General features: G+C 45.6%; 3 protein-coding genes across 3 annotated transcripts; all 3 read right to left on the reverse strand.

Annotated features, from left to right (window-relative positions):
• Positions 1-55962: 55962 nt before the first annotated feature.
• Positions 55963-70245, reverse strand: EDEM1 (ER degradation enhancing alpha-mannosidase like protein 1). The gene is made up of 12 exons (XM_061455693.1): positions 69682-70245; positions 69532-69604; positions 67893-67996; positions 67207-67378; positions 64954-65137; positions 64258-64432; positions 63587-63707; positions 62943-63113; positions 62287-62360; positions 60730-60826; positions 60079-60264; positions 55963-59215 (listed from the first exon to the last, which is right to left on the reverse strand). The coding sequence occupies exons 1-12, from the start codon at positions 70074-70076 to the stop codon at positions 59126-59128; spliced, it is 1842 nt and encodes a 613-aa protein (XP_061311677.1). The 5' UTR covers positions 70077-70245; the 3' UTR covers positions 55963-59125.
• Positions 70246-75146: 4901 nt separating this feature from the next.
• On the reverse strand, positions 75147-90556 carry ARL8B (ADP ribosylation factor like GTPase 8B). The gene is made up of 7 exons (XM_061455697.1): positions 90290-90556; positions 80692-80772; positions 80000-80073; positions 79490-79583; positions 78786-78853; positions 78497-78567; positions 75147-77123 (listed from the first exon to the last, which is right to left on the reverse strand). The coding sequence occupies exons 1-7, from the start codon at positions 90410-90412 to the stop codon at positions 77074-77076; spliced, it is 561 nt and encodes a 186-aa protein (XP_061311681.1). The 5' UTR covers positions 90413-90556; the 3' UTR covers positions 75147-77073.
• Positions 90557-109717: 19161 nt separating this feature from the next.
• On the reverse strand, positions 109718-114648 carry BHLHE40 (basic helix-loop-helix family member e40). The gene is made up of 5 exons (XM_061455690.1): positions 114394-114648; positions 114218-114287; positions 113991-114098; positions 113305-113428; positions 109718-112285 (listed from the first exon to the last, which is right to left on the reverse strand). Exons 1-5 carry the CDS (start codon positions 114471-114473, stop codon positions 111426-111428), a joined length of 1242 nt encoding a protein of 413 aa, XP_061311674.1. The 5' UTR covers positions 114474-114648; the 3' UTR covers positions 109718-111425.
• Positions 114649-144179: the final 29531 nt, after the last annotated feature.

Here is a 144179-nt window from a genome sequence, read left to right on the forward strand (position 1 = left end):
TGACACCCCAGTGCAAATCCATGACCTATATAAGATGTAGTTGCAGAGATGGGCTGCAGATATGTCTGAATGCATACATGAATCACAGCAATTAAGTAAATGAAATAAGAATGTTGCCTTTTTACAATCAGAAGCCATGGTTAGTTAGGTACCATCAATTTCACTTCAATAAGAAGTACATGGTTTTTAATTGAAATATTCATGCCTAAGTGGTCAAGTGTTACTGTTTTAGTAATCTTACATATGTTTTTACTTCCTCCTTGCTTTTTTAAGTCCACATTACTATACATTTGGCCTTTTATTATTTTTATTACTTATCCTAAACACAAGTTCTTCTGAAAGATCACCAGTAATTCACATAAATTATAGAGTTGTTATTCTTCTTTTCTTAAAAGAAGCGTAATAATTGCAAACTGCAGCTACTGGAGCTGAAAACAACTCTCCAGACAGTTGCACATGCAGAATTAGACTAAAATGAGCTCATTTTTTAAAACAACCTGATAATTTGTAGGAAGGAAATAAAAAAATAAATCTAACTATTTTCATCAGCAGAGTATGCTACAGTCCCCAAAGCAATAGAGAAGTGTCTTACTGCATGCAGATAAGGCCAACATGACCTAGAGAGGCCAGGTTAACCCAACAGAGGGTTGTAGACCATGTTGAAATAACCATAATTCCATTGTCCTGCAAAGGACAACAAAGGGGCAGAGGGTGAGGCATTTTGTACCACTTACTGGAGAAGTTCAAAATAACCTGACACAGGAGAAAAAGATGAGTACTTGAGGTTGCAAGCCAAGATGAGTCTTTTGTTCTCTCTTATCTTGCAAGAGCCTGGTGCGTGGCAAGAGCAGAAGACTGAAAAGTTTTCAGGTCAATGGTTTTCTCTGACCAGGGGAGCAATTACAACAAAATTTGAATTTGTTGGTCAACTCCATCGAATTTCCCTTCAGTAGAATCCTCAGAGCTCCTGCAGGTGCCATGAGAAATACTTGACCAGCTGAAGGACAGAGTCCTCACTTGCAGAGCCAGTGTAAAGCATGAACAAGATCACACAGGATCACCATTATGTATATTTCAAAGCAGCCCTGTAGAGAAGGGTTTGGGGGTGTTGGTCGATGAGAAAATGAACATGAGCTGGCTTCAGTGTGTGCTTGCAGCCCAGAAAGCCAACCGTATCCTGGGCTGCATCAAAAGGAGCATAAAAAGGACATGGAACTGTTGGAACAAGTCCAGAGGAGGCCACGAGGATGATCAGGGGACTGGAGCACCTCCCGTATGAAGACAGGCTGAGGAAGTTGGGGCTGTTCAGCCTGGAGAAGAGAAGGCTGCGTGGAGACCTCGTAGCAGCCTTCCAGTATCTGAAGGGGGCTCTAAGGATGCTGGGGATGGACTCTTCGTTAGGGACTGTAGTGACAGCACAAGGGGTAACGGGTTAAAACTTAAACAGGGGAAGTTTAGATTGGATATAAGGAGGAAATTCTTTCCTGTTAGGGTGGTGAGGCACTGGAATGGGTTGCCCAGGGAAGCTGTGAATACTCCATCCCTGCTGGTGTTCAAGACCAGGTTGGACGAAGCCTTGGGTGACCTGGTTTAGTGTGAGGTGTCCCTGCCCATGGAGGGGGCGGGAACTGGATGATCTTAAGGTTCTTTCCAACCTTAACTATTCTATGATTCTATGATATGAGAGTCCTGATTACATGAAAAATACTAAATCACTAGGCCCTCAGAAGACCTAGCTGGGACATAGCAGTCCCTAGGAACTTGGCTTCATGAGTCATTAACAACTTGACTTCTACAGAGTGCCTGTTAAACCACACCACTATTTTGACTAAACCTCCTAATAAAGCACTTTTAACTGGTGAGAAGAAGCCCTTACTTTATTGAGCCAAGAAGCCCTTTCTGATTTCTGGGTGACAATTTAGAAGCCAAATCCAGAACAAGAAAGGCAGACTGTTAAAACTTCAGTTTCCAGGGATCACTATAATGAATTACCATTGCAGCCAGCTACTGACTAGTTTTACGGTTAACCTGTAGTATCGACAATATTACTAAAATCCCTTTGAGTAGGCTTTGCAGGTTTATAAATATAACCAATTATCGTGTATTTGATGAGATTTAATTTAAATCTAGCAAAAAATATTCCCAAGTGAGTCATCTATTATTCATAACTTAAGATGAATTCAGCCTCCATGTCACAACTTTCCTCCTCCTCCTTTTTCAGACCCATTGCTTCTACATAAATTAAATCATTCACTACATATATCCAAGTCAGATTTCCTTTTAGAAAAGCATATTTTAGAAAAAGCAATTACATTTGGTCATTGATATATCACCCAAGCTTTCAAAACCCCCCAAATTCAGATGTTAATTTGAACCAGGCTTACACTTTGATAATAACTTGCTGTAGAAAAGAGACTGCAATATCAGATGAGAAAATGAAGATCATCATCTGATGTAATGTAATCCTTTCAAGACACAGCAATGGAGGCTTGGAGCTGTTTATTGAACAGGGCTGAGCTACAGACAGTGCCATCTGCACCACTCCCCATGACTGTGATGAATCCTGACAACTTGTGTCAGCAAAAGTTCCAACCCAAGTCAGGAGCAACTCATTGCCTAACCTCCACAGCACCCAGGTACATCAGTGTAAATGGGCATATCTCAGAGGTCTGCTGACATTGAGGATCCTCCATGCCCTGATCTCAGAGATATTATGAAAGGTGCAGCTAGAGAAGCCTTTGTTCCTCTGTAGAATTCCGTATTTCACTTTACAGCAGTAGCTCTTTTAGACAAAACTGCGACATGTACAAATAGCTGACAAGAAGCATCGTTACAGTACATTCGCTGCAATGCTGTGAATTAAACTGTAACGCTGCAGGAAAACACAACCGCATTTAATTGAGTTACGGAAGAACGATTTATCAACTTGCTTAGAGGATATGCACACCCAAATGAAGAGGAAAACATGACTCATTCGAGAAGCTGCACAAAGCAGAAAATGCTGTTGATCTATAGCCTACAGGCTGATTACATTAAATACGCATTTTGCTGCACATATTTTGGGATGAAAAGACCTATCATAGACACAGGCTGCTTGTCCGCAATCAGGCCAGAGGCAGGAGGAGGTGGTCTGTGCCCAGCAGTCCCACAGTATCCTGATGATCTGGCCTTACGTATGGAAGGGAGGGGGACAAGAAGCAAAAACTTGCTAGTTTTCAGTTAAATCCTGCAATACAGCCCTGTCTTCCTCCCTAGAACTTTTCTTCCTCTTTTCCCTTTCATTTGCTTGGCTTTGGACATGCATTTCTCATTTTGCTGTTTCTGTGCCTTATGTGACCTTGTGGATGCCTATATAGCCTCCACAGAGACTGCAACACTTCTAATTTCCTTACATTTGCCTGTGGGGTTTTCTTGACTGAAGCTCCCATCTGGCCCAAGCACCAGCCTGGAGCAAGTTAATTAACCCCAATGCCCCTGATTTTGTCTCTGTGATGATGCTCATCTAAACCATGGGAGATGGCAGGTTGAGAGAATTTATTACTACTATTATTATTATTACTATTGTCATCATTATTATTATTAATTAAACATTGCTACAAATGCCTGGCCCTCAAGGAAAAGAACTACTGTTGCATTCCTGCAGCCTGTGGTCACTCTGAATTTCACCCAGATTCAAGGGGGGAAAAAGGGAGGAGAAAGGCAGAGGACAGCCTCTCCTGGCCCCCAAGAAAGCAGTGGGGTCAGCAGCAGAAGCTCTGTAGTGGGGCTGGGGGCAACAGTTCACATATGTGAGATGGGGCAAATAAACACCTTGCTATTAAGTTGTATTACATTGTTTACTACTTCATTTTTTCTGAGCTGGGAATCATTTTCTTCCTTCCAGATTTCAAAATTCTGTACTCCAAAGGTTTGTGCCAAATTCTCCATTGTCCCTCTGCAACAGACTTCTCATGGCTCACCACCATCTGGCTATCCCACCATCATAAGGGCCCCCACATAAACCCCGTATGGACATGCAGAGCAAGGTACCATTTGAAAGGTTTATCCATCCAGACACATACAGGCAGCAGAGGGTTGTTCAACATAGGAAAATCATATTTCTAACAACCTAATACAGTGGCTCTTCCTTTAGTTGATTATCTAAACCCAGTATAGGTTTTAAACACTAACAGCTGAGGTGCTACAGGGTTTTCAGACGAATGTTTGCACACAAACGATCTTATCTTGCAACCTGTGGTGGCCAGACCACAATGTGCTGCTCTCAGTAGACTTAATCACTCTGGGATCTGCATGGGACACCACTGTCAGCAGAGACACATGATCACAGTGCACTACAACCAGGGTCCAGTGGCTTCGTTATAACCCAGACAAGTTCCATTTTAAAATAAAAGAGCAGAGATACATGGATTTCATTAACATTAAATCACAAGTCAATTAAATAAAGGCAGAAACTATGTGCTTTTTGATGATCCTAAATCACAAGCAATGATTCATTCTCAGTACTCTTAAATGAAGATGTCTAATGACATGATGGAAAATTAAGCCTTTTTGTACCAGGAGTGGAAACATTGCATTTTTTAGCAGTAGTTACTGAATAATTAACTTGCACCCCTGCTAAGAGTATTTGCCATTAACTCCAATAAAAGACACCCTGTGAGGCATGGATGTGAAGAATAATAATGAAAAAAGTATATTGCTTAGAGACCACATTACTGGTATAACACTCAAGTTTCTGTCTGAGCCTAATATAGGGTACATTGTTTAAATCATTTAACATAAACAGACAAAACTGCTTTATTGGTTATTTCAGTTATGATTCTAGAGTTGAGAAGCTTGACATGCTAGTGCCACCTCTAAGAATCATCTAAAACAGGTGGCCTTCTACTTTTTGACCATGAAGTTCATCCCATTTGCCCCTCACTTGACCTGACATATTTTTTTCATATGCTGCCAAGATTAAAACCTTTTCACAGGCAGGCAAGCAGAAGTTAGGCAGAGAATGTCAAAGCAGCCAGCGATGGCTGGTGACATGTTGGAATAGTGGACCTTTGGAAGCAATCTGCTAGGGTCTGCAATCCACAAAATAAATACACTTTCATAGCTCGCTGCAACAAAGGTGTCCTTTTCTCTTTTCCATAAATAAAGGAGTATTTTACAATTATACATGAGAGGACTTTGGCACTCGCAGCTCCAGCAGAGCCTACAAACCTTCACAAGAAGTCTTTTTGTCATTGGACTCACTAATCTTTACTTTCTTGATTAAAAACATCTGAAAATCTTTGTGCCTCCGTTTCTAACAGTTTCAGGCTAAGACTTGGAGCTCAACACCACAGAACCAGCTAAGAGGCAAACACTTTTAGAGGTTTGCAAACTGAAGTCAGTTATTATATAAAACCAGACGTGATTATTCAAAATAAAAGCTAATGAATCCCATCGGTAATTATACTTTAAAATTTACCCCAGGTATACCTTACTGTACGGTGCCAGTCTGTGTAGTTAAGTGACCTTCAATATTGCTATTTAAGGTGGCCTGATAATTATTTGATTATTATTTTATGCAAATTAAGAGTTACCTTTCCTAAAATAGCTTCTTTTCAATTTCATCCTTATTTGCACACTGCATGAAACCCTGACATTTCAGAGCTCTCCAGAGTCTTTCAGACTGCTTGACACTATTACGTGTTGCTGTCCAACTCTTTTTGTCTTCTTAATTTATTTCCTAAATCAGTCTTTGTTATTACCACAGCTGGATAGGTACGCCACCTAAATGCACAACATTTCATGCAACACAAAGGTAAGAAGTGAATAGCGAAATGGCCTGGTTGCAGCAAACTCCTGGCCATCCCCTTTTTCCAACAGCAGCTACAGGAGGGAAAACCAAAGTGTTCTTGTAGAAATAACAAAACACCTTGAATAAATCACAGCTAGGAACTGATCAGCACAAATCCATAAGCACACAGACACAGTTCACACCCTCTCGTCTTAGAGGGGTATGCACAACCTGGCACATTACCATTTACACAATTTCACAAACTTGGAGCTTATCTTTAGTAATTTTTTATTAGCTGTCTGTCCAGACCTCTCATGTTGGCTGCAGAGCCTTCAAACACTCTCCTTACTGGACAAGATGAATACACTACCAAAGAAATACATGAGTTTCAATAATTTGAATGTCTTCATGAGATCCTCCAGAAAAATCACATTTACTGTGTGCGGTAGGCTCCTACACCTGAGAGCAAGTCAGTGAACATACAAATTCTCATGTCCAGATTTTTTAAGACTTCTGTCAATTCTTATCATTGTAATGTAAACAAAAGCTTTTCTCTAGTAACCCAGCCATTTCTGCTTAAGCGTTTATTCACCAATGCCTCTCACCTGCCTTCATGGCATTATCAGTTTCCGTATAGGAGGGTGGTACATCTCTGCAGAAGACTCCAGAGCTGTTCTTGGGGGCAGACACACAGTCTTTGTACCAACCTCCTTGGAGTTGTCCTTACAGAAATTGCCCATTCGGAAGTTCAGCATCCACAGAATTATAATTGAGTAAAACAAAACAAAGTGAACTAAATCTTTCTCTTCCTGAACAGCCAGATCCACATGCAAACCTTCCCTGCAAACTACAGCTCCTGCCCCTGAAAGCCAGCAGTGCCAAGTGCTGAGCAGGTTTCTGGGTAGCATCAGAAGGACCTGAAGCTGCAGCAGGACCTGGAAATATTCAGTATTTCAGTAAGACTCTAACAAGTGAGACAGTTAAACACACAGTTACCACAAACACAGTACACACTGCTTTGTCAGCAAAACAGACATCAGTTCACGGAGAACTGCTGGCGCTGTAACCCTCATGCAGATGGAGAAAGAAGCCCTCAGAGAGTCAGATGTAACCTGCCAAAACTTACCCAGCAAGGAAGTGAGAAAGCAGGGAAATCTCAGGCTCTGCTTTGATGCTGTAGCTTATTGCTAAATTGTCTCAAAAGCCCGGAAATCTCATCTTTGAGAGAGCTAGTTAGGTAAAACTAAGGCTCACATTTGCTTATGACAATTTTGAGAACATTACACTTGAAGAAACACCAGAAGAAGCCCCAACTTATTCTTCACCAAATAAATGTAAGAGAAAAAGCTTATGTAAGCACTACATAGGCAACTCTAGTAGTGAAAAACTGCAGAAAGAAAAAGCGATACAGGAGGTACACAGTAGCATTCTTGATAATACCCTTTCCTGCACTTGAGAATCCAAAGAAAACACCACAAATGCCAAAAGCTTCATCAAACACAGTGCGGGTCCTCAGCAAAGCATTAAAGACCATCAACATCCATCTGTGAAAAGAAAGCCTTACCTTCCTACTGGTTAAAAAAAAAAAGAAAGAAATGATTAAAAGAAAGACTGGGGATCTCTCACAAAGCAAACAAAACCTGGCTTTTCTGTACAATGTCCCCAGAACTCAAAAGCAACGTCTACTTTGGATGTTATATCTTTTTTGCTAAATTATTAGTATTTTCTGTTGAATAAGAATTCAAAATCAAGTAAAAGCTTCAAGGTCAACAATCTTTTTGTAGTGGCAAAAGCCCATGAGAGGAATTTAAGTAATTATTCTTAGCCAAAGGAGCAGTCAGTTCAAATAAATGTATCAAAGCCTTCAAATTATCAGCAATAAAATCTTATGCCATCTAATAATGACAATGATGACAATAATTACTAGGACAATGATTTAAAGCTCAGCACTTTTACGCTGCCTAATTTAACAAGTACAGGTTACTTATGCCTTTCCAGACTGAAAAAAGCCCTTGCCTGGGTTTGTTTATTGTCTAGACTTCTGGAAGACAAAGAATAGCTTCTAGAAATCACCACAAAAAGTTCCTGCAGAAGATGTGCTGTGTGGATGGAAGGCAGAAGTTTATGGATGACAGTCTCTATTCACAAAGATAATGGAAGAAATAAGAGCAGAGGAGTAGCAGACTTGTGGAAAGCAAAGACAGAGTTTAGAAACCAGCTTTGTTTTCAGATCAACAGCCTTCCAAGTGGATTTCTCATGTGGAAATCAAATATTCTCTCTGTGTCTTTCAGGCAGCAAAATCTCTGCCTTGGAGGTAAGAGCCGGAAAGCCTATTTACATGGGAGTAATACTAATAAATATCTCTTGCATCAAAAGAAATTCAGTGCTACAGCCTTTTGTGGCTCTGAATGCACAAGTAAAATTCCTGAGGGGAAACAGAGGAGGAACCATGGCTTCAAACACAGCTCAGTTCTCCTGTCAGCATTTCCGGAGGACAGGATGTTTCATTGGGTTATTTCAGCATCAGAGACTTCAGTGCAGAGGAGAGAAACACAATCCCATCTGCCTGTGGCACCTGGATTGACTTGCAGTGCCCAGCCAGCTTGGGCATGAGCACCTTGGTACAACTGGGTTATAGCTACGCAGTCATTAAAGACACCAATAAAATGCAACATTCCTCATTTGTTTGGTGGATCCAAACTGCACCTTCAGAGGAACACATAGATCCCTGATTTTGGCCCCTGATGCCATGTGGCACAGGAGCTGCAGCAGCAGGCATGGGGCTGTCACCAGTGCAGCAATCACTCTTTCTAATAGATCATCTCCCAACACACTAACCCCATTATTAAGTTTTATTCCCAATATGGATAAAAAGTCTTTGAGATGTGTTCTGAGGCAGCAAGTTCATGCCTTGATGGCAGCAGGCATTGCAGCAAGCCTGCAAAAGCATGCCCAAGAAGTTTTTTCCTCTGTTTTAATCTCAGACACTTTTTAAATGAACCTCACTCCGCAAACATGGAGTTGAAGAGGCTTTCCTTTCTGGTTTTGGGGGCTTTTATTTAAGCATGAGAAATAAACCACATTAAAAGCTGCAAAAATTACCTCTTATTATAGACAAGTACAGATCAAAGGCTAGATATTACTTTAGACCAATCCCAAAAGGTCAGCTTTTGAAAGATCTGGAAAACACCATGTCCTCTGCATTAATCTGTAACCACCAAAGCTTCTGGCACAAACCAATGTCACCCATTCATCTATCTCAAGCAAATTATTCCACCAACCTTTTGCAGTCAAATGATGAATTAAGCAACTGTTAACTTCACTTGTCTTATCCACAGAAGTGACACAATAGGGGAGCCTGGGCTCAGCTTTCCTCCAGCTGTTCAGGAAAGGGAGAAGATGTAGGCAGCTCTTATGCAATGTCCTAAAATATAGAACAAAATTTCCTTAGATTAATGAAGTCTTCATATTCACTTTGTTAAGTTCTAGAGGACACAGCTTTTCCCGAGAAATGTAAAATAGCAAAAGGAATGAATGATACTGCATTTGTTGTTTCTTTTAAATTTGTGCACAGTGAGTCATGCCAAAGCTGCTAAAATCTAGCTCTGATGTCCTTTAATTATGACGACTTTCAAATTGTCTGCTTCACCCGTCTATAAGTGGGCTAATTAAAGCAAAATGTAACTGCACACACTCCTTGGTCTCACAACTTGTGATGTAAATTGACACAGCAAACAAAAATACAAGGATCTATAACAAGAGCTGGAGAAAGTCTCTGTGATCAGCAGCAAAACTTACTGGAGCTTGGCCCTGTGCTCTGCCGTTGCCAGCATGTCACATCACTGGGAGAAAAACTCACTCCTCCATGTACACAAGTGCACTGTGATTTGCTGATGAGGACCAGATCCTGCATACTGCCATTTGCCTGCTCCACAAAGTACAGTGATTATTTATTGATCATTTATGTTCCATAGAACACAAAGTTCAAGATGCACTTCCTGATATTTCAGCTGAACTGCAGGCTCCTGTCATCCTAAGGAGTTCATAACAAGGACATCTCGTTCATGCCAGAGATAACTTGTTTCTATGAATAATATTCACATCATAACAATTTGAAGGACAAGACCTAACCCAGCCAATATTTCAAAATACCAAGACTGGAAAATGGAAAACAGCTCTAGCAGCAGATGTGAGTTCTCTTGTCTAAACCAGGACTGGATTCAAACTGTACTGATGCAGGACGGCATCCCATTTTATGACTTACTAAACCAAAGGTTTACTTCTCCCAGTAAAGCTGGAGTACTGTATAGGCTGCAGTACGCACAGAGACAGCCTTCTCTAACAAATTCTGTATGAATACTTGATACAATTTTTATATAAACCCATGGCACATATTTGCAAGAAAGAACACATCAGCACACTGAAGTACAGCCTGGGCGTTTTCATTTGATACCTGTATATATTCACTATGACAGCAGGACAGCTACAGTTATTTTTTTAACCAAGGTACTTAATAATCTTAAATTCCTGTATAGGTACCAAAATAAGGGGCTGGACAAAGTTAAACATTGTTATTAATAAAAAGATTTAATAAAAAAAAACAGCAGAAACTGGTTATGAGTTTCTGTAACAGTAAAAAAGGATTTTATAACCACTCTTTCTGAAGCCCAAAACACGTTTTTCAGAGAGCCATTACCCACCAAGCTGCACCAGACACCTTTGTAGGAAAACAAAATCCAGTGCTATTTCTTACAAAGTACAGTGTTAATGCAGGAAGTCCATGTGACTATCGACTCCAGAGACGTTTCAAAGCAGTTACTGGTAGTGATGAAAAATGATCTCGTAAGTTATGTCAAAACAAAAGCACAGTTTATGCAGTTTCTGTAAGAACCAGCACTCACGACACCAACAAATCTGGCTGTGGCCAACGCACTGTTTTCAAACACTGAATTGAATCAAGATGTTTATTGACACCAGATCAGTGTGTTTGCCTTGAGTGCAAACAAATATTTGGCATGTCCTGAAAACGAGCTGGCTGCAGCTTGGCAAAACCATGCTGTTTCAGTGAGGAGAAGTTTTCCTGCTTCTTTTGAAAGGGGTTTTCTCAGCTAACATGTTTGTGAGTTGTTTGGCTGCACCATCCAGCCCAGCTGGCAGAATCACATCACTCATTCATGTGACATTAATCTTCAAGCAAACACTCCTACTGATGAATACATGCCTACTTTTCTGAGGAACCACAGGAGAAGTTCTTATCAGCAGCTGATAAACTACAGCTCTGATGATGATGCCCTTAGAAGCAGTGCAGGTGGCTGCCAGGAGAGCCACAGCTTCCAACCAGTGACAAGTGACAGCCATACCCCTGTCAGGAAACGCTGTTTAAACATTCCTTGATGAAAAGGCAGGTGGCACAAGCCCACTTATCTGTAATAGCAACCTATTTAGTGGCAATGTAGGTTTAAATGTTTGCAATTGCTAATGAAGCCGTACATGCTGCATTCAAAACTTCACATCAAAGTTGTCTTGTCTTTGTTGTACGTTCAACATTCGGTCACTGACGCACACAGAAACTCAGTAGTTCTGAACCCTTTCCACACATTCTTGTTATTTCAAAGCTCAGTGTTTCTGAACAACCATTGGCCACCAGCGAAGAGAAATTAAATTCAAACCCCTGTTTCTCAGTCCTCAAGAAACAACTGGGCCAACCTGGCGCACCATTCATGTTACAGCAGAGGGTCTTCAGCAGCTCTCATCTCACCTGACACCAGAGATGGTCCTAGCAGCTCTCATTTCAGCTCATTTACATGAATTTCAGAATGCTTTGGTGAGAACATTTTCCTCACTTGATCTGAACAGGCCAGGACATCGATGTTTTTCAAAGAGATTTCAAGAAAAAGCCCTCTGCAGTCAGGCTGTCTGGGATTTGAAGTGGAGACCTGTAGTGCCAAAAGTCTTCCGAGTCAGCTTTTCTGTTCACTGCAACCTTTGCCCCTCTGGCTTCACAGAGAATCACTTGCATGTATCCTATACAATGGGCTTTGCTCTGCCCGCAGTTTCGACTGACAGAAAACACTCTCAGGATGTTTACTCCATCTTCCTCTTCAGTAGACACCCACTGTGTACTCACCCCACAGAGAATACTAAGCCACCATGCCCTGTTTCATCTGAACCTTCTATTGCCACCTTGAGGCATCATTTTCACCTCAACAGTATTTCTGCATTTCCTTCCCCATTTCTGGTCTGAGTGTGCCACATACCCAGTCACTGCTCCCTGAGCTTCAGCTAGTCATCAGTAACCTCGTGAGCAAGAGACCTGCTGGCTCTATCTGGCACTAAGAACCCTTCCACACGCATTTCTTAACCAATGGAAAATCATGATTCCCACAAGCTCTCTGGCAAACTGTAGCTTTAGTCATGGAACATATCATACATTTCAATCTTTTATTTAAGTATAAATGACTGCAGCAGGTATGGCTCAGAAAAGCGATAGGTCCAGCAGCAGAGACACCATTCTCAACAGCATTTTCTGATCCAGAGACCTCTGCAGGGAAGCAGCCTAAGGACTCAGTTGCCTTGATTCCTCCTGGGAAGAAAACTACCCAATTTAACAATGGCCCTTATGCTCTGTAGTTAACAATTTGTCTGAGGCTTAGCCAGCACTATTTGGGAAGCAGAAAACCTGCATACAGGAGCATCAGTGCTGGTCTTGCAAAAGGGAATAGACAGCAGAGCAAAGCCCCCTTGGGCAGGAGGAAGAGCACGGCTCACTTTGTGCGCTTCTGTGCCAACACACATATCGCTCTCCAGAGTCACTTTCTGAGCATGGAGTGACTGCAGACTAATAAATTATTAACTTCTTACACTTAGGAGATAACATCAGCATTAATCCTGGAGTGCATTTTCAATACTTTTGGCACAACACATCCAGGAAAGTCAGTATAAGTGGTGTCAGTCACTTTTACAGCCTCTTTCCTGGGCGTCATGGCACAAGCAGGGCTGTGGGCACACCCACAGAGCATCCTCACATGATGGGAGGGCTGAGCTACCTGTTCTGTATCCCTGTGATACCCATCACTGGATAACCTGTCAGCCGTGGCACAGGGACTCCTTCATTTGGGGCACATATTTCTTTTCTTTCTTAATACGTTTTTGCTTCTCCATAGGTTAGAATTTTTCCAAATGCTTAAATTACTACTCATTAACATGAACAACTATATTTCCTTTTGGCAGCATTAAATGAATAAAACATCCTGGGATAATAATCTGCTTGAGGCTATGGGTGCAGACCTTCAGAAATGAGAACAGAAGAACTTGAGTGTTATTCAGGACTGAAAAAAAGTCAGTGACTTCCAATATTCCTAAGCTTGGAGGAGACAAGGGTGAATTGCTTAATATTCACGTTACAGGCATTTTTGAGCTAATCATTTGGTTTCAGAATTTTGGCACACTGTCTGTGAAAATGGGATGCTGTATAGGTATGAGATGGTGTAACTTGTATGTTTCGAAGGCCACTGCAGGCAAAGGAAAACACAAGCAGCCAGCCCAGGCAAGCCATTGGCCTAACATCAACCTCTGCTTATGGAAGGCATCAAACATGTGGAAAGGAGGCGCAAGAATCTCACAGCAGATGAGGAGGGCAGGGGGTTATCCAACCATTTAAGAGGTCTCACTTTCATTTTTCACAGACTGGTTGAAGTACGCAGCTCAATATCCTCTCTGAAATCTTTATTTCTCTAGTTTCTCATACCACATAATTGAGTCCTGCATATTAGGATCTTGGAGTGGTAGGAAATTCAGCTATTTGATTACAGGCTGCTGCTAACTAACATGATATTCTGGTATTCTCCCTGTGAGCGCAGTCTCAGGTCCATATTGGAAAAAACTCAATCTCTTCACTTTAAATATAGCTTTGGTAGTGACTTTCGTATTGCCTATTCAAGTAGGCACACACAATTGCATTTGCAATTCCAGACAATTTACACAGAAGTTCACACTCTGCTCCTGGCCTTTTGCCATATTTCCCTACAGCTAATAACATTCTGTCTAGAAACAACCAAGCCAATAATTTGCACCCATCAACCTCATGTAACATAATGTGCCAGCTATTTAGTACTGGAAAATTTATCACTCAGCAAGAGTCAAGGATCTTGTACCAAGCAATACTCCCACTTACAAATTCCTGTCATTTCACTTCCTCTACACAATTTGCCAAACCGTATCATTCCCGAGTCTCCCCACAGATTTAAGACCAGCACTTATATGTATTAGACTGGTCATAGAAAGCCAGCTATGAATTTATCTATAAAAGCTAGCCACACAATGTGTAACAGAGTAGTCAGGTGTAATACGTACAAACACATACAAATACTGAACAGAGCAATTAGACACTGCCACATTAACAATACTGTCTCCTCCATGCAGGGAAGGAAAGGGGAAGGTTTTCTCTCTGTATGGGACTCTGGACTTCTGTCATGCGAGCCGTGCAGATGACCAGTAATAAAATGTGAGAAATTTGTCATCATAATGAATGACCTTGTCATAAAATGTTATAGGTGCAGTAATTAACTACCTGGTTGCTCAGCTGCATACCATTGCTGTTGCACATAATCCACCACGGTTTCCAGTGCTAACAGCACATTAAACACATCCTTAGTTACAAAATTCAGTAGCCTTCGCATGGCAGTGTGTAGCCAAACTAACTGATTAAACTCATCTCTGCAGGGAAACCTGGAGACAAAGGCTGTGACCTGAGACCCCAGTGTTTGAAAGCAGCAACAGTGACAGGAAAACACTGACAAATTTGCAAGAGGAAGAGCTAGGGCTACTCACAACTGTGTGCCACGTGTCTGCCGAGGACTGGTGACTTCCAAGAGAGAGGGAGTCACTGCTGCAGCATTTACGGCACACTGATGGAGCTGTGGTGTGCACGTTGAACTTGGGAACTGGTGCTAGAAAGTTCAAATTCACATTATATATCATAGCCAGGCATGACAAAGGGAGGTGCCAACCCTCTGGCGTGGCAGGGTTACATCCAGGCGGACCATGTCCTCACAGGGACTGCAGCCAAGCCAGGGCAGGGACAGGGGCCAGGGCAGGAGGCTGCAGCAGGCACAGGCTTGTTTAGAGGAGCCCCAGCAGCAATAGGACACCGGTGTGCATTTGTATCCCCAGCACCTCTCTGCGTAAGGACAGCCCATGTTTATGTCCTTCAATTATGCTACATAAGTCCCTGTTTGAGCACTGCCAATGGTGTGCACAGAGCTGCCTCGGCAGGTGGCTGCATGAGCCGCTCCTGGGAGCTGGAGGATGCCCTGCCTTGCACGACTACAAATAAGTGTAAATATTAAATAATAAACCTTTCCATTATAATAGAAGACTAATAGGTTTGCTGTAACAGGTAGCACATTTCTGTGCTGCTCTCTTTCAATGCAGATGTATTGCTACAGGCAACATAAACAATTAAGCTGTAATGATATCTTCCTCTGCATGCACAAACCTGATCCTGAATTTCCTAAATTAAACTGTAATGAATGATCCAAAACAAGATGGATCAACAGGGGACAGCACAGCACTGCAGGCATGAAACAGCTTCACAGCTCATTCTTTGCCCTAATCTTATAGAAAACTTCAATCTCTAAGAGAATCTCATATCTATTCTGATGGAAGGATTAACTTTGGAGATGGGTTTAAAATATCCCAGGCTTACACACATCTGGTTTATTTTCCATAGGACATCTTTCCACTTCAACAGGAGCACAACCCAGGGAAATATCCAAGAGGTAGACAATAAAAACGTAGGGATGAGAAGAAGGTTGTATAAAAGTGCTCACAGTACAGTTGCATGATCACAGGCAGTAAGAAGAGTTGGTCATTGCAAACTAATAGGATAAACACAGCAAGACGCTAGCTGATTAAAACAGTTGCCCTTATGCAAAATTCAGCAGAAATTCCCAAATGTCAATGCCAGACAAATCGCACCATCTGGTCAGTGAGATAAAGTCTTTTAACAAGAAATTGTAGACTGTAGGTTCTCATCCATAAAAGCAGGTCATGCTGGTACACTGTGATTTTCCAAATTTACAGCAATCTATTCTTCCTTTTCTCTCCTACTTCATTCCAACTTTAAAGAGCACATATGGCACATCTCCCAAGTGATACAGTCCAAACAAAATAAACAAATAAATAAGGACCTGATCTTAACTCTCCCTTTTGTTACAGTGATAATTCCCTATTTTGCCTGTTTCCAAATCACAGAATCACAGAATCACAGAACCCCAAGGGTTGGAAGGGACTTCAAAAGATCATCTAGTCCAACCCTCCTGCAAGAGCAGGGTAACCTAGAGTACATCACACAGGAACTTGTCCAGGCGGGCCTTGGATATCTCCAATGTAGGAGACTCCATAACCCCCATGGGCAACCAAGTGCTCTGCCACTCAATGCCAACCATTAATAAATTGCCAACATTATTGTTGAAAGACAATTCATCCTACTCGAAAGCTATCTAAATGAGAAATATAATAAATATGTAACAAATATATAATACATGTGGAATAGCTAAATATTTACAATTTACTAATACATTGTCACATGCTATTTTAAAATAATTATATATTTTATGAGTAAATATAATATAATAAATAATTAAAATTTCTTGCTTTACAAAACACAACGAGGTCTAAACTATCCACGTAAACTTGACCAGAGCATTCTTTTTTTATCTGTTTGGAGCATTTGATACTTTGAAGGCCAGATTTCTTATGCCCATTCAAAACTATTCTCTGAACTGCCTTTGACTAACACAATTTTCCTGATCCTCAGCAGAAGTGCCCTGCACAGGCTTGATACCTTCTGAGGCTCCATTCTGCAGCACAGGATCAAGTCCTCTTTCACTGAGGTTGCTGGAGAGTTTTGTCCTGTTGCTTTGCACACAGTATCTGACACTTGCGCATTCCCTCAATAACATCACGATGTCCAAAATAGATTTCAGGGTGTCTCAGCACTTCTGGAGAAGAGCTGGTGAGCTCTGCTTAGGAAACACTTACCCTTTTGTATATTTGTCCGTGGTTTAGCAAGGGGTATGCTCAAGCGTCAGAGCCACTGGATGGACACCTGCACCCTCTCAGTGGACCCAATGGGTCTGGTTGTCTGCTCCACCCAACCCTCTGCAGAGCCGCCACGCACATGTGAGAGGCAAATAAAACTGTCTTCCCTGAGCTGGTGACACCATTCAACAGCTTTGCTCAGCCTCCAGGATACAGAGCATCAGGGAGGCAAACCACAGGCACGTGAGAGATTTTTCCAAACCCACCACCCACCTTAGCACTTCCTACATTGAACAGTGTTATCAGAGGGGACCTCTGCACACCCAGAGGTGCTGGGCAATCCCAGACCTCTGGCAGCAAGGTCTGAACTACTCATGAACTTCTCATGCCACGTCTGCAAGTAGGAATACCCTCCCATAAGACCTGATAGGAAAAGGCAGACATAAGCTTGCCATTTACCTCAGCACAGCTGGACCAGCCACTGATGTAAAAACCTTCTGGCCTTCCCACATAAAACATCTGCAATTTGGCCATTATTTTGGCATGCCTAGACATAGCTCATAAAAGTTAGCCAATAAGTTGAAAGCATGAAGCCTTCACCTAAGGTGCTGATAATGCCAGAGTATCTGGCGACAGTTGTTCTTAAGTGGTTAAACCTCCCAAATTCATTTTGAAGAGATGATGAGCTAACACTACACAATAATCTCAAAGGATGGATATCAGAAGTATTGCAAGAAAAAGAAACAGCTTTATGTGGTGGGGGAAGTTCTGTGTCAGTATGGGTTCAGAAATGTAGCGACATTAATTACTGTTTTATACATAGTAGTGGTTTCCTTGATTGTGTTGTGAAATCAAAACACCTCCTGAAGACCTTTTTCCTCTTTAAAAAAAAGCCTGCAAATAAATAAATATTCATACACATCTGCACATTTGAATTGAAAGGAGAATGCTTCAATAATTTTCAGAGCTTAGTAACCTCCAGGCCAGTGCCCTGTTATTTTGAGATTTTTATGTGGAGTTTGGTATTATGAAATTCTGTTCAATACAAGTTTAAAAGTCAGACAAGCATGGTGCACTAAATCAAAGCTGTTTTCTAGGCTACATCACATGGCAAAATATCCATCTGTTCCCTTAACACACATTGCAAGCTTGTATTTTAGCATTCATAGCAGACAGTTATTTTCAGACAGAGTACAGCTACAGCAGTGCTGTATCCATTGAGACACCTGCATATATCCTCATTTCTATATGCTAAGTTACTCTGTGTTGGAGGCCAGCCCTGTCCACCAGCACTGGGTTTGTTGCCCTGTTAGAAGTACAATGAGAAAGACAGTCAGATGACCTACTTCAGATTGCGTGGGTGGCCTGATTCTTACTGGTGCACCTTAAGACTCAGGGTGTAGAGAAGTGATATGTAAAAAGGCATTTGGAAAGAGAAGAGAAACTACAGGTGGTGTTCATATTTCCAAGCACTAGAGTGGTAACAGACCATGGTGCATCAGGAGAGCGTAAGCACTCCTGAAAAGCCTCTGTGAGGACATGAGTATATTTACTGATTAATACGTAGTGCAAATCTAGCTACTCATTGTCACACACAGTCTTGTAATGGAAACGTACACACAGCACTGGGGATGAGAAGAATAATCACAAAGGTAAATGCCACTTGTGGCTTTTTTTTTTTATCTCATGATATTTACAGTAACTCGAGCTCTTCCTCCAACTCAAATGTCCTGGTAGGGCAGGAGAGCAGCTGGATATTCTGCATATCCAACCTGCTAGAGCCTCCCAGGAATTCAGGAGGAATGGAGGTGCGGGGGGCACTGCAGATAAGCACAACATTAATGAAGCAAAGGACAAAGCCCAGGACCTGCAGATTCCCAGGGGAAGCCAACTCCATGGTACCATGTGAGTCAGATGACCTGGCAACTCATCACTGCAAAACCTCACTGTAAAATCAGCGACCCTGCCAGCACCTGTGGCTCTGAGCCAGGATGATGAGTTCAGGCAGTCATCAGTGAAAAGAATAGTAGATGTGAAACCCAGGAGCAGAAACTCCATCTTGACCCTAAGTTTGCAACCAGATACATTGCAGTTTCATAGTCGGGCTTATTAAACCGATGCTATGGGGGATATATATATGCATATTCTTACTCATATATATCTCAAGGAAAGGAAAATCAGTCTCATTCAAAACCAGATGCTGGACATAAATTTATTAAGATGAATGAAGCTCCTTCATTCAGCTTTGATGCCTGGAGGTTGAAAATACAGGTAATCTTACTTCCCCCTGGCATCAAAGTGCTCTATTTCTCCCCTCCTAAGCTCTCAACAATAATTCATGTCTCTGTGTTGCATTGATCAAACCAGTCTTTGGGTTCCTATTCTTTTGTCTACATTTCTCTTACCAGCTCCTAAGACCATGGGGAGGGGAGGTTTCTGGCAGAAAAGATAAAAAATATTTCTTGTACTGATTTTTTTGATTAATAGGTGCAGTTGGGTATAAAATCATTTCTATCCTGTGAACATAATGACTTGCAAGACAACAAAAGGGCATTTCAATTTTTTATCAAAACCTTCAGTGAAAGCATAATTCCCCAAGGTGAACTTGTTCTGGGACAGCCCAAGTAGCCAGGAGTGAATAAATGTCTTATAACTTTGGTATTAACCGAGAATTGATTCACGAATCAGCAGGGATCATTTGAAGGAGCCAGTCATTTTTTATCCCTGACTATGGAGAGCAGTGGTGGGCATGAACCTGTGCTGCAAATAGACATTAATTAGTGTCTGACTGTGCAAGAGACTCTAAAATATTGCGTAAAACCCCCTGTCCCAAAGTTTATCAGGTACACAAATTCCCAGCAAAATCATAGAATTGTTCTCATCAACTTCTATGGAAGACAAATTAAATACAGACACAGTTACACTGCACATTCAAATAGTCCACTACACATAAAAGTTTGTATAAGTTAAAAAATACCTTTTAAGTCACTTATTGAATTAATGAGTACCCAGCATCTATTAACAGTCCCCTAGCTGTACTCACTATAAGGAGAGAAAGCAGATCACAGGAAGAGACATAACATAGAGCAGAGGCAGGGAAGGCAGTACGGGCCACGAGTGCCTTGAGTTATGACACGTACAGACCACAAAGCTCTGTGCCAGCACAGTATGTATTTTGAACTGTAAAATACAGGTACAGAAAAGGCTTGTATTGCATTAGCAAGTTACAATCCTTTTGCTGACTTAAGTGCATCTTTCACAGCATTTCCCTTCCACAGGGAGATTGCAGAGGCTGGGGCTGAACCAAAATCCTGGGAAAGAACTGGTCTGTGATGCTTTTTTCACTCTGAAAGATATTGGGCAATTATTCAGAGGCAGGTACAGTGTCATGGTCCCCAAATGCAGCGCTGTTCTGTGCAGCAATAATGATTCTTTTTAAAAATGGAGCAATCTTGAAAGTACCCAGTCCTGTGCATCTTCTATCACATTGGCTGCTATTATAGTAAATTGAAAAGGACAAAAGGAAACATCCAAAGCACTTCTGCTGCCAGTGTTTCCTGATACAGCCATCCTCACACAGGCGAGCTGAAGATAAATTCCCCAACAACAAAACCAGGAGCTATTTTTGCGTAGAGCTTCCCAGGCTATGGAGATCCGCGCAACAGGGCAAAGGAATCAACTTGTACATTTAACCAAATGTTAATTTCTGAGCTGCCACCAAGCCACATGAAGGCTCTCATTTGTACCCATTGAACTAAAATGCTTCATCAACAACCCCACCAGTTAGGAGCATCATCTCATCAGAAACACAGCAATTTGCACATGCGGACCCAGCTCCTTGCAGCTGATCCTCCACATCAACCTGAAGAGCAATGTTTTCTCTTTGCTGCTTTGTATCACGCAGCAGACACTTGTCACTATTTAAAAGTTGTTCAGAATCAACAATTCTGACCCAAGACCCACCAGATGAATAGTTCTGGCTGTGTGTACTGAGGCACTGAGCTCTCCCAGACACCAGAAAACTGTCTGAGGCTTAATTACCTTCTATTTCAATGCGCCATTGTTAGTGTAAGAACTGACACATAACCACTGGAATGGTTATATGAGGTGCTTTATTGCAGCGCTGGGAAACCAGGGGCACGTGCCCAAATCTGGCTTCACCCTTGTCACATCGCGTTCGCAATTTATACACTAAAAATTTCATAACTAATGCATATTCAACACAGATTACATCATTGACTAATACATATGCATCAAGGACTGTACATCAGTCTACTACGACATCAGCCTCTTTTGCACTTGCGCAGCCCCCTCTGGTGGTCGCCCCGATGAAGTAAGGAGTCTTCCTCAGATGAAGTAAGAAGTCTTCCTCGGCTTGTCCTTTCCACCTTTCTGTTCTTTGGATACCTCCCAGCCATTGTATGGACGCTAGCATTTTCTTATCTTCCCTTGACTGCCTCTGGTATGTCCTTTTGGCTATCTTAAACATAGGTTCTGCTTGAGTAGAGTTTTACAATACATACTTCCCTAAATACACCCATACTCCCCTCACCACATATGTTATGTTAGCTCTTGATACCAAGATTACCATTGTAACATTTAGTTATAGAGTAACTATGATAGAAAGAGGCAAAGTTACAATGTCTTCTAATATACAAAGCCTCACTACTGATTTATAAATTTCTCAAATATAATCATTTTACTATTTTATATGATTATTGTAAAAACTTCACCCTTTTCTAACACCATGATTACATGAAAAAAAAAAAACAGTACAGACCTATCTATGTAAGGCTTTAAAAAGTGACAATATTTTAAAGGACAAGGGCCTTTTAATGATACTTTTAAATACAGCATGGCTGAGGTTCCAGGCTGTCATAAGAAAGCAAAGCTCCTCTTTCAGCAGAGGGCTGTTAAGGACACGCTGTCAGACAGTATTTTGTTGCCTTGTACCCATCAGCCTTCTAAAATCAGCGGTAGCAGATGACATGGAAAGCAGATATAAAACAAGAGCTTTGCCTCATGGTCTGTAGGTGGAGGGGGTGGGAAGAGGCCTCACAGTATTTGGGCCACTCCTGGGGGCTTTGGTCCCAGAGGGGTTTCTCTGGTTAGAGGGTGCTGGATGTGCTGGAGCTCAGAGCTGCTGCTCGTCCCCAACGCCTCCTGCGCCCTGAGCGGTTTTTGAGTCTCGCCCACCCAGGGACATAATTATGACGACTTTGGAAATCATTCCTCTCTGCCCGTCTCCATGCATAATTTCAAATAAGCCTCCCAGGCAACCAGCAAGAAGAGCTCCATGGAAAACAGTGGCAGGCTTTGAAGTTTGAGTCTCTGTTCTGTTTCCAGAAAGGTTTCGATTTAATGATAGATGCAGACTCTGCCAAGAAAGAAACTTTTGTAATGGAAAGCAAGTTATCTGGGTAGAAATATAACCCCACTGCTGAGCTACAGCATGGAGCAGTCCCCAGAGAACAAGCAGGTCTCTGGGTCAATCTCAGGTGAGCTCAAGTCTGGGCTCAATCACTCCTGGGGCTAGGAAGCCTACTTCTGTCTCATTTTACATAGCTAGAAGGCTGGTAAAGATAGCAATAACCCAAGCACAGTTGTGAACCAAAATGTTTATCTGGAAGCATTAACCTGCACCAGTTTTATTCCTTTCTGAGGACTGCATATGTATGTCTCAGCTATTCAGAATGCCTGTGAGATGTCAGAAAATCATTTAATGGTTATTATAAGTTACTTTTAATTACTGTTTCATAACTATATATTCCGTTTGGTAACATCTATTATTTAACACAAGCACCATCAGCTTACTGGTTATAATTAAAGCAACTACCTTAAGAAGAAAATGCCTTTCTTATCCCAAGTAAAGCAGAGCTTGGGCTTTTTGCCTCTCCCTAGGTACTCAGGCACTTTATTAAGCCGTAACAAAGTACACAAAGCTAACGACAAAAGCAGCAGCTCTGAGAGGCACAGCTCTCCACTAATTTAAAACACACTGAGCAATCAGAGGCAACCCAGACTTAGCCTTTTGTAAAGCCATTTTGCAGCCTCCACCAGGTATATCACATCAAAAGGTGTTAAATGGGCGATTTAGATAGTCACCGGCCACTGATGGCTTTAAGTGAGAATAGGGTTTTACCCCATGATAATTTAGATAGGGCGCTTATGTTAGAGGAGCCTTTCCATTCTCTTTCTATGGGGCAGTTTGGGACGATTATTTTTTTTTAAAGAGCTATTATGAAGGAAACAAAAAGTGCTGATGGAGGTTGTAATGTCCAAAACAAGCAAGGGTCAGCCAGGTTTGGGGTACACTGTTTAGAGCTATTATCTCAGTCCTGCTTCACCCTACCCAGAGGATGGAACTGGGCTTATCGACTCCTTTAAACTGCTTTTGCAGAAGTGAAACCACTAGTTCATTTTGCTTCTGAAGCCAGACTTGAATTGCAGAGTTCGGAGGCAAAAGGTTGGTGCTCCACACTCAGTACACAGTGTCCTCTCAAAAAGATTTACACTCCCTTTTCCATACACACACACAAAAAGCATTTTTCACTTTATGACTTCTGGCTAGGCTATTCTTGCTTCTTATATGGGTTTCCAAAACCTTCCCCTACCCGAAGACCCAGGTACAACAGGCTTGCTGAGGAGCCTCTCACAGACTACAGTGCAACTGAACACAAACGAAGCTAGAAAATGAAGCCATATTTTTCCTTCCACTTGCACGGATTTGGACATTATTAGAGCAAATCCCCAGATGATGCAGGGGAAAAGAAATTAATACCAGTATTCTTCACCTGAGCATCAGTACCTATTAATTTTAATAGCAATAGGTGAAGCTGTCCGTGAGATCATCCCTTCATAAAGAAGTTTATTAATATGGACTCTGAAGAATGGGGTTGATTGAAGAATGGGGTTGTAAATAAGTAACTTCAAGGACTTTAGGCTTTCTTAGCAACTATAGAGATAAGGAAATGGCTAAGATAACATTGCCCAAGAACTGCCCTGGTGATCACTGGCTTGACAAGAATGATGAAGAGTAAGATGATGAACAGGTAACCACCAGGGGTCCCAAAACCCACTACCACATTTTAGTGCACATGACGGAGGGATTCTCTGGAAGTACGGTGGAATGTATAAGTAAATCAATGAATATGTATGTAATCTAATGAATATGTATGCTCAAGGACAATATAATCACAGCCCGGTTGATGCTCGAATGAGACATGCTGGGAGGAGCTATCCCCTGTGTGTCCCAGCGCCACAATAAAGAATACCTGCTTGTCAACTTAAACTTTAGAATCATAGAATAGTTAGGGTTGGAAAAGACCTTAAGATCACCTAGTTCCACCCCCCCTGCCATGGGCAAGGACACATCACACTAAAACAACACTGTTGGTGAGTTCCTGGACATTTCTCCAAATCAACTCTCATAGCACTTGTGCAGAGCCCAATAGCTGGGAGCGGCAGGGACAGCTGGAGAGGACACAAAGCCCCTGCACAGGACCTGCACGTCAAGGCACACAGCTGAGGCACCCCTGGGCAGAAGCATTGGACTTGGTGCCTGACAGATCCCTGCCAGTCCCTCCATACATCTCACTATTTCCTCTCCCTTCATAAGCTAGCCACGGCCTTTTCCTGAAGACTTCGAGAAACAGAGATCTCACCAGGTTAGTTGCAGCGATAAGCCACATCGCCATTCGGGCTGCATGCCTGCTTTCCTCTTCACATAGCTCTGATTTGCATTGCAACCTTAGTTTCTGTCAGAGGGGTGGAACAGCATCACATCTTTCACAGGCAGCTTTAATCACCTCTGATCAGGTGAGACTAGAAAGCTCCTTTAGCCCCTACAAATAGCCTGGGAAACTGAGGAACTACTGCAAATGGGCACCACCCAGCTGGTTTGTGTGAGCTGCCAGAAATTGGCTGGGAAGGAAACTCCTCTCCTAATTCCTCACTTTTTTCCCATGCACAATTGTGTGCAGCTGCAATTGCACTCGAGATGTGCCAGTGTAAAACCCACTTTCCTTAGCTTTAAAGATGTATCTTCCAGTTCATGCTTGTAGCACTGATATTTATCTTAAATGTCAGCAAATGAACCCACCATCACTTAATTTTCAGAACAGTATTCTTGTCAGCAGTAGAGAGCTCAAGTTCCTTCCTTCCTTTCACACCTATTAGGTTGGAACAAGCTTTAAAAGCATAAATAACCTTCCCCACAGTGTAATGAAAAACCCTATTACAGCCAGGGGTTAATTTTTCTAATCTATTTACAAGCAAAAAGGTCAAAATAGAAATTGACACTGAGGAAGGGAGGCAGGACTCATTATCTACATAAAGACTCAAGAAAATGGATGAACATAAGCATAGTATAGTTTTGGAACTTGAACCCTTGTCCTAGCTTCTAAGTAAAAATTAGCCAGCAAAGCACTGCATTGCAAACGTCATTAGTTACAGGAAAAATAAAAGTCCTAATTACTGAGCAAAAATGTTTTGATCTCAAAGATTTATTTATTTTTAAAAGTCATTTTAACTGCCTGAAACTGTGTTCCATTCCTTTTCCTTCTGTGCATGATCCTTTTACTACCGAAGGACCAGCAGCACATAACTACACACAGAGCAGAGCACAGTTTTTCCCGGGGCCCTCACAAACCCTGTCTCACTGCCCATGAATCCCATCTAATTCCCTCATGCTGAAGGACAGCTGTGGGCACTGCAGGCACAGAAGGCATGCTCTGGCATGGCTGTTGGGACAGACAGTCAGCCTGGGACCAAAAGCAGAGAGCTGATCGGGCTGGGTATCTGTCGGTGGGTGGTGAGCGGTTGTATTCTCTTCCCTTGTTATTTCCCTTATCATTATTATCATTGGTGGTAGCAGCAGCGGTTTGTGTTATACCTTAGTTATTGGTCTGTTCTTGTCTCAGCCCATGGGAGTTACATTCTTTCGATTCTCCTCCCCACTCAAACGAGAGCTTTGAAGGCCGAAGTGGAGCAGAGCAACTGGCAGTGCAGAGGTAAACCCATCTGGGCTGCTGCACTGTGGCAAGATATCGCTGCCTGGGTGCAGAACCTGGTGGTGAAGGTACATCATGTAGATGTCCATGTACCCAAGAGTCGGGCCACTGAGGAACACCAGAACAACCAACAAGTGGATAAAGCTGCTAAGATTGAAGTGGCTCAGATGGACTTAGATTGGCAACATAAGGGTGAATTATTTTTGGCCCAGTGTGCCCATGATGCTTCAGGTCATCAGGGCAGAGATGCAGCATATAGATGGGCTCGTGATGGAGAGGTGGACTTCACAATGGACACTATTGCCCAGATTATTCACAAGTGTGAAACATGTGCTGCAATTAAGCAAGCCAAGCCATTAAAGCCTCTTTGGTATGGAGGACAATGGCTGAAGTACAAATATGGGTGATGGGACTTCCAAACATTGGAATACACATTTACCAAAATCAAACAAATCTCACCCCAGATATTTGGGAAAGGGCTAATTTTCTGCCTCCACATGCAGCCCATTCAGGCCAGGAGCTGTAATTGCTGCTGGTTGTCAGTTCATCAAACCTTGCTCCAAGCAAAAGTTAATTGACGTGGGTTAAGGTAGCCGGCGCTATCAGCTGGACAGCCTGCACCATGGCTGCGAGCGCTGCTTGTTTCTGTCGCGGGTAACGATGTGGACAGCCTGCCAAACGCCTCTGACGGAAATCATCTCATGGAGCATGAGAGGTGTCACGCTGAGCTCCAGCTCAGGCTGAGAAGCTGCAGAATACAAAATACAAGACCACTACCAGTGTCTTTGTAACTGGGTATTTCTGTCCTGTGTTCATGTCAGCTTTGCTCAAAGCCTTGGGATTTCATCTTGCAATGTCTCAATCCACTGCATTTCCACACTGTGTTCCCCAGCTCAAACTCTCAGGAGGGTGCAGAACAGAGGCACAGCACCCTCCCTCACCCTCCAGTAGCCCTGCCAAGGCTGGGGCATGAATCCTGCCAACATCCCACCCCCCTAGTATCAGAATTCCTTCTGTGTCTCCATCCCAAAGAATTCACAGTGCCCCTGTGATCAGGACGTTAGCGCTCCTTTTCCCCTTGTGTGTATTAGGTATCTTGCTCAGGGACACCCACAGGGCTTTTCCCACTCACTTCTCTGAACTTTGGGACTTGTAGGACTTTACTCTTAACTGTATTTTTGTGGGAAAGCCCAGCAGGGACTTGCATTTCTAGCTGCATGGCCTTGGGGCAAACTCAGACCCCACCATGTCTCTGCCCTTGGACTGTGAGCAGAGCTGGCACTGCCAAGCATGTCAGTGGGAAAGCAACCCTAACTCAGTCCTGGTCATGTCTGGAGAGAAGTGCTCTGCAAACACACCCATGAATAACATTAAACAGGTACTGAAATATTCTATGAACAGGGGAAAAATATTAGTTTTGTAAATATTATTAATTTTCCTCACCTGCTGGCTAATAATACTGACTTTTGTCCTGCATGCTGTCCTCCTTGCTACACAAGAACAACACGTGCTTCTAAATACAGGAGAAAGTGCTTGACACTTTGCCCACTAATAGCCAAGGATCGCAATAACCCTGGGATAATCCAGCAACCAAATAAACCAACCCCTCCTTGTAAAAATCCCCCTCCCAAGGAGCACTCAGGGCTATGTTCACAGCCAGAGCTGGGCTGCATCACTTTATGCAAGTATTTGCATTAATTGTGTAGCTGACTACACTTCTTGGACATCAGAGGGAGTCACTTTACAGAGACCGTATATCTCAGTACATACAGTGTGTTAGCTGGATTTGTGTCTGTTGCATTTATAATGAGAACTTAATGTATTTATTTGACTCAAAAAATGTGCTGGGAAATTTTTCCGTTTGTATCCATCTCCACCAAAAGTAAATAGAACCAACCTCATCATGAACCCTGCATAGAGAACTCATTCCATTCGTACTGAAAAATTGATGCTGCCAAAATTGATATTACCTTATTCCCGCACAAGAATCATGACATCCTGTTGCCTAACAAAGCAAGAAATGAATGTAGTAGGAAAACAGTGTCCAGAACTCCTGGAGCTAGCAGTACAGCCTGTGCAGAACCCAATACACCGTTGTGTACAATTCCTACCATAAGAAATATGCCATTCATTTTTATGAGGTATTTCTTGCCAGTGTCAGGCAGAAGGATGTGGCTACTGGGAGCACAGAGGATGCAAGTGCATCTCATAGCAAGATGCATTCTGCAAGCAATCTAGGGAATCAGATATTAACATAAACCTGTTGCTTTTTATATTCGTCTTTTTAATACAAAGAATCCCTTTTTATGCATTCGAAGGCTGATCTTTAGAAAGGATGGGAGAGGATGGCTGAGTCTCAACTGCCTCTTGCCTGGGAAGTGGAAATGAAGATGATGAAGAAAGAAATCCTACAGCTCCAGATGTAAGAGTTTCTTTGCTCTGTCACTCAGGGGAAATCAATACCAGTCTCAGCTGCAAAACGCAGCCCATACACAGCAAATTGCTTATCTCCCCACTTTCTTCTGAAATCCATATTGCTGTAGATAGTGAGCATTTTGGAGGAGCTCAATCAAAGACTAAAACGCACTAATCTACTAAAATAAGCAAAATTTTACAGACTATGGTTATGTGCTTACATGGGATGTCTCCCTCCTCCTGCATTCCTTGGGCTCTTATTCCCAGAGAATTCAAGTACCTGGAGAAAGAATGAGGAGTTCAGTAATTAGTCCTCTAGCAGTCGTGCTGGGTTTTATTCTGAATAGCTCTTGCGATTCCTTAATGGTAATGAAAGGAAGAGGTGTGCAGGGGGGGCCAAACAGGCATCATGAGAACATTTATGTCCCAGACTAAATGAACACTCAGGATAACAGACACTTGCCTGAACCAAACAGGTTTCCTGCCTGGGGCAGCGAAGCAAAGGAAGGTGAAAAAACTTTCCTACAGCACATCCAATGGTGTAAATCAGGGCAGATTTTAAGTACAATCCGTTTTTTCAGGCACCACGCATCTCTGGGGCATTGGGTCTGGCCCTGCCACCTATAAGTGGGACTATTGAACTATTGGATTTACTACAGAAACCATACTTCTGAAAACTTCATCCCTGCAGCGCACAAAATCAAGAGATAATTAGGACTTAGTGAAGCCTACAACCTTTCTGCTCTTTCTCTGCTTCCCATGAAAGGGAGCAGATAAGAGCTTGCACAGCATGCCAGACTCTTTTCCTCTGTTTTTGTTACCACCTTGCTAACTACTTTGTGATTTCCAAATCAGGCTACAGAAAAAGGCTCCCTTTCCCCCTCTGCCTCACGCCCTTCCCCGAGCACAGGAAAACTGCAGCAGGTTTCTTATGATTATCACTATATTGCTTTCCAACACGATTATCAGTAAATGATTCTCAGTAATTATTTGATAGTATTTACAAAATTTACTTTTAAATAAGATTTATAAAGCCCATAAAATTCCTTTCCAAAACCCCAGGCTTCCGTTCATGAAAACAAGCCACTTCTGAAATAGTCTGTTTTCAGTATTTATATCATCACTTTGACTTCACAGCACAATTTTTGACTTGTCTCCCATGCCAGCCAAGAGAACAAAGCCCAGCAAGCAGGGCTAAATGCTGCAGGACCAAAGGAAGCAAGAGGACACAAAACTTTAGCCCTGAACGTGTTAATCAGACTATCATGTATCATTACCTCTGGAGCAATATACCTTTCCTCTCTGTTGGGCTCACTAGATCTGCTCAGTGACTGAACATACACAGTAGTGATTAAAGAAGTGGTGGTGTGGTGCGGGGGGTAGGAGGGATGTGGGACCCCCAACATCAAACTCCAAAGCCTGCAGCCCAGCCACAGGCCAGCAGAGATGCTGCAGCTTGCAGGAGTGCAGAGGCATCCTGGAGCAGAGGCAGAGCTGTTACCCAAGCAGATTGTGTTGCTTTACCCATGTCCTTTCCAGCAATCCTCTCAGCTCTTCCAGGCAGTTAGGATGGTTCACAGGGTGTTTAAACAGTTTGGCTGTGTCCTTTGGATAATTATAATGAGCTACAGCCTATCAAAACTCCCCACAAAATGTGATTCTACTCCTGCTGACTTATCTGACTGCAGCACACATCCTGTCTCCTGGGAACGCTTATGAGAAGTAGGAGACCTCTTGTCAAAACAAGGTAAAGAAGGAAAAAGGAGCCTGTCGTCATTGTTCAGCCACCTTTCCATGTGCTGCCTACTGCCTATGTCCCCTGCAGCAGGGAGAAAAGCCACTCCAAGTCATCCAAGTCACAGCAGTGTGCCCTGCAGCAACACATCTGCCGTTTATTACCAATTAATTTACTGTAAAGACCCTTTTGGGCTTGCAAATACTGAATGTAAAGTGACTATAAATGTGAATTATTAGCCTTTGATAAGCCTGTGCTCTTTGTATCTACAAGTCAGTCCTCTGACAGATGCTGCCACAAGCAGATCAGAGTGCAGGTTGGGGAGGGTATGCATTCATTTTGCCCCACTGTGCTTTGCCTGCTCCTTCAAGGCAGGGCTGGATTTCTGTTCAGCTTTGCCTGAGACAGCTGCCAGCTCCAGAGATGGGATTGCCTCTATCCCCATGGCAGAGAGGCTTGGAGCCAGCCAGTGGCCACCAGCCACAGGGCTCTGCCCACTTGCTAAGCCCACTGCTGCTGTATCTCTCCAACCAAGAAGAAATGCACATCTTTGCAGCACAGTGCTAAAACAGACTTTAAAAATCCTCCTAGGTGGGTGGCTATGCTGCAGGAATGGGGCTCTGGAGGTGCTAGAAACAGTGTGATCCCCTGCAGGGATGCGATTTCATGAGAGCTTTGCTCCCACCCAGGCGCTGCTGCTTTGGAAGGAAACTGTTTTCACGAAACAATCACTCAAGTCATATGAAGTAACATAGCAGTGGGCTCTGCCTCCCAAGATGAACTGGACTTGAGCTTTCCGATGGAGTGCCACCTGCTTTTAGCCAGGGACCCAGAAGGGACAAGAAAACATGGAAAAAGTGCAGGATGCTGTACAGTCATCAGAACAGAAGTGGGGAGTGATTTAGCTGGCCAGGACTCAGAAATGGCAAAAAGACCTTTCTGCAGTGGCAGGAAACACCAAAAGAACTGGTAAGCAGCACACGCTGTGTTGTGGTGTAATCCGTTATTATTATTTATTATTATTATTGTTATTATTGTTATTATTATTATCAGTCTTTTTCTAGAAGCAAATATAGATATGACATACATCTGGGGACAAGAATGACATTGTACTAAGTAAAACAACATCATTAATGGATTAATGGAAAAAGTATTCATCAACAAACCATCTCCGTCACCCTTGGCCATCTATAACGACTACACTACTGTAGCATAATACCATAGATGAGTGATATATCAAGTACAAAATGTGTTTTCCTAAACATCTGTGAGGCAGGCAAGCGACAAATTAACTTGTTGCAATTAAGTCTGATAATGTGATGATTGGTGCATGACCTTTGTAAAAAGGGCAAAAAACCTCTACCGTCATTCATTAATATTAATAAAGAAGGTGAACTCTCTGCTAAATAGATATCCATCAGTGGTACATTGCCAAATTGCTACACAGGTAGTCTTAATTAGTGTCTAGCAGGGCAGGTCATGCTACACGTGAGCTATGTAGTGAAAAAGAGTTCAGTTTTAGGCATTAAGAATTGTATTGAGACAGGAAGAGAGCTTCACTAGTTTGTCACCTAATTCCAGATGGAAATGGCTGGGATAACCCTCTACAAACACCCCCAGAGCAAATCTGAAGGAGACAAGGGGAGAGCTGCAGCTCAAAGGAATGGGAATTGTGGGAGGGGAACAGCGTGGAAAGTGGCTAAGCACAGTCAACACCAACCCTGGGCACACAGAGTGGCTTAGACTCAACAGAAAAAGCCTTTGCAGGAATTCTTTACATTTGCCTTTTAAAATACCAGGTGGGATCTTGCTTAATGGTGTCACAGAGCATTTTCAGAAGAGCACAGAAATCGCCTGGACCTGTCCTATTTGCTACCCTGTGTGGAAGGGGCTGTAGCTTCAGCAGACTCTCCACAGCAACTGTCAACCAAGAGCCAGAAGGAGCAGGCAGAAAACCTACCTGCTCTTCCTCAGCTGTCATGTCTAGAAAATGCATGAGCTACACCCTCTAACAGGAAGTTGTGAAGGGAAAACATTCTACGTCCTGATAAGACATAGACACCATTACATTTAAGCCTTACCTCCTCTTGAGCAGCCTCAGTGAAAAGGAAGATCGGCTGCTGGTTTTTATTCTGGCAGAGATAACACATATCCTTTCTACTTATTACAATTCAGTAATACTTTGGACCACAATGGTTTTTACTCATGAAGTGATTTCCTTTCAGATCTATCAGGCAAACAGCTGTGTTAGTGACCCAACCTGTTTTCACCAAGTAAAGGACAAGAGCTGATTGCTCATCCTGACCTTCTGACAAACGCATCAAGTGTTTATTGTAAAAGACAGTGAGAAGGGAACCTCTTAAGAAAAGCTGTGTTGCATTTTTAAACTATTTTAAAGCAGTTTGTTTCTGCAAAGAATTATTTAAAAATGGAGGGCATAGAAGTAATGGGTATTCATATCCATTTTGCTTTCAGGAAATTATTCCTATGACATCAGCCTTACATTGGGGATAGAAAACTCACAGGACCCGTGGAAAGCAGGTTTCCTCAACTCTCTAATTGTACTTGCCTTCCTAAAATTGCAGTGTGAATGCTAGACAAGTGCTTGGTCCGCATGGAAGCAGCTTTGTAATTCCCAGTAGCCAATAGGGCAAGCAGACTGTCTGGGGTATCTTTATTCTCAGCCTTATAAATGATTGATTTAGTTCATCTCTAATACAGCAGGGAAAACTCAAGTTGTGCTTGTATGATATTCATAAATGATACATCAATGAATTAATGATTCATTTCTACATGTTTTTTACATACCTATCCATCACTTCAAGCATGGCCGGGCACAGAAGCTGCTCAGGCTCCCCAGGGGAGTCCAACCAAGTACCTCCAAAGGTTGGGCAGCTATAAATCAGGCGGATGCTTTGCCCTGGGAGCTCACTACTGTGTGTGGAGCCGCACCACAGAGCTCTGAACACAGCAGTGAAGCGAAGGTATGATTTTCAAAGGAATCTGAGCATGTTGTACATCCAAGCAGCATCCTCAAACTTGCTCCAAGTTTCCTGCCCAGGTGCTTAGTCCCGCCTGTCCCAAAGCCATCATCCGTCACTGCAGCAGCCCACATTACTTCACTTTTCACATTGGCAGTGGATGAAGAGTGTATGTGGCTAATGGTTTCAGTCTCCTCTCTCTTGTTACCTTCCTAGGGAATCAAAGGACAAGATTCACACAGTGAAAGTCTGCATTTCCGTCTTGAATTCATTCACTTCTGCAACCAGCTGTCATTTTATAAGCAAAGCTAGACAAAACACTGCACAAAAGGGAAACAGAAATCAGTAAATATTAAATTGCACTCAGAGTGTAAAGGCTGCAGGAGACAAGGGTATGGTTCTATGATGAGGCACGTGTTCAAACCTCTTTCAGAAATGTATTTGTTTAGGCAAGTTAAACTATCCACAACTGACATTAGTACATCGGCCACGTTCTTGAAGTTACTTAGGCACCAGGGTTGTGAAAATTATTGAAGTTTAACTGAGATATTTTGGCAAAATTGTACAATAGAGAGGGGAAAATCCCTTCCCTGGTGAGAGGGGAAGCCTGTGTCCCACCAGCTATGGACCAGACCGGGAGTGCATTACCCATGCCACCAGGAACCACTCATAGTCAGTTTTACCAAAGTCTGCTGTTCGGCACCATCATCAGTGAGCTCTGCTCTGAACTGCTGCCATAGAGAGCTGGGGGCAGCAGTATCAAGACCAGGAGCTGCTCCAGGAGGGGAGGGATGCTTCCAGCTGCTCACACCATAACAAAGACTTCGTATGCTTGGTGCTTTCTGAAACGTGGACCCAAATAATCAGTTTCTTCAGAAAAGATAGGCCTACATAATTATCTGTCCTTTGCACTGCCAGGCAATGTATATTAAAATGTATGAATAGAGGGTACTGCAGTAAGTCCAGTTTTGATTTATTTTTTGTCTTCTGGAAAATGTAAAAACAATAGAAGTGAATAGAATAACCAATAAAAGATAAAAATTCTCATCTTCTTTCTTTTAAATTGAAGTTTACCTAGGTTACACAAATGTAGCATTTTAGCAGCACCTTTTACACTTCAAAGGATTTCTATGTTTATATTAAAACCTTGATCAGTAGGTTTTATTATTTAACTAATTCCATTTGCAAGAACAAACCAGAGATACAGCAGTTTTCATTTTCATGCATTTTTCTTTATAATATGTTTCCCATTTGGCAGGAGAAGGAAGGGAAACCATCCATCACCAAGCCCTACAATTCATTTTATCAAACTCACAGGGCTTTGAGCATGGACTTGCAACATGCTCTTCCCCACATCCCGCCCAAGAAACGCAATTGCTCAACTTAACAAGCATGCAAATGTCCACCATGCTCTGGGCACTCAAATTGGCTAACTCAGTGGGGAAGCACAACCAGCTTGAGCAGCAGTTTGGTCTTTAGCATTCACATGGAATAACCAGTGCTTACACACGATGCACTGATAGCCACCGCAACAGTCCACAGCTTCACAGCATCCAAAAAGGCCTGTCTCTTTTTCTCACAGAAGATCAACAGGAACATCCAAATCCTTTGACAAATAAGTAACATTTTAAAGGTGATACTTAAAGAAAATGTGCTTAAATGTACTACACTGTAAAGAGTTTATCCACATGTGTCAGTATGGAGGTGTCAGAAGATGGGACAAACCACTCCAGGCCTGCAAGTCGTTGTGAATGCACATTTGAGAAGCTGTGAAGGCAAATTCATACAGACTGCGCTCATGCTCTATGTCCCTCAGTGTGGGGAAGCAAATCCATCTCACATGGTTTATGCACAGAGGTCCTGCTGTCAGGCCAAGGTTGCAAACGTTACCTGCAGTGACACAGCATTCAAAGTGGATGCCCAGCATAGTTAGCACTGTGGTGTTCTGCTGTGATTACATATTTGAGAAAAGAAACCAAAGTCAGATAGCTGCTTCTTGCTTATGTTAAGCTTTCTTTGAATGGATGCTTTTGTTTTAACATGATGGTATAAACATCAAACAATTCTTATTTTTAAAAAAGAGCAAAACCTACATAAACTAGAACTTAACAGGGATACGCAAACATAGCTCAGCTTAGTGCAATTAATCTTACTCCATCTGCCAAGGCTTTCATTAACCACAAAATGACCTGTTAATCCACTTGCTCAAGTAAGTTGTCTAAAGTCTCTGAGAGAATGAAGTGTGGAAGTTCCCCGAGTCTCAAGTCACCCCTATGTTCCTTTGACACAATGAGGCTTCCCCCATTGCTGGATCACCCAAGAATAACCAACATTTAACTGCTACCTTGGTCAGAATTACCTCTTGGGAAAGTGTTTTCAGGCAGGTTTTGCCCACGGAAAGGTTGTGCATGTGCAGGAGCCCTGCACAGAGTTTCCTGGGAGGCAAGTTGGAACTCATTCCCTTAGTCAGTAACAAATGCTTCCCTTGTCCTTGAGATCTTTCCATTAAATACACCCCTGTCTCCTGCAGAAAGCAAGCTTGACCTTTTCTATAGAATTAAGAGCCAATTGATTACATATTTTAAATTCATAATGAGATCAAAAGGGATAATGCTAAGATGACCTGGAGATCAGCGCAAGACACGGGAGAGAATTGTTTCCTTAATTGCCATGCCTGAATTTAATTACTTTTGCACTCTGTGTACTCAGATGATATGTAAAATAGAGGTCTCAGCAGCCCATGGTCATTAATGCTCCACAGCCAGCTCCTGCAGGAGTAGAGGAGTTCACCTCTTGGCTGCTGTTCAGGCAGTTACATCCCTGCATGTCCCCGCTCCTTGCTTGCAGACAGACACCGCTGTCTTCACTTTCTGCTCCCAACAGCCGCTCACCAGTGCAGTCACTTGTGCCAGAGCCACCAACTCCCAGTCAGGGACAGCTGCTTTTCACACTCCATTGCTAGTAATTAAATTTAATCCAGCCTTTACTGAGGTGAGAAAAAAAAACCCAGATGCATTCAGTGAGAGGTGTTTAAAGAAGGATCAGAAGCTACACCCATCACCCATCTTTGCCTATAGAAGAACATTTTTAATCTAATAGCGGTTTGAAGTCATTCATTTTCCTGAGAAATCAAACATTTTTGTTAGGGAAAGCTGACTGTTCTGCATCAGGAAAAATAAGCCACATTGCTTGTAGGGAAAGTTTTGTTCAATGGTACAGATAGCTCCCAGAGAAACCTATGAATTAGCACCTACAGGCACAGGGACAGGTGCTTACGTGATGTAAAACCAAAGATATCAGGCTTTACAAAAGATATTTACTTTACAAAGACTTGATAAATTATTGTGTAATAATAATTTATAATATATATAATTTGTAAGTGGAAAATCAATAGTTATAAGCTGGCTGGATGCTTGTAAATGATGCTACTAGGTAAGCAGGCATCCCGCTGGTGTCCTCATGTCCCTCTGCAGCTGGTAGCACCCTGGGTAATGTGTTTATAACGCATATGGACTGTTTGTTAAGCACTTACACTTATGTCTTGCAACTCTGTTTGCTCAGTGAGAGTTTAAAATACAAATAGAGAATTATTTACTCATCGAGCATAAACAAGTCATGCTGGCTAAAACACCCTTTCCAGTTCCAGGGATCATGGTCAATGCTCTGCATCATTCATAGGCTGCATCTTGATCTTTCGCAGATATCCTCTTTCCAAACTGTAGTAAAAACCTACAATTCTTAAACAGAATTGCAAGTATAAGCCCCTGGCTAACCACAGATAGCAATCCTGGCAATTGTTTGTTTTGGAAATACAGGTTAACATTTCAAAACTTACCAGGAAATATTGACTTGAGACCCCTGAAGAATCCCTGATTGCCAGGAGCAGACACAAAAAGATGTTGCTACTCATTAGACATGTTTGTTAAACGCTGAGCAGTGTTGATAGCACACAAGCACAGACCGGTCTCACCTCACTGCTCCCAAACTGCAGCATGTTGGAGTCGCAGGCATTTTATGGTATTATCACTGAGGCCTCTGGTTTCCTTTCAGAGCTGAGAGACAGCACTAGCAACATCACGATGCTCGTGAAAGCATCACTGAGTCCATCCCAACTGATGATGCTTGAAGACACTAGCACCAGAGAGAACCTTGATAATGAGCTCACAGAAGGAGAATCAGAGGTCACCCAGTCAGAGCTGATCTAGTAGTTGGTTTACTGAGTTCTACTCCAAGGATTTAGGTATGTAAAATATTTAGTAAGTACAGATGGATTGGTGCTCGATACTCTGCTATTTGCAACATTTAAAGCTAACATCAGATACAAAGATTATCATGTAAGCTTATTATATGTATCTTAAATGTTCCATGGGTGCAAAAAATATCAGTTACTGAGCCATCACTGCCTGGTGCCAGGTAAGGCATTTCTTATCCTCTAGGGGTTGCATCCCCACCCAAGGGGAGATCCCCACTGGGCAGCCAGCTGCTACAGAGGGAGACCTGAACAGACCCTGATAGCTGCAGGTATTTATAGCATAAAGTGATTGATTTGTAGTCAGACTTTCTGCTGTGTTCGTGTTGTTTCAGCTGCTTTTCAGCCCAGTCTGCTGCCAAACTGTTTTTTTGGGTTTGGTGCCGCATTCTCACTGATTGCCTCACACAATAAGATTAACTTTGGTTAGACCTGCTTACTTGATCCACACAAAATGGCTCCAAGCAGGCAGATTGACTGCCTCACTACTTCCTCAGTGACAGGCAGAGTCCCATCGTAAACTTGGCAACATAATTCTCCCACAGCCTCAGCTAAGATGTTTGATTTCCCACTGCCATTATCGCAGGCATCTCTGGGCATGTTGACTTATTTAAACATATAAACTCTACTGCACTGCCAGAAGAAGTCTTCATGCACAGGAGGTAAAAATTAATTTAGATTGAAGCTCTGCCCAAAACCAGGTTTTATCACTGTAACCATTTCTTACAAGAAACACAAGCATCTCACCAAAAGCTGTTTGCATTTGCATGCCATCATTTAAATACAGGCTTTAGGACAGAAATCCACCCTGTACATGACACCAAATCCTCTGTCTCTTGCCCTTGTTTAATCACTCTGCTTCCTTATTCGCCCTTCTGTACATCCCCAGTTTGCAGGACAGGTATCTCATGCACTTGTACAGCAGCCAGCACAGTGAGGTCCCGGTCCCACTTGGGACTGTAAGTGTCGCTGTGGCGTAAGGGATAGCCTGGTGGTTTTTCACCCATAAAAAATCTATCAATGGCCATTTGCCAGCTGACAGTAGCAAAGTGGTATTTTGAAACCATTCATACTAGATGATTAGCTAATACCTGTTGAGCCAGCAGTGGAAAAATTAGATGATTTAGTTTCATATGGAAGTCAACCCTCTAATCAATGCGCTTTAGTTCATGCAATTCATATTGAATTTGTAAGTACAACAATAACTGGTGAAGATTATGGTTCTGTACCTGAAAGCTCACAACAGCTTTACAGTAATAGAGCTGGGGTTTGAATAACCTTTAAAAATAACCCACTGCTATCCTTCCTGAAGAGTGAGGTAGATTATTTTTAATCTGTTATTTCTAGTGGTCATTTGCACAGAAGCAGATACACAGCAAGGAACTGGTCGTCCTGGAAGAAATACTCTCTCTCTGTCAGGGGTGCACAGGATCACAGTCACCCCAGCAGCACTTCCTTCAACTCATACCTTCTCCAGAGACATGTCATAAATCACTGGTGATATTAATTACTTGCCTTCTAAAAACTTGTTTTTCATTGACCAAGAGTTGAACACCCACCCCAGAGACCTATGGTTTCTGCTCTGCCTGCAGCTGGACAGACCCGAGAGTTACTGCAGAGCTTTGAACAATCTGAAAACCTTTTGGACCTTGTCACAATTGAGTCCGTTGAGAGCTTCTTTTAGTTACAGAGTACAAAACAGCATCCTTCCTAGATACCTGGCAGTGACTTCTCTAAGACCCAAAGGGGATGTCAGTCCTGAAGCAATTTCTTTGCAGAAGGATCCTTTTTTTTCTAGGATAGAAACACCCCAGCTGTAGGGAAACACTCAGCATTGCTGCCAAGTCTTCTTGCTGCTGTTACCTTGCCTTCAGCATTGAAGCGAAGACGCACGTGTTGCACCAGTCCTGAGGCTGCTAAGGAGTGTCTGCAGCCACTGCATCATTCCACATCAGTGATGGAGAACACCAGCTACCACCGTCACTGGTAGCAATGGGTAGGAGAGGATTTATCACAGTCAGATTCACCTTTGTCCAGAGCCCTCAACACAGGTTGTTGTGAAAAGTGGATAAAGACATTGATATGCTTATTACACTGCTTTTCATACATTATTCATAAGTGGCTAAGAATTTAGAACTATTATAAACATTAGCAAACATAAATAGCATTAATTTTGAGTAGTTTGTTATAGCTATCAGGTTACTGATTTTATTCTAACTTATGGATTTGCTGAGTTCTCTAAACCTGCAAAAAACAATTGATCACTAAATAAAAACATTGATGTGAAGTGCAACTTCAAGTTATTAACTTGAATACGAAAACATATTTAAACCTTATAAGGATGCCTAATTAAAGATAGAAAAGACCTAACAGCATGTCGCTATATTTTTGGTATAAGTGATTCAAAGAAGAATTAAAAGATAACATTAAAATATATTAGCAACCTCTTGCATATGCCAGATTCCAAGCTCCCACTGGTAGGCAGCCAAATTAATTCAAGTGGACTGCATCAATTTACACCTTTTCAAGGGGTTTGGCCCCAGACAGATGCAAATCACTTCACATGCCTGGTCTCAGGGCAATAGGAGTGCTGGGGTAGATGAATGAGCTGTGTGGGAAGTTTAAGGTCAGGCAGAGCCCCAGGTGGGAGCTGAAATGAATCTTTTGGGGGGGAAGGGGGGGGGGAAGAGCTACAATGGGGTGACAGCCGTGGGGGTGACAGCGTTTCCACTCTTCCCTCCTGCTGGGCCCACCCAGCACAACACCTTCAGGAAGCAGCTATGGCTTCGCATCATCTTATCTTCGTTTCCATGGCATTGCTGCCCAACAGACTACTGGATCCAGCAACACAGGAGCAACCATCTGAAAGCATGGGTTTAACAGAAGAAAGACTTGAGGCCAGCATTATTCAGCTCACTTTGTGGAAGCCAACAGAGCTAATCCTGGTCACCTGCTGAATGTTCAGCCCTCTAAATGTGCCATGTAACTGCTTGTCTGCACTGTGCACACTCACAGCTGCCAGTCACAACTTACACTTCACAAATGCATTGAACACACATGCAAACTGCAAGCACAAATTACGTAAGCTGTCCTTTTTCAACTTAGAATTCCATTTTTATTCATTTTCGTTAGCCCAAAATACATTTTTATGCACACAGTAGTGGGAGCACACACATATGTGCATGTTACACATTCCCACACGAACTAAAGAGAAACGTTTCAGATGGAAACGATGAGATTGTCTCGTATAGCTAACAGGGTAAATGGCATAGTGTGCTGAATCCTGGAATAATAAACCTGGAAGCAAGGTACAAAGAAGGATTAATATCAAATAAAGGGTTTGTGGGAAGCTGATTGGAAAAGAACCACTCTGATAACTACCATCAAAAAAATCCCCAAAACCTCTATGTAGAAGTCCAGCTTCAGTCAAGGAAGATGAAATCAAAGCAGAGAACAAGACTGGTGGTTGTAAAGAGTGGAGGAATCTGTTGTAAATCAGATAAAGATTCTGAGGTTCCCAAGAGGACACTCTCTGGTTAGCATTCACCTACTGCAAGGGAGAAGCAATTGCTTTAGAGGAGGTCAATGCAGAGCACCCGAAGTCCATTAAACATTATAAATCACATTAAAATGTGAAGCGCCATCAGCCCAGGTGAGTCCAGATTTCACTTGCACACCCAGGCTTCAGAAGAGGGAAGACACAGGTTGCTGCAGGATGTGAAACACAAGGTCACCAGAGCGAGCAGCCCCCTCCTGCCAATGTGAGCAAGGGGAGACACCAAGCCCAGTGCACCCCCTGGAAATATCTACCTCAGCATGCAGTTTTGCCACTGTCAGTGTCATGTCAGTGATGGAGAACCACTATCAGGACCTGGGTCTGTGTAGCGGAGCCCTACAGTCCTCCCACAGCAGTGTTTCTCATCAGCTGCATGTAACGCCCAAACAGGTGTATTATTTTCTTCATGCTGCATTTCATAGACCCTGCAGAAGCAAGCAGTGGACCTGCTGAGCCATTTACCACACCATAACCTCCAGTACTGGTCAACAAAATGCAATTTCAGTAGTAAGCGCTCTCTCCTACAGTAACACACGCAAAAGACACTAAAAAAATAATAAAAATAATCCCTAAATTTGAAAGTAAATGTACAACTTCAAGTTCATTGAGTGAGCAGAGGTAGGCACGCACACCTATGATAACACCATCTAGTTTTGGTCAACCTGTATTTGCAATATCAAGAGAAAAATTACCTCTTTCAACAAACAGGAGTACTTTTTTCCACCTCTGCTGCTATCTCCTGCTCCTATGCATTCCCTGTAAACAATCTTTTGACCACACTGAGGAGCAGCTCCGGCCAGGTCTTCTAAGACATGAGCCTGTTCATTGATCTCACTGCATTACAAATGATTTCCATAGAAACTGGAAATATTCCATAAACCAACAGAGGCTTCCTTATTTCCAGCAATTATCTTAAGGTCTGATTTGCATTTTAAATGTCACCTGTATAAATTAAAACTGTTTACTGCTACCACTGTCATTATTCTGAGTCATCTGGCAATAGCCAGCTACAGACAGTTTTTGTTTCCTCCAGAAAGCTCTACTACAAGAACATCACCCCAGAACATTCTCTGGGGCTGCCTCCTCCGGACACCAGTGCCTAGACCCTTCTGTAGGCACTTAAGCTGTGAAACACACAATATTTCCTGGTCCCTTGCTAATTCTCACGATATAACTACTTCAGAGCATCACTTGTGGTACATTTTTACACTGGTGCTCCAGATGACCCAGCTGATCTTTGCTCCTGAAGGCATGCACAGGTGTCAACAGTCTCACATCATTTCAGGCATCAGTTTGGGTTCTCCTACATTGTTTTTTTTTTTTAAACTTTAACTAATTTTTTAGGTTATAAATATTTTTTTCTTATTCTAAACTTTCATGACATACAGAAGGTCTTCTCGCTATTGACAAGCTTGAAAACCAGTCAGGTAACCAGCAGGCTGTGCTCCTAAGGAACAACCGTCAAGCTGGTTGGCTCCCAGTTCAGGCCTTTCATTTCAACTTGCGCAACACCTCGAGTGTAAACCAGAGCATGTTTGACCTGCAGCCTCAAACCCTTACTGCAGAGGACCATTCCCCCAGTGTTTTGCCAGCAGCCAAGTCCCTTGAAGGTAAGAGAAGTTAGAAGTGTAGGTGCTGACCACCCGCAAAGACCTTTTGATGAGTAGTTGGCAATCGCATTCCTCTTGATTCTTGTGACATCCTCATAACAACTTACACCATTTTTCTTCTGTTTATTATTGTGGTTTCTTCCACCCTTCTGACAGTTACACCTGCCTGCAACCAGGACTAAGAACAAAAGAGGAGCTGCTAAAATCAGAGTTCCTTCACAGAAGTTAAAAACTCTGAGGAGAAAGTTACTTTCCTGAAGTAGTCACGAATGAAACCTTGGCATTAAAGAAAAAAACAAAAAGGCAGAAACACTGGAGATCTTGAAGACCTTCCCACGAGTTCTGAGTCCCACCTCAGCAACCACAGCTGTGCACATCTGCATTGGAGACAAAACTTTCCCACTCTTGTTGCAGAAAAACAACAGCTCTGCTTCTTCATCTTTCCTCTCAGATGCAACATAAGGGGGGATCAGAGCCCCACAAGGTTACTGGCTGATGTCCTTCAGCATAATGGCTCAGGAAAATTATTATTCTAAGGAAGTTTATGAAATGATTATATTGTCCAACTTTCCAGTTCAGCTTAGAGATCAATCTAGGTGAAGTAATTTCATCCCCCTAATGATTAAATGCTTCGTGTTAATATAACCCTGAGAAGGCAAGTTCAAGAAGCCTATTTTTTCATTCTCTGGAATAATTAGATCTTAAGAATAATTTTGTACCTCTTTGGCTTTTGCCAAATTTGTTATTTCTTAAAAAAGCTTTCCTGCACCTTCTGTTGCCATCTGTTCTAACAGGCAAAACAACATTTTAACACTGCCTGTCTAGCAAAAACATGTATGGGTTTACAGACCAAATAAACTAGAAAAGCAACGAAGAGCCAGGCTTAGAGAGCTGAAGTGGTTAACACCAGCATCACTCAGCAGGGCCAGGACACAGGCAGAAATACTGCCCTTCTTTAAAAGCAAGTTGAAAATACCTAAGTCAAGGTTGGTTTTTTTTCCATGGAAATCATCAAGAGAAACAGATTTGGCCACAAAGACACCTTTCAATAGATGCAGCTTTAAATCACACCCCTCGCCGATTGCCCAGGGATGCTGCAGAAGCAAGGCAGAGCACAGCAGTTCTCAGATGACTTCCAACCTCCTGGGTCTCTGGTCGCCACTCAGGACTAAGTGATGGGAAAAGTTGTTAAGTCCATTGATGTTATCAGAAGTTAGAGAAATTAAACACACTAAAATTAATTAAGACCCTGTAACAAGCCTGAGGCTGAGCAGAGCAGGGCTCCCTGTGCAGAGCGCAGAGCTCCCTGCGCAGGGCAGACACCTCTCCACCTTCAAACACTACCAGCACCAGGGAGGTGGCCTTGTGGATGCAACAGCTACCAAAGCACAGGGCCTACTTTTGTAGTCTGACCTGCATTACATTACAGGACAGCAGCTGAAAACCAAGTGTTTTCCTTTTAACCCAGCAGTAGCCTGTCAGCACTGAGCCTTGACTGTGCCCAGTGAGGCAGACAGCAAAAGAGCAAGGACAGGGAGGAAACTTTGCAGTGCAGATCTCTCTTGCATTTAAAAAGCATCGCATCTTAGTTTTCTTTTTAAGCAATTAGAACTGATACAGGAGATGTTAATTATGTCTTTGTTTCCTTTGAGGGCTCTCAGCTCAATTAATTTGTATAATGCACTGAGGTTCCAGTTCACTCTTAATGACAAGGTCTCCCTTCACATACCACTGACTCCAGCCAGCACTTCATTTTAATGATAGTTAAATGAGGAAATGACAGCTATATACTGCACATGCTCAGCTTAGGAAGCACAGCGTGAAATTTCCACTGTGATTTACAGCCCTGTAGATCTTATCTCTCAGACGTGAAGTTACGGTGCTGTGTAAGTTAATTGCACAAATCTCTATCAGGAAATATTGCCAAGGCCCTGATGGGAGCTGCTTCATTTCACTGCCATTTACATGGAGACTCCCCACATCACAAGTCCGGCTTTGTGCTGACCTGTAATCCCAGCATTTCATAACTTGCAGGTAACAGCACTGACAGTTCAGGAGTTCTTCTTTTCATATTCAGGGATTAAATCTACTCATAGAGATAACAGAATAGCAGGGCAGAAATCCTTTCTTTCATGCGAATCACTGCATTTCTTCATAGTCTTTAAAGTAAGAGAACATTAGGGTATATGGGTCATTATAGTCTCAACCCTGGTTTGAGTTTTTACACGATAAAAGCAGAATAATAAAACAAAAATAAACAAAAACAAATACCCTAGATATTTAGTTACACTCAATTAAAAAAAAAAAAGAACAGAGAAAAGCTTTTAAAGTCAGTGCTATGCAAAGTTCACTGCTCCTTTAGGCAAAAGGAAGATTTCTGTATATTCTGAGCTAAATACATCAGACCATTTGTGTCATCTCACAGTTGGGGTTTGCAGCACACTGGGCTGCAGGGCTGCTGCTACAACCCCATGAGCACCACACACAGCCCACACCACCCCAAGCAACAGCAGCAAGAAACCAAGCTCACATCTTTGAGTGGGATGCAACACAGCATCATGCCCTGTACGCAGAATGCCAGCAAGGCTTATGTCTTCCATTACTTGTAAAGCAAAAGTTGTTTGCTTTGAAATCACACCTAGGAGTTCAGCTCCCTTCCCCTCCAGGGACCAGGCTGCACAGGGTGATGAGATGCTCTGCCTGCAGCAGGGAAAGCTGCTCCCTACAAGTACACTTACAGCTTACATGCCACCGCATTATCCAAACAGCTTATAAAACTGGCTGTGTGCACCATTTAGACCAAGCAGCAGCATACTTTATGCCTCTAAGAAACAGAGCCTCCCAGGTGATGGGTTTGAGCTGCAGCCCGTGCCCACATGTCATGTCTGCACTCTTGCAGACACACTAGTCTTTAAAGTGAGAGAACATTAGGGTATATGGGTCATTATAGTCTCAGCCCTGGGCTGGCGGGTGACAGCACAGTACTACCCTGGTACCAGCCAGCCAGCAGCAACCCTGCCAAAGCTGCAGCCTCTGCAGGAAAACCACTGGAGCTCTGTTTCACCCTTCTCTCCCTCTTGCATCTTTCCTTTTTCTTCCTCTTTTCTTTTGATCCATTTTCATTTTTCAAAGCTCCCATAAAGCTGGGTTCAGACGGTCTTTACTGAGCCCACCCAGGGCTCACAGCACAGCTAATAGGATTGTGTTCATTCAGCTCAACCATATGGCTCTTACAAACCAGGAATCACACCAACCGCAAGAATCCAGGAGTAGAGTAGCCTAATTGATTGCTGCCTTATTGATGAGACATCATTTCATACAAATTTATGCCCCAGACATCACCCATCTTGAGTTCCAGCCCCAGAATTACCTCTTCCTCCTCAGGTCCCAACAGCTATCCCGGTTTCCCGGTCAGTTACTGAGACCCACGGACACAGGAGCCAGGGATTTCAGAGGCATTCCCTCCAAGGACCAGGCTGCTCCAGCAAAGCAGGACACGTGTATTTCCACACCAGGAGCACATCCCAAAACACAACCAAAGCGAAGATGAATAGTGCTCTGCTCCAGTGTAACGTGCCCTAGTATGCTTTTGTTCAATTTACTGTTCATTTTTGCTGTTATTATAAGGCAATGCAACTTTCATAACCATGCATTCATTATCATTTGAGTTATCCCTCCAAGAAATTACACTAGAGAAACTGAGAACCAAAGATAAATCACACTTTGCAATTACAGTGGCAAGCTCACTGCTACAATAGCCTGGAAGTTGCAACAGGGAAGCTATAAAACAGATGCAGGTTAGTGCTGCTGGTAGCCAAAGAAATAAGATCAGACCCTAAAGCCTCACTATCAGGAAAACAGAAATAACACCACAACTGTGGTTCAACAGGAGTCAGAGCATTGTGCTACGATGGATTACAGTTTGCTTCTCTGTTCAGAAAGGATTTCACATGAACAGGTCTAAAATTAAATTGCTGTTGAGTATTTACTCCAAAGGCCATTCTCATCAGTGTGTGTATAACAGCGTTCAGGGCTGCTGAAACAAATTCCGAGTGATCAGTTGGTATGTTCTTTTTTCAAGGTTTGAGTGAAATATAATGGGTCACGCTGACATTTTCTCAACACCCCCTTGGCTGTGGCATGCCCACTAGCACCGGGACTGGCAGACCCCTGAAACCAGCACTGCTCCATCACTACTAGGAGCATGAAAGCAACAGAAACACTTCTGCATGTAAAGAGGCATAAACTCACCCGTAAAGCCTCTTCACTTTCCTCCCTAGAAAATAAACCACTCCTGCTTTAAAGCTGTAGTTGGTGTATAGAATGCAAATGATAAACAGGACAAGAATCAAAGGTAAACATGCGATCACTGCTGCTATTCAAGAAGGAAAAGTGGCTGCAGAGCTGGGAATTAAATCTCCTTCCAAGGACCTAGAAGCTGCCCAAGCCGCTAGAGCAGCAGGAGGTTACCCAGCCTGGAGGGACCTGGGTTTCCTCAGGGGCCCAGTTCTTCCTTCTGCTCAATGACTGCAGCTGGAAATATAAAACAACCTTTTCTTTCTGACCAAGTATCAATAAGACCACCTCATGGCACAGACCTCAAAGAAGTCCTTAATGTAATAGTAAGGTTTAGAATAGTTTAAAAATCATAACCTCTAAATTAAAAAGGCAAGTATACACAACCTGCAGTATTGATTAAAACCCCACAGCTTTATCACCAGGTAATTGCTTCATGATCAGTTTTTCAGGAGCACAAGCCTCAAACTTCCTGAATAGGAAATTTTAATTTCAGGGTACTGCTAATTTATTGTTCCTGTTACCGCTACATTACAAAAAGTAATGCAATATCTCTACAGGCGTGACATTTTTCTTCCAGGCTTCAGCTCAATTCATTCCCCCATTCCCAAGTGACAAAACACGCATTTTTCTGTCCCTGCAGTGTAATTCTGCATTTACACTGCTTGGCCCTCTCACCGCCTTCCCAACATGCCTGAAAAGCTGCTAAATGCAAAGGGTCATGGGGAAGCACCGCAGTCCTGCCCTTCTGACCAACGTCCCTCCAAACTCGCGCTCTGCCCTCGGGCTGGCTGCAGGTACACACCAGATCAAGAGGCTTGGGAACGTTTCCATGTGCTGTAAGCTTTAACAACCATTACATGCGAGTCACAAGTGATGTTCAGCAGTTGACACCGCTGCAATGGTGTCCTCAAGAACACAAACAGCAGCTGGTGTCATCATGTTAGAAATTCTTTATATTTAAAGACACCCGTGCAGTGACAGTACCAACACTTCGTTTCACCCAGCAGTGATGGTGAACAGCAAGTACCCAATCTGGAATAAGTGGTATTGGAGAAGATTAAGCAGTGTAAGGACCATTCCTGGTGTGAAATCACTGCGTAAACTACAGTTTTCAGACGCATTAAATGTGCATTTCTTATTTAAATGTCTTTTCAATTCACTTGATGAACCAAGGTTTCTTAACCAAAATTTCATTTTGTGATGGTGACGGTCGAGGAGCTGTAGCATTCCAGCATCACTATGGCATTTCTTGGACTACAGAGCAGCTTACCCAGCAATGGCATTGTTTGTTTGGGGGTCCTGTGATAAGTGGTGGCACAATTACTCTAAGTTATGTGATGAAGAAGGGTTTAATTGTTATTTATTTTATTGTCATCTATCTTTATTTCAAAACTAAGGCTATGGCCAAAGACAATCACTCAGTAATGTCAAGCTGCCTGGTGACTTGGTCATTGTTTCCTACAGTATTTTCCCTTTACACATCCAAGCCCAGGACACAGTGAAGTCAATGGCAGAGACACCCACTGACAGCAAGGGGGCTGTAGTTTGTAAGACTTGGTGCACAGCGTCACCAAGGCTGTTTTCCTCAGACCACCACATGGCAAACTGTAGCACCAAATGAAAATAAATCTTTTCTTGTTATTGCTCAGAAAAGTGATCTCTCTCTTGCAGAAGCAGCAATAAATCACACAGTAACCCCCTCCCAGAACATCACTACCTTAGCTCCAAGGTGTGAAATATCTGTCTACAGCTGCATCACTTTTGGTTTACACCAGCCATGCTGTCCCTTAGTAGTGGCCATCAGCAGATGGGGTGATCAGGGATCCTGCATCTACTGTGGGATTCATGTCATTGTTCTGCTGTGGATGGCCATTAGTTTTGACCTCTCGTGGGCTGGAACACTACTCACAGGTTCTGTTTGCATTTACCATTTCTCCGTGTTGCATCCACTTGTATCATTTTAATGATTGGAGTCTCCTCCTTCCCTCCAAACTGATTCAGCCACAAGTTGTTGTACTGGAAGTCAGCCAAACCACAGGCTTAACCCAAGGAGTTTCCTACAGCACTCACCTGCCCTGTTACCTGTGTATTCCTCTGTCCCCAGGTCCCAGCCAGGATCTAATGTGGTTCCCCTGGTCCCAGCCAGGATCTAATGTGCAGCAGTCAGTTCCAGGCCAGCTCAAGCAGCAGCAGTGCCCTCTCTGCGTGCTGGCTGCACTGGCAGATGCCTGAGCTCATCTCCAAAATCCATCCACACTTTCAAGCTACAACCAGAAATGTTTTGACATGAGAGGGTGAAATACATAAAAATAGATCTGTTGGATTCTTTCAGTATTAAAGCTTCAAAACTTTGAGGTTTTGCTCCTGCAGAGAATTCACTGAACTTTGGTCCCAGCAAACCCCAGTGAAACCCCTGGCCCCAGGCAGGAGGAAGAAAAGAATAAGGCAACATACTGGAAAATAAACTAGAGATTTGTTTTATCACATCCCTACCCATAACATGGGAGGCAGCACCGCTCCATCCAGCACCAACCTGTTCAAAACCTGTTTGGACCAAAATACTAATGCGCCAGAAAATAAGGGGGCAGGGAAGGAGGGATGCATCCAGACTGTGCCACTTCTTCAGAACAATATATATTCTGTGCAGTGCCTTTGAGATGGAGCAGGTCATGTCCCCACTGGAGGCTACAGGGAAGGCACCCCAAAGCCAAGCTGCCCCAGGCACCTGGCCCCAGGGACAGGACCAGCTCTTCATCTGCAGAGAACAATTCTTTGGGTTTTTTCCTATGAAATCTGGTATACAATCTATCAGACTGAATGTTTTCTAGTGGTAATACAAAATGCCTGCAACAAATTGATTTTGCTGCTCCCGTATTTATTATTCAGGCAGAGCTGCCCCTAATTAGATAATATTAGATTTCTTGGCTCACACAAAGCAATTCAGAAATAAGACTCTCATTACTGAGGGGACAAACCATACAGAAACCGGGCAGGGTTTAATAACGCAGAAAAATATCAAAGGCAGAAAGGTTTTAATTCTTAATAAGTAGATCCATGGGTTTCGGTAACCAGCACTCAAGACTTTTTTTTAGGGTCGCTTTTATTACCTAATTAATTAAAGCCTGACCAATAAGATAGATTAATCTAATGGGATTGCATCTTGTATTAATAGCAATTCTAATTAATCACCAAACTGGAATATTCCTCACCCAATGAAGAGAAATCTTTCTGGTGTTAAGCTAGAAAAAGCACTGAGGAAAAAAAAAAGGGGGAAAGGATGGGCTGAGTAGGTTTTATGTCCCCAAAATGGGGCTTGGGGAAGCTGGGAGGTGAAGGCAAACCTGCATCTCTGCCATTGAGTAGGACATGTGTGATGTGGATTGGGACATACATAAAACACCACCCCCTGCCATTGCAGGTCTGGCCTCACCCGCACCGGATGAACACACTGGCAAGCCCCAAGCTTTGAGTTTTACTGTTTTAGAGTCTCCAGGGCTTTTATTAGGCAGGAAACATGAGCCTGCAAGCAAACAAACAGGCAGGCAAAATGGTGCGATGGCTGCTGCAGAGCACCCTCACGCCTCATCCAGGTCCCTTTGCATCCCAATAGATCAACCCAGCAAAAGCCATGCACTTGCTCTGCTAACAAGCAGGTACCCAAAATATAAATACCCCCTCAGTTCAGGATCACCAGGATCACACTGCAGCACACGTCACCCATGAAAACACTCTGTATGTTTTTAGGGCTAGGACATGCTTACAGACAAGGTCTGTTTGTTCTTTCAGCATCATGCTGATTACTAAATCCCTTCCCCGATTCAACAAGTCCTGGTGCTCATTTGTGATGTGTCAGTAGCAAAACAAATTCAGGTGCAGTAATCCTCCAGACCTAATAATTGTGTGTCAACAGAAGTGAAAGGCTACATTTTTCACATTCTGAATAATACATTTTTAATGGCATTTTCATTTATGAAGTTTTGAAGTATTTCATCTAAAACCCCTTTTCACGGTCCCCTCCTCGCTTTGCCCGTGTGTTGTGTCTCAGTGTCCCAGGATGTAGGCAGCCATGGATAAACCAAGACCATACCAAAACACAGGGGACCCTATATCTTTTTCAACATCACTGCGATCGCCATTAATACATGAACTGCCTGAACTTCAATGAATCTCAAAACTAACATCAGACCCGCTTTCTTTCACCTTATTGCACATTTTCAGCCAGTGCCAGATGCTGAGATTTCAAGATGTTTTAAGAAGAGCCATCTGAGGAGCTGAGGAGCCATTAACCTTATTAAAGCATTCCCCATTAGAAGCTACTTTACAGCTGCTGCAGAGCCACAACACCGATTATGCTGATGTTTGCAATTAAAGGGGAGTTTGCAGCATTTGAAGGGCTGCAGTCCTGCTGCAGTGCCTGGGGCTGCCCCAAGACTCGGAAGAACACCAGGTTCAGACCCAGTCCCTTCTGTACAGACATCACCACTTCCTGCAGCCTCCATGGTCACCATGAACATCTTGGCTGGGTGAGGCTGGAGGCACCTCTGGGGTCATCTGGGCCAACCCTCTCCTCAAACAGGGCCATCCAGAGCTGGGTACCTGGGACCGTGACGGGATGCCTTCTGAGCATCCCCACAAAGAGGAGGGAAGGTGCAAAGCACCCATGCAAAGAACTGACCTGACTCATACTATCAATTTTCACCAGGAAGCACAGCCCCATGGAACCTCCCAGCTGGATTTCAAACATTTGCAATATCCTCTCAGAAACACGAAACAAGGAAATGGGCTGTGCATTCACCTGCATTTCCTAATAAACAGGAGTTTTCCACATCAACGGGTTGAGCAGAAACAGCACTTCCAGCCCTCAGTCTGCCAATGTTTGAGCCAAGTGCCCCATGTCCTTCTCCCGCTGACTGCTAGGGGTGATGACAGGTATTATTCAAGGCTCTTAGCTGAAGACTGGGATACTGCTATTGTTTAAGCTTCTCATGGTTTGGCAGCTGTCAAAATCTGAGGCTTTGGGAAAGCTGCCCTTCCAGCTGCCCCACAAAAATGATGAAGCTGAAAGCCAAGCTGTAATAGATGCAGCAGTGAGACTCTTCCACCTCCTCCAAGGCACAATTGCAACCATGCCACAATTTAGCTATTTTTAGGCATTTCACCTGTTTTAAATGAAAAGTGTCAGTTCCAGTACCCTCATGGAGCTTTTTTCTGGGGTTTTTAGAGGCCAGTGCCCACCAGCTCTGCCTGGTGGCTGCAGCAGCAAGGAATGATCAGCATATCACTCACACACAGCCACCCCAGCTGAGATGCAAGGGACAGGATGGGCTCAGCAGGCAGCAGTGCCAAAGCCCTTCACTTCCAGCCAGCACCTCCACTGCTCACTGTCTCAGTCAGAGAGCAGCCTCCCCACGTCAGTGACCTGGTGAGTGTAAAACTGCCATCAAAGTGTCACTGTTCACACAGCTTTGCATTGTACCACGCAACCTGCTCTGTCCCAATGGGCAGCAAAAGACCTCAGCCTGTCAGCCTTCAGTCATTGTGCAATCAGGTGCAAAATGCACTGGCTGGGGTTTATACTGTAGAGGGGGGGAAAACGCTAGGGAAAAACAACCAGCCTCAACTCGGATCTGATTTTTCTTTCACAGGATTAGGGATTAATTATTCTTACTACACCCTGCAAAGTACCATACTGCTTAATGACACCACATTAAGATGGCAAAAAGCCTGTTGATGTGCATATAAAAAGCAGACCCAGGCTCTGCTGTGGTGTATCAGCACTACACACAGCTGCGGGTATGGAAGGAAAAGGAAAGGAGGAGCAATCATTTGCAAAGAAAATATAAAAATCTGTAGCTACAGCGTAATTTGTTTTTTCATTAAGCAAGGGGATATTTGTTCTATTAAAAATGCTTATTTAAAAACTCCTTTCAGAGTTCATTTTTTCTCCTGAAGGCTGCTTTAAAAAACAATCTCCGCAAAAAGGAGGAAAAAGCAACATATTTCAAAACAGAGCTTTCTATTTCATCTGAAGTTAACGAAATGCAGCTCCTTGACATAAACCATATAATGCCCGATTGCTGGCAGTACTGTTAGAGGATGAAGATAATGATTCGCAGTACTTTTCAAGAGCTATTAATGTTAAGAATTACTTGTTCCACCAAATGAACATTATAAAAAATTAATAGTATGCAGATTGCCATTATTGCAAAAGCCCCAAGGCCTTGATGGCAAGGAATCTCAATTATTTCAAAATATTAATAAAGCATTTTTTTTTCCTTAATTCCCTCCCTTTTTCCCCCCATGACCCTCTTTCTCTAAACTGTTTTTTCCACTGTTTTAGAGCACCTGCCTCAAGTGATCCTGCCCTTTATGATCTGCCTCTAACAATGTACAGGGACACCCACCACGGAGAGCTCTGACAAGGGAGCGGGCAGGGTGATGACTGCTCCCCATGGGCAGGGGAGGTTGCTCTCAGCCCTGCTAATTGCTTTTCCTGGAGACCGGAACACCGTGCTCCTTCCCAGATCTGATAAATCCACACATGATCAAAAAGCAAAGGCTGTGGCTGGTTCCAGCTCTCCCAGTCAACCCAGCCACTGTTGCAGCTCCCACCCTGACTCCAAAGCCATTGGCACGGCTTGTGCAGTTCTCAGGAGGTCAGAGCATCTTCATCAGTTGCGGCTGGGCCTTACCTATTTCATCCCTATTAGCACTGCCTAAATAAACAATGACTTTACAGAACTTCATAGAGTTACTATTTTAAGAATCAAACCTGCTGTCTCCTGGAAAATGGGAGCAACCAGCTCTCATCATTGGAACACCAAGTTGTGCTAATGAGGCTAGAGCTCTCCCAGGTTGTCAACTTCTACGGCCATGCAAAACTTAAGGCGGCAAAAATTGCATTATCTTTTGGAAAATAAAGGTGGGTTTCAATATAATCTTTCCAATCAAATGGCTTTCTCATCAGTGTAAGTTAAGTGGGGACAAATAAGGTGAAAGTAGTACAAAGGGGCTTTAAGCAAACACTTGCTGGTCTCTGTTAGGTGAATAAACGATGGAAGTGTTGATTGGCAAAACAAAATTTCTCTCTAAAAAGAAGTTTCAAGCAATGACAAAAATAAATGTCTCCAGGAGATGGAAGAGGTGATTTTCCCACTCACGTGGGTAGCAGCACAGTGAGGAAGCAGTGCGGCTGGATGGGCTGGCCGCAGGACACATCCCTGCCGTTCACGCCCATCTTTCCCTAACACTTCGCAGCTCCCCCCGAAGGAGAAGCCGTGCTCCACAAAGCCATAAAACTACGTTTCCCGACACTCCATTTTAAAGATACGAGGGCTGTTTTACTGCTCTACGACAGAAATCACCAATCAGCGGCACAAGAGTGGTCTCTGGTGGAAGGAGATCAGATCTGCAGCGTTGCCACCAAGCACACAGGAGCCCAAGCCAAAGATCTTTGGCTACAGATACCGGCAGTCACTTTTTAGCCCTAATACTAGGTTAGCCTGATTCATTATACCCTCAAAAACCGAGTTCACACACACACTTTTGGACTTTAGATCTTTTATCACGTACAATACTACCGTACTCAAGTCTGCCAGAAAACCCAGGATGGGAAGAGTGGCTTTTTTGAGGCATTTTCTTAAATGTGAATTAGAAGAAACTGCAGTCAAAACACTCAGTCTTGACTTCAGAGCTGTAACACACTGACCAACCACCTGTCCAACAGCAGATTAGGAAGCAAGGCAAGATATGGACAGCAAATAGTAGCTGAGGGCATTGACACCACTAGTAAACATACAAACACAATGGGAAACATTAAAGCCCAGGTTCTTTCCCCAGAATTAGATTTCAGTCCATTTACACTCACTTCAGAATTGACGCTTAGAAGTCTAAACCCAGCAAAAGTAGTAGGAAATGTGCAAAACACATCATCCTCATCTAAAAATTCAGATGAACTTCAAACACTGCAAAAATCCAATCAGTAATGATCAATAGACCCTTCCTTGTAACTTTGAGTTTGATCAAGACAGACAACAGAAAACGTCCTGTCAGCTTCAACAGGCTTTGAATCAAGACGACAAACCAGAAAACAGCAGAAGATAGAATGTCAATCAAAGAGAAAAAAGAAAATCCAGGAGAAATAAAAAAATATCACTGTGCTATTTCCCAAAGTACAGTTATCTACAGACCGGGAAGAGTTCACAGTGCAGAATCCCCACCTGCATTACACTCTTCACAGACCAGCTTAAGCAAGCCGTTATCAGGAAACAAGAGCAAGGAGGTCAGTACTTACCCAGACTCCGCTACCTGCTCACAAGGCCAACAGCTTGATGCTGCCACACTTCCTTTCTTCTTCCCACATCAAATCACCGCTTTTGGAGTAGGCTGTCCCTCCAGCCATTATGCAGGGAGAATGAAGGGGTTGAGGGGCAGGCTTTTTGTTTTGGGAAGTTCTTCTCTAGTTTTCCTGCAGTAAGGAGCCATCCCTTGTTCTAACTAGATGAAAACCCAGCATACATAAGAAGGCATCTCATGTCTAGTAATCAAGGCAGATGAAGCTGGCAAGAGAGGAAGCACTTCTGCAAACCATTAACTCATTTTCCATGTTATTGCAAGGGCATAGCTGAGAAGTATAATTTCTCTTAGGGAAGATAAAAGCTATTTCTTGCACACCTCAACTATGTTTTCCTGAGCTAATCAGGTTTAAGGTGAAGACACAGCCAAGCTATCTTTGGAGACAAAGAATCATCAAGTTCTGGTTGAGATAGCCTCTTTCCTCCTCCCCGGAATACCCAGCAGTATGCCTAACCTCTGACAAGTAAAGTACAAGTCGTTACAAGTAATGGTATTTGCTGTAACAGACAGCAACACTTAGCAGCAACAGTTTACCACTAAGGCTGGCTCACAGAACAAGAGGAATTCCCAGCCACCCAACCCTCTGCAGCAGAGTCAGGGACTTCCATTCTTTCCACACAGCAGGACTGTCAGAGACACCTACAACAGCACCAGAGAACTCAGCAGGGACTCTTTGTTATTTCAAAGAAGTCAAGGTCTTGAGCTCCTCAGATTGGCCAAGTCACAGAGGACTTAAATGAGAGCCACAAATCTGCTTGCACACAGGTTTCAGGTTATGCCTTCCTTTACTCACCCCTACTCCCAGTTCTACTCGACTGTTGTTTTCCTGATTGGTGAAGGGCAAAGATCAGGTATACACACTCCCCGTGTTTGGGAAATCTGCAAGCTTCACAATGACCTTACAAGAACTATACTATGAGAAAAACACACACAAAAGTGGTCAAATACACAATTTTTTAATGTAGATTCATAAAATTTAAGCTTGGTGTTGAAAATTCAGGACGTTTCATGAAAAGCATTTGGTCCTCTTAAAGATTTCCCATCCGCAATTAAATACTTCATGGAAAAACAACAATTAAGCATCCATCGCATTTGTAATTAGGAAAAGTTGATATTGCACATTATACCAAGAAATACGAAAGTCTGTTTCAGCAAGTTATTCCAGCAGTGTTACCAATTTCATTTTGGTATCATTGACTTACACAAAAGGTTCAATTTTAGTGTATAGAATGTGCCCGACCATTATAGAGTAAAAACATATCAAAGCATTTTTAAAACAAAGAGGAAGAAAAGTTGGCTCTGTAAAGAATCCAACACCTTTTACCACGGAGTCAGCACCAGTCTCCTTGTAGACAAAAGCTGCTCCTATGAAAGATGAATGATCACCTTCACCTTGCACAAATTCCAATGCAGTTTCTAACCATATGTATTTGGCTGAAGCTGACCATACACTATTTGGCACTGTAACTAATGGTCCAAGTCACTAAGGGCTGAAAGGCTGTGGTACCTGCCAATACTGTTCCATTTTAGCTACCTATCACTCTATTTCTGGTGATATACAAGAAGGGAAAATCACGGTGGCAGAACAGTTGCACAGCTTCATTACAGCCGTGTAATTCGCTGAGGACAACTCTAAAGCAGATTTCTGTACATAACACTCAGCTGGAACCCTCACCAGGGCTCAGGTGTTGCAGAAGGCACAAAACACTGAGAGGCAGTTACAAGTGCAAATGAAATGCACATTCAGAGAGCTTAACTGCAAGGCAGGGAAAAATCATGACCAGCAGCCACCAGCACACCTAGGGCAGCATCTGTCACGCCATGACTTTAAATGGCCAGTTGCGGAACACTGCATTAGGCTTCCAGGTACTTGTCATTTTAGAGCTACAATTAGATCTGGCCCAGTAGCAGCATTTCAGAAAGCCCAGATATGTTTGCCTCCCTCAGTCAGCAGAAAGCACTTCTCTTCATGCAGCCTCCTGCACTTCTTTACACGATGACAGACTGAAGTGTACCTGCATGCCCAGGCAATGTTTACTGGTCAAGAAACTCTACCTTGAACCCCTCCAATACCTCTTTGGATCGTTAACACCTTGAATTTAGGTTTTGCTTTTAAACAGGCAACTAAGACATTCCAGTAACAGGTCTGCAAAGCCAACCCTACAGGAGTTGGAACTGCAGCTGCCCCAAACATCAAGGCAACTGACTACTGTAATGTTTTGTGAAATCTTATGGTTCCCTCTCCCCCCTCCAGCCTTCCCTCCCATTCAAACACACACAGTAAAAGTGAGAAAACACGATTGGTATTTTTTTGCCTGAATACAAGATCCAACTATAATGGAATAGGAGAATCTACAACAAAGTCCCTGAGATGCATCTGTACACTAAAAGATTCAAACAATAACCTCTTCATAACGCCATATTTATTAGAAATGCTTTGAGTTGCAACATCTGGTTGATGAAAACCGATGTTGTTATGAGAACGTGAAAATACAGCAGACCAAGTTTGCCCTTATGTTTAAGCCTTCATTTAAAAATAATTAACCCAACAGTAACATTCAGCTACTTCAACTGTAGTCAAAATTAAAAAGCATGTAAGCAACAGGGAGTCACTAGAGAAAAAAAAACACCACCAAAAGCAATAAAACCCCAAATAACTTTAGAGTAAGTTGTTTTGGCCTCACTTAGTTTTCAATCCTCAACAACCCTGCTTGAATTTAACTGCTCTCTTCCTGGAAGTCTATAGTTATTCCTCAAACATAACTGAGCTGCAGTTCAAGAAGCTGGGATGCAGCAACAACAGGTTCTCACCATTCCTCACTGGAACCAGAAGGCACAGGTCACAGGTACACTGCACAGGTAGCACAGCAGTCAGCACTGGCAGCTGCTGTACCCACAAACTCATTACAGTGGCATACACTAAACTATCTTGTGGCACAGGGAAGTTGGCACAATGCAGGCTCAGACCTCTACCTCCATCTCCAGGACGATGCAGAGGCAGCCCTCTTACTGACTGCACTAACACAGAGAATAAACTCTGCCCAGATTAATAAAACTCAGAAACACTCTGGGATGGGCACAGAGGCTGAAATTGTTCCAGTCTCTTAAAAAAAGAGAAGTCATCTCATACGCAAGTTACTTTGGGATCCACTGTATTTTGTAATCAGCCAATCAGAAATACTTTATCCATTTTCCCAAACAAGCTCAATTTTTCCCTAGAGAACAAAATTTAAGGCACTAATATATTAATGCTGACAGGAATGTGGAATAGCTTGTTCTTCATGTACTGTTATACCAGTTCTTAGCAGCATCTGTCTGGAAAAGGCACTAAAAACATGGCAGACAATGCAACTTTTGGAACTTCTGCTCAGCTAAGCAAGTTAGCTGCTTGGAAAGCTAAGTGGCAATTTCCCCTTCCCTCCCAACCCATTCCCCTGTAAAAAAAAAAAGGCACCTGATTTGTTTTATTACTGGTTTCTATAGCTACAGGCTCTTGCGACCGTGCAGTTCCATGTAACTGAGGAATGTCATGACTACACTGATAGCTTTTTACATGATCAGGAGTTACATTTTCAAGATACTATTCCAGATAAAGTGATGTTTTGTTTCAGCAAAACCCATTACCAGTGGGCTCCTACCTGAGTAGTACTTAAGGTTGTGTATTGCTAGTCAGAATAACTCAATAGTTAAAACTTGGTGTAAGAAATTGCACTTTCCCATTCCTTCCCCAATCCCAAAATCATTTGAAATTAAATACTAGACCCTTTTCTAAAGGGACATTTGTAACACAGCTACAAAGAGGTAGCTAAGTGGCACATGCCATTTTTTTTTAAGCATATTCAGCCTTCATTTCCAACATTTTGCATAGGAGGTCTTAAAGAAATCTCTGTTCAGGTGGCATGTGAAGTTACCGCAGCTCAGAAGACTGAACTTGTAAGGGAACTTGATCTCCCTTCAGGTCCATAACTGAAAACTAACAGGCATGGGAAAAACCCAAGTGACTCAGCATATGCAGGTGTGTAGCTGAAGAGGAGAGGAATGTCTACAGTCAAATCCCATGCTCCTCCTGACATACAGTAAAAGTTACTCTGAAGAACCATTCAGATCAAGCCCACCATTCGATCAATCTGTCTCATGTAGTTACTCTTCAATGGCAGCAAGTATCTCCTCTCATCAGGAACTCTGTTACACTGTTAACAAAATCAGAATGTGTGAAAACAGGCAATCCCATACCTTCCATAACCATTTCAGCATCAGCAACCCTACATTTCCTCCCAGTACAGAAAACTGTACCCAATAGAGCTTTTGTTCCTCACTTTCTCTTGCTCTTTGCAAACTTACCAGCACAGACCACATAAATGAGCAGCAAGTGTTTTCCCAGTGCCAGCTGCAAGCTTCTAAATACATGCCAAACTACTGCAGCTTGTTATTCAACTGAGCCTTCCTTCACTATGACAACTGTGAACATTTAAAATAATGCTCTTTTTTTTGCAGGACTGGGGGGAGGAGAAAAGGAACCATGCTAGAGCCTACTACCAGAGACTTAAAAATACTGTTGTGTATTAAAAGCGTATCTGTTTTGGTTGGTGATAGGCACTGGATCCATAGCTCTGCACTCAGTTGATGCCTAGGTAATAAAGGTCACCTTTACATGCCTCAAATCCATTCTGAAGGAAGAAAAGTTTTGTTTAAATACCCTCTCTGCTTTTCTCTCTCCCCATCACAGCAACACTGGAAAATTTGAAGGGCAAAGAACAGGTGAAGGAAAAATAATAGGAAATAAATTAACAAAGCACAAACTAATTGCTGCAAAATGCTTAAAAGGGACAGGTTTCACCTTCAACATAATCACTCTCACATTATCCTAATCCATTCTTTCCGCTACTTGAAGTGTTTTTCACAAGGGACCTTCTCACAGTTGACATTTGTAAGGCAAACAACTGCTGAGCTTTAAAGTAACACTTCCAAATGGCTCTTTTCCTACTGCCTAACCCAGTTCAACATACATCCCTCCTCCAGCCACACAACCAGAAACAATCTGTGCATTCCTTACATTAGAGCTGAAGTTGACTGCCTTTAACTCATTAGGTTTAATTTTTTCTGAGCCGTCCTCTTCTCCAGGGAGGATGTCTTGCCACAGTGAGTTACGGAAACGTTCATCCACAGACACAATATGTCCCTCAGTAGTAAACATATACTTATTTCCAGATTTATGCACTGGATTTTCTTCATCAAACAACTAAACAAGAGATAGGAGAGACAGCTACAGTATGCACGCAACATTCTTCACATCCCATCAACATTAAATTACAAAGGATACACTCATGCATTTGAAGGATCAAGCAAAAAGCATACCTCTTAGTACTAAATGGCCAACTACTGTTAGAGCAAATGGAAATAGTTTTAATGCAAGTGATTTATTTTAGCAGTTAAAAGGGGAGAGGCAAAAGAAAGACTTCTCACACAACTTAAACTGCCCTTATTTTTCTATGCTGCACTATACAGGCATTGCTGGGCTGGCTTTCACTATTTCTATTCAGTCACAGATTTATTTGCTTTTCTGCACTAAAGGAGATTGACTGCCAAATCCTGATGGGGAGGAATGGGAGGCTGCTGTGAGGCAGGCAAAATGGCTACAAGTAACAATTTAGCTCAAAGCTAAGCAGTAGATGCAAGAGTACCCTTGAAATGAACATACACGTACCAGATATAAGTATTTACATGTTTCACTGAGAAAAAAGCTCTCCATTCGATCTTCCTTTGTCTTCTCTACAACATGATGTAATGTGGCATAGCCACACCTGCCAAATTTAAGATTGGTTTGAGTTTAGTTCCTACACATTCTGTTCTTGAAGAGTTCCTTCAATATCCCTTAACTTCAGACCACTCCAACTGTCATTAGGGGTGAGGTTAAAATGAAACAAGTCTTTTTTACTAGTAAGCACTGATTACTGCTTTCCAGTGTTCTGATGAGACTACAGTCATTGACCCTATGGTTCACCTAATCCATTGGGCAGATTTGTTAAGAGTCTCTCAAAGAAGCAAGATACTCTCGCAATACCCAGAAGAAAACAGGGAATTTCCCCATTCTGAGCACATGGGAAAAATCCAGCTCAGGAAGCCTGGTCTCATAGAATCATAGAATAGTTAGGGTTGGAAAGGACCTTAAGATCATCTAGTTTCAACCTCCCTGCCATGGGCAGGGACACCTCACACTAAACCAGGTCACTCGAGGCTCTGTCCAACCTGGCCTTGAACACCACCAGGGATGGAGCGTTCACAACTTCCTTGGGCAACCCATTCCAGTGCCTCACCACCCTCACAGTAAAGAATTTCTTCCTCATATCCAATCTAAACTTCCTGTGGTTAAGCTTGAACCCATTACCCGTTTTTCTATCACTACAGTCCCTAATGAAGAGTCCCTCCCCAGCATCCCTATAGGCCCCCTTCAGATACTGGAAGGCTGCTATGAGGTCTCCACACAGCCTTCTCTTCTCCAGGCTGAACAGTCCCAACTCCTCAGCTGGTCCTCATACGGGAGGTGCTCCAGTCCACTGATCATCCTCGTGGCCCTTCTCTGGACTTGTTCCAAGTCCTTTATGTAAAGGTTTCTTCCCAAACTACCCACTCTTAACACACACACACACACACACCTCTCCCCCCCCCGAACTTAACATATGAAGCTTGTAATTCTTCCAGTCAACCCCCTACACAGCGCCTGAATGCCACTTAACTGCAGATCAGTACTGGTGTACACTCTCCTATGGTTAATACAGACTTGTCTACAAAATCAGTAAATACCAATAGTTGAATAAAAATTCGCTGTCTTTCATGTGAGTCTCTCAGTATCACAGTCAGGATTCACTGCTACTGTCTTGAAATGAAAGCCAATATGCAACAGCATCTGCCTTAAAGGCCATCCTTCCACTTTAGTTATACATCATGGGCCCATGATGTGAGAAATATTCTTGCAGGATCCATAGAAAAAAAACACTTATTAATTTACCGGTTTTCAGCAACTGATCAAACAGTGCATTTTGCAAAGTAGTGATAAAATTCTTAAGCCATAAAGTTGTCACTGGACTGTAGTTTCATTTTGAGGTAAGACAGAAATCATTACTCAATAAATAAATCACCACTTGTGGCTTTCATGGGTTTTCTGGTTTACATACATTTGGCAGATCAGATTCTATAGAATATTTATATAATAAAATATATGTGCATAGCAGTGAGAAAAGACAATAGAACATTGAAAACTGACTTTGCTTTTGTATATTTTTCCAAACTCTGCAGAATATCCATCCCCACATGAAGGTAAAACGGGTTCTTTGTGGCCTAAATAATGAAGACAGACAAGAGTTAATCAGCAATTTCAACAAAGGCCTAGTATTATCAAATTCTCATATATTATAGCAAGCTTATCTTTATAGGAACATGACTTAGATTACTGTCTGCAAGTTTCTCACATCTGCTTTAGTGCAAATACCAATACAATATGTAGTAAATTCAAACATTTTGGATAGCTTTCTCGCAGCCACAGTTATTTTAGTTTAGTGTATCTCCTGCCAGCTGGAGACTCTGCCTAGACTACATAGCAAGGAAAGCTATTACATTTACTTCAGCTATTTCTGTTAAGTCACAAGTCTCCACCTTGTAAAAATTTGCTAGCAGTTTCTTTAAAAGGTCATTTAGCCTCCTTTTTGTCTGTCCTATAAGAAAAGTGTTACTTTTAAAGCAAACAACACAGGAACTACAGTGCATAACAATCTAGTGCCTAAACGGAGACCTCCGTATAAGAACAGGCAGACCCAAAGCAGCAGATTTTAGCAGGCCAGAGGCTAGGGGCAGAAAAAGTGACTTTCTGAACAAAGCCATTTTTGCCAAAACATGAGGTATAAGCGCAGAAAAGTCAAGTACCTGATAAAGAAGATATGTGGATTCCACTAACTCTGGTCTTAGTGGATAAAAGGGAACATCCGGCGCCTGCAACTGCCAGTTGTATCTTTCTGGGAGAGCTCCGTATCGTTTCCATATGGCATAATAAAAAGCATGGAGACAAATAGCATCTTCCACATCTCCTATCAATACCTAGGCACAATAACAGCCATAAACATGCAGGCTTAATACTGCAAGCCAGCAAATTACTTTTCCCTCTGTACAAAAACATGCCATATAATAAAACACTCCCCTCATAAGGTGAGACAAAAAAATCACCAACCCTCTCCCTCTCCCACAAAAGAAAGCTAATACAGTAGTTCCATTGCATCAAAAGCTCTAGCAGAGCTCAGCCTCACAGCATAGTATACAAATGCTAAGGTTAAATGAAAAAAGATAAAAGTATCTCAAATCTAGTAGGCAGCAGGCCAGGCCTTCCAATATTGTTATGCTGATGTAGAAGCTGAACTGCTCTAAAACTGCCTTATCAGAACAGCCAGACGTAAACCTGCAGGTTGAAGCTCATCTCAAGAGATGCTTAGATTCATTCCCAGCCTAGGATTAGAATGGGCCTTTCTGACACCTCTCTACTGCATTGTGCTGTCCTGAACAGAATGGAAGTTTACCTGTAGTCCAGGAAAAAATGCTTGCAAAGAGTCAATCCACGTGTTCATCAGCTGTCCTGTGAACATGTTCACGTTAACATACAAAGGAGGGTCACCTTCACCTTCATTGCAAGCTTCTCGACTGCCAAGTAACAATAAGCACATGTAACTATTCACTGTTCTAGAAGAACACAGTGCACATTTCATTCCACAGCACTGCCACCAGCAAAGAGAATAAGCCACACATTTGTCATGCTAGGTTCAAACCCATTTTGAAAAGAACAAAAAGGTCAGTCATGCTCACAGACAAATTCATTCATAAAGGTATGGACATCATATCCTAAAGTTACGTCAGCAGAATCTCTACCAGAAAGTCATGGTAGGCAAGATCAGGCCTTAAGAATTACCAAACCAACCAATTTAATATATTTCCTTTGCAGTTCTACAGCCTTCTCTCAGCTTCACATTTACTAACTTGCATGGTAACCAGTTTAGCTTCTTCACACCAATGACCATGGAGTGAAAGGAACATTAAAATTTATTTCCACAGTGACTACCATGGAAATAAGATACTGTTTTTTTAAAGAAAAAAAGAGAACACTGATTTCTAGAGCATGCCACAAAACACTATACAATCATATCTCGCTCTGGGTCATTGCTTAAGGAATTGATACTCATATGAAATAACATACCCTCTTCTTAAGTGGTTCTGAATGTTTCGATAAGCATCATTGAACATCTCCAAGTCTTCCTTTTCTCCAAAGAGGATGTAAGACTTCAGAAGGTATTCATAGAAAGAATCTGACCCTGCTCCCAATCCACTTTGCTTTCCAACCCAATGACCAGTTTGAATATTCACGACATTTCCTTTCAGAACAGACAAAAAAGTTAAGACTAAAGTTGACAAGTACAGCACAGAAATCAAGAACCAGCACTCAGAAATATTATCTTCAAAAAGTCCTGAGAAATGATCAAAGACTACTATCAAAATGACGTGTTAAGTGCATTCATTCAAGGACCTAGCACACGCATGCAGTTGGTTTAAGTACTTTTAGTCATCTGCCAATCCAAATTATATTAATGGGGATACAAATGCAAGAACCTCAATTTCATTTCCCAGTTTCACAAAAAAATGTGTCTTTGGAGACTTGTGTTCTAAGAACTCATTAAGATACTTCATTTTTCTTACAAAATTACACAATGCCATTTGATCAACACAGATCACAAGTACACAGGGAGAGCATGACTTAAGAGCTACAGAGGAAGCAGACTGATAAGGTTTATGATACGTCAAAGAAACTTGTAGCATGATGGCATTCTGCTAAAGGAAACTGAGGTAGGTCAAAACATGGAGCCAGTCAATACAGCATCTCATCAGAGGAGATTACCTAGCAGCCCAGTGTTATTGCTCCTGAGACTCCAGAGTGCTTTGACGGCTCTCCTGGCCACCCACTCAAACGTGGAATCACCAAGCAGCCTGCTAAGGATCCCAAATTCCACCAGCAAGGAACCAGCTCCTGCAGTACAGGTTTCATTATTGCTGTCTGGAGGTACCCCATTCTTCAGATTGACCTGTGAAGAAGGTAAACAGAGTGCAAACAGTGATAAGGCAGGCTGCACCTCATGCAGTTGTGCTCTCATCTCCAGTCTTATATTTATTAGAAAGCCTTTCAATTACATTTTGCAATACGTAGCATGCAAGGTGTATATATTTAGAAAGCCAGAGTATCACTCCTTGGTTAAAAAGCTTTCCTGAAAAAATTGTGAAATTCATCTTACAGCTTTAACATCGTGCTTAATGACAGCAATCCTAACTTTGCTCCTCTCTTACTTGTTCATCATCCCAAATTTCAGACCACTTTTTCATCATTTCTACTAAACATTCAAGTTCTTCCAAGGGTGATGGCAGTGCTGTTCCCCATCTTTTACTGCTCTTGAAACCAAGAGTTTCCTCACTGAACACTCCTGAACTTCCCCATGCAACAAAATGTTGAAGAGAAATTACACCACCCTCAACTGATTTACCAGACTTTGAATAGAAATGAAAGTTCATGTTTCTACAGGCTGACAGGTCTGGAAGAAAAGCAATGCTGCTGTGCTCAAAAATCAAAAGCAGTCAGGTAAGTGCTAACTAGTTCAGTGCTGTTCCACTAGAGCTGACATTCTTCTCCTTGCGAACTGTGTGTTCAAGGAGAAGGACACGGTATTTGAGAAGACCACAGTGGGATTGAGTGCGCCCTCAGCAAGTCTGTCGATGACACCAAGCTGTGTGGTTCTGCTGATATGCTGGAGGGAAGGAATGCCATCCAGAGGGACCTCGACACGCTTGTGAGGTGGGCTGATGCCAACCTCATGAAGTTTAACCATGCCAAGTGCAAGGTCCTACACCTGGGTGGGAGCAATCCCAGGCACAACTACAGGTTGGGCAGAGAAGAGATTCAGAGCAGCCCTGTGGAGAAGGACCTGGGGGTGTTGGTTGATAAGAAAATGAACATGGGCTGGCAGTGTGTGCTCGCAGCCCAGAAAGCCAACCGTATCCTGGGCTGCATCAAAAGGAGCGTGACCAGCAGGTCGAAGGAGGTGATCCTGCCCCTCTACTCTGCTCTCATGAGACCTCACCTGGAGCATTGTGTGCAGTTCTGGTGTCTTCAACATAAAAAGGACATGGAACTGTTGGAACAAGTCCAGAGGAGGCCACGAGGATGATCAGGGGACTGGAGCACCTCCCGTATGAAGACAGGCTGAGAAAGTTGGGGCTGTTCAGCCTGGAGAAGAGAAGGCTGCGTGGAGACCTCATAGCAGCCTTCCAGTGTCTGAAGGGGGCCTATAGGGATGCTGGGGAGGGACTCTTCATTAGGGACTGTAGTGACAGGAGAAGGGGTAACGGGTTAAAACTTAAACAGGGGAAGATTAGATTGGATATAAGGAAGAAGTTCTTTACTGTAAGGGTGGTAAGGCACTGGAATGGGCTGCCCAGGGAGGTTGTGAATACTCCAACCCTGGCAGTGTCCAAAGCCAGTTTGGAAAGAGCCTCGAGTGACCTGGTTTAGTGTGAGGTGTCCCTGCTCATGGCAGGGAGGTTGGAACTAGATGATCTTAAGGTCCTTTCCAACCCTAACTATTCTATGATTCTATGATTCCTGAGTACTCAGCAAATTATAAATTCCAAGCCCAGTATAACAAATACTTCAGATTAGTTTTATTTTATCACAATTATCTTAGAACCAAGTCATTCTCAGTAGTTACTTTCCCAGGCTATTTACCTTCAAAGTATTTCTTATTAACCTTCTTACTGACAGCAGTGTTTGTCACTGCATGAGATATAACGGAAGAAAGCATGGGGCAGCAAGGGCACACTCCAACCAAACAGCACAGAAACAAATGACTACTGACCCATACAGAACAATACAGAGTGAAAGAACAGCCTAAAGAAAACATTTACTAGGCATAAGGAGCCACTTATAAGGTCCATGTCACCATAACTTAGCAGTTTCCCCCCACACCTTTTTAATGTCATTTCGAGCAGGTTCAGTACCCCAGCATACATATACAGGTACACACAGGGCACAGAATTTGAGTTGCAGGACAGGGGAATTACTGCTTTTAGATTATTTCCCCACTATGTTCCTGTGCTCACTTACCCGAGGATATGGAATTCCAGTTTTGGTGTTCTCAAAGGCTGGAAGTAATCTCACTGCTAGGTCATGAGCCATATGCAACAGTTCATTGTCATAATCCTTAATGGTCATATCACCAAAAGGCTGTTTGGTATCTGTGATTATTATGTGGGCAGAAAGCAGGCTTCCCAAAACCCTATGGGAAAAGGAAAGGATCTTCAGTTTTTAAATCTGATCTGAACCTAGCTCTTCTGATCTGAACCGAGTAGCTCCTTACAACATACCAAGTGTGTTTGTGAGCAAAGACTTCCTTGCCCCTGCAAATGGCAGTAAAGTTGTTATATAAACTCAGTATTCAGAAAAAAAAGAAAGTTTAGCCAAGGTAAGCAGCAATTAAATAAAGACTGTTTAAGACATTCAGCAAATTAAGCCATTCAAAATCAGACAGTATCTTAATCTCATCTCCAGGGAAGACAGGCCTATTTTTTGCTTAAAACAAAAGTGAAAGCGAACAGCTCCACAGAAGAAAACAAAAACAGAGTATCTGTTTTTCATGAAAGGTTAAAAACCACCTTATTTAAGGAACAATTATGGGGCAAAGCCTACCAAAGACATTTTTATTGATGATTTTACTTGGTTTCTGCCATATATGCACACCAAGTCTTTAAACTTGTCATCGATTTAAAGACAGAAACTTAAGAGCCACATACCTGATTGTTGCCTCAAAAACTTGGACTGTTGAGTCTTTATCAAATGAAACTGTGTCAATCACCAACTTCACTGCTTTCTGGAATTCCGAGGAGTTTCCCATTACCTTGATATAAAAACAAGGCTATTTTATTTAATTGCTTCAGAAGAGGGTTAGGAAACAGAATGACAAGTTTACATTTTAGACCAATAAACATATTAACTAGACACAGAACTGAGTATTGCAAGCTCCTACTAAAAAGACTTTCAGGAAGTTACTCATCCTACTGACATGTAAAAGTTCATTTTTAAGAAGTATGTGAAAACAGGGAAATCAACAGGTATATTTTTGTCTGTTTTACCAACCTATGCACTTACATGCTCTTCCACCCCCAATACTGGTCTTCTGGGTGATCTTTTAGAGCATAAGTCTACTCTTAAGATCTAGCACATTGAGTGTTTTAACTGCTTGAACTATCAGCTTAATAGTTCAGTTTAGCTTAAAAGGTAACACAGTTTGCAGAACAATGAAGCCTGACTCATTTACTTGACCAGTGAAGACCAGTCTTTCTGGCTTTTTACTCAACACTGCACACCCTGCCCAATAAGTTCCCCCATGCCAGTTTTCTTTAGGTATACCTTAGCAATTGATTTCCACTATATCCAGAGATAGACCCAGCTTCAAGGAAACAGGAATATGGAAGAAAAACACAGGGTCCTGCTTGTATTAGTTCAGGTATGGGCGGGTGTACAGAACTCCTGAGCACTTTAACCATATGCCAGCCTGCCCGCTCTTTCTGCTACCCAGAAATGCTTGATCTGAGTAGACAAAGAGCTAAGTAGGCATTCTCCATGCAGAAGCTTCCAAAACACATGAGACTCTAGGAATCAGAAGTTTTATAGTTGAGAAAGTTATGTACTGTCCCAAAAGGTATGGATGGGACACTGAGCCACTGGTGAATGAGCACAGGAAGGCAACTGTTCAGCCAACACACCACCAGCCACGCAGCATGGATCCCTACCCACTGCTTCAGTTAAAACCAACTTCCTGCTTTCAGTTCTGTTCAGTTAAACAGCTGAGACCTCCTCCCTACAGAACTGCAGTTCCATGGTAGCAACGGCAAGTATTCTGTAACACAAAGAGAGCATGCACACACCACCTTCTGCACAAGAAGCGAGAAATGCACTCTGGATCCAGTGCATCAGTGACACTCCAGAAGGCCAAGAATCTGCCCTGGCTGCAAAAATGAGAGCAACAAGCACCCGTTTCGAGGATTAACAGAGCAAATGAAACTCATACATGCCAAGAAGCATCCGGGATTTCACATCGCTAAAATCTCCCATCGACCCACTTAAGCCTTTCAGATGTTAATATCCATATCCCACCAAGACACGGCTTTCTGACTTTAATTAGCAGAAGAATTACTCTGCGGCAATGCATCCCAGCTACATTAATGCACCTTTGAACTGATCAGCAAAGTTCAGCTGGCAAAGTTCAGAGCGTCCCGAACTTCCCTGGGGGTTAAACTTAACGGGGCGACCAAGGAGCCTTCTCGTACAACACAGCAGGGCGGTCGCGGATGGATGGACGGACAGAAGAAAAGAAGGCAGCGTTCCCTGCAGGAGCAGCGCCCACCCTCCCCGGCCCCGCCACGGACTCACCGCCAGCGTGTCCAGCGCGTCGATCAGCGTCAGCGAGTAGTTCCCCAGGACATCGTTGATGTTGAGGTTGGAGCTGGAAGGGAAGAACCGGGCGTCAGGCCCGGCGCGCCTGGCTCCCCGCTCCCCGCCCCGCTTCCCCCCGCCACTCACGGGTCCCGGCGGTCGGGTCCGCGGCCGCGGCAGTGCAGCGGATCGAGCTCGTCCCGGGGAAAGGCGTGCTGCATGTAGCTGTCGTAGCTGAACACGAACATGCCGCGGGCGGCGTCGCGCAGCCGGGCCCGCAGCTGCGGCGGGAAGGCTGCGCTGTACCGCTGCTCGTACTCGTCACCCCCCGCCGCCGCCGCCGCCGCCCCGCCGCCATGGCCGTCCCGCCACAGCAGCGAGCCCCAGTGCGAGGAGCCGGCGGCGCCGGGCGGTGGCGGAAAGGTGAAGGGGAAGCGGCGGCGCAGGCAGAGGCCGGGCGCCAGCGCGGGCAGCAGCGCCAGCAGCGCCTGCAGCGCCAGCCTCAGCAGCAGCAGCCCCAGCAGCACCGACCGCCATTGCATGGTCACCTGCGCGCCGCGCGCATACTTTAAAGGGGCCGCCGCTCCCCTCGCCCCGCACTGCGAACCCCACCGCGCTGCTCCGCGCCGCGCCCCCTTTAACAGCGGAAGGGAAACACGGGGCGCGGGGCTCCCATTGGCCGAGCCGGGACCGCCCGTCGGTCACAGGGAGAGCAGCGCCGTCACTCACGGGCGGAACCGCTGCGAGCCTTAAAGCGGCGGGGCGGGGCACGGGGCGGCCGGGGCTGTCGTGGCACGGCTTGGCGGCGGGGCGGCCCCACCCGGAAGAGGGGTGAGGCCTGCGCCCGGCCCAGCCCCGGAGGCGGAGGTGGAGAAGTGGGGGCTCTCCGCTATCGGGAGTGCGGCGGAGAACAGGGAGCGGCGTTTTTCAACACCCCATCGAGTACAGTAACGTTTGCAACCCGGCCCTCCTGCTGCTGCACAGCCTAGACCCTCTTACCCCACAGGCGGCACCCAGCACCCTCGCTGTGACCAGCAGTAAGCGAAGCCTCGCCGGGGAGCGGTCCCCCATGTGTCAGGACCGGCTTCCCTCCTCACCCGCGGGAGAAAGAGGCGGGGAGTTCAGAGGAAGCCGTGCTGTGCTCCTGGGGTATGGAAGTGGGGGAGACGGAGGGGGCTGACAGCTGAACTGCTCAAACAGCCAGATGGGGAACGGAGCAGCGGCTGCGACTACGGCGGCACCGCGCCCATGGTGAAGCAATGTTCGGTGCAGCGCTGGAAGAGAGCTAAGAACAAGCTCCAGGTATCAGAAAGCAGTATAAATAGAAAGCCTGACAAGGACCAGATATAAAAGTGAAAATAGACTCACAGCAGTACTGGTAAAAACAAAACCTCTCAAAGATGGAACAGAATCAGCAGTAGAGAGACTACAGCTGGGGGAGGTAAAGAGGACACACATCTCCAACCTACCCTAGAAACTCTGACAGTAACACCACCAACTGTGGTTCTAACCGCAACTGTTTTATCGTTGAACTAAGGCTGGTGTCCACTCTGGTGTTGCAACCTGTTAGCAAGTTGATAGAGACAATATGGAAAATGCCTGCACAGGGAAAAAAATAAAGACTTACCATGCATTGTCAGACAACCAGGCATTAATGATTTGTCTTCAGCCTGTATTTTATACATTCTGTTTCAAAAACCAGATCTTGCTCTTTGTTTTCCATTCATTGCAACAGAAACAAAACCAATCACAACAGAAACAGTAGAATGGAAAAACTGAAAAAAAAAAAACAAAAACAAAACCACACAAAAACAACAACCAAACACAAAACCAAAACCCACAAAAAATGCCCCCAAAACCTGTGGAATTCATCCATCTTTTTAATGGGGGTTTTTCCCCTCTTCAGCACAAAAAACTAATACACCAAGATTAACTTACTGACTCTAATAAAAAAAAAAAAAAAAAGGAAAACTCCACATTGTTGAAAAGACTGAAATCTTCCCACATCCCAAGTTAACACAATTATACAGAAGCAGCTTCCCAGTTTACTTCACTGTGATGCTCTCCTGAGAGCCAAGTTTAGCTTACAGTTTCACACACCACCACAGCTTTTTCCTTCTCTACCCACGTATTTGCTTTGCTTGTTGAGTAACATGGTTTATGAATTTTTACCCAACAGGTCTTTTCAGAAGCACAAATGAGACCAGCAAATGCTTTCAGCATCTAAAGCAAAGCGGTAATCAAATGAGAGCACTTCACAGACCAAATACTCAGAAAGTTGCCCCCACTGAGCACAAGGCTTACGGTCACTCTTTTGAGATGAAGTCACTTAGTTAACACTCCTATTGGTTTCCAGAGGATCTGCTCTGCTAATACATGTTTAAAGCATAAAGTTCCCCCATCAGGCCAGGAAAGAATTCCTGAATTTAGTATTTGAACATATCTGCCTATATGGAAACACCACCACTTGCTCTCTTCACTGTTAGAGGACTGCTTCAACGAGTGAACCTGTTTGCTCCTCTCACAAATGATGTAAAGAATTACATGTTAGCATAGATAGTTTTAGGTTAACTTGAGTATAATGGCATTTCCCATAATTTGGTAATGAGGGCTTCTTATACATGTCTAAGAACAATAAAAGCAGCTGTACTACTACAGATGAATATGCAGAAGGATTGTTTTCAACAACACTTTATTGAAGCACTGCAAAACGATCACAATGATAGATGTTGCCTTTAACAGAATAAAGCCTGTAATGTCATAATTTAAAGGCACTAATCCTGGCACAAAGGTCTACTTACCCAGCTTCCACTATGACAGAAATAAACACACCCAGTATTTTACTTTTCCTTTAAAACAGTACGTGCATACCCCCTCTGAGTGCCATTCTGTGTTTGTCATTTAAGTGACATGTAAAAGAAAACCCTAATGTTTCACCAAGGCATACTTTGACATTCGACATCTGTAGTCCTAAAGCAATGGACTACTCATTGAGGGTTTACAGTCTAGTGAGACAAGTCATTCTACACTCACATTTTGGGAATGAAAGTCCTGAAGCACATACCAGTCCCAGGCAGTCACACATTACTTCTGCTTTAGCACAATTCACTGCTTTGCTGCTTGTGTCATTGGCAATGCACTGCTCTCAGCAAGACAAATAACCTGATTTACACCCCCTGTTTAGAATTCGAGCTCTCTCAAGTCAGGGTCAGTGCAAAAGCAAGCCAGCAGGGAGCAGAGCTGGGGCATGCTACTGGGAGGAAGTGCATCTCTTTCACATCCAGTAAACACACAACAAGCAAATCATGACATGCCACTGCACAGCCACAGTAACTATAAAATTAAGCCTTAGAAAAGTTAAAAGCTTGATAATGCGGCTAAGCCATATTTCAAGTTATTATCGATCCCTGCACAACATCCCTATATTAATTTAATCAGCGACTGTTTAAGGCATTTTCTTTGGCCTCCTTTCTTCTACCAGAAAGTAAAGATTATGGAGCTTTATATGTCAGTATCCAAAAAGGACTGTCTTCCCAACCTGTTTCCATAAAGATGCAAAGAGAAAACACAAATCAGTAAGAAACCACATTATTAGTTCCACAGATCACAGAACAGCTCCACATTTGTGCATCTTTCATGTTGCCAAGATGTTGGACATAACTGCTCTGTGCAACTGCTAAGAGACTCAGCTAAAGTCAGGATGATGATGATAATTATGCTGCACTGTAACTGCACTTAAAGAAACCACCATCCACATTAACACTGATGTTTTTCCACAAAGAAAACTCTCCCACAGCCTAGTGCTGCAAATGCATGCACAAACATCTCTTCTCAGTCTGAAGACTCGCTGCTCTATGATCAGTAAGAGCCATCACTTGTACTGATCAACACCAACTATTTAGAGTTGAAAGATATTTTAAACCATTGAGACACCACACAATAGCAACACATCACAAAATCATAAACATATGACTGATGTCCAACTCCCATGCATATTCATGACCAAGACTTCTCTCTGGCTCAGTATTTGCCTTTTCACAAGACCTGCTTTTCTTAATATGCTAACAGCCAAGGCCTACTGCAGACATATCAGAAATGGGTTTCATGACAATGGCTATTAAGTACAATAATTTATATTAGTAAAATGCATACCCAAAAGCAACTTTTGTTGAGAATGGGAAATTACATCAGCCTTTGTTTGCTGTAATCATCATGAGAGATTAGACTGGCCCAACAGATTTCCAGAAGCAGAACACAACTATAGCATTCAAGGTCAGGAGACAACACTGCTAAATATCTGCCTTAGGCTCCGCACCTTCATTAGAACAGAAAAGATTTAACCTCGGACTTAACTGTGCCAGAGGAGTGAGCAGTTTTTTAAGTCCAAGGCTGAAAGGTGGTGAGAACAGCCTCACTCCTCTGGAAGGACTTAGTACACTTTTCTGTTTCAAAATTAAGTGTAATCCTCTGCACTGGATTCAAGTAGTCACTTGAAGGTCTATACTTAAGCCATCTGGAAGAACAGTACAGGAACAGCTCTGAAAACCTAGTCACTTTGTGAAGTAATACAAATGTACTTTCTAGAGTACACACATCACAGATGGCCTTTGTAGCTCTCCCTGCTATTTACATTTAGTAGAAACTATTCCTGACATACCATGTCAAGCAAAGAGCTGTCAACCAAATTCATACCACAGCTGATTTAAGTGATTAGTACTGGTATCAGGCCAACCAGGGTGACAAATCTTGCAGCAGTAATACTGATTTTGTGTCTAGAGGTATTTTGCTTTGAATTTTCACTCCAGGTAGCTTGCTTTGCATGCAGAAAACTTCCATCAACTGAAGAAATATACACACAATCTTTTACTCAACAGTTCATTAGTCCTTCCCACCAGAAAACCTACATGTGATGGATGCTAACAGAACACTACTCAAGCCTAAAAACTAACCTGTTACAGTTCAGTAAGTGTGAAAGCTTACATGGAGGGAAGCCCTGACTAGAAGACATCTAGTTTGTTACCATTACTTGGAAGATGTTGACATATGTTCCTATAACTTAATCAGTGACCTATGAGAAATTTGTGTAACAAAGCATCTGGAAAGAACTATCACTGTAACTTCAGATTAAAGTCACAAAAGAGATTTTGTTCAAGACCTTAGTCAATGAGAAGCCTCACTTCCCAATGGGATAAGAATCTTCATGCATTAATTGGCAGTGAATGATCAGAAACTGCTAGATCTGACACTTGTGCTAGAAAAGCAAAGGTTTTACTCTAGACTTGACAACAAGAAACAAGCTTGTAGACACATGCTTTTTTTTTTTTCCTTGAAAACAGAGCTCCAGAAGGCTGCCCCTACTTAAGACCCTTCAGCTGATCAGTGCTTTTCATACACTGAAGTCTGCTGAGATTGACTAAGATTGCTCATATAAGCTGAGAAAGCCCCAGGCCTGAAAGGTAGTTTTATGAATATTACACTTGAACAGTTGAACCACAGAAAATAAAGAAACTCAGGTATTTATCAAGCCTTTTGCCCCCACTCTAATCTTGTGGGAGAGCAGACAGACATCCCATATTTCCATGAGTTAAGCCACATCAACTCAAGTCAGTCAGTTAAGTGTCAATACAACCCTCAAAACATAAGTTTATTGAATAAAGCTGAAGAGCAGTAAACCAACATATGCATCCACCTAAATAAAAAAATTCACGTATTTACAAAGTTCAGTAATTGTATAAGTTGTTCACATGCAGAGAGTAATGCACAGGTTAACAATTGGTAGTGTTTGGATGCCATAAATGCTGAAAGCAGTGAAGTATATAAACACCAAACACATCGAGTTTAGCTATAGGCCAGTTAACTAAACAGTGACCTGGTCCCCCACAAAGATTCACACATTCTAGTTTAGTTTCCTTATTTTAGGCACAAGCAAGTTTGCTAAATAGAAGTTACCTGTAGCAGTTCCTGGTGAACTAGGGACTACAGTAGCAAGTTAATATACCCTCTCCTCTACAGCACCAGAGTATGAATTAATTGAAATCATGCTTCAGAGAACTGAAAGGGGACAAAAAGTTAAAATGTAAATTCAGACTGAATGCAGGCAGCATGTAGTGTCTGTGCAACAGAGCGATAGTTGGTACAGAACAGTAAGGCCATGGCAGTCTAAATTAAAACTGGCTTGTCATAACTGATATGGACTAAACTGTTTCCAACCAAAGACTCCAACATAACGCAAACCACATTTAGGTGAAGAATCACACACAGTGTGAGGCAACACAAGCAGGTGTACCATGTATTTGCATACACTAGTAAGCTACACTGACATTACTGTATGAACAAACCAGTCTTAACAAGTCCGTCCCTTTAAATATACTGAAGTCATTGAGAAAATAAAGCTACAAAAAACATTACAATCTTTAGTTTATGCATACTTCCCTATACTGTAGGAGCTACTTGAGAAACAGGATCAATTCATTGGCTCTCTTGTGCTTTGACACAGTAGAACATTTCACCTTGCAACTTACAGACTTTGCACATGGTTACATCAAGAAAGCAGGCAGGTCTAGAGTTGTCACAATAGCCTAGATATTCCATAGCACCAGGTGAAACTGTGCCCAGCCATTTCATGAGCAGGAGAGACACTAGACAATTACATAGATATTGTGCTAAAGGTCAACAACTGACTCTATACAGAAACATCAGTAATTTAAGTGTCATGCAGCTGCTCAGAATGTATGTTCTGGTTTCAGATAGAGACCACCAGTATCTGCAGATAGAAAAATGTATTTGAACAAAGTCTGATGTTCCTAGCAATTTGTTTTCATGCTGGAATACTCCAATTTTTTTGAAAGTCTGACATAACAGTCCATTCCCATTCCCCACATAAATGTTAAACAGAAGCAACAAAATGATTTTAAACAGTTTGACTCTTTCCTAATGCATCATGAGAGTTTTCCTTTTCAAGTGACAGGGTAAGATCTCAGCTGTAGATTAGTGATGCTGATCTATTATGCCTTGTGCTCCCCTCTGCAAACAGCTTCCATTTCTCTGCTTACATACACACATCACATGCATTTGTGAGATTAATCAGTATCCCACAACTCACGCTTAAATGTTTTCTAACTACTGTATGTGGCATCTTACAGAATCTTAATGCTGTCAAGCATCAGCATCTTCAAGCCACTAAACACTAGAAATAAAACACCTGCTGAAAATCATATAAAAACCTGGCCCTGAAAAACCAGAACAGAGTGTACCATCATAGTTAACATGGTAGAGAGATTAGGTTATCTTTTCTTAAAAAGCCCCCCCCCCAACCCTCCCACCATAGATGGTTGTAAAATAAATATTTGTGCTGACTTTATCATGACAACTCTAGTTGTTTTGTGACAGAATAGGAATACAAGTCTTCAGCAGTGCACATGAGAAATGAACCGTGAAAAGGCAGATTCTTGATACAGGATTTTGGGGTAGTATCTCATTATGGAGGGAAGTGGACAATTGAGATTATGGCCGACTGGTACTGGAGATTCCAGGAAGACTTCAGCTTCTTCTTGATTTTGAATGCTGAATAAGCCACTGAAGCGTGATATCTGGAGAGAGAAGAGAAATTCCATATTCAAGTGTCTATCTGTATTTGTATAACTGGCATCGCTTTGGTATGCCAGTGTCCTCAGACATGACAGGAATATCCAAGTCCTTCTCTAGAGGATGATCCAAGACAGATCAACAGAATCATTTTTTGGAATGCTTGCTGTCAGTGCTTTGGTCCTATAGCTGCCCAGCATCTCTTAAGGAGCATTTAAAGGAACTGCCCCAGACATCCTTCTTACTCAATCAACTACACCTCTAGAAAAAAAGACATCTTTTAACCTGACACTTCAGTACGACTCACATAATTAGTTTGAGATCAACATTACTCTATCTAGCAGTCTGTGTCTCCTTGCCTAACAAAGTTAGTTTAGCCCTACAGTATATGTCTTCAAGTTCCTCCATGCTTGAAAGAGAGTCTCCTAAGGAAGTTAAATGCACTAATATCATACCAGCCCAATGCTTCTAGCAGCACCTTCCCTATAGCATCAGTGATGCTCAGCTGTGCTGTGAGGCTTGTGTGGGAGATATGAGAGAAAGGAGTATCTGCTGCTCCTGTCCACCACGTTTTCATCTTCGATAGTAAGGTTCGTGGCTAAGAGGTCAGAAGAGTTCCAGAGGCAGATTTTTCTGGAAAGAAGTCGAGTCCTTAACATAAAGCAGTCCTGGTACCCTTTGTAGCTTGTTCCTGTGACCACCAGCCTGAAGTTTCCCTCATCAGTAAACTTGTGTTAGCCTGCCAGTGAACCAGTGTCAATCTCATGGCAGCCACAAGAAGGCAACACTTGCCATCCTTTTCCTGATAAATACTGTGCTTTTATTCAGTTGAGATTACTTGGTTTATTTACAATACTTATGTCAAATACTTGGTATTACACAGTACCATGGTTTCTGCCTTTGAACTTCAGAAATTCTAAAGCAATTGATGTCAGCACCAGAAAAAATTACTGTCTGGCTGCATGGAGGAGTGACTAGCATAGGCCACAACAGGAACTGCTTTGATAAGACAGCAAGGGAAGATGATAATTTCAAGGTAATGACTGAGGAAAAACCTGCTTCAAGTACTTGCTAGCTTCATAGAGTGTGGCAGAGTTGAGAACACCCAACAGAAGTATAAAATCATTTAGGCCAAACTAATAGTGAGACTAGTCAGGTATTTGCTGCAAATTAAAGGCAAGCAGCAGATTTCAGTTTAATACCAGTCAAGCTCCCTCACTGCCATCAGGTGTTATACAAAATTTAACCAGTGCACTGACACATTATTCCTTCATTTGTTACCAGTTTACTGAAGCCAGGAAGCTTAAGTAGTTACAGTCCCCCAGATCCATCCCCTGACAGCTCTTCATAATGTTAAACATTTTAGGTTAATAGTTACCTATATTATCTTTCTCTTTGCAAGAAATTGAGTAGCAGCAGATTTCTCTGTCTTGAATAGCAGCAAGATTCCTACGAGAGAGAACATTTCAACATACACTTGTAACAAAGACTCTTACACTGACAATCTAACCTGTTCCTCTTCAAGTAGCTTGGTTTTTTACAATGTTCCAGCTAGCTCCTGTTGCTGGGTTTTCTACTTACAAATACAAGCTTACTCATGTAACAACCTTATGTACACAAATTCATTTGGAGTTAAAGCAGCCTTTCTTCAGAAGGGTTAGACTTACATCTTTTCAATTAGCTGTTTCTCATCCAAAGCATTAGGAAGGTCTCTCTTATTTCCAAGTACTAGAACCTGTAATCCAGAGTAGAAGGAAACAGTTGCAGCTTTTTTAAAAAAAGAACAGAAAAAAAAAAAACCCACACCAAACCACACAGTAAACTTCAGGGAGTCTGATAAGTAGTCTGCACTAGGCTAGTAAATCGAACGGAATGAGAAAATCACTATTAAGCTAGATGAAGGAAGGCTGACACAGGGAAAGTGGGGGTACAAATAAACTGTTACATGCAGAAAGCAAGCATGAGAACACATCAACTGATAAAACCGAGAACAATCCCAGTAGGCTTCACCTGTGATTCCCTAAACTTACTCTATACTTCTGTACTACACTTTGGTTAACCTCAACTATAGCAGACTCTAGAGAGCGCAAATGCATGCTGTGGAATATTCTACTATTGGAACTCCTGTCCTTTTTTTCATCTTTTTTTTTATTTTTTTTTTGTTGGCATTGAACAAGAGTAAGATCATTGAAGAATTGACTGAGGTCAACAATTTGATTTGAGACACAACGGGCAGGTATTGTTCATGCTTATACTAACCAATAAGGTTAGGTCTTTCTTACACTTAACAGTTCAAGCCAAACTTCAGAGTAGCTAAAGTTTTATGCATTCTGCAAGCAAGTTTAATATTGAGTACGGCAATATTACTTACAGGGATTCCTTGTAACTGTGGCTTATCTAGAAGATTGTGCAGCTCATTTCGAGAGGCTTCTATTTTTTCACGATCTGCAGCATCTACCATGTAGCTTTAAAGAGAATTTAAGGTTAGATCAGTAAGACTGAACTACTTCATGAACAGCAGTCTTTCCTTTACACTGTTCTAAGCACATTCAACAAGGCTTTAAACAAAGCTAGATCTTCCGAGCAAAGAATTTGGTTCTTTTAAAAAAATTCTCCAAGATCAGAGTAGATGGAAGATTCTTTCAGTTAGACAGCACTGCCATCCAATTCAGACAGGAAGCAGTTAGTACTCCAGATCACACACTGGTAAGAAAATAACCTATCTTGAGCCCTGAACTTAAGGGTAAAAGAGGTCAATATGGCTGCAGTACAGTTGCAAAATTAAAACAAGTACTATCAAGTCAGGCATGCACTGTTAGGGTACACACAGAAGAGGAGTAAATCTGAAGTTAAGTACGAGCTGAAAGAAGATGACACTTACACAATAGCATTAACTCCTCTGCAATATCGCTCCCACATGCTTCGGAATCGTGGTTGCCCTCCTATATCCCAAATCTTAAGGCAAGGGGAAAAAGACAATTTAGCCATGCACTATGTCTAAACATGTCACACAAAGAATAAGACAAGAAATCAAAACAGTTTTTCCTTTCTCCTTAGGCCAGCTGCAGGACCTCTCACATATCAGAGCAGAAATAATCCCTAGTACAGCTGCTCAAAGCTTGCAGGCCCAACAGCATAAGCTGCAAATTAGAGCATCTTATACCAGGTGCAAGAACACGCTTGTGTACTAAGTTTACACACTGTGCTATACAAGGAAATAAGATGTATTGACTTAAAACTGCTTTTTAATAAGCCTACCCTTAAGCAATATTGATGAGCAGAAGTGGAGAATCTCTGAGAATTAACTCAGATTAGAGCCAGACAGCTTTATCACAAGATTGCTTTAACTAGTCCATGAGTCTGGAAATCACACACATATTTTCATTTAAGAAACCCCATAAACAAACATATGCGTATCCTTAAGCTATTTGACAGATTTAGCTGAGCCTCTTCGGTTTCCTGTATTTGTCCCAATGGTGGAAGCAAAACAGAGCAAACATACAAATTTTAAAGTAGAAAATGAAAACCACCTTGCATGGGTTTAAAAAGAGACAGACAACAATAGCAACATACCTTTATTGTAACATTACCCTTTGTAACTTTCCTCATGTTGAAGCCCACAGTAGGAATCATATCTTCACTGAATTGACCTGACTGAAAACAAGAAAGGTGAATTTAATGCTTACCTGATGCAGCTAGTTTACATAATAAAATATAATCTTTTACTGTCTTTCAACTGAAGGCTTTATAGACAAGAAGTTGCAGATATTATATTCATGTGTACTGAAGCTTGTGTTAAGTCAGTAGAGTCATTTCTTACAAGCACTGAAACATTTTTTTCCCCAAGCCTTGAGGCAGTCAGGGCAGCAAAGTTACCTGTGGAAAAATGCTTTGCACAACTTAACAGATGGACAAGCAGAGCAAGTATAGGAAAAGAGCCATTCACCTACTTCTGCTGGAGCCAAGTTCTGTACATCAGGATCTCCTAGTTACCTGGAAGCTAGATTTTCCTCTGATGCAAGCTACTCTATGTATGACAGTTAGAGTAATAAATCACTCCTATGGAGTAAGTCTCCAACCCACAGGTATGGGTTAACTTCCTGAGGAGTGTTAAAGGCTGGAAAGTGGAAGGACCTGACAGGTCTGCTTCCTGCTAGGCTACAGTGTCCAACCTGTTCCACAGTGGAAGAGGCAACTGGAATGCAACTGGAGAATATTTCAGTCCATTTCCACCAGAAGTTCAGCATCACTTTAAGGTCTGACATAACTGCCACAAAACAGTGCTGTATTAGAGAGGTTCTCTGGTGGCAGATGTTTTACTGTCTGTTACACTTTTATCTATAACAGCTTGAAAGCCAAGTTCATAGCTATCTCCTGCAGCTAACCCAGGAGCTGTAACAAGCGTTATCAACAGCAGTACAGATTTCTCCCATGCTCCCTTAGCTTTTTGGCAGAAGGTGAATCTTAGCCACAGCAATCATTGTGTATCACACTACATCCATTATGTGTAATACAACCAGAGAGTCAACCAGATTTGGAAAAAAGATCATCTCAAATGCATTCAGTTGTTTAATTAAGATCTGGTACCACAGCAGCAGAAAATCTGCTTCTCTTCCCTAATGTTGCACAGAGAAGCTAGCTTGAGTTAAAAGCCCTTTAGGATCTCTGAAGCAGATGTCACCTCACCCTACAGTTAGGGCACAACTGCTCACAAGCTGGAAGTAGTAACTAAGTCCAACTGGACATGCCAAAGAAGGCCAACAGCATACAGGGCTTGTATCAGGAATAGTGTGGCAGCAGGATTAGGGCAGTGATCAGACTCTGTGCTCAGCACTGGTAAGGCCACACCAGTGTATCAGTTTTGGGCCACTCACTACAAGAATGAGGTGCTGGAGCTGGTCCAGAGAAGGGCAACAGAGCTGGTGAAGGATCTGGAGCACAAGTGTGAAGGGGAACGGCTGAGGAAAGTGGGGGTGTTCAGCCTGGAGAAATAGAGGCTCAAAGGAGATCCTAACACTCTCGACAGCTACCTGAAAAGAGGATGGAGGAAGGTGGGGGTCAGCCTCTTCTCCCTAGTAAGAAGCTATAGGACAAGAGGAGATAGCCTCAAGTGGTGACAGGTTTAGATTGGATGTTAGGAAAAATGTCTTCACTGAAAGGGCCGTCAAGCATTGGAACAGGCTGCCCAGCAAAGTGGTGGAGTCACCATCCCTGGACGTATTTAAAGACGTGTAGATGTGGCATTTAGGGACACAGTTTAGTGGGCAGTGCTGGGCTAACAGTTGGACTCGGTGATCTTAAAGGTCTTTTCCAACCTAAACGATTCTATGCTTTGAGAAGATGCTGTTCAGAGTCTGCAAACAGAAGACAATCAGCTCGTAATACCAATGCTGTTATTCACTTCTACGCCTAGAAGCCTGCACTTTCTTTGGCTTGCTCCCACTAGCTCACCCCCAACCCCCCACTGTGATCTTCCCCTAGCATACCAGAGCTGCAAGCTTCACATCATACAGACTCCAGTACAAGTCTGACAAATATTAGAAATCATCTGAAAACATACAGATGATAACGGTCTCATTTGGGCTTATTTGGCCAAGTCCTTCAGTTAAATGGCATGTTGATCTTGCCATTGACCTCCAAAACAGAAATACATCCAGAGCTTAGACTTGAAAAGACAGCAGTCCCTGAACAGGTGGTGATTTTTCACATTTAATATCTGCTTTCCAGATGCATGGCTATACAGACTAATTGTGTTTTTAAAGAAGCAAAAAAATAACTAAGTCCTTGAATACAAGGAAAGCAACAGTAAAAAGCAATGATCTGAAAAATGGACAGCTTAAATCTCATGAGGCAGGTGTTTTGCATTCTCATTTGCAAGATGTTTCAGCTCTTTAAGCTACACGTATCAATCTCATGCAGGACATTTCAGAAACTACTCTAACCTTTCTGATAACTTGGCAAGGTAGGTGCACAACCTGCACGCTGGCTCAGGAGCTTCCTGTTCCTGCCTTGAAAGCCCAGTGTACAAGTTGCCCATCTCAGCTAGCTGGATTATGTGTAGCTCAGCGGCAGGTGATTAACCCTGCTTTCCACATCTGATGCAGTTTAGTTCAGTTCATAAAGCATGCACTGCCAATCTTGCCTTTGAAGGGTCAGCTTGCAATGGTTGCTCAAGAACCACTGCATTCCTGCCTCTGCAGTCACACCCTACACCCACATCTTCTAACCAAACATCTCCCAAGCACTCCTTCAACCTCCATCTCTGTGCTACATTATATTACCCACCCCATATGCTGTCAGCTATCCCACTCATACTTCAAGACTCTTCACTCAAGTGCTGTTCCTACCAATAGCTCATGCTCTCTTAGGATACAAATAGCTCTACCACTCTTTTAGGATACGGATTCCTTCAGATTGGAGCAGCTCCTCTTTTGCCCTATGCTTAATGTAATGTTGAAGAAATTTCTGGAAAGCTTCCTTTTGGTGCATCACAGTATCTTCAGAAAAGCTGCTGCACCATATACTACTTTACAAGTACTCTCTACCCACACTACACACCCAGGTGGCATAAAAACTTGTTCTGACTTGCTTAAAAACTGGACTACGGAGTCACTCAGTTACAACTTGAGTTCCAGCTTTCTGTATGTTGCTTTGTAGGCAAAACAAGCCAGCACTGACATACTTTCTGAGCTGTCAGAAACAGAAGAGAAGCGTATCACAGCTGCTTTCACTGAGCTGCCTCCAAAACACAAGCATACCAATCCCCACTATAAAAAGTTAAGACTGATTCTGAGGTGAGGTGGGCACTTTACAGCTTTGAGAGGCACACCTGACTGCAGGGTTTGAGCATACTGATCAACTCATCTCTTCATTTGAAAGACCTTACTTTGATATCAGTGTGGGTGTTCACACACTGTTCACACATTGTTCACAGTTTACATGAAGAAACCTTGTATTTTAAGCCACCTTATATTTTAAAATAGATCAAAAATGGTAAAAAGATGGTACAAGATTTTGTCAGCAGGCAATGATCTCCTTTGATAGGTTCTGCTACTGCAGCCAACCATCTTAGCCCAGAAACAGTTCCTTAAACCCAGAATTTAGAGGGCTTTTGTTTACTACCTCTACAGGGGGAAAAAAGCCAGGAATTCAGCTGCATCTTATTCATATGCAAAAGCTACTTGCTCAGTAGAACAAGAATATGCTTTTATTAGTAAGCAATTCTGTTTGAATCAGACTTCCCTCTAGCCCTCCTAGAGCAGATTACTCAGCCCTATCAGCGTGTGTTCACAATACGATGGTTTCTCCTTCTAAAACAGGCATCAGCTTTCAAACAAGTTTGATAAGCATAGAAATATTTTCAGTTCCTGATCTCAAAGTGCTTGGCTGTTGTCATACACAGTAGCATTGCTCAAACACTCATATAGTCAAACACTTATAGCTCAAGCCACTCAAGAGTAGCTGCTTACAAATCCAGCAAGAACATCCATTTCAGCACTTGCGAATATTCCAGTAGGCAGACCCTGTACTTCATCCAGGCCTCTTGGAAGATTAGCCTTGTGTACTGCAAGTGACAATGAATTAAGCCATTAGCTCTAAGGTCACACAGCCTAAAACTGTTCACTGAAGGTCACAAAACAAAGCTAACTCTAGCCCCTGATAAGAAAGAGGAAGACTAAACAGACCAAATTTCAGAGACCACATGCAGAAAGAACCTGCAGGACTAGTCGTTAAGCCTTCTGGTTTAAGACCTTTTCAATACTCCAAGTTCCCCAAGAGCCCAAGATTGTGACTTTAGCACAACATGAACCCATTCACCTGCCTGAGTATTTATGCTGAATAGGGATTATTCAGAGGAGCAAAACTGCTTCCCAGCTGAACTAGGTCCCTGCATTATATTCCATCACAGGGCCAACTCCTACTTCAACAAATCCATTAGCATTCAGCTCACCTCGCATCTAGTCATAGTACCAGCCCTTGCACGGACTGCAGTGTTATGCATTGCACTCTCCATCACTAACATTCCAGAAGTGTGAAAAGGATGAGAGTTCAGTCTTAAACTGCAGCCAGCTTAACCCACAAACTACATGCAGAAGACTGCCAGCTCCTAGGGAGTTATGCTTACCAGACTGTCAGCACCAAGCCCTAAGCAGTTTGATCAAGTAATTGAGTGTAATACTGGAATTCCTCCTTCCTCTACCTTCCCTAAAAGCTCATTTCAATACATTAAAGGAGCCATTAAAGGCAGAACTCAAACTGCAGCAGTAGAACCAGTGTTCCCTCTTCTTTCCAGCTAAAGCAATAAGCTTTCTCCTGCTATCAGCAGAAAGCATGCTGCCTACAACGGTCCATCCTCATGGTCCTCAACCACCAATTCACAGCTACCAGATTTTGATTCCACAGCCTGCACAAGGAGATTCTTTATAACAACAGAAAAAGTCAGGGCAGCCTTCAGCTTGCATCTCATAAAGCTAAAATGATTCATTACTGTTACAGGACAAATTTCTTCATACAGACTTTGTTACTACACACCAAGGATTTCTTTATCTTTACTCATAATACTTTTCATCCATCTAGAAGAGATCACAAACAAGCTTAGCTGACGAGGAGACAATAACGTTGGGAGTATGCATCCCAGCCAGGACACTCCCAACTCACCTGAACCAGTATATAACCTTAAGCCCTGCTGCTCATCCCTAAACTTTTCACACTAAGAAAATCACTGCATCTTTCAGAAATCTCTTCTTAAGGAAAAAAAAAAAACGGCAGGGTAATTTTAGCATTACATAAAGCTACCCCTACACTAAGCCTCCTCTGCAACATTCATAGCCTCAACCAAAAAGCACATTATATATGGACAAATCAATTCTCCAGTTTCTGTAGTCTAGCTGCCTTCTTGAAATACTTCAGTGTTTCAGCTACTTGTGATCACATTCAGAAGCTTGAACTCTAGTTTCGAAGCCTCAATCGCTGTGATCAAACAGTCTCTTGAAAAGCTTTACAACAGCACTTCTATGACTGATTGCTGCAGAAACCAAAACAGTGGTATCCAACAAGAAAATGAAGTTTTATTTCCCCAACCCTGACTTCAGTGGATGTTTAAAAGGACATGGTCTGCTTAACATGTACTACCACACAGCAGTTAAATAAGACCTAAAAAGACACATTTCTACCTAGAAGTCAGTCACACAAGACTTACAGACATTTCACGCCTTTCATGAAAGCATCTTTCTTCAGGTGTTACCACTTAAAGCTCTTCCACTACTTAGGGTGCTATATGGGAACTTAAGACCAGGATGAAAAAACTAGATTCCAATTTTAATCACCTGGTTCAGACCAGGTGGGATACAGCACGCAGGACCCCAAAAAAAAAAAGTATTAACTAGAGTATGAGTCACCTCATATTAGCTTTATTACCTAATGAAGTGAGGCAATCCATTTCAAGAGACTTCTCTGATTAAGAAACATTTCACTTAAAAGAAAATATCAACCTTCTCGCTTAACTACCATGTGTATGAGGTGACAACACACGTTATTTATGACCTACCTGGTGTTTCAGAAGGCACTAACACAGCAGCAAAGCTCTTTAGAGCAATCTTTTTCCACACTTCCCTGGTGCGGCTTCTTTAAGTCAAAGTTATTTACAATAATCACGAGGACAGAAGGAAGTCACAGCTCCCAGCTGACCAAGGGAATCCTTTCTTGAGGCATTTCTAAAACTGCCTCCAGAACCAAGGCCTCATTCAAAGACTTGTCAGATATCCCAAAGTTAAAACCACACCATGCTAATTTGGGCTTTGACATAAATCTTAAAAAGGGATCTTATTTGCCCTATCACTACAAATGGAACAGATTGAGTTTAGCTCTTAAACCTGACAACAGTATTGGGGAAGTCCAACTCCAACCCCTGCTGTTTTCCTCTCCTGCCTGCTGAGAATCAGGCTACCAAGCTTCAATGTTCCAGTGCCAAACTCCTGGATCAAGAACAAATCTACCAGGTTTCAAGCAACACTTCGCAACAGGAAGCGCTGCTCTTCTATGAAGCACTTTTCTGAAGCTGAATAAGTGTCCCTTTATTCACCAGCATGCACTGCCCACAGCCTGGAAGCAGAGTCAGTTTACTTGAGTCACATTTCAGTTGTGTCATGTGGCTGTGGAGCTCGTTGCCTCCTGCACCTCTCCGCAATGGCATGGCTGGGACTCACAGCTTTGACAGCATGCCTGATGAAAACCTGTTAATAGATGCTATTTGCAAAGATACAAATGACAGAAGATACTACAGACTCCAGTAACTAATGGGCATTTCAAGTCCTCAGACAAGAAGCTAACAACTCAAGATGTGATACGGGGATAACATGCAGTTTCTACAAACAAGAGCCACAGGCCATCTACATTATGGAAATCAGGACCAGGAAGAAATGATATCCTCCCTTGTGAACAAGTTTACTCATGCACATGGAAAGCTTATGCTTAATATCTAATTAGAGACAGTGACTAATACAGAGCCTCAGCAAAGCAGAAGCTGCATTAGTTGCATTCAGCTGTAACTAGATTTCACTGCTAAGGTCAGTTTTTAAACCTTCTAGTCAAAGTAAGTTTGGTCCGATCAGAAAGTAAGTGCATGTTTACACTGAAGGAATAAATACGGTCAAACCAGTTACCTACCTGGAAAAAGATTATTCTAGAATGGGACTGTCTGCCTGTCATGCCCTTTCTACTCCAGCAGCAGTCAAGCCTTGGATCAAGTCTCCTGTGTAATTGCTTGAGTTTTTCCTCTCGTTGCATATGCCTGATTTGATTGGCATAAATTACATTAGAGACTTAGATTAGATTAAACTCACTGTTGTAAAGAGACTGGTAACAGCCCTCTGTTAGACAGAACACAACCTTATAAGCCATAGCAAGTTCCTGGTATGCAATCCAGCTTTTAGAGCTATTCTACAGGACTAGCATCTTGCTGTGTCATTCCTTTCATTTTGGTTTTAAGCAATCCCAATGCTTGACAGCTACATCCATCCAAACCATTAACTGGCCTGCAGAGAGCAGTTATTCTTTTTCGGCTCTTCTTTCCAAATGCATACTCTGAATTAAAGTCCTTCAAGGAGGCAGCTAACAGGAAGTTAGCTCTTCATGCCATGGACAGCACTACTACTTCAAGAACTAATACTGCACTGCTAACTGAAGCTTAGGGCTTTTATTTAAAAAAAAAAAAAAACAAACCAGTAATAAACCCCTGAGCAAGTCCCCTCACTCTCTTTCTTTGAAAAGAATCACTAGATTTTTCTAATTAAAAAGTTCGGAAAAGCAACTTGCTACTTCCAAACTTAAACCACCTAACTAGGCTGTGTCATTATGCATAACAACTTCCTTATTTCATTCAGTTTTGCAAGAATGCTTGAATGACACTCAGATAAATGTCTGGGTGTGATCCTAATGTGTGGTTGAAACCTTGCAAGATTCAACCACTAGCAAAGCAAGCTGGATACAGATGTCAGCTTCACTTAGGTGTATTTTTCCCATTTGAGATGATTTAGATGGACTAAACCAAAGTGCAGCTACTACAACAATTCAGTACTACTCCACATATCACATATCTGCACTATCCACATAGTTTCACAGATAACTCCCTGAAAGAAACGTGCTGCTGATACTGCACAGACGGAACAGCAAAGTCAAGTGCCATCACCATCTAGGATCCCAGAAGACAAAACACCTGCAGAATAACCTCAGTACCCAAAACTCTACGAACACGCCAGCTCAGCAGCCACAGACTGAGGTTGTTCAACAATTTCAAAGTTCCATTTTTAGAAATCCAAGCCCAGAGGTAGCAGCAGTTCTTACTGCGTTAAAGAAAAGGCTTCTAGCATTCTTGGTCCAGCAACTTTCACCTAACATACCTAGGCAGAGGAAGTTTCCTTTTATGAAGTTAGACCCATTTCACAGCATTATCATGAAGACCACCAAGTGCTAGCATCCACAGCTACACAAGAGGTTAGTTACATTTCGACAGCTAGTTAAATGTAAGTATTCTGTATAACTGCAAGAGAATGACAGTCCTTTTCCTATCCTGCACCTCATTTAACTGACAAATAAATACATTCATAAAAATAGTAATATTCAGATGACAGCCAAAAAAAAAAAACAACCCAAACAAAACCAAAACCCAAAACATCCTGAAGCTCTGTTGATTGTAAGGCTGAATACACCAGCTTCCTTCTTCTAGAGGCACTGAACTCAAGACAGTCATGCTCCTGCAAGACTAGAAGGTACCCTGGTTTCCCATTTCAGTTTCCCTACAAAGGCTTTCAAATTCCAGCTCGTCCCTTTGAATTGTCTTCCATCACATGCATCCGCAGAACAGGACACTGATGAGGCCGAAGACAGCATTTAAGCAAGCCATGCTTTATCTTGTTCAACAATGGAAAAGTTTCATGTAGGAGGATTCCCACACCCTTCCTTCATCTGCTCCAGGCAGATCGTCAGATAAGCAGGCCCAAGTTCAGCAGTGTGCTGCTCTTAGGCTTGGAAGTTGTACTTCTTAGCACATACCTTAAGAGAAAGTAGATTATTTAATGCAGATTTCAGCAAACAGGGTAAGCAAAAAACTGAGAGAAGGACCATGAGAGGGAAACACTTAAATCATTTACTGATGACCACTAGAAAAAAAGCCAAATGGAGGAAAGCCACTGAAGACACATTATACTATCTTCACCTTATGCTAACGCAAGCCTGACCAGACTAATACGCTGACTGAAACAAGCCTTCAGAGCACGCGGCACAGCTCCGATACAGCTATCGGTGTCATCAGGGTCCCATTAGCACACAAAGGTTTATGGAGGCCCCGCGCACGGCTGGCTCAGCCACCGCCTAGGAGCCAACCCCTGGAGGGCCGCCGTGGCCAGCTCCTACCACGGGCAGCCCCGCGGGAGCGGCTGCACCCCGCAGTCGGGCTCCGCATGTGAGACACTACCGGCCTGGGGCGCGCCGGTAAGCGACAGAGAGGACCGAGGCCGGACACGAGGCCGCTCCCGGCCCGGCCCGGCTCTACAGCGGCGCCAGCCCCCTCCAGCGGGGCCTGCACCGGCCGCGACGTGCCTGGCACCGTGCGGCCGCCAGGTCTACCCGCCAGCCCCGCCGCCGCCAGCCCCGAGACCCGGCGCGGCCCGCTCACCGCGATGACGTTGACGAAGGTGGTCTTGCCCGAGTACTGCAGCCCCACCAGAGTGAGCTCCATCTCCTCCTTCCAGAAGAGGGAGCGGAACCAGTCCAGCAGCCGGGAGAGCAACGCCAGCATGGCTGCGGCAGGCGGGCGGGCGGGCCGGGGGTACTGGCGGGCTCGGCCCGGGACTGGCGGCGGCGGCTGTCGGGCACCGGCGCGCTCCCACACGGCCCAGCTCGCCCCCGCGCCGCGGTCATATGACGCCTCGACGCGGCTCGCGCGACGCAACCAAGAGAGGCCTCGCCACCCCCTGCCCCTCCGCTGCACCGCCCCCTGCCGGAAGCCACCCGCGCTGCGCCCGGGGAGGACCGGCGGCGGCGGGAGGGCTGGGCGGAGGCGGGGCCGCGCCCCTTTGGGCGGGAGCCGGCCCGGCGGCTCCCGGCTGTGCGGTTGGACGGTCTTGTTTCGGGGTCCGCCGCAGGCCGTTCCCTCCGGCAGCAGTGCCGTGCTGTGAGCCATACCCACGGCTCCTGAGCCATCCCCAGCCGCCTGCTCCATCTGGCCCCGCAGAAGTGGTGCCCCAGCCGCCCGCGGATCCTCTCAGAGCCTCCCCGTCCGCTCAGCCACCCAACAGGGCTGCGTGGAGGGTTGAGGCTCCAGTCACAAAGCACACCGGTTGTGGGGGCTCTTCTTGGTGCATCCCCCGGTTTGTTCCTCTCTTGGGTGGGTCTGTGAGAGCTGAACACTGAAGCATGGAGCTGCAGGGCCCTGCAGGCACATTCTGGGCTTGCAGAGCACCAAGGGTTAAGAAATACTAACCGTGATGTTTCTACGTGATACATACAGAGTGTTTTTTAAAGCAAGCATGCTCTCAGAACTGCAAACATCCCTGCACATGCTCTTACCCTCACGTAACAAGATGTTCCCTAGAAGCTTTGCCAGGAACGCAGGCTTTTTCAGGTGTTTTACTGAGGACCTCACTGCTGTGCTGGTCAGGGCACTGTAACTGGTTATTATAATCCTTGGACATACTAAGCCTAGTTGTGTAAAGCAAATAGCAGGTGAAGATTAGAAATCCCCCAGCTTCAAAGAACAGCAGAACAAGAAAGCAAACCAGTGCACACATCTGCATGGGTTTAAAAGAGAAGGTGACTGGGGCAATACAGATTGACAAGCCCTAAGCATCTTGATGTACATAATAAATACCTCACCTCTCCAAACATCTGCCCCCAGTGGGACATTGATGAGGATCCCAGTGTTTCTGTCATTGACAAGTTGTGTAGCCCCAGCTTTCCAGGTAGCTCAGCGGTGACTTTTGCAGTGTGAGGCCAAGGCAGGAGGGACATGAGCTGAGCCTATGAGATGCACAAGGAATGTTTTCCATTCACCTGAAGTCCAATCTTTTTCTTCGGGATTTCTTATGCTGTTGCAGAAAACTTTTCATGACTGAAATGAAAAGATATTAATGGATGTTAAAGATGGTTTTGGTTGTCAATAGGGTGGAAAACAGCTTCTGTTTTGCGCTGTGCTGCAATGGTTCTCAAAGTATTTTACAAACAGTAAGGACCTCAGCTGCTGTGTGAAGGGTGAGAGCAGGGTCACAGCTCTTTGACATGCTTTGTAAGCTCACTGTGCTTCAGTATTCTGCAGCATTTTGAGGGCACCAAGGTCAGGCTGAAGACCACCTTCCTCCGTAATGAGAACTGGAGTGCAAAGTAGTCCGGGCAAAGCTGGAAACCTTCAGCCTCCAGACACTCACCCACTCTTGGGGCACCCGTTCCATGGCAGTGGCGGCCATGCAACCTGCATAACCACAAAGGGCTTGCCCAACGCAGGCAAAAGGCTGTTCCTCGCCACCCCAGCACTGCACTGGGAGACGAAGGACCAGCACAGGCTGGTCTCTGTTTCCCCATTGCCCCTGGCTGAACCTACCTGGTCACAGAAATCCTAGCTCCAAGGGGAGCAGGGGAAGCAGGTTAAGTAGTTTTGTGGAGGTTGATTAATGAAGAGACGGGTGCCAAGCAGCTCAGACGGTGCATAAGAGCACACAATGAAGCTGTACAATCAGTACCTGGGAGTTTTGGCATTGCTTGGCATTGCTCATATTTGTAAAGAGCAGTAAATACAGCACCAGATATAAACCAGTGCCAGCAGAAGCTAACAACAGGCCTTTTCCTTTTTTTTTCTCAGAGATATGTTACAGCTTAGTTAATTTAACCCCTCACTAACAAAAATCATATAGGAACTGCTTTTAAACACAGGCAGGCCATGATGCTAATGCATGCAGCTGGCGGGTTGCCTTTGTGCTCCTTGATGAAGAGAGAGCAGCAGCATATGCAGCTGATGGATTTCAGGCAGCCAAGCGCTGCGTGCAGTGCCCTCCCGAGGCTACGTGCTGTGCCTGGGACATCTGCAAAGGGTTCTCCTCCTGCATCGCTGCCAGGGGATTCTCTAAATCACACTGCATTATTTTTCTGAGCCAATGAGTAAGAAAAAGGACACACACACACACATCATTGTACTCTTTGAACAGTGGAAAAGAGGGGCAAAGAAGCAGCCAGAATGAGATTGGTATAAAATCATTGGGACCACATGGTAGGCTGGCATCAGCTATGCTGGCCACATCAGGAGGAGTCACACCACCCTGACTGCTCTTTTTCTGCTCGGCAGCTCCTGACCTTGGGAGAGCTGTACTAATTGGTTCTTTCTGCACAAAGGAGTAAGTACTACATGCAGAGAAAAAAGCCTGTTCTTGTCCTCGGCTCCATGGGCTGCACAGCATGCTGCAGAGCGTTTGTGGAAGGTGCCTGCCATCAAATGCCACTACTCTGTGGCACTGCAATTAGAAATTACCCAGCTCCCCGGTGCCAGGAAAGGCGGCTGTGCATGTGCTTTTCCACCCCAAAACATGGCTTCCTTTTGTATCCATAAAAAGCCAACTAACATTCTCCTTCCAATTAAGCTGTGATACAAACTGCACTTTGAAAGTTCTTAATCCATTTTATGGTTTATTAACTCAGAAAATTTCATACCCATGGCTAGCCGTATCAAAGAGGATGGAATGCCTGGCACCAATTAGTTCTAATAACGAGCTAAATTGTGCACAGAGTTTTGAGTCTGTCATTAGCACGAGAAAATAGGACAGCTCCTCTCAAAATAGAATATCTTACTGGACGTTTCTTTAATTTGTCTTTGGCTACAGACTACTCCCACTGGCTGATGCAGACGAAGACACTAATTGATTTGATGAGTTACAGAAGCCTGCTGTGTGGTATTTTCCCTTGCTGCTGAGCAAGGAACCACAGCAAAATAATAATGTTAATATTGCTCTGAGATTTTGCTTTTCTGCTCATTCATGTTTTGTACTTTGAGGAGGCAAATGCATGCACCCTGTTAGTGCTGTCAGTTCGTTTAGAAGTTCATTTTCTTCCCAGAAAGTTGAGATGGCCATTTGTAAAATGCCTCAGAAACTGTGGGTGCTTTCAGGTCAGGCATCCTCCCCTGTCAAGGGGGAAAGCAGCTCTCTGAGCTTGGGAAGCTAGGGAGAATCCGTGTGTACGGCTGCCCAAGAGCTTTGCCCCACAGCACCGGCAGGTGGGGTCTGCTTCAAGCTCTGCATTTTCAAGTCCCATTTAAAATATTAGCAAAAGAAACAGAGGCAGATGACAGTGCATATGAGATACGTGTTATTCCTATGTTACAGATGCTTAAAGGAAAGGGAAGATTAGTGGTCGCCTCTCAAAAGATGGACATTAAAGTAACTGATGATTCCAAATCCACCAGACAGCCTATAACACTGTGTCTTCCTGTAGTTTTACTCAGGGCTTGGTGTTTTGCAAGACTTATGAGTACTGCCACAGTATAAGTACTCACTAAAGAACCTGAAGAAGAGAAGGAAGGATTTCACTGAGTCTTCCCCCCAGCTTTCCTGAAGAAGAAACATGTCTATTGTGCTGTTACTGCTGGAGCTAAACCAGAAGTATTCCTTTGCCGTTGAGGGAGACACGCCTTGTAAACTAAATTATAACTTATGCTCCTAGAGATGTTTGCATGCTGCTAGCATGCCTTTCAGTCCTGCCTCTTTTCTGCGGCCCAAGACAGCATAAGGTCTGGGGAGGAAAGACACAGAAGGGGAGGGAGGTGCCAGTGAGAGAAGCACAGCTCTTCTTCCCCAGGCTGCAGGCAGAGGCATGACTCCTGCGTGAAACCTGATGTGAGCACAAGTATCTCATTTCCCAGTGTCACGGGATCATAGAAGGGGTTGGGTGTATGTCAGAGGGGTGCATGCTTGGCCCCTAGGTTTTCCAAATCTCCAAGAGGACTGCCTATACATGAGCCCAAGGGAGAATCCTCAGGCTGTTGTGCCACTGAAATGGTCTGGTGTCAGGTTTATTGGGAGGCATTACCTTTCATGCCCCAGCTTTACCTTCTAGTAGTCTAGCAGACTGGAAACGTGGCAGCAACGAGGCTGGCAAGCTGTAAGATTTTCCATCACTGACAGTGCAAATATAAATGATCACAGTCACTTTAGCATTTTGATTTTGTAGATGCTGGCAAACACTTTGCAGTGTGAGCTGCTGCATGCAAGTGATGACCTTCAGGAATGCTGGCGTCTACCCGTGGCGAAGCAGCAGGAGCATGAATCAGCAGAAGGGAGCAGGGAAAAAATGATGGTTAAAAAAGAGCCTGCTGTTAGCAGTAAGTTAAAAAAAAAGTTTCCTCCTGGTCCTCCAGTCAGATTTATTAACAGAGACCTTGGCACTTGCACAGACCCCTGCGCAAAAGCCAGGCCCACGCTTGCAGATTTATTGCACTGTCAAGGCCTTTGCCAGCTCAGTCACCACATTTCACCTTTTCTGTAATTTAGATTTTAAATCTAAAAGGAAACAAAGCCATTCTTCCAGTGTTAAGTCTAATCCCAAAGAGTCTCCAAGTGAGCCTCTCTGAAAGAAGGGCGTAGAGCCTTGAGCTTCCAGCTCTGTGGAGACACGTGTACTACCAAATGTAGAGGAACCCAGCACCGAGGCGAAGTCCATAGCAGCAACTTCTTACAGATCCTTGGGGCCAGGGTGCTGAGCTTCTACTGCTGCCAGAGTCACTCACCCCACTTTGGCTATCATGAGCCCTGTGTTCCAGCCTGCTGGCCTGGCAGGGAGGAAGAACGAGCTCCAGCAGCAGTACTCAGGGTAAGGGAGCTCTGTGCCCTCACAGCCTGGCAGGAGAGGGTGCCAGGGAACTGCCTGTATGCCAAAGTGCCTTCATACATCTGTGCCTAGAAACAAAACCCCCTCCCTAGCTCCCTGCTGCTGCTTGGCATGTCTCTCACTGCTGCCTGTTTCCCCAGAGCACCTTCACCTCTGACACACTGCCTGACAGCCACTAGTATCTGCCACAGAGGATAAGAGGTGACCCATCAGGACAAGCCAGCGAGGCATTCTTTCCAGCCTCTGGTTTGAAGCATGGCTCCCTACCGTGACATGGCAATAAACCATAGACTGCAGCACCCTTCCTGATAAATTTCAGTGTATATGGTTCAGCTTTCCTTATGTATTGAAGTCTCTCCAAGGTGTTTTGCCTCTCAGTATCCATCAGCCATGGCTCCTCAGTACCACCTGGGCTACAAATCCAGCATCAAAGCACTGACTTTGTCTATGCAATTCTGCTTAGCTATGCTCACAGTTTTCTACCTGCTCTCTGAGCTTGCCACACAGTCAGGACCTGCCTGACCCATGGTGTCACCCAGCCTGGTGTCCGAAAACCCTGCACAGGTCACGCCTATGGGGACACCCAATGCCCAGCTCCTCTCCATCCATCTCCCCTTTGACTGAGCAGCCTCTGCCCCTGCCCCGCTTGCCCATTCCCATGATGGGGAGTGGGATTATGCCTGACACAAATGAGAAGGGGGGGACCGGAGCTCACTTCCTTTCTTTGCACGTTTATTTTCTCTTTTTCTCAACCCAGTTTTCTCCCTGGCCTGCGGATGCACTTCTGCTTTTACTTGGATTTTCCAGCAGAGGGGGATGCAACCTCACCAAAACTGTCGTCTTGCCTAAAGCCTTCATCCTCACTCTCACCTGCATCCTCAACCTCACCAAGGGCTGGCTCCCTGCTCAGCACGTTCCCCCCAGCCTGGCAACGCCGTCACCCACACCCCAGAGTTCCCCGGGCACATGGGCACCGTGGGGTCCAGTAAATCTCTTTTATTACATGTAATAAATCCAATGCAAGGGATTTGATCAGCCATGAACTGTTAACAAGAGACGAATTAACACAAACAGCGACACAATGTCCACGTGTCAGCCCCAGCCACCACAGTGGGAACGTCTTGGGGTTTTTTTCCCAGTGTTGTCATGGACAAGGGAGGAGGATAATCCTGGGAACTGGGTGTCACTTTGAAATGGGAGAACAGAGGAGTATTTATTCCCAGCCACAGTGGCTGGTAACATACATCAAGCTAGAAGGCCAAGATGGTCTCATTTAATGATTTTTAATCAGTGAAATTCAAAGTCCTTCATACCTCATAAGGCATTGTGCAGTCGGGGAAGCTGAGGCAGAGATGGGAGAAATGATGTGCCCAAAGGTAGCAAGCAGCCAGCCAATACATATCTTAGGTGCTAGGAGCTGTAGTTTCACTTGCAAGCTGCAGACCAGATACGATGAAGTGATGCCCAAGGAGCTGTGAATGCTCAGGTATCACTGTCTGCTGCAGTCCTACAGCATCAGCGTGGAGAAGCTGCCCAGTCCTGGATGACATCTTCGCTTTAGTGGAGGAAGAAGCAACACATCTATAGGTACAAACATGCTCACATGAACCAAATCAGTTGAGCTGCACTGAGTTACACCAACCGTACACTGGACTTATTGCCTCTGCACCTAGTAGAAGTCCTAAACTGAACGGAAGGAACTCTATGTATGTTGATGCTGAAACCATTTCTTGATCAGAAATGCACGCAGGGGAGTGCCTCAGGAAGCACCTAGCCTGCTCTGCAGTCTCACTTGCATTGGATTCTGCATGCTCTGGTTGTCTTTGTTGTCCTGTTGTATCCTTCGGAAGTTACATTCCTTGTTGGCAGTTCATGGAGCGCAGTTATCTCAGGAAGCCGAGCACCTCGCATGCTGTCATGTCAGAGAGCGGCACTTTAAGATTACTTTCTATCAAATGCTCATTCTTTCAGCCATCCAGATGTTTTTTCCTTGGCTAAATCATCTGAAAATAGAAATAGTCTGCAGCCATCCTAGTTCTTCCTGCTCTATATGCATGAGCAGGAAAGAAAATTTAGGATTTTACTGTAGTTCCATACACAAAAGTCTGCTGGAGAGCATCACTCTGATTAGCTCTTATCCTACAACCAAGAAAACAGCAAAGAATAAAAATAAGGGAGAGCCCAGCATGTGGCTTTTGAGCCTTGCTGCTTCAAGGCTCCTCAGAAAATCTGTCAGGCCCCTCATCAATGGCATATTTGTGCATATCCCAATAATTGGTTGGGGTTTATCCTCTTTTAATAATGAGGAAAATAAGGACAGGAGCAATGTAATGAGCTGCTCACCAGCACATCAGAAAACTTTGTCTGCATTTGACCGTAAACCAGCCCACTGCCTATCCTTGAGGCCTCCTCTTCACTCGGTCATTGCTATTGCAGCCAGGTAAACATCTCCAACAGCTCAACATGCAATACAGGGCATAGGGAAGCTGTAACAGTTTCATAACTGCAAACAATGCATCCCAGCTTGTGGAAGGCTGAGATGGAAAAATTTGATTTAGGTCTGGGAATTAAATTAGTAAAAGGGATGAAAAAGAAGAAAAATACCTCATATCCAAGCACACATCTTTGACAGAATTCATGACTGGAAAAAAATGTTAGGATGTGAATTCTGCAGATAGCTTTGATGTGCGATGGACTGGACCGAACTCTTCATTCTGAGCTCCCTGAACTTTGAGGATTTGATGTAGATCCAGATTTAAAATTTCCATTGGGGACTTTCTCATTAAAACCAGAAGGACCTCATTTCACTACAGAGGCTATATCAGATATTAATTTGCCCCTTCTGCCTCTGTGCACCATCCATTCCCCTCATTATCTTTCTTCAGTTTATGTGAGTCTTGACATAAGGCACCTACAAACCAAGCCGTCTTGGTTCTCCCTAGACATAGGACACTGGTTTCTCAAAAAACTAGGCTACAGAATGTAGTGTATCTGCATACAGATTCTTTTAATAAACTTAATCCCAAATAAAGCTCATCCAAAGCTGTGGGCACTCAGAAATAGTATTTAAAAACACAGGATCACAGGAGAGACAGAATGCAAACGATGCATCCCTTCTTCCCACCCCACTAGGCACCAGTCATGAGACTCACACAGCTTAAATCCCACTGTTACACTTTCCCACCAGACAAATCCTACTTTATTAAATTAAAGTGCAAGGGAATTAGCAAACCCGCCTGTTTCCTTCACACTATAGTATATATAAGCAACCTAATCCATACGCCAAAGCTCCCACCGCTCTTGAAACCCCTCAGCTGGGAATTCCCATCCGCAGCTCACAGGCTCCCATCTGTCAGCTCACAATTACCTTTCCCTTCTGGGGCACGGGAGGGAATAAAACGTGTGGGTGCCTGCCAAAATGCACCCCTGCAGCTCTCCTTCCATGGCGTCTGGGTGACCCCTGCCTGCAGGAGAAATGCAGGGCCTGGGAGCTGGGTCAAGGAGTTAGCCACCAGGCTAATTAGGGCTTGGCTTTGCTAGTTAGACAGGCTCATTTGGCTGACCTGACCAAATGCTTCCCGTTGTTTCGGTGTGCCCCATGGCTGCTGGGGCTGAGCAGCTGCCTGGAGGAGGGGGATTGGGCCGATCAGATGGGGAGGGCTCCCCAGTCCCACTGCGTGACCTGCCTTTCACCCCTGCCTGGCAGGGCAGCCCAAAACTGATGAAAGAGAAAGGAAGTGCGAGTCAGTGTGAAGACAGCGTTTCATTTACATGAGATAAGCGCCGTCATGTAGCGACTAGAAATCAAGGGTAATTGGTGTGGTTGGGAGGCTGGTGTCTTTTGTTACACAAGGCATAATGGGCCTCTTCGGAGGGAGCAGAAACCAGCATTCCTGTGAGCGAATATTGCAGCCTGGAATAGCGATGTGCTACATCCTATTTCTCAGGAGGGAGGAAGGAAGGAAGGACACGTGTAAAGAAAAATAGCAGTAAATGATCCCGCTTCATCATTCTTTTTTTTTTCCTGTAACCCTTCTGGCCTTACAAACAGGAACTTCATTTTAAACTAAAAATAAAGCGTGATGCCTATTTCACAGTTGCAGATGGGTGTTCCCAACTGCGCTGCTAGGTTTCAGCCCCTTTCTGTATGCAGCCTGAGTAAGGCATGGTAGGAAAGTGCCTTGCTTTGCGTTTGCTATATTTACATATCATCAGCTATCAGGAGAACAGGATGTCCCAGGGGATCTGAAATAGGATACACCGTGCTCTCCCTCTCCTGGTCAGTTCAGCCACGGGCCAGGTCCGTATGACTGATACTGTTTGCTTATCTGCCTGTGGCCCTGGTACCGCTGGCAATGCCCTGGTGGGTGTTATGCATCCCGGCTTGGCTGGCACGCAGGCCAAGCTGCTCTGGCAACCCCAGCCTTCCTCCAGACCAAGTCTGACACGTGTGGCTGAGGCAGAGGAGAGCTGGGGTGGGGGGATGGAAAGCTCCTATTTCTCTTTCTGCCACACTTCTTTGTATTTCACAAGGGCAGAGGAGATTTGCTCTGCCCTCCACAAAATCAGGTCTGTATTTTGTTTTTCAGTCTAAATCCTCAGCAGCCATCAGGAGTGTTTCACTATGGGGTGATGGAGCATAAGCAAGCTATTTCCCAGGCGGAGCAGTGCCAGGGGGAAGGCAGTATCCTCAGCACAGCTTCCCACAGCCCCGTGGTGCAAAGTGGAGAGCACTGGTGGGCAGATGGAGGGTTTCAGTACCCAGGTCTCTACTGGAGAGGTTACAGACCCTGAAAGACAATAAGCTGCTTCCCTCAGAAGCACACTGGATGCCCTGCCCACCTTACCACCTTGGATTTAAATGCCTTTCTCACAGGTTGGGTGTAGCTGCCAAGTATTGTGCCTTCTGTACATCACTCCACCTTGATTTCAAACCACTTCAGCTTGTATTTGGGAGTGGTTTCCAAGCATTCAGCTCACCCATATCTTATCCACACTGGTTTCCTTTATGAGCTGCACCCACTACAGGTCCAGAGCTTTAAATGTAAACCCAAACAAATATGTGGTAGTGCTTCCCATTCCCACTTGACTGGCCTGGAGTGGGAGTCGAGTGAGTCAGGAGTACCATAAAGGAAAGTGAAATAGATCCACCCTGAGCAGATGATAGGATCAGGGCAGATTAGTAGCCTTGGATCAGATTCAAGGGTCAGCATAAATCTTTAATCTTTGCAAAGTCCTAGAGACTCCCTCCCCTACACTGAGTCTCACATGCATACACACCAGGCATGACTAAACAGCTCTCTGCGGGGATGGCAGACACTTCAGAAACTCCCGGCTGGTTTTGGTTTGCAAAATAAAACAATAAAGCTGCTCTCTGTTCTGTAAACGTGAGAACTTCCCTATGCAGGCAGATCGCAACTGATGCAAGCCCTGCTCTGGCCATGCTGCCCAGGAGCCGGCGTCACACCACAGCCATAACTCCTGCTAGCAACGGGGGACTCTTTGCTGATGGGTCCCCTTCAGTTTGCTCTGATCTCAGTGTCAGACTGTAAAACACTCGGCTGCTTAATGTAGTTGGGGTGAGAGCCGAGTACAACCCCTGCACTGCAACTTATTAGGTCCTGATGACACAATCTGCCAGGGCATCATTTCTTATTATTCCTCTATATTTGCTCCCCACTGATGCAGTGCTCAGTGGACATAACCTGCATAGTTCCCAGGTTTTACCTGGAGCTGAAAGTGCTTTGCTTGGGGTGGGGGAAACACCAGGCTGCCCTAGGAAAGGGCCATCCCATGGGGGTACACTGGGCTCCATGGGGAGTGGAGGGGCTGGAGAATAGGCATGTGCCAGCTTTGCACCCAACTGATGCACTAAGGGAAAAGATAGAAAAAGAAAGAAAAGAAAGGCGAGAGCAAAAAGCCGTGGCCTAGTTTTTGTTTCAGTGCACCCGGCTCGGGCTCGAAGGATGTGGTTTGGTGGTCAGTGCGTAAGACAGCAAATGAAGAAAAAAAAATTCCTTTGATTTAATCCAGATCGGGCCTGTGCGTGCTCTTCCTGCGGCCAGCACAGAGAAATCACACGAGGGAAAACCCTGCCCACACCGCCTGCAGCTGCGCACCAGGAGACACGGCGCACATCCCATGGTGGCCTTGTCCTGCTCGGAGAGAACACTTCATCCCACTGAGCAAGGTCTCCCATCCTGGTGCCTGAAGGATGTCGATCCCCACTGGGGCTCCAGGACATCCATCTCCTTGCCATGCAGCAGGCTCCATCGCAAGCTGTCTTGATAGATTTATAAGAATTCAAGTCACTCTCTCCACCGCTCTGTGCGCAAAGGGGCAGGCAAGCTCTGTATAAGTGAATATTTATATATTCCCATAAATGTTTTTAATGGGAAATTGCCTAATATGCCTTATTAAACAGAAAGCACGAGCAGCTGGCCGAGGGTGCCTGGCCCTGCTGCTGATGGTGGATGCATCAGTGCTGCTGCACCTCGCAGCTGTAATTGTTCCAGGAATCCTTTGACTCATCTTCCAAGCAGCTCGGGATCTGCATGGAGATCTCAGCCTTGCCACTCTCTTTAAAAACACCTTTGCCACGCTCCTGGATTCAAAAAGCTTATGTTGCAAATGCCTCCTGACCTCGAGTGCCCAGGTGTTTGCTGGAGCCTGGCTGCAGCTGGAAAACCCCTCTGTGGCTCATGCCTCACCAGTGTGATGCAGCCAGAGCTTGTGCTTATCACACTCTTGACCTGGCTTTGCCAGAGCAGGTGCCTGGCTGGCTGTTGGCATTGCATTCACACCAGAGTGCCCCAGGCACAGCCACTTGCTCTGGGCACCAAGGACAAGCCTCTGCCACCAGCCCTGGGGACAAGCATCTGCCACCACCAGCCGTCCCTCACCATGGGCAAGCTCTTACCAGGTCCTGGCCAGCCCCACGCCTGTGCCATCCTTCTTGGCTCTTTCCTTCTTTTCCAGGGCTGCAGAGGCACAGTGAAAACTTGCCCTGCTCAGAAGCACAGGAAAGCTGCCCTTGGGACTGTGTGTCCCACTGAAGTGCTGGCATACGGCATGGGCCTCACAGGACCTTGGTCCCTGTCTGAGGAGCAGAGATGTCACCGGCTGCTGCAGTGCCAGGCTGCTGTGTTACTATGGGGATGAGCACTGCAGGACGACAGGAATAAACACAGAAAAATCCCTGGCAGCTTTGCTCCAAGGGGGGCAGGGGGCTACCATAACCTGTGCTTCCTTCCTGCTGGTGCCCAGCTCCATGGCCACCCACCCCTTGCAACGCCCGGCTCCTTCATTATCTTTTCCCAATCTGCAAGGCTGACAACTCAGAGCTTTCATGCACTTGTGGTTATGCTGACCCGGAAATGCCTTGTGGCAGAGGCAGCGTGCCCACTGCCCTGCCCACTGCCCTGCTGGGACACCCCGGCTGTCCCAGGAGCATCCCACGTGCCGGGTGAGGGGCTCACACAAAGCACAGCATGGTGGGCAATGCGTGTGCTCTGTGCTCTCACCAGCACAGGTTTTGCAGTGGCCGTGTGAGCATTGGATGCAAAGCACCCAATGGGTTTGCACATGGGAGCAGATTAGTCAGGCATCACATACTCACGCCTTATTAATTCAGCTACGTGAGCCGCCGGGCAGAGGTTGAGATCTCCATGACCTTTGGATACTCATTTAAACCATGGAAAAGGGTGATGGGCAGCCAACGGGCAGGGAAAACAGGCACATGGACTTCATGAGATGGCAGAGGATGCTGCTGTCAGAGCCTCCATCCTGCGGTGGTCCCTGAGTTGAGGCGAGCATGGTACCTGTCACCCCTAGAGCCTTTCAGCACGCACCATGGGGGGGCAGATGAACCAGCATCCTCTGGCCTTTTAGCTTCCAAATCAAGTGTGTGGCTTGTGGGACACCTCAGTTGCTGGTGCCCACTTAGCTATCCCTCCTGGAGAAACCCCCTGCTGTAGTCTGCAGATCAAAAGCCAGGCTCAGGCCCCCAGCTGAGCCCCAGCCTGTGGCCTTCAGGGGCTCCTGCACTCCTGGACCTGCCTCAGCTCATCAGGCACTGCCATCCAGCCAAACCGAGCAGAGATGCTCTGATAGAAACTGGCCCAAGCAGAGACCAAGACCAGCTGTGCTGCAGGGAGGGAGCCACCAAGGCCCGGCCAAGGCCGATGACAGCTTTACCAAGGGCATCATCTTAGAAAGCAGCTCTTTGGGGCCGGTGATTCAAGAGGAAAGCTCTGCAGCACTCATTCTGGGAAGTTTCCATTTGAATAGCTGCAAAGAGCAATTTTTCCATGATAAACAGATTGCTTCAGTCCCCCAGCAGCAATGGGGGGGTCACTGCCACCCCCTCCCTCCACAGCCCTTCGTGCACGGGGCCCTGACTCATCCTCCACCCGAAAGCTTGGCCACTGGGGCCAGGCACGCAGTGAGGACAGGGATGGGGACAGGCAGGGCTGTGGTGGGATCCGTGCTGGCAGCTGTCGTGGTGCCCTGGGGAGCCCTCCCACACCACAAGGGGAATTCAGCCTCAGAGCAGCCGGTACGGCTTTGAGGTCAAATGCCTGCTTGAAACCAAGAACCAGAGAAAATCCCTCCCCAACCGACTCCTGACCAGAGCCAGGGCCTCCTCTGAGGCTCTCGGGGCGTGCTTGGGCTTTCTCATTTGTGAACCGGCACTCTGGTGTGTTGGCAGGGCCAAACGCTTTGACTGTGCAGGCAATGCTTACAAGAATCCCTGTCTGCCTTGTCCCCGTACCGGGTATGCTTGTGCAAGGCGGGTTGCCCAGCACCTCACATTTAACCTGCACCACCATAGCAGCACCACATCCTTGGCTGACCTTTGGGAGCGTTACATCTTGGCACTGCTGCAGCTGCTCACATGGCTGTTGCAGGCACAGCAGAGAAAACACCTCTCATCTGCTCCCTGGGGTAGACACTGAAACCAGGTCGGGTGCTTGTGTCCCAGCCAGCTCCGAGGCAGACATCTAAGCAGCAGAGTTCAGCGAGGGAGAGGAATTCCACTCCCTGTACCTCTTTAATCCTATGGAATAATGCATACTATGAACTGAAATCTGGATCCGGTCCAGCACTCACTGAAGGCAATGACAGACCTCCCACTGATTTCAATGGGAGCAAGAGCGAGCTGGGGTTTTTAATCAGTGTGGTACCAGCAACACTAATAGCTCTCCAAGCCCCAGCATTCCCCTTGCACCGTAACGCAGTTAGAATACAATACAATGTGGTTGCCTATGCCCATAGCTCACATTTCATCTCAAATCATACCAATTTCACAACGACATGTGCTAATACCACGCGATAATCATCAGTGACTGCTTCCATTCGGGGTGAAATACTACCCCTGCTGCACACCAATCGATAGCTGAAGTAAAGTTCTGCCAGCAGGTTTCTAACCCCCTGCTGCAGCATGAGGAGAGCTCTGGGAAAGGCCCTGAACATGGGCATAACCTTATTAATGATTCAGTGTCAAGAATAGAAATAAGAGTTAAATCTTCCATAAGCTGCTCAGCTCTACATTCGTGTTGTACACATCCTCAGGCAAAAGTGCAAATACGAGCCCCGTGACAAGGATAAGTAATATTTCAGGCCTAATTGTTTGCATATTAATCAGTAGTTTCAAAGCAGAATATATTGTTGCCTTTTTCCTAGCTGCTGCTAAAAGGAGGCATGGAGCGAGGCTACCAGGAGAGCCCTGCATAGGAGAAGGGAGCACTGCAACACTTTCAGCAGCACCACATGCTGAAGGAAAGATAAAGCTGTATTGCAGAGGGAAAACTAATTACTTCTTCTCGTGTGACAGCTCCAGTGACCACAGTGCTGCCACCCTTGTTTAGCCTGAGCTGTTGTTCAGAAAACAGTAAAGCAGAGTCCCGTGCTGTGTGATGGAATAAAAGCAGAGGTCAGGAGAGCGGGTAAAATGGACCTCTGGGGACAAGCCTGAGGCTGCAGAGAGCTGACCCTGCTCTCTCCTGGTCTCACCCCACAGAGCAGGGTTCTCTGGCCACAGGGGAGGGACAGACACACACAGGCATAGGGCAACACTGAGCTGACTGAGGACCCAGCATCCCACAGCAGACACTCACCTGCCTTAACAGTCTTGCCTTAACCCAGCCATGCCACAGGACTGTTGGCATCCCAAGCTCCAGGCAGGATTGTGATTCCATGTGGATGTAACAAGTCAAGTACAGGGAGGCCAGGAGCATCCAATCTGGGACAGACCCCATCCAGGTCCCATTTTCCCAAGGGCAGCAGCACACACCACAGGAGATAAGGGATCAACCTTGTTATTCTCAGGCATTCCCTGGTGCTGCTTCTTGCAAACTAGCCCCAAACTCCTGTTTTCCCTCAGCTGTGTGGCATTACCCAGCCTTCTCCAGTTTTTAACGAGGCACACGCAGTGAAAAGCCCTTCCCAGCCAGAGCTTTACTGTTTCTGAAGGCACTGGCCATAATGGCAATAACTGACTCCACAGAGTGTTGTGCCCAGAGCAAAAACACACCCAGGAGAAAGAGAAACATATAAGAAATAAATTATTTCAAAGTGCCAAGTAGAAATATTACCTTCCATTTCTTAAAACCCCAGCATGGCAGTGCAGTGCCTTGGGAATGTGGGAACGAGAGTGCAGGCACCCCTTCCATCGTGCCTATCATTTCTAGAGGTGCAGAAATACTGCTGCCCCGCCACCAAGCCCAGGGTGGTAACAGACTTATTCAATGTAGGGGACAATCAGCCCCCTTAGTGGGCTGGCTGGCACTGAGAGGTGTTTGCCATGAAGCACCCGGAAAAGGGCAATGGGAAAAGTCTGGAGCACGGGGGGAGCTGTGAGAGCTGCGTCTCCTGGCTCCAGCAGCACGCCACGAGTCAGGGCTACAAAATATGAATAGCCCATGTCACATAAGCGAGGGTCAGCGTCACCAGCTCCGCAGGCTATGGTTACATGACCTGAGCACAGCACAGTGATTTCCCTCCAGCCCTGGAGAACAGGCTGGGCTCATCCCGCCTCTGCCCAGGCATTCCCGACCCTCTCCTTCCATCCCAAGCATCTCACCAAAAATGTCTAAAAGGGAAAAAAAGACTTGCTCGAGACCTGCTGCTTTTTCCACGATGAAGCAGCTAAAGCAGAAACAGCAATTATCTGGTTCAGTCTGGTGCTGCTGGCCTGGAGCATGCCATGACAACGTGTTTCTTGTTTCAAAGCCTCTTTTGTACTAGGACACAGTTCAAGGGATCTTGCAATGCCTGCATTTGTAAACACGCGGCACTTGCAGCTACACGCTTCGCAGATGAAAGCCAAGGCAGAGCGCAAGGGCACTTCTCCCCGCCGTGGCCGTGTCACGGCCGGGGGGGGGAGCGCTCCCCCTCGGCTCCGTGTCTGCAGGCGGACGTGCTGATTCAGGGGCTCGGGAGCCCTGGGGCTGGTTAGCCATGCATGGTCCTCAAAAGTCACGGCACGTTCAGGAAAATGGAGCCCTGGAAAAGCAGGGAGAAAGAAGGGGGAAAGAAAAAAATCACAGCAAAAAAAAAAAAAATGTGCGTCACTGCAGATTATTTTAGGCCCCGGTCCATGCATAATGCAAATAAGCAGCTCCCGGGGTACATGCCTGTAAAAACCATCCCGTCCCATAGCACTGGGCTATAGGAGCTTTCCAAACAGGTGGTGAAAAGCTAAAATTATGTGTCCGTGTGTCCTCGCCGGGGTTAGGAAGGGCCCTCGCTCTCAGGAAGGCTCTCATCCCACCTCCATGGGGCTGCTATAAAACGGGACCGAGACAGTAAAAAATTCGAGAGCATTTCTTTCCTTTTGAGGCAATCCTGCACTCGGGTTATAACCAAACCACGCTCAGCATCCCCACGACACGCTTTGATCTGCTCCGAACCGAGCTGCCTCCTCGGACTCACTTTTCACGCACTCTCGCTCCTTTCTTTTTTGCCTTTTTTTTTTTTTCCACTAAAAATCATTGTATCCTCCTTGCCTCACTTCAAGGAGTCGCTCGGGAAGCCCTATTTATGGGTTGAAATGCTGCTGAAAGAGTTATTGCCATGTTATTCAGCTGTTGTGCCAAGCCTGCATGGGGATCGGGTTTCTGCTGAAAGGGTGCCAGGCACGTCTTTTTCCAGGAACCAGCAGCCGTATTTAGCCTCCGGCTGCACATGAAAGACTGCAGTCGGAAACGTGACATTGTGTCAACATTTGAGGCAGGTCAGAGCTGGGTGAGACCGTGAAAACAAGTCCGGGGAACTCGGCGCACCCCGCCGGCGCGGCGCGGCACGGGCTGCCACGGCCTGGCGCCATGCCGGGGGTCTGCCCCGCCGGCACCTTCCGCACACACCGCCAGCATTGCCCCTCGGTCCTGGCACCGGGATGGAGCACGGGGGCTCTGCCCCATTGGGGATGCTGCGGTGGGATGGGGCAGCCCCGCAGCGGGCAGAGGCAGGGCAGGGGCTGCTGGAGGCGCGGGCGGCACGGGGGTCTGCAGGCAGGGCATCCCCCGAGGCACGCTGCTGCTAGTGCATCCCCTGCTCTGTGCTGCCAGCCAGGGACAGCCAAGGGCTGCTGGACCCTGCTCTGCCCCGCAGAGCTCATCTGTCCCACTGGAGCCAGGCCAGGGCGGCAGAGAAAATCCCCAGCCCGTAATTAGCCACCGCTTCCTGTATAAGCTTTATCTCTTCCACTCCCTTTTTACGATTTTCTTCTTCCTCCGTGACTAAGGATCTGGAGCTTCTGTGAGTCCTCCCACCAGACAACGAGGTGGGTCAGAAGATGGAGACCAAAGGGGAGCAAGAGCCGTGGAAATGAGCCAGAAATCCAGTCATTAACGAGGCTGGAAGCACTGCTGCGCTGAGCACCAAATGCTGTCCCCAAAATGGGGTTACTTACAGTCATCTCCAGTGAGATCAATATTTAGCCCTAATTAAAACAAACACAACATAAACGTCAGGAGTTATAGAGGCCCCAAACAAATTAATACAAGCAGCCTTGTATGTTTTTTCCTAACATTTGTTAAGCTAATGTTACTATAAGTTGATGCTGACTGTAGTCTTAACAGCAGCCCCTGGGTGCCTGCATCTCCTCCGGGGGTGTCCCAGAGATGCTGCAGCCCAGGACAGAGCAGCACTGTCCCAGCCTGGCATTTAACCGCACGCCACAGTTCGTGATTCATCTGCGTTGTGAAAACCTGAAATATCCTGCAGAAGTGCCCATGCCCCATCCACACGTACACAGCACCGCCGGGAAACCGAGTCCTCCCACCCATCCCTCATGGGCCAGAGCCATGCTGCGCCCATCCTTTGCCTCTGGGGAGAGGTTTGGGGTCATCATCACTCTGTGCAGAAGCCAGAAAATGTCCATCATTGCTGGAGAGTCTGGGCAGGAGCCTGTCAGTGGTCAGATCTGTACCATATCCCCTGTGCCTATTCTATAGGTACCTATATCCCCCATGCAGCAGCATAAGAGGCACCAGGCATCTCACCACTGCCTGCAGCACCAGCAAAACCGTCATGGGAGCACATGGGAGCAGCGTGCCGGGGTGCTCAGGGGGTGGCATGGGTTCCTACCCGGCAGAGGTAGGACCCAGCTCAGCAGCAGCACTGTGGCCATCCCTCCCAGCCAAACAGGGCCATCACGGAAGCCACTGGGGCTATCGCCAACTGAGACAACGCAGGCAGAGCAGGGCACCCCTGATCCCTGCCAGCCAGGACCGCCATGCACCAGGATCCCCTCTGCCCCTCGGGGAGGGTGGGCACCATCCCTATCCTGCAGCACGGAGGCTTTGCGAAGCTCCACTGCAGGTCTGAGGAACCCTGGCAAAGCAAACCCACTGTTCATGGAAAGTCCATCCATCCTTCCTTCCTCCAGACAGTGGGCGAAGCCTGTAAGGAAGATGCAGCCTCTACAGTGAGGGGCTGCCTTCTCCTCACTCCCCACAGAGCTTGGGGAGGATGAGCCGTAAGACCAGGCCCAGGGAGTGCAAAGTGGAATAAGGAGAAAGCAGAGAAGCCAGCCAGGCTCCCCTGGCACCTCCCGCAGACTGGGAAGGCAAAAAATCCCTGAGGATGCCAAGGGAGTTAAATAAATAACCCTGGGGACATGGGTAATGGGACCCTGCAGGAGCTGTCAGGGGAGCGAGGAGATCACCGAGTGCTGGACCAGACCACATGGAATGACCCTGCACAAACACTGAAAAGCACAGGAGGCAAACCCTTATCTTCCACAGGAAAAGAATTATTTTATTAAGCATTTTTAAACAACTACTTAACATTTACTCAAGATAAAAATATGTACAATAGCCCACCTTGAAGGCGGCTCCAATATATAAACACTGTACCTCTCCCTAGAGAAAAACAAATTCTTCTCTTCAGAAAAAAGACAACCCAGAAACAAGAATACATTCATATTTATCACTTCTTTATGCTCAAGTAGTTATACAAATAATAGACATCTGAAACATTTTACCTTTTAATATATTTATATAATATATATATTTATAACAGGATTTTACAAATAAAGGCAACAACTGTATACCAAATAAAACAGAAAAAACAATGACAAAATAAACGTCAGAACACAATCTGCAATCAAGCATAGTGCATCTCAACAGCTGGTGCAATGGGAGGGCAAAATGAAAATCCATACAACAGGGTTTCTGGACACAAGTTCTCCAAACCAGGAAGAAAAACCGAAAACCAAACCAAAACCCAACCCCAGCACTGCATTTTGCAGCGAAGTTCTTTTGTGAATTAAAAAGGAAGCCAAAATGGACATAATGTTCCTCTGCGGAGAAAGACCCTCGCAGTTTAACGGGACAAGTGTCAACACCCTCACCCTCTTTCTTTAATACAGTAACGTGGGCCAGGGTTTGCCAAGGAGACTAAGGAATTTAGATGCTCAAACCCCACTGGGATTAGACTCCTTTGAAAATCCCAGCCTTTTCATTGTCCAAAGGCACTGACAGGGGCACGTTCAGCAGGCATCGTGCTGCTGACCCCGGCTGAATTGCTCCCTCTTGCATGAAGCTCTTGACTCGCCCCGGTCGGGAAGCAGCTGCTCACAGGCTGGGCCCCTGCTGACAGGGCTCATTAAACCATCCTGATTTCCAACACAGACCCGGTGGAACTGTACAGCAGCAGCGAGAGAGGCCTGGAGTCAGGTGCAACAAGCCAAGTGATCCTTGGGGTATTTTCTCCCCTACCCGGCCCAAACTAGCAGCTCCAGTTACAGGAAGGGGCGCGTGTTAATTTATTTATTAGATGTACGCCATGTAAAGCTTCCAAGCAGCATCTACCTTTTATTTCTTTAAAAAAAATAATATATATATATATATATCAGCCAAAGGTGTGGAGAAAACCCGTCTTAAGTCTACCTGACTGTGCATGACCAAGCGGTGTCCGCTGCTCCTGTGCTTTTGGTGACATTGCCACCACCACTGCACCAACTGTGCCAGTCACTTGGGCACTGATGACTGCTGGGGCACCAAATCAGTTCAGCTCAGACTGCCAGCAGTGGGGCTGCTGCCTTAAAAGCCTTTTCATGAGAAGTACCGTGTTTTTATATTCACAGACCCTAAACCCAAGTCTGCCTAATGGAATATTTCTTCACAGCTTTGCAATATAGTCGCAGCTGACCAAGTCAACTGTTGTTTTATAGATGTGGAGAGGGAAGAAGGTAAGGGGTAAAGCACAAACCCCTTCTTTTTCTGTATTTCTCCTGGAAGTAGTTCTGAATTGCTAACCTGGGCGCATCCTTCATCCTCCTCCAAGCTACCTGACAAGTCAGAGAGAAGGGGATTTAGCTTCCTACGTGCAGTGAACCTCATCCCCACACCTCAGTCCAGCCAATATAGAAAAGTGAAAGTCTCAAACTAAACCAAAACAAAACAAAAACCAACTTAAACAAAAACGTCACACTGCGCTTAGTCTTTGGTTTCCAAGTTCAAAGGAGGAATCTGCTTCAAAGCTTGAAGCAAAGCCGAGGAGTCGATAGGAGAATGGGCTGGTATGGGAGAAGGGAGTCTCTGGGGCATCAGCAGAGGTGGGGAGATTTTATCGGGGTTCATGAACCCCGTAAGTGCTGCGGCAGAGGCTGGGAGGCTGGGGTACAAGACAGGTACTGACGCTGGGTACCAGCACTTCTCCAGCATGGGCAGATAGGCTGTTGCCGATGGTGGGATCAAATAGAAAGGCAGGCACAAGGGAGGCTGGTGAGCGTGAGGCCCCAGGAAGCTGCTGGAAGAGCCCATCATGTCGCTGCCAAAAGGGCCCTCGTCCTCTGGTGACTCCAGCCTGCTCCTTTTGGCCGGCGGGTCCTCAGTCTCTTGCTTAATAGAGCTTATTCTCTCCTGCACAGCGTACTTGAGTTCGGTATCCTTTCTGAAATACTGCTGTTCGGATTTGGAGTCACTTTTCTCCAGCTCTCCCCCGTACCCGCTGTCCGTGTCCGTGTCGCTGCCGCTCTGCTCCCCGCTGGAGTGGGCAAATGTCCTCTGGATCACAGGCACGCAGTTTTTCCCGTGTCCCTCCGCCACTGTGGCCAAGGAGACGGGCTTCTCTTTCAAGTCCACCATTTTAGGAGGGATGTCTCCGGACTTGCGGCCGGCTCCGCCCTGCAGCACCTCGGAGGCCATTCGGTGCAGATGGCTGACCAGCTGGGACGACTTCAGGTCCTTGCCGTTCTCGTGCTTTGCCAGGTATTGCAGCATTTCCTTGGCACACATCTGGAAACCGGATCGAAACATTTCCTGGCTGGAATCGAGGTTTCTTGATGACAGGTCACCTGAGGAAACATTAACAGAAATAAATTAAAAATTAACAACGTGCTAAATAGCCCCATTACCATCTTCAAGGTGGGCTGGAGGCAGGATTGAACTTCGTCTACAGCACGGCTAGAGAGGGGAACTTGACGGTCAGCCTGAACTCTGCACGCATTCCCCTGATTCCCTCTACATTTTTATCTGAGCATCCGTCTGCTTTTCCATAGTAACTTTAAATTTAGTTTTGAGCTCTGCATTTACCACCTATGCCACCATCAACAGGTGCTGGAGCACAGAGCACAAGAGTGAGTCAAGCTGGTGTGTCCTCTGGGAAACACCCTGGGGAAGGCAGAGCGCACCTCGCCCTTCACCTCCAGGCACAGAGCTCCTGGGGCACATCTACCCACTGGCAGCTCCCTAACCTGGGGTGATTTTGCATCAGCTGAAAGCTCTATTGCACTCCCTGTGGCTGCCGGAGCAGTGGAAGGCCCTTCAGAAAAACTACATTTTACTTTATCAGATTCACGTGAATGCCACATGTGAAAACAGGAGGAGGAAGTGCATCTAAAGCATGATAAGCTGATGCACTGGGTCCCCTCTTTGCCTGCTGACCACAGACTAGCTCATTTATAAAGACAGACACCTAAGAAAGGTGTGCATAAGAAGCTATTTGTGTGTATGTTCAGAAAACAAACCCGAGTTTGATCCAAAGCTCGTGAACTCAAACAGAAAGATCTGAATGGCTTCGGAGAGAACCTCACAGCAAACCTGGGCTTTAAATGAAACTAATTAAAATCCAATTTATTTTCAAAACAGCTCCACACGGCACTCACTCTACACTGACCCTACTGAGAAACGCACCTTTTGCACCTTTTTTTGCCAAAGCCATAAGCCAAGGAAGAGAAAATGATGGCGATTAAAGGCAAGAACTCCTGCCTCCTCCCTGCTGAGGGATGAAGTGTCACAACTGCATTTCAAAGACTCTGGGAGAAAGTCCATCAAGCACACGCAGGTTCTCACACGATATAATTTGAATACTCACCCGCTTGTAAACCATTCTGCAAAGCAATGATTTTCTGCTGCTGCTGCTCGATGAGATTGGTTAGTGCTTTCACATGCTTCAAGGTGAGCTCGAGAACCACAGCCTTCTCCAAGTGACCCAGAGTCTGAAAGCAAAGGGACAGGTTGGTGAGTGCTGTGGTGCTGGCCACACGCGCAGCAGCCTGACAGGGCTGTTAGTGCTTCCCCGGTGACAGAGGGAGGACCGACACAGGCTGGGTTTTTTGGGCTCAAGGGCAGTGCCTTGATCCTGAACAGTACAGGACTATGGAGGATGATATTCCATGAAAATAAGTTAAAAAGCTGCCTCTAGAAAAGGCTGTCACGGAATCCTATGCGTGTTTTCAGACTGGCCACACAGCTCAAAGGGAAGTCTCACATTTATCTGTTCCGCTGCCCTGCTGGCATCACGGTATCAGCAGAGGGACCCAGCTGGGGAGCCCAGCCCCGCAGGAACCTGCCACCACAGGAACCCACTTGAAGGCTCCACTACAGGGAAAGTTTGGGATGGGTTCACAGCCCGGCGAGGGGGAGCGGCACCACGGGGCACCCGACACAACGGGCAACGAAAAAGAGGACAGGAAAGCAAGTTAAACCCAAACGCCGGGCAATGACCCAGCCGCGGGAGAACCTGGCGGGCGCCCTGTCCCCGTCCCTGCTCCCGCGTACCGTCAGCTTGAGGTGCTCCGGCAGCAGGTCTTTCAGCTGGGCGATGCACTCGTTAATCCGGTCGCGCCTCTTCTTCTCTATCAGCCGGTGCGGCAGCTTGTAGGTCTCCTGCAAAGCCGGCGGGAGCGGGTCAGAGCGCCCATCGCTCCCGCCTCGATGGGGTCCCCACGTTGTCCGCCCCCCCCCGAGCCCTCCCGGGGCGAGCCGCCGCGCAGCCCCCAAGATACCTTGTTGTCCTCGCTCCTCTTTAACCCCCTCCTGGGCTTGTAAACTTGGTACATGTGCGCGAAGTCCAGCCTGCACGGGCGAAACGAAAGCACCGATATTAGCCCCGTTCCGCGGGGGGCCGCGGCGGGGCCGCCGCTCCTCCTTCTCCTCCCCCCTAGCTCCCGCCGCCGCTTACCCCGGCATGTCGCCGCTCTCCAGGGCGGGCAGCTTGCCCAGGCAGCCCGGCGGGGGCTGCGCGCTGGGGATCCGCTCCATAGCGGTGGTGCGGGGTGCGCGGAGCGGAGCACGGTGCGCGGAGCGGGGCGGGCGGGCGGTGCTCAGGCCGGGCTGCTCATGCCGCGTCCGCGCCGCGCGGGCTGAAGAGCGGCGGGCGGCGGCGGGCCGGGTTAAATGCGGGCGAGTGGGTGGACGGGAGCGACGTGCGCTACCCTGTGACTGCCGGCACGTCTGGCGGCCGCCGGGGCGGGCCCGCCGCCCCCCGTCACATGAGCCTCACGTGTCGGCAGCGCCGCCACCGCCGCGCAACGTGCTGGGGGGGGGGGGGCGGGATCGCACCGGGACCGGGGTTGGGGGGTAGGGGCGGAGCGGCGGGGTCCCGGAGGCAGCGCATCCCCCCCTTCGTGCATCCCCCCCTTCGTGCATCCCGGCGGGATCCCCGCCCCGCCGAGCCCCGTGGGCCCGCTGCCCTTCCGGGGGGGGGGCGGAGGGAAACCGGCCTTGAATCTGAGCCGAGGGCGCGCCGCGGAGCTGGGCGCTCCCGCTGGCGCAGCGGCGGGGGTCACGGTCGCTGGGTTTTAGCGAGCTCGCTGTTAAACACCCACCTCCCCCCCCCCCAGCCCATGAACACAGACACGAGTTACAGCTGCAGCCCCAGAACTTTGGAAACATAGGGGGAACAACCGGGAGTCGCTCAAGAAATGGTTATAGGCAAGCGGCAGCATCGCACGGAGAAGTTGAGGGCTTCCCATGCTTTTGCGAAGCATCTGTGATTCCTGCGTGCCGGCTGCTGCGAGACGTGGAGCGCTGTGGTGGTTACAACAGCGTGTGTCTGCCAAAGCAACCCCCTCCCTGCAAGGGCTGTGGTCATTTTCCCCACGGAAGGAACGCTGAACAAGTAGAGGCAAGCTCACCAGATAAATGGTGCGTTTACCAAGATAAGGTAATAGCAGAGCTCCAGCACAGAGCCTCTGCTATCGCCTGCAGAGCCATGGCTGCTCCACGCCCGGAGGAATCTGAGGTCAGGAGATACTGTGTGAGAGCACAGGGAGATTTTACACGGGCGATGGAGACAGGCATTTTAAGGCTCGATGCCATCTAAAGGTGCGTGTCGGTGCCAGGAGGAATCCTCGGGAAAGTCGTTGCCTCGCAGAAACCCACTAGCCACAAATGTAAGGTTTCTAAACCCTAAAAACCTCTTTGCAAGATCCCAGCTGCCTCTCCAGCATAACCAACATAGCAGGGACACAGACTTCCCAGAAAGCCAGTGCTTTGGCTGTCCCACTGGATGCGGTCTCCTCGGTATCTGTGTCTGAGCCTGCAAACCTGGCGATTATGGCCATGATCTGCTCATGGGCCCCAAGGCTCCACTGCAGGGCCAGCTTGCCACAAGGAGAGGGCTCACGGGCTGACATGGAGCACCGAGTACAAATGATCACAGTGCTGGGCTGTTGACTTCCCAAAGCAAAGACTGTCTTTCATACAGGTGCTGGACAAACCCAGCAATAACTATCAGGAAAAATGGAAGTGATGTGTTTGTCCTTTTCCTTCAGTTCGGTAACCAGCGCTAGGAGCAGGGTCTGAATCAGATGGTTCCTTCTCTCTCTGCCCTGAAGGCCCAAGCTGTTACTTTCCAAACAAAGGGTGAAAAAAACCCATACAATTTTTAACCTGTCCCATCACTGACCCTCTGTCCAAGGCACCAGAAATAATTAGAGCTTGCTGCAGCTGATTGCTGATGAAAAATGAAGTGCGGGGCCAACCTGCTCTGCATTTGAAGTTCAGACTTCAAGTGTACGTGGACAGCTTCATGCCCATGGATTGCCTGACTCCTGCATGCTCTTTCAGATATTCGGTGCATTCCTGCAGTGGGTGGTGAGCTACAGATCAGGGTCAGAGGTAATCCCCAATTATTTAGCCCTTTTACTGTTCCCATGCTTGCCAAACAATTCTCCGTATCAGGATTTGCTCATGACCTTAAGGGATGTTGCCAAGGGTTTAGGAGTCCCCCTAAAAAGAGGATCCAAATGAAGTTATTACATTCTTGCGTATCAAGTTAGATTGCTGGAGAGTTGAATTACATTTTCCTGGGGATCAGTTTTCATAAGCTGGGGCTGATGCAATCATCAATTCGCCTTCTGGACTGTGTTTGCCGAATTATTTGTACGTGGAGGGTTCCTTTACAATGCACGATTAGGGCAACAGCAAAACGTTTTAAAAGGCTTTATTTTCTAAAGCCATTCACGGAGCAGCACATCTCCTGAGAGCTTCTTTCACAAGGGCTGAGAGTCACAGGACAGCGGCAGCTTGTGTCCAAGTGGGATTTGCAGTTATTTACAGGCGCAGTCAGGGGTGAGGGTTTGGGGTTGGGTTCTCTGAAGGTGTGCTGAAGGTAGCTGGAGGCTCAAGCCCCAGGACCTGCCCCTTCCCCGGGACTGTCCCCTTCTGATCACAGCAATTTGAGGGGGAAACACTCCGAAAATCCCTGGCACCGACATCTGATCGAAGCCTATGTGGGCAGCGCCGGGAGTTAACAGATGGGTTGCGGATTCAAGCTTACGATAAGGTTACTGAGGGTGGTTTTGTTTTAAAATGTCTCTTACTTAATATATCCATGAAGGCCAGGCATGTGCCTGTGGCCTGTAATCAAATCGCTGACTCTCCTCTCCCTCATTTCCAGCAACCCTGTGTCAGGTTACTGGCACCGGAGGTGAAAGAACAGCCATGTCTTGGCCCAGCAGCCAGGGCTGGATGCTGAGGCTGGGCCGTGCAGGAGGTGCTGCACGGATGCGGTCAGCCCTCAGCATCTGACAGACGGCCTTGAGGCCTCGGCAATTAAAACCCATTACTTTTTGCAGAAGGAAAAGTTTCTGCTGGAGCCAAACTGTCCCTAGGACAGCTGGGTGCACAGCAAACGTGGTGGCTGTCCGTCTGAGACGGGCAGACCTCCAGGCACGGCATCAGCCTCTGGGATGGATGTGAAAGCACTCGGTGGGCAGCATGGTGCTGTCAGCTACATGGGATGGCACAAATCAAACACCCACTGCCTTCCTGCAGCCCAAGGTCTGTGGCGCTGCAGCAGCTTGGGCGGTGCAGGATGTATAAAGCCAGGAGAGCCCAGGGTGAGCAGCTCGCGTCTCACTTCCCGACCACAATGTCTAAGGCATCCGAAGGACAGCCTGCACCCACCAGCTGAAGGCAGGGTCCCAAAAGGGGCAATGTGGGACATAACAGTGTAGGAGGAGCAGTCTGACACCCACCAGGGCTCCACCTCCTCCTCCTGGGAGCCTGCAGGTAGTTGCAGAAGCTCAGATTGTGAAGAAGCTGAAAACTGGTGGTTTCAGTTGCATGTGTGACTCACTATCTCAATAGCACAGCTGGCCACGCTCGCTGCCACGATGAAAGGAGTCGTCCGCAAGCTAGATTAAGTCGAGATTTAATATTGCAAGTATGTGCACCCATCGCTGGTTAATTACATTGGTTTAGGCTGCCATGGATGCTGCTTGGATAAAACACTGGGAAAACCTATCGAGAGCTGTTGTCTCTGTGGAGTCCTGGGCAAGCGAAGGGCCCTCCCTCCGGCACTGCCCTGGATCGCTGCCGGGCACGTGAGAGCTGCGGGTATGATGCTGGCACCGCTCAGTGAAACTTGCCTGAGGACTATTCAAATGAAAGCCATTCCCCTCTTTGAGCAGAGATGTTTGCCAGCACCCAGCGCAGCAGTGGGAGGAATATGTAGGTGGAAACTGTTTGGAAGTGGCAGCATTTGTGGACATTAATAAGAGACTTTAGCCCACTTTGATACTGTGTTTAATAAAACATGCCGGCTTCCCGGTGACATCCTGCCCTGCCTCTCGCCGCCAGCCAAGCCCAGGCAGCCAAGGAGCTCACGCTGTTTAACCAGTTCCCCTCCAGCTGGTTGCACCATCTCGTGAGAAAGAACTCCAGGCGTGCACACCCGTGCACACCCCTGCGGGCTGCAGCCTCTCCCGCACCGCTGGCTGACCCTGCCGGCCGGAGCACAGCCCTCAGCCTCTGTCTGCACATGGTATAAGGCATCCCCGAGGTGATGTCTCCCTGCTCTCTCTGCAGAGCTCAGGTGGCGATGGCGAGGGGTTACCCATGGCCTGAGAGAGGCACAGAGCCAGCTGAGGGCAGGACAGCGGGGCTGCCAGCCCATCCTGCTCAGAGCTGTTTCTCCTGTGAGTGACAGAGTTGTCTGGTGGATGCTTTGCACAATGGTATCTGATCACATTCCTCGTTCTGCCTAACATCAAACAGTGAGTCAGCGATGAAGCCTCATCAGATGTCTCTCTGCTTCGGCTTTCATATCTGAAAAGCAGAAAGGACGGTGTTCTGCAAGTATGCAAAGCAAAGAAAGTAGGGTGCCTTTAGGTCTATGACTTAGAAAATACCACAGCTTTTAACAACAGCGTAACTTAGTTTTTGCTGGCATCAACGTCCCCCAGCGGGAATCAGCACCACTGGGGTGTTCAGTGTAGGGAGATTTTGTTCCTTCTGGGAGATGCAGGTAACAACAGCTACAGGGCCAAACTACATTACATCTGAGTAAATACTAACATAAAAAGTATCCTGGACTTGCTAACTGGATTAAAAAAATTACACCCCCCCTACAAACAATAATAAAATGAAGCCAGAACAGGCAAAAGAAGAGATCAGGAGTATGTTCCTCCTACAGTTCATCTCGGGACATGGATGAGTTAAACCTTGTCCTCTGAACCTCAAGCCTCTTGGACAAGGTCTGTGTGATCTGCATGCTCATGTTGTATAAGGCGCCAGTTGATCAGGTCGGGGGGACTCAGTTCAAACCGTAAATATCATTAAGCAGCAGAGCAAAGGCTGTTTGTCAGGGCTGGTGGCAGAGGTGAAGAGCTCAGCAGCTCAGCCTGGGAAGCAGGCTGGGACAAAACAGGGCAGGCGGCTCAGTCAGTGCCATGGAAGGAAGCACACAGAGGAACCCGGCTGAACTTCTGCATGAGTGCTGTCAGCTCCCCTGGCTGGAGATGAGGGCGAGCAAGCCCATATACTGTGTGTGGACATGCTTAGCCCGGCCTGGTCCCTGTAGGCTTGTGTGATCGTTTGGGATCAAGAACCTGCTTGCGAGGGAGCAGGATGTTCATCCCCATATGACTGACTGAGAGCTGCAGCTGTCCTGATTGACCGGGGGCTGCTTGAGATGTGCCAATGCCGACTACACTGGAAGAGGAAAAGGGATTATTTGCACTCTGACTTGTTAGGATTAACAAACATTTGGCCCCTTTGAATAAATGGGATGCAAAGGAAATGCAGGCGGTGGGGGAAATGCAGGTGCACAGGCTCCTTCCTAACAGGCCAGACAAACCATAGACATGAGACTGTTTCCTAGTCACGCAGACTTAAAAAACCCTTGGACGTGAATATCATTAAGCTCTGGGATAGTCTGGAGCAGCCGTGGGAGAATGTAACCAGTCATTTTCTAAATAAGAAGCCAAACCTCTGCATCCAGATCCACCTCCTCCCAAACTCCCAGTCTGATCCCATGTGCACTACAAGCCAGATGTGGCTTGGGCATTACTCCTGCTGCAAATTCAGCTGAATTAAGCACAAGCAGGAATTAAATGGAATAGGCAATATTCATGGTGGATTTGTGCCTAATTGAGATTACATACATACTGTGCAGTTTGCTAACTGCGTTTCTCCGCACAAAATGGGACCACTCTGCACCGCACGGCAGCCCTGATGCCAGGCTGCAGTCAGGCTCCTCATCCAAACAGCACCTGGAGGGTAACATACCCATATTTACTTAGAAAATAAAGCCCACCAGGACAGAGAAGGCAGCAAAGTCTACCCAGGGCATCCCTACGAGAAGTACTAGTTGACAGGAATGTCTCTCATAGTGCCCTTCCCTCTGTATCACAAATGATCTGGCTGAGAAGTCCTGGAGCAAACCACAACTGAGGGTGTTGCTGTCTTCCACAAATACTTTCTCTAATGAGGTTTTTAAATAGTTTTGCCCCTCCTACACTAGCAGCCAGAGCACTTTCATCTCCAGGTGAATGGGAACCGAGGTGGGTCTCTGCTGTCTGCTGGGGAGGATCATTTCCATACTGCAGCCGAGGTGGCGAGGCTGGCAGGCAATACCTGCACACCAGCAGGGAAGTGCCTGTTCTCATCTCGGAGATGCCTGCCGATCGTGGCGCGAGTATTAACTGCATGCATCGGTGTTTGAAATGCAAAGCGCACCCCGGCAGTGTGGGTTCTCAGGGGAGGTGCGTTTCGGCTACACCTTCACACGGATGAGAACTGCGCATCAGCCAGCAGGTAGCCACAGTAGAAATGAGGTTCATTAACAGGACTCAATTTGTTGCAACCTGTACCTACGGTGCTCTGAGTAACCACACACCTTTCATTCTTAGGTGGCAAAGATCACGTCTATCCTAGAGGGTTTTTGGTGGGTGTGGAAGTACTTTCCACATAAATGCAACTCGCCCCCTTCTCCTCCCCTGCACTGGCTGCCGGCGGAGCAGCACTGACGTGCAGCCTTGGAGGCGAGTGCTCGCCCACCCTCTTGCACACAGCTGAGAGGACTCCGAGACTTGCCTTGTGCCTCCGCGGTTCGTCTCCCACAGGGAAGCCAGAGTTGACTTCACACAACCGCTCTGCAGGGTGGAGTACGGGATGCGAGAGGTCAGACGGTGCTCCAGCACTTTTTTCTAAGGGAAAAAAGGATAATTACATCACAAAACGTTCGCATGGTCTGTATCCCAGTGGTGTGGGGAAATATAAATGGCCACACAAGCTCATTGCAACTGTCCCTTCTCCTTTTATAAACTGCACGTCCGCCTAATGAAAATAAAGTCCCAGCCCTGAAGAGCTGCGAACATCTGCAGCTGCTGCCCAGATGTGGTTGCCCAGAACCTCTGCAAAGGTTTCAGGGGAAAACCCCTGTCTGCCTCACACATCACGCCAAAAGAGGACAGAGGTTTCACTTTATAAACCTCTACCAAGGAGACATTAAATGCCTTTGATCTCCAGATATAAAAATGATCTTTTGATTTAAGATTATGAAAATGAATAACCATCTGCTAAGAAACAGCTACGGACCCACGTTTTATTGAGGCCATATGGTGTCCAGAGTTTCTACGTATGAATTCAATTAGCTGCTTGTGTCTGCGTCAGTAATTCTGTATCCACCCAGTCATGTTTTTGGAACAAATATTATAATATTCCCATGGATCCTCCAGACAGTGGGAGGTGTTTCCTTCACTGTGAAGGTTTTGGGAAGTGATGACTTTGTCTCATTTTCATCTTACCCTACTCCGCATTTCTAGTCCCTCACTTGGAGCTTTCCCTGGGATGTCTGAGCCAAGCTGCGGTGCTGAGTAAAGACATCCCTGATTCCAGCTTGGCCGTCGGGGCTTGCGTTTCAGCTTTCCTCATCGGGGAACCTCTCCTGTCCACCTCTCCTACACTGGGACTGAGTTCACAGTGTTACTGAGGATATAGCCCATTTCTAACCTAAGACAGACCTACTCCAGTCTCCTTTCCACCGTGCTTACCAGGGGTTTACTCAGGGCTCGGCTCAGCTGACATCTCTTGCCACAACCTTGCACTCCGGCAGGGTGGCAGGATGTAAAGACACATACCTTTTCATAGGGGTGGAATTACCAGTTGCCTGACCAGCCCCCAGCCCCGGCAGATGGGCAGCTTTCCTGCCCGGGAAGCCAGGCTATGCAGAACCCAACCAGCTACTGTGATCATTCAGATCTAGTAGTCTGGAAGTGCCTTTCCGTTTCTTTTTTCCTAAGGTGTGGCTCGGCACCACACATTACACTCAGCAAGCTGTGTGTTTGCACTGATTTGCCTCTTTCCACTGTTGGAAGTGGGAAAAATCCTGTTAGAGGAGCAGACTGGGCATAAGCCCCGAGAGCAGCAGGTTGTAATCAGGAGCTGGGAGGGCCTCACTTGCAGGCTGCACCTTCCTCTGCATCCTGATAGCTCATCTGCACAAGAGACAGCCTTGAAAAATGCTCCTGAGCAGAATGTATCCATAGGAAAGGGATGGTATTTGTTGTTTTCTGTTGACTTTTTCATGGGAGGGACTGGGTTGTCAAGCTAAATTGCTATTTATAGACATATTTCTCAAAAGGTTTTCCTTTTTCCCTCCTCTTTCTGTGCAGCATAGACATTGCAGGGTTTAGCTTAGGCTAAGAGAAATCAGCAGTTGTAGAGCCCTGCATTATGCCAGAACACCTCAGAACAGAGACTGTCACACGCACCCCCATGCAGACCAGGGCCATCTCCTCCCATGGGGACACACTGCAGAGACCCTTCTGCACTCCCAGTTCCTGGGTCCAGCTGGGAGCTGCTGCCCTGCATCCCCAGGGCCGGGAGCATTGCCAGCGGTCCTGCTGTGTAGGAAACCACTTCTTCCCAGGGCCGACAGGGCTCCTTTACAACTGCCACAGGCTCTGTGTCACTGCTGCACCAGACCTTGCCTGGAGCATCGTGTGGCCAGGGACCCGCAGGGCTCCTGTTCCAGCTGCTCCTCATAGCTCAAACACCCATTCTGGGTGTCCAACCATCCCCAGGCTGGGCACAGAGTCTGCAAACAGGGTTTGCTGCCCCAGCATGTACCTGGACTTTATTTATGTTTTCTTTTTTTCCTTACAAGCATCTTTAAAATCTTAATACCATAGAGTTTGTGTCTGCTACAGCTGGTGGAAGGGGCTGGCCAGCTGAAACATCCTTTACATGTGCAAAACATGGTCTTACCGCCGATCTGAAGACTGGGGCAGGAGCCCCTGGGACTGTCTTTCTCCCTCTGCTACACTGAGAACATCTGAACCAGGATGACACATTAAAATCTGTGTCCTCCATTGCTCTGCTGTCCAGCACAGCACTGTCCTGCAGCAGTCACACTTGAGCAGCCCACAGCAATGCCTTGTTTCAGGGGTTTCTCTATGTTTGATTCTCTATGTTTAATTCTGTTCCAAGAATGGCTTTACATTATTGGTGATGCCAGAAGGTGCATCTCCTCCCTGCCTTTCCTGGGGAGCAGCCATGGAATGAATGGTCCATCAGGGCATGCTGTGGCTGCTGTGCCTGGGAAGCCCGGAGGGACACCTTTCCAGGCTGGCGCTGCTCGTCATTCTGCATGGCTATGATTACAGACCTATTACCAAATTAGAGGATTATGAGCATAATAATGCACAGCGAAACTACCAATTTCCAAAGATTTCTCTTTTAACAAATAAAATATAAGCCCTTTGCCAGATGGGTTTCACAAAGAGAAGCTCTGAAGAAGCAGCTGTGAAGAGAGAGCAGCAGAGCAGAGGGACAAGAAAATGGAGCAGGTTCTCATTAGGGTGGAACACATGTAATAATTACTTGAGGAAGCACATGGGGATGGCAGGGCTCATTTCATTCTGGATCCCACAGCGACTGCAAGCTTGCTTGCGTGTGCAGATGCTACAGGCCTGGAATATGATTTTGCAGCTCTTGTCTAACTCAAACAACCCTTGCCCCTTGCTTCCCAGGAACACTTGGGAACCTGTATCTGGCACTCCAACATGGCACTCGGGGAGTTCTCTTCCCCTTGGTGCTGAGCTGCTTGATAAAGCAGTTACTGCTCAAACCCAGGATTTTGGGCAGCTAGTTCAAATCTGACACCCATCAACATGGATTAGTCAACTTTACGATGCAGTCATCAGTCTGGCTTCTTCAGCCTCCATTGACAAAACTCACATACGCATCCCCACAGTGCTATTACCAGATGTTCTGGTTTGCCATCCTCACAGTTTGTTTTGTTCAAGGGACTCACCAAAGACCCCCTCATCTGCTGGCAGGTCCTATGGGACTCTTACCCAGCCCAGACAGGCAGCAGCTTTTGGGTGCCCAAACTTCGATGCAGAATCTTCCACAAATGCTAAACCCGCCCACCCCTATCCAATGCCATCACACGTTTCTAACATCACCCATTTCAAAACGTTTGAAGGAAGACTAAGAGGTGGCTAGCTGAAGCCAAAATTGTGACTAATATTTTTTGGGGGAAAGTACTTTATGTCAAAACAAGTGAATAGTGAAGCGGAGACATGTGGTACAGAGATGTGCGGAGGTAGGGAGGGGCTTTTTTGTGCCAAATTTCCCTTTTCCCTAAAGGGAGAACCCAAGTTGCCTTATTTCTTAATGTAGAATAAGACAGAGAAGGAAAACTTCCTTCTTTTAGATCCTCACATTTCTAGAAAGCCACTGAATCATGCCCTTATGATATGCTGTCATGGAAAGGGGCCCCCTTGGCTTTTACTTGCAGTCACAGTCCACCACTTGGGTTTGATAGCTGTTGAAACCAGAAGAACCCCTTAGGTTCATCCCACCCGACCCCTGCATAGTACAAGCTGTAACTGCAGTTGCACTTACAGCAGTCTCTCTTCCTCACTGCTCCTTCCCACAGCAAGAGGCTCCAGGTTTCAGGGCTTTCCAAGTCTTGCCCCAGCCAGAGGCAGCACACAGAAACCTGTACGAAGGATCAGGGTTGTCCAGGCCCAGGGGCAGCTGATGAATCAGGTTCATTCTTCATAAGCTACAAAGACAACGAGCTGGAGTCAGGTGTGTTATACGGAAACGTTTGGGTTCTCTGAGTTTGTAAGGGAAATAAAACCAATTATTTTTAGTCACTTAGAGCAGGCAAGGGACTCAGCCCTCATAACTACTTTGCTTCCAAAAGTTATTCAAGCCCTATGGAGCCACATATATTTGCTTATTAACTATGTGACTGCAATAGCAAAGCCTCCTTCCTCTCTCCCAAGCTCAGATGCGGTATGTAAAATGGCAGTGCCTTTTATAGCCCTGTGCCCACAAAGACTCAGCTGCAGAAGTCATTTCCTATTTACATCAGAGAAAAAGCACAGTTCAGCAGAGATTGCTGTGGCTCCAGCCAGCAAGGTGCTCTCTGCAGGTGTGGATGTGTGATTCACCCCCTAGTCGGCAGCCCGGGGCCTGGCTCCAGCCAGCATCCTCTGCCCACAGGTTATCTGCATCCTCCGGCTCCTGGTGCTTCCCCAGGCCTAGGCAATTCCAAGCACACCCAAATAAAGTCCCAAATCAATCCTGTCTGGCCTCACCCTCTTTCTCAGCAGAGGGTTTGGATCGCTTCCATGTCTCTTTTTCTCTTCCTCCCAGAGGAAGTCCTCCTTAAAAGTAACTCCCTTTGAAGACCTGAGCCAGAAGGTCGGACGTCGCCTGCTGCCCTGCTCTCCTAATCTATTCTGATTAGAGTAACAACCCTCCACATCCCTCCTACACCAGAGACAGGCTTTCCTCTTCCCCCCCAAACAGCATCCCCTTCCAGGCACTAGCCCTATTGCCAGCTCCTGCCCTCATTAACCCTTTCTCAACATCTACACTATTGGTGCTCTTGGTTGCACGGCTCAGACATTGGGAGCCACACAGGCAAGCTCTGCTTGGGGGACGTCCAGGGGCATCTGGGCCTGTTCCCACTGATAACTACATTGAGGCAGCAGGGAATTAGGATCTGCACATAGTAACAAAACATCCCACGGCATAAACAGCTGTCTGGAACCCGTCAATTTTGGCTACTCTTTAAAAACTCATCGGAAATACTAAAATACCCTGATTTTTGCTAGCCATCCCTTGGGAACAGCGGTATTGTTCCCAGCCAGGAACGAGGAGCTGTCAGGACGCCCAGAGCATGACACGACTGGCTCCCTGCCTCTGACAACCCCAGTTTCACTGGAAATCACCATGCTGGGCTGGACAGTCTGGTGCTGTGGCCATCCAGATATCAGCCCTCTGGGTGCTAATGCACAGCACAAGGCAGTTCCTGAAGACAGGTTTTGAAAGATGAATTTTCTCACTCTCAGCTAACCAAACCCAGGACTCATTTCAGATAATCTTCACAGCTAGGTACAGGGGAAATATCAGCCAGGAAACCTCAGGAACAGCCCACCTTAGCAGAGATTGCTCCATTAATCGTTTTGGCTGCAACTCAGCATCACCAAAATTAGAGAGGTTTAAGGTTAGCTTTCAATATGAGAAGCCGTGTCACATTGTGACTAGATACTGTGCTGAAATTCAGCTGCCGGAATTATGGAGGTGGAAGACCTTTATTTAGCCCATCTTCCATCATGAAACCTCCTCCAGATTTCCAGCGAAACCCCTCTGAGAGTGTCAGAGTGCTGAGTAACAGGACCAGTTCAGCTAACTGCCATGACCTCCTCCAAGGCTTGTGTATTTTGGATAACAAACTGTTCATCAGAAAGCAGCTTCCTCAGAAAGGTAGTGGGGGCTCTTTAGTTTTATTATGGACTTCTTAAACACAAGTAATTCTGGTTGCAAAGAAAGCTCTGAAACCTCCTTTAACCATTGAACAATCTTGAAGCACATTCGGCACTCACTTTGACGGTGCTCTTGCCTCTCCTACGGCCAGCCCTGGCTGTCACTTTACTAATCACTTAGCAACGTTTACGAGCATGAGTTTGTGCAGTGCCGGGGTCACCACACCCACCACCAAATCACACATCCACACAGCCAACTTTCCAGACAAAAAAGCAACATTACTCTTTTGGCATCTCATTTCCACGACTCAAACGTTACCGATGTGGGGTGGAAATTCCCTGGCAGGAGCTTCTATTTCCATTCTGCGTGCTCTTGAGAAATGTGGTGAAGAAAGTTGCAGGAGAAGAGCTGTGGCGTGCTTGAACTGCAGCCTCACCCAGGAGTTACTTGAACTCGTCAAACGTAACCCCAACACGTGTTAAAGTTGGGGCAATGCTGGGGACCGCTTTGAGATGGATGCTGCTGATTAACTGATGCTAGTGGTGTTCTCCAAATCACCTGAATGATGATGCTCTCCAAGGCAGAAGACACTGTGCAGTTTGTGAAGAGGTGGGTGCAACCTGCATGCCTTCCGTCCAGACACACATCAATGCAGAGCAGTGCTCAGCTCACACAGTGGAAGCGACAGCCTCATCCTTGGTCAGGAGAGCAAGCAAACACACAGCATTCCCAAATCAGGAATCAACTCCTGCTTCTGGCTCCAGCTCCAGCTGAAAACAAGATGCAAGCAGCCAAAGGAAGGCCTGGCCTCCATCCCACCCTACCACAGGACAACCAACCGTTTGTGGTACTTTTCTTACTGGCTCAAGAGGCACCTTTTGCTCATGTACAGCTTTCCTTGTGCACTGTGTCCTGCCACAGAGCTGCAGCAATGCCACCAGAGGTGGCCAGATCAGACAAGGCAGGAGCACAGCCACATCACCCATGGGACACTCATGACCTACCATCCCTTGCCACCACTGACCTATCTTGCTTCTTTCCAACCGCAAGGCACAGAAAACCCCCAAAGCCTGATAGCAGCCACGTACAGAGGGCAGCTGAGGAGGGGAACAGTGACTCAGAGGAGGGAAGACTCCCAGGTCAGCCTGGCCGTGGGGGAACTGCCAGCACCCGTGTCCCACGGGGGAAGAGAGATGGGGAAGCGGAGCAAGCTGGCACAGGAGGAGGACAGCAGCGAGTCAGGTGGGCACGCAGAGGCGTTTCTGACCTTGCTTTCACATTTAGAAATGACTGCTTGTTCTTGCATCTCTCATGAGGACGTACGATGTGGGTGGGTGGATATACTTATGTCTGTCCCCCTCCCGCAGTGTTCAGAATATAAGGGTTTTCTTTACTTTTATTGCTGGTGCCATCCCTCAATTGGCATATTTTATCTCTGTGGACAGTTCCTGTATCAAATTCTGCCAACAAAGTGCTCAGGGACTTTTTAGTATGAAAAGCACCATGTAAGTTTAAAACTATCTCTCAGTGCTATTAAAATTACCCAGAAACACTGTAATCCCTTCAGTTCTGGAAGCTCAGCATGATGCAGGGTTTAATCTTTACCTGTCATTAGCCAAGTACGTTCTTGTACTCCACCAAGATGTCTTAGCAACTGCCCTAATGCCACAATTTCTGCTGTTAGGCTGGCGACTGATTGATTTTCACTGCTTGGATAAAGAGAAAGCAAGAAGTGAAACAGTGAAGTGAAACCAGGAATTCTGCTGAAAACCCAGCTTCGTTAGAACTGCACTACCCACCATTTATTACAGGATCTGATTTCTGCAGCCTGGATGGCAGCGCCTCATCACTTAAATGTCAGATTATGGCCCACGACACCCAGACAACCACTGCAGTACAAACCCTGTGCTGTTCCCTGCCTCCCTTCCCCAAGGCAAAGAATTAGGAACGGCGAAAATAAAATCATGGGACTTAAATAAGAAGAATTAAAAATAAAGAAATCACAAGACCGGTGGTTTGCATGGGACAGCACAGGGAGGTGCCCACAGCCAGAGCACCACGTGCGGCACAGCACAGCCCTTTGCCATGCAGGGACCACCACTTGGGCTCTTCCTGCACTGGAACGCCATGCAGGACCTTTCCAGATGGGATTTCTCCCTCCTTTCTATCTTTTCCCCACTCTTCAAGCCTGTACCTGAAAAGAGGGCACAGAGGAGCTGATTTATCGAATTTGATCTTTTTTTCCCCCTATAAGGAAATACCCTCTTTTTCCCCCACAAAATTTTCAAACCCTGTACTTTTTGTGGATGAGAGGTCCTCTGTATGCCTTCAGCTAAAGAGGGACGTTGACTTCCCACCTGCTACTCTGGGACTGATGCAAGCAGGATAGCAAGCAAGCTGACTCCCATTTCCCAGGAGACGGTTCAGTGAGATTTAGGAAAAAACTGAGCAGTCTCCTGTGCCAGGACCCATCACAGATGCTGGTGGCAAGGCAGGGATCTAACTCAAGCACTTGAAGACTGTGCTACGGCTTGTTGCCAGACAATGCAGCAGAAGAGTCCGTGATCAGCAGCATGTACAGGCGCTGGGCTCAGTGCTCCAGGGGACCCCCAGCCATTCAGGCTGTGCACCTAAACATGTAAGCTGGCATCCTTTCGCTCTGGTCTGCATGGGGAAGAGAAGCATTTGACCCTGCCTACAGAAGTCCTGTTACTCCCTGGTGACTACATAGGGACCTCAGGCAGCATTTCTTGCACCCCATGGACATCAGAAGACAAGTTTGGTCAGATGTGTTGTCCTCTACCCCGCTGTGGCTGGAGTGAGGGAAAGTCCCAGAACGGGAAGGGGTGAGGTGACACCTTGTGCCCAAACTTACCTCATCAGGAGGCAGATGTCTGTGCTCTCTCTCCGCATGGTGTGGCCCAAGCACATGTCACGTATGCTGGCACATATGCACAGCAATATGGCTCCTGTATGTACCTAGAGCAGGACAGATGCCATGCAGTGGGATTTCTGCATTAGGAAAGATGATCTGTCAACGTCCAGAAGAGGGATGTGATTTTCACTACCTCAAGCTCAGGGTTTCATGGTGAGACAAGCACCATGTGAGCTCTCTTGCTTGGGATGCACGTGGAGATCTGCTCCATCTTCCTCCCTCCATTACCCCTTATAAATCGGTCCTGAAAGCCATTTTCAAAAACCTCAGGCTAAGGCTACTGAATGTTCCTTGGCTCCATCACAGTGGAGTTCATCACTGGTAAATTATTTTGCTAAATCCATTAAGCATTCAGCAAGAACAGCACGAGAACCCCAATATACACTGTGATTGTGGCACAGAGCAACCAGCACATTCGCTGAGCACCTCTGCATCTGGGGTGTCAGAACTGTTAGCTAATATTGGCAAATCAAACCTTGCAGTAACCCAGATCGTCTGACTCCTGGTCTTGTGCCTTGATCACAAGATGATCTTTCCCTCTGCAAGAGCACTGAGAGTGAGGGATGAAACATCACTTCTGTTACCCAACACCTCCCCCATGGACATGTTCCACTTAGACCTTGGTATACATGGAGGAGAGCCAAGAAATCAATATATTAACGAAAGTACTTCCAGGGCAGCCTTGTGTGGGGCTCTTCTATAAGCTCTGATCAGAAGCTTTGAGCTACCAAGGTTTTTACTCCCATGTTGGTAATCCCTGGTTCTTACAGCACAGATTTAGGACTGAGGTGAACCTCAAGCAGGCAAGCCTGTACCATCATCAATACCAGATTTGGCCAGTGAAGTCTTGTTTGTTAGGGGAAAAAAAAAAAGATAACACCCTGGAAACTAAGCACAACTTTGTATTCTCTCTTGTTCTTCTTATGAGGCCAGTGAGGCCACTGCAGTCTTGAAAAAGTACAAATGCAATGCCCCTGATACATTTACATGGAAACTGGCTCCAGCCTACAGTAAGAATCCAGCAAGTTTTGTTCAATGGAACATCTTTATAAACTGAAAACCCCACGGATTAATCTGTTCAGGATATCCCGTGTTTCCTGACCATGACCCAAAACCCACTCGGAGCCTTTCCACTGGCTGCAGAGACATTTGGATCAGACTGGCTTCTTTGCAAACCCCAGCAGACCAGCCAGACCCAGGTCCTGAGGAGCATTAACACTTAACATGGGTCAAACTAGGTAAGAACTAGGTGCCTGTGCAGCCAGGGAGCTGAGGTCTCCCTCCACTGCTGACACTGCATCCTGCCTGCAGAGGGGAGCGAGCTCTGCTCTGCATGGACCAGAGATGCTCATGCTCTCCAGGTATCACAGACAGGCATGCTCCTTGTTTGGCTTTAGTTTCTAAAATGTCCCAACATAAAATAAGTATCTATAAACGCAGAAGCAAAGCCAAAGAATGTGTTGTTGCTACCAATACTCTGGGTCGGGTGTTTGCTTTGCCTGTATTTACATGCTTTGGGGAGTCATTCCCTGTCTTGCAGAACTGCTTTCATGCAGCGTTAATATTTCTTGAACATCCTGGAGGTCACTCCACTCTCTCTCATTAGTCAAGTGACTTCTTCTCCCTGTAACCTGTAGTGACCCTCTCTAGGACTAGCTAATTTGAAAAAAAAAACCAACATATTAATGTATCGATTCCATTTTTACGGATCTAAACTGAACTATGTTTCCTTAGGACACAGACAACATGGCTTTTCATTACCCTACTTGCTCTCCCTTGGCTTGACCCATTTCCTTTCCTTTTCCCCCCTCTTGCCAATTGAATCAAATCCTGTAACTAACCTTTAAGGGTTCCTTAGTCTTTATTTTGTTCCTATTAACCTTCTGTTTCTCTGGATAATTCTGCAGCCAAGAGTAGGTGTGACTCCCACGTTACAAGTCTAGCTGTGCTGTTGACTCATGTGCTGTGCTCGCAAAGCCAGCTCCTTTAATGGGAAGGCTTATGCAATGTAGCAAGGTCTCCCAGAGCATATGCTCTTACTCGAGTTGTGAGATTTCTGCTTGTTCTCTCTGCTAAATGAGACTGAAAACGCTGGTGGGCCGCACAGAAGGTGCACGCTATTTCATGAGCCCTTACTATGCCCTGACTACACACACGAGTCCCTGGGCCCCCGCACAGCCCATATGAAAGGTGCTTTGGGCAGATTCCCATCCTTCTCTAGAACCAAAAATCAGATCTCTGCAAAAAGATGCCTCTTGGCTCTGGATCACGGCGATGCAGCAGAGAAGCGAGTGCCGCTGGAGCGGGCAGGCTGGCTGCAGGCTGCCTGCCCCCCAGGATCAGGGAATTACCCAGCGAGGAGCCTGGCTTTTTAAAGGCCTCTTCACGGTATACAGAGATTATATAAAGTGAACTTAACAGACGGTCAGGTTTGGCCTGTCATGTTGGGAGGGCTCTCACACAGGTTTTTTTTAGGAGGGAAACTAGCAAGACATGTGGTGAAAAACACCCTATAGCTTCTAAGTAATGTCTTTGAGATCTAGCCATCTGTTACCGTGAACTTCAAGTGAGAAGCACCATTTTAGAGGCAGCCTCAAGAGAAGATTTAGCCCTTGATTCCTTGGACCGAAATCTGCTTTCCTCCCTGTCTGAAAGGCCAACACAAAAACTACAAACCTCTATGGGTAAGATTGCACTTTCCCAGTGCAAGGCTGAGGAAAAGCTATACAAATCCTAACACTCCCGTCCCCTGAGTAAGCCAGGATGGATGCAGCCAGCACTGACCCCCCCCAAGTGAGACTGTGATACCCCAGCAGGCAGGAGACACCGGGATCCCCGTCAGGCAGCCAGGACCAAGCAAGCCAGAGCTGTGCAGGTCAGAGCAGCCTCTGCTATTTCCTGCGCGTCTTGCTGCCACCCAGCCCGTAGAGTCACCAGATACATAAAGTACATAAATAAAACCTCCTGAAGGGCCCCGAACGGGAAAAAGCCACCTCCTTCAGCGGAGCCGACGTGCTGCCCGCTCCATTTCCAATCCAGGTTTTCCCGTGCGTTGGGAAAGCCGGGTGTGAGGCAGAGCCTTTGCGAGGCGGCACTGCGTCACGGCGGCCCTTCGCTGGGAAGCCGGCTGGAACGTTAACCTGGGGCTCGCTGCAGTGCTCCCGGTGGCACCTTTCCCAAAAGCAGATTAAACCCAGCAGCTGCTGATATGGAAACCAACTGTTTGAACTGCAGTGCACTTACATATGCTAATAGCGCGAAGCCACCGACTCCTGCAAACGTGATGCAGGAAATGACTAAACATTTAGTGCTTGTTATTTAGCAGTATTCCTGGAGACACGTAGGTGGTGTGGACAGCATGGTATGTGCATTAAAGTGCAATTTAGGTCAATGATTCTTTGAAAGGACCATTCTTTTTTTCTCCTTCCCCCTCCCTCCTTCTCCCTTCAGGGGCATTTGCTATTCAAAGATTAACTTTTCCAGCTTTCTTTTCCAAACAGTTCCCAGGAGCAACAAATAAAATTAAAACAGGGGAAAAGCCTGTAGGAATTACCCTGTTTTAATATTGAAATGTCTCTGCAAACTTTTTCTTCATTTTATCTATTTTTAATGCTTGGAAAAAGAATTTAAAAGAAGCTGCACAGGGAAGAGTGCATGTTTAGACAAAACCAGTAACATTTAATGAGGTGTTTGAGTCTAACTTTCTAACAGGTGAACTGACAACCCAAAATGAAAGCCAGCCCCGGAAAGATTCAGCCAAATACGGGCTGTGGGAAGGTGTCAGCACGGCTCCAGCTTATGCTGCAGCATGCCGGGGCTGAGAGCCTCCTTTTCCATGGGCCCTCCAGTGCCTGGTGCTTCATGAAGCATCTCTGAGAATGTGAGGCGGTGCCTCCAGCACTGCCCTGGCACCCGGGGGACCTCATCCGGAAACACAAAACTGCTCAGAAAGCAAAAGCACACACTGCATCAATCTGTCATTATATCATCTATCATATATGCCCTGTTGTAAGGAAAACTAGTAGATCCAGCCTACCCAAGTGGAGCTGAAGGCTCCTTACCCTCCTGGGAGACACAGAGATCCAGGGGATATAAAGCTGCTGCAGATAAGTGTTGTTTCTCTGATCAGGGGAATTCATGCTGTGGGAGCACATCCACAAATCCCCCAGGCTTCTCCCCAGCACTGGGGGACTCTGATATTATTTTCAGTGGGAGTCAGAAATCCCAAACTGGAATTGGTGGCAAGTGTCCAGTGGGGCTGGAGGAAGGGAGCTGGGTTTGCTGGGAGGACAGGCCTCTAGAGCAGGCGCTATGAAAGAAAAGGTCTCTTTGCTGATACTTAATGACAATCCAGTTTCCTGCCAGAGAACCAGCAGTAAGGAATCCAGAAGACCCTCTTCAAACAGGAACAGGACCAGGCAGAATGCTGTGTTCTCAGGCCACCTACTTTTCCCCACCCAAGGACCAGCTAAACAAAATCCCACAGAAAGCTCATTTGTATCCATTTAATCAGCAGCACTGCTTTCAAATCTCTTCTTCCCCCTCGCTCAAGAAAAGCCTGGTGTCCCTTCACAGTATCTCTGATATCCAGGGGACTGCAAAGTGTTTTAGGGGAACTGCTACAGGAGTTGAGTTTAAGTAAAAGTTAATTAAACAGGTGTTAAATGAAATGCAGCCAGTGACAGCGCAGGGGGAAACAATGGCTACACCACTTGCCAAGCCTCACCCATGCGTTTGAGTATAAAAGCTGGTTTTGAAGATGGTGAGCACACTGCCAGGATGCCCATGTTATTCCAATGTCCTTCCGTGAGCTTTCAGGGTCCCGAAGTTGCCAAGTGGGCACAGGACAGGAGGGAGCTCAGCGGATCTGATCATCTTCTCCCCAGGACATCACCTCTGGCAGCCTCTTGCCCCAGGCATGAACCCGTCCCCTCCTGACTGAGCAGATCCCAACACCAGTTGAGTCATCCTGACATTTAACGGTGCAGACCGGCTGGCTATGGCTAATTATTGTTGAACCACGGGAGGGACCTCAACAAAACTGAAGTCCAAGTACTTTTTAAAGCTTCTTACTTTCTGTTCCAAGTCATTTCTTCAAGTGCTAGATGCATGCACGCAACATAAGGAGAAAGCTGCGGATGACTCCAAGATGCTATTAATGGTGACCAGGCAGCACTTGTCTATCAGATAATGTTTTCTGAGAAGAAGTTTTCAAATCATTGGGAAATCTCAGATGAACTTGAGATGTGTCTCTGGAGGCTTACCTCAGCTGGGATACATGTCTCTGATTACGTAGTCAGGATTGGTCAGACCCATGGTAAACGGATTGTGCTCTTGCATGAACCACAGTTTTATTAAGACTTCCTCATGGCAATGGGCTGTGGAGATGCGTCAGGTGTGAATCTCACGGGAGGGTCCAGAGGCATGAAAACCCAAAGTAAAATGCAAAAGGGCTAAAAAGAATCCCTTTGATTATGCAAAACACTACACATAACTGTCTTGGGTTTCCTGATGTCTCATTTTCTTCCCTGCCTTTCCCTTACTCCCTAGTTTTGGTTTGCTCCTGATTTGTATTGCTCATCTGAGGTTGGGACCAGATAGTGGCACCATGAACCTCAACAGCAAGCTTTTACTTGGCCAGTTCTTCAGCATTAGCTGCTTTTCAAGGCCAGTTGTTCTTCAGTATAAAGCCTTTTTATTTTTATTTTCCTAAGGGAATTGATATGGCAATGCTTTCAGGATTGCTGCCAGGGAAAGAGCGTCCCTATTGCTCCTTCATTACCATGACAGCTACTGGGACCTTTGCTGTGTGTCTCAGTATCTTGGCTGCAGTACCCGAGACTGAACAATCTTTCCAAATGCAGGGAATTCCCTTCAGATAAAGGGAGAGGGACAGTGACAGGAAAGCTTTGACAGCTATTCCTCAAGTGTATTTCTTCATGCTCTCCCAGGCAGCTGCAAACACCACTGGTGTCAGTTGGCACCTCCATACTGACTCCAGCTGGCTTTGAATGAACCCAAGATACAAAGGTCAATTGAACTTTTGGTAGTACCAGTTTTACAAGTGCAGATGCAGAAATCACAATGCACAGAAATCAAAATCTAGGAGACCTTCACTTTTCCCTCTCTTAACTCACTTAAGGGCCTTACACCATGAAAAATGCATTACTGGAGAAAAAAAAGATGTGCAAATACTGAGCATCATTAAAATACAAGTACCTCGTACAAATGCAGTTAGGAAAAAGAGCTCCTACATTACTACTCCTCTTAGGGAAGGGAGAAGCTGTTAGTGATCACTACAGTTCCTCCTCCCTGCAGCTCCTTGGCTCAGGTTCTGGATAAGAGGAGCAGAAGTGCTCTGTCATCTGCTCTGTCACCACCCTGACCTGTCCTGAATCATTGCTCAGTATCTTGCTTGTCAGTGCCATATACTTTGTACTCCAGACACTGTCTCTGGAGCATTTATTACTCAGAGACCTAATTGCTTAGTGCTCCCTCAGTCAGTCACAAATGCAAGACATCAGAAGACATCTAAGAATCTGGCTTCTTTGAAACCCCAAGCTATGAAGACAAAGAATGCTTTTTCCCAGGAAAACCATAGCTATGCTACTTAACGTTTGTGCCATAAAACCATCTCACATTCTTACTGTAAACAAGGATGACTTTGCGTCAACAATGATGTCTCCCTTTTGTAATGCATCAGCTAAAGGCTGAGTTTGGGTTTGTGACCAGGGAAGGTGTGGTGTGGAGCTCGTGCACTTCCCAGTAACTACTCTTGACCACATTAATAAGCAACACGCATCCTGAGTTTCCCATACACTGCTCAACGTTTCACACGCAGATCTTTGCTTTCATCTAAAAAACATAACATGGGTGGGATTTGTTTACACTGGGTGGAAGTATGTACTAAAGCCAAGCCGGCAACCACAAGTGTTAGAAACTGGCAGAAAGGGCAACAGCTGTTATGATGCAAAAGTACATATTTGCTCCAAGACTCTGGCTAGAAAACCATCAGAGAAATCCAGACTGATTCATGCTCTGCACCCTCACCAGATGACTTCCGACAGAGTAATGCCAACCTTCCTGCAGAAGCCTGAACCCTGATGGCATGCTGGCTCCCTGCTGGGCAGCTGATGCATGCAGGGCAGTTCCTGAGACCACGCTGCTGGGACCATGCAAGTTCTTCCTTTGCAAATTAAATGTTTACTGCTTTGAAGAGAAATTTCCTTTAGATAAATTTCTCTTTAATCAAAGCACAGCACTTAAGTAAGAGATTAAACTTATGGTTTAACTACCGCATCAACAGTTGAATCACAACGGCTGAGCAAGCAACCAGTGCCAGACAGTCCTTGTTCCCAAGGGTGCCTGGGGAGCCCCAGGGAACCAGGTGAAACCAAGCAGGAATGCTCAAGGCTCCAACACCTGCACTGCCAAATCCACCCAGTGACAGTCCCATGGCAGGGCCAGGAGAGGAATTCCCTCCATAATTATATTTGCACGTGGGAGAAAAATGCTCCAAGCCTCATCCCTCTCACCTGATGCAGAAGAAACCTCTTTTAGAGACAAAAGGGAAGCAAAAGTCACTCTTCAAGTCCTGAAGACTTGGAAATGTGCTCTGAAGTTTGAGCTCATCAGGAGACTCCACAAGTTAACTTACAATCTTTAAGCATGCTCCTCCCTCAGCAAGAGCTTCCAATTCTTCTTTCAGAGGATTAGGAAAAGATGGAGAAACACTTCTGCAGGGTTTCTTTGAGCATCCAATTCAGGTTTCTATGCTTTGGGTTTGATATTAAATGAACATAGTACGCTGCCTGAAGAAGCTTTCCACTGTCATCTGGCCTGGTTTTGGCTGGGATAGAGTTAATGTTCTTCCTAGTAGCTAGTACAGTACTGTGTTTGGGATTTACGATGATGATAATGTTGATAACACACCAATGTTTTAGTTGTTGCTAAGTAGTGTTTGCATTAAGTCAAAGCCTTTTCTGCTTCTCATCCCACCCCACCAATAAGGAGGCTGAGGGGGTGCACAAGAAGCCAGGAGGGGACATAGCCAGGACAGCTGACCTCACAAGCTGACACAAGGGATATTCCATGCCATATGACATAATGGTCAGCATATAAAATGGGGGAAAAACTGGCTGGGGATTGGGTGGGCATCAGTCAACAGTGGTGAGCAATTGCATTATGCATCACTTGTTTTGTATATTCCAATTCTTTTATTATTATCTTCATCACCCCTTCCCTTTCTGTCCTATGTAGTTGTCTTTATATCAAACCACAGATTTTACTTTCTTTTTTTTCCCCACTTCTCTCCCCCATCCCACTGGCATGGGGGCAGGGAGCAAGTGGCTGCATGGTGTTGAGCTATCTGCCAGGTTAAACCACAATATCCTCCAAACACAGTTGCCTAAAATAAGAAAGGCAAAATCATTTTCCCTAAGAAGTTAATAAATATTAAAAGGCATCACAGATTGATGGGGTGGTTCAAATTTCCCAAGATTTGCAGTTGTTACTGCCACATCTCAAATCTCAACAAAAGACTTCCCTCCTTACCCCTCCCAGCCATACATTCCAGTATTTCATTGCTAGCAGTAACATTTTTGGGTGCTTCTCCTAATTATATCTAGCAGTATTCTCAGAATCAAGCACCAGCCCTAGATATATCAGTATCAATCAGCAGCACTCATCCACCACATCCAAATGACTTGCGTCGTGCCTGCAAGCTCAGACAAGATGTGAATCCTCAAGTAAAAAAGCCAGTCAATCAGACTTCGGGATTTTATGCAGTCCACTCAGTACTGGGATGGGACAGGCTTTCCCTCTGCCAGGTGACACTACTGCAGGTCATGGCCACCATGGTCAGGCCTCAGCTCCTGGGTGGATAAGCACCTTCACAGAGGTGAACAGTGATGTAGTTACTGTAAAAGGGAAAAAAATGGGCTGCTCTGTAGGAAAGAGCAGCAACCCTCGAGAATGTCATCAGAGCAAACACAAGTCCTAGCCTTACAGGAATGAATGAAGATGTCTTGTGAATATCTGTTTTGAGTAAAATCTGCTCCAGGGTGATTTGTTTCATTCTGCTGGCAGCACAACAAACTCAAGAGCTTCACATGTGATCAGTAACTAACATGAGCAGAGCGAGCAAGACCACGCGGGCGCCAGAGATGAACTTCATGCTTGTGTTACACTCCCAAGATGCCCTTGTTCCCTTGAGGCCATGGACAGAGTTTGGCAGAATTGACTGCTGTTTTTTGGGGGTACCATATATTTTGCTCTTAGTGCTTATAACAAGACTTCTACTCACAGTAGTGGCTGCAAACCCACCCAGCCAAGAGCGAACGTCTGAGCACATTGCAGAACCAGACCACAGGCAACAAAGCCATCAGCAGACACCCCCCCAAAACCCTCCAGCACAGAGCTGAGTGGGATGGGAGAGGACCCAACACCAATCCCATCAGCAAATTAACCACTTGGCAACTGCTCTGCCTTCCCTGCCTGATGGGGTTTGCACACAGACCTCTATGCACTGCCCACGTGTGCATGTATAACCACCTCACCCTGTGTGAGGGCTTCAGCATCAGCACTGGTGGCTGAGGTCCCCGAGTCCAGAGAGGATGCAGAGCTCCAGTTGGGTGCTCCTCCATTGTTTGAGGTGACACACTGCCAGCTCCCACAGTCAGCAGTGAGCTCCTGTACCCCATGGCTGCCTGCATCCCCCTGGCATGATGCTGGCTAACTGCAAACAAACAAATGTTGGCAGAAACCAAGCACTAAGGGTGCCATACGCACATTCCCACCTAATTATGTCCCTTTGGGTTGCGCCTTATGGAATTTGGGTGAATTGCATTAAGGAGACAAATGAGTAATAAAGAAATGCAAGAATCTCCAGGCTTTTGTCTCCCGCCTACTTTTCAGTCTTGCATCAGCTTTTCATTCTCTCCCCCTCCTTGCATTAACTTCAGACCCCCTCCCTTGACCTGCAATTACAGCACAGAAACCTTCCCAGCAATGCAATGATTTCTCTGGGCACTCCAGCTTGAGAAGTTTACTGCCCACACTGGATTTATGCCATGTTTGTTTGTTTAATGGCCCAGTTAGGAAACTCAGAGAGTGGGATCTGCATGTGGGATATGCACAGAGCAGAGCAAGACCTGGCAAAAATGCCTGGGAACTCTCTAGCCTAAACCCAGTGCAGCATCAGGCCGTGTTGCTTCCCCACCATTCACAATGAAAAGGGGAAAATATTGCTTCCCCTTCTCTGTGAGAAATACCAGACATTTCAATAGGGCTACACATGGAGCTGAGCTGCAGACACCCAGCCTCCGGACATGGTCAGCCATGTAGCTCACTGGTTTCTCCATGGCATGCAATGGGCCTCAGCCCTCAGGAGTAGGCTTTGCCTCCTCGACTTCTCTCATTGCTGTGAAAATGTCTACAACCTTTGTAAACCAGTCTCTAGTTAATCACATGAAGCCCACAGGCTTTGCTAGTGCTGACATTCCTGCTCCTCCACTTTCTATTCCTTCTATCAGAACAAACTGTGTTCAGATGCTGTAGGAAGCATCAAGGACATTTTTTCTTAGTTTTACAGAGACAGAAGTTCTCCTGCAGGACTCTGGCTATTTCAGTTTCATATCACATTACATGGAGCAGCACAACCAACACAGAAGAACACAGAATCAGGCTCACAGTGAATAAGTATGAAAACCAGATATGAAGGAGAGGATCCATCAACCCTCCCTACTCCATGTTCAGGTGAGGGCCAAGCAGGCACAGCCAAGAAGAGCTCTGTCATCTGGCCACCAGACAGCATTAAAGAAGTGACAAACCCAAGCACCTGGCTCCAAACACACTAGTACAATTTCTTCTCCCATCTCCATAGCTCATGACTTACTTTAATGCTATTCAGCAATCCTCTTCTCCAAGCTCCAAACCAAGACTTGAACTTATTACAGGGAGTAATGCCTCTCAAGCCAGAATGCAAATTTAAAACACTTGTCCCAAATAACAGGAGGTAGTAATTAGGCTCCAGCACTTCCAAGCAGCATCTCTCAGCTACACCCTTTCCTGCACTGCTGCACAGATGTAGGACATGTACCATGGCCATGCTGTTAAAATGCAGGTTACAGGAGGGTGGATTTCTTTATCTGTTTCATAAACCAGCTCCTCTCTTGATTTTCCTCCTTCTTCAATCTGTCCTCTTGCGTATGAGCTTTGCTTCATGCCACTTTTCCTGGTGCCACTGTTTTTATCTTTTACCTTCAAGTTATAGAATCATAGAATAGTTAGAGTTGGAAAGAACCTTAAGATCGTCCGGTTCCAACCCCCCTGCCATGGGCAGGGACACCTCACACTAAACCAGATCACCCAAGGCTCTTTCCAACCTGGCCTTGAACACCACCAGGGATGGAGCATTCACAGCTTCCTTGGGCAACCAATTCCAGTGCCTCACTACCCTTACAGGAAAGAACTTCTTTCTTATATCCAATCTAAACTTCCCATGTTTAAGTTTGAACCCATTACCCCTTGTCCTATCACTACAGTCCCTAATGAAGAGTCCCTCCCCAGCATCCCTATAGGCCCCCTTCAGACACTGGAAGGCTGCTATGTCGTCTCCATGCAGCCTTCTCTTCTCCAGGCTGAACAGCCCCAACTTCCTCAGCCTATCTTCATACGGGAGGTGCTCCAGTCCCCTGATCATCCTCGTGGCCTCCTCTGGACTTGTTCCAACAGTTCCATGTCCTTTTTATGTTGAGGACACCAGAACTGCACACAATGCTCCACGTGAGGTCTCACAAGAGCAGAGTAGAGGGGCAGGATCACCTCCTTCGACCTGCTGGTCACGCTCCTTTTGATGCAGCCCAGGATACGGTTGGCTTTCTGGGCTGCGAGCACACTGAAGCCGGCTCATGTTCATTTTCTCATTGACCAACACCCCCAAGTCCTTCTCCGCAGGGCTGCTCTGAATCTCTTCTCTGCCCAACCTGTAGCTGTGCCTGGGATTGCTCCCACCCAGGTGTAGGACCTTGCACTTGGCATGGTTAAACTTCATGAGGTTGGCATCAGCCCACCTCACAAGTGTGTCAAGGTCCCTCTGGATGGCATTCCTTCCCTCCAGCTTCCTTATATAGTTCTCTCTCTTTCTCTTAGGTTTTCCTCCCTTTTGTTATCACCTTCCCTTTCTCACAGTTAACCAATGTCTCTTTCCTCTTCCCTGAGGTTTCCTGCAAGGCCATTTGCATTCTTTCTCAATCACATCAAAGAGGTGATTTCAGTTTAGCAGCAACCAAGGAAACACCTCAGACATCCTCATGGCATCAAAGCCTCCTGCCACCTCCATTCACAAAGTCTCACTGAACTCTTGTTCTGCAAAGCAGAAGCTTGGATTCACCTTGCAACAAAGTGATGGGCTAGTGTGAGGCACCCGTGCCCATGGCAGTGGGGTTAGAACTAGATCATCTTAAGGTCCTTCCCAACCAAACCACGGGGTATATGAAGTGCTGCCATCATCTCCTGCCACTGAGCCTTCCCAAAGCCACCCTCTTCCCTGCTCCTAGCAATAATGTGTCTTCTCAATTATGACATTACCAACATCACACCATGCATCTCTTCAGGCCAGGAAGGGCAGCGCTCCTGCTTTTGTGATGCAAAAAATAAAGTAAGTGAAGGGTGCTGATGCTCTGGATCCCTGCACAGCTGCAGGATGAGGGATGAGCTTAGGGCTGCTGTGAGGACCAAATGCCCCAGGTAAAATAACTGGGCGACAAGTACCTTGCCCCGCTAGTGCCTGTGCCCTCAGGGAGGAGCAGAAAGTTGAAGACTGTGAGTCTTTCTGTGGCTTTTAGAAAGTAGACATGGTCGTTATAATCCGATTAAAATACTCTACAAATATGCTATAAAGTTAGCTCTGGAATCAATGAATGGTCACAGATCTCCTCAAGCACAGGATTTATTTTTTATGTTTAAGAAACTCTATTGTTATGGTAAACCTACAAAGAACATGACCTGTTGGGTTAAGGATTCTTTCATACGTCCCCACTGCTGTTTTAAAGATGGGCTGAAACTGAAATTCCAGGTAAGTCAACCTAGAAACAGATGTTTTTAAAAAGGCAGATGGAAGCAGACTGAGCATGGTTTTATGTATTACTTTTTCACTCTCACATTGTTTAAGATAGACTTTGTAGGGAGAAACATCTCCAGACCCTCTAAATTACTCTTGGCCAAAAGTTCACATGCTGAGAAAGCAGAGGGGAAACAGCTCTGCACCAAGTACACTGACCCAAAGCTTCAGAACTTGCTCTTCAGGTCAGCCAGGAAATTTATTACAGCGATGTATCAATTGCTAGGTTTTTCTAAAGCTCATCTTTCAAAAATTTATCTTTTTAATCTTAATTTTAATTCATCTGGAAGTTTACTTGCTCCTTGACTTTTGAGACACCAGTCTGCACTTTAAAATCCTTATGCAGCCACTGCGACAGCTAGAAAGCTGCTTTGTTTTAAACCAAAAAGCCATCCTGTGCCCCTACCATACCCCACCCAGGAGCCTCATGATGCCTTGGCTCTGGTCCCATGTGCTGCAGACACAGACATTTCCCAACAAGAGATGCAAGGGTGCTGGGGGAAAGAGGGCTGGTTGCACCCCCAAGGGAGGAGAGGGGCACACGGGGCAGTGCTCTGGTCTGTGCTGTGCCTGCAGAGAGGGTTTTGAGGGGGGCTTGTTCCCACAGTCACTGGTGCATCCCTACTCTGGGACCTGCAACCTCCTCCCACCCAGCCCAGGGCTGATATCACATCCTTCCAGCCCAGCATCCTTTCCCAAAGCTGCGGGAACTACTGTAATGCAGCTACTACCACATCTTAGCTATGACATCCGGCCACTGCACTGCCCAACTCCTCCTCGGGGCACCCTGTCTGGAATCAGTTGGCAAATAATGCGAGCAAAGGATCGCATTCTGCCTCTGAAAGCACCCACCCTGCCCTCTGCTGCACCAAACCACCAGATAAACAAACAGTGTACGGGTGCAGCGCAGACATCTCCAGCAGGAAACAAAGCACAGAACTCGCTCTATTTTAATCCCATCAAGGGTCTTCTTGGAAGCAAGGCAGAGCCCGGCTGTGCAGAGTTAAGAATGAAACCCTATTTTTAGCCTGTCCCTGGTGAGGTAAGTGCGCGTGAGTCAGACGCCGGCGTGGGATGTTGCATAAGACGGGGCCTGTGCCGCAGCTCCCGGCGCACGGGGGTGCGAGGAGGATGGAGGGAGCCTTCCCTCGCCGCTTCCTGGCATTGTCATTTCAAGACAGACCCTTCGTGGTATTTAAATGCAGGGTTTTTTCTTCATCACCCTCCCCCCCCCCCCCCGAAAAATTTAATTAGAAACAGCAGTAGGCTGGTTATGTAATGTGATTAATTGCAGCATTAGAGTGAAAAAATATAGGGCATACAGGTCTTAAAGATTCACATGCAAAGTCATGTGTGGGAGTGAGAGAGACAAGGGTGCAGTGCAAGACTTATC

This window comes from Pezoporus flaviventris, unplaced genomic scaffold, assembly GCF_033815535.1.
Source record: "Pezoporus flaviventris isolate CSIRO_AGI_PZ_B2104156 unplaced genomic scaffold, CSIRO_AGI_Pfla_v1 ptg000021l, whole genome shotgun sequence".
Taxonomy (NCBI): domain Eukaryota; kingdom Metazoa; phylum Chordata; class Aves; order Psittaciformes; family Psittacidae; genus Pezoporus; species Pezoporus flaviventris.

What these genes read in the sequence shown, in the direction of transcription:
- EDEM1 (XM_061455693.1), bottom strand. Translation starts at nt 70,076, where the DNA reads ATGCAATGGCGGTCGGTGCTGCTGGGGCTGCTGCTGCTGAGGCTGGCG. An exon ending in ACGCGCTGGACACGCTGGCG is followed by an intron (nt 67,997 to 69,531) that starts GTGAGTCCGTGG and finishes TTTTATATCAAG; the next exon opens with GTAATGGGAAACTCCTCGGA. An exon ending in CCACATATCTTCTTTATCAG is followed by an intron (nt 62,361 to 62,942) that starts GTACTTGACTTT and finishes TTCATTATTTAG; the next exon opens with GCCACAAAGAACCCGTTTTA.
- ARL8B (XM_061455697.1), bottom strand. Translation starts at nt 90,412, where the DNA reads ATGCTGGCGTTGCTCTCCCGGCTGCTGGACTGGTTCCGCTCCCTCTTC. An exon ending in AAACAGCTAATTGAAAAGAT is followed by an intron (nt 78,568 to 78,785) that starts GTAAGTCTAACC and finishes TCTCTCTCGTAG; the next exon opens with GAATCTTGCTGCTATTCAAG. An exon ending in CAAAGAGAAAGATAATATAG is followed by an intron (nt 77,124 to 78,496) that starts GTAACTATTAAC and finishes TTCTCTCTCCAG; the next exon opens with ATATCACGCTTCAGTGGCTT.
- BHLHE40 (XM_061455690.1), bottom strand. Translation starts at nt 114,473, where the DNA reads ATGGAGCGGATCCCCAGCGCGCAGCCCCCGCCGGGCTGCCTGGGCAAG. An exon ending in GAGAGCGGCGACATGCCGGG is followed by an intron (nt 114,288 to 114,393) that starts GTAAGCGGCGGC and finishes TCGCCCGTGCAG; the next exon opens with GCTGGACTTCGCGCACATGT. An exon ending in AGAGGAGCGAGGACAACAAG is followed by an intron (nt 114,099 to 114,217) that starts GTATCTTGGGGG and finishes CCGGCTTTGCAG; the next exon opens with GAGACCTACAAGCTGCCGCA.